This window comes from Eulemur rufifrons, chromosome 17 (assembly GCF_041146395.1).
Source record: "Eulemur rufifrons isolate Redbay chromosome 17, OSU_ERuf_1, whole genome shotgun sequence".
In the NCBI taxonomy this organism is placed as follows: Eukaryota; Metazoa; Chordata; class Mammalia; order Primates; family Lemuridae; genus Eulemur; species Eulemur rufifrons.
In genome coordinates this window covers 77,163,666-77,307,844 of record NC_090999.1, presented here as the reverse complement: position 1 = coordinate 77,307,844, position 144,179 = coordinate 77,163,666, and positions in this window count along the sequence as shown.

Genomic DNA, 144,179 nt, shown 5'->3' with positions numbered 1-144,179 from the left:
CATATCAGGGGCTCAGTGTTGGTCCACTGTTGACAGGTTAGATGCTCAGCAGTGGCTATAGCCAGATCAGCCTTGGCGAGTGGAAATCCATGTTGCCAAGCCTAAGGATAACTCTAACACTATGGGCACTTTGTAAGCTCATTGGGCAAGGACAGGGTGACTAAGGAAAGAGGTTTGACTGATGTCTTTAGGACAGATCATCTGGCTTAAAACAAACATACTGATTGTATTATCTCTTGCTCTTTTGTGCTGTCAGGAATTCAGGAAGTACTGGGCTGAGTGGTTCTTCTTTGGAGACTTCTATCTTGTTGCAGTCATACGTCAGCTTGGGCTCCACTCATCTGAAGGCATGACTGGGGCTGGAGGATCCACTTCAAAGGTGGCTCACTCACATGGCTGGCAAGTTTGAGTGCCAGCCTCTGACCCTTAATACCCAGGTTATTTGGGGCAATTGCTTAAATTCTGTGAGCTCCAGTCTGCTTGGTTATAAAGTGGGATAAAGATATTTACTTTGTAAGGTTGATTTGAAAATTAGTGATCACATGTCAAAGCACCTGGCAAAGATTATGCTCAGAGAAAGGAAACTGTCCTGTCAGATAGGACCATAGGAGCTAGTGCTGAAAATGTGACTGGGAATTTGCTGTGGAGGAAGAAAACCATTGAAAAGACCAAACTTAAACAAATATTGGATTGGGCCTCAAACATAAGAATGCTGATGGTCTCAGAAAACATTCTCTCTCCCCTCCTTGTCTTCCCACAGTCCCATTATCCCCATTTCCTTCCTACTCCAATGCAGCATAATGGTCAGCAGGAAGGGCTCAGTACAAAGGCCTGTCCATACTTCCTGATGGGTCAGGCCCCTTCCTTCCCCAAAGACGAACCAGAAATTTCTACACAGAGTTTTGCTATACCTTTCTTACTGCAAGTTCAGTCCTTGGTAAGTCACACTCACTACATATGCAACCTCCTCTCCCAGTGACACTGATGTCTCCATTGTCCCCAGTGCTTTCCTGCCTCCATCCCTCTGTTCATGCTGTCCCTTTCATATTGGAGCCCACCTCACCACTTTTTAGTCAGAAAATCAACCCATGTTTCAGGGTTCATATCAAATTTCACTTCACTTTTAGAATTTTCCCTGGTAGATTTTTCTTTCCTTGGAAGTCTCATAGCATATTATGCCTGCATCAGTCTAAATTATAACCTCCCACTAGTGTAAAAGCCCCCTGAGGGTGGTGACTATGTCTTCAATATTCTCCACGGTGCCTAGCACAACTTGTTCTTCCCAGTATGTGTACAAAAATTTATTTTTTATTATTAGACTTTACTTCAAGAATTAATTCCCATCCTTGCAGAAAACTGACACTCATCTCCAGTGTGAAAATCACAACGCTAAGTATTTTTATTCCTGTGAAAAATGAACATTGGATGGGAAAGCCTTCTCCCCACCCTTTCCTTTTCTTCTTTTTTCAACATTTTTTTCCTTTTGTATTAGAACCAAGAACACGTATTTCGTTTCCTGATACTATTTAATGCCTGAGGCATTTTAATAGAACCATGGTAATCCTGGAAGGAACTTTAAAGGATAAAGTAAGTCACTCTCTTATTTTTAAATAAGACTGTAAGTAACTCTCCCTAGATGAGTGAGTACATATGTATACTCTTAAGAATCTGTTTTAGAAAGAAGTGGGTTAGAAAGGAAAGGCAGAGTGAGACAATTCAATCTTTGGTCCCTGGTTAACTCCCGCCCATTCCAACGGTTCCTGTCCTTACAGCGATCATTTCCTTGATAACTTTTGGTGAGCCTGAGGAGAATATAAATATTATTTTTTTCTGATATTTCTGGCTCTTTTCCTCCAAAATTTAGAAACAATGGAATTCTGTTTGTATTCTTTAAAATAGTTCCCTGATCCACCACATTTGTCTCCTAATCATCATCAATTATTATGTAGCATCAATTTTTCATTTGGACTAAAGCCACCTCATAGAACCTCATGGAGGTAAAACAAAATATTAGCATGTGAGGACCCTAGGGCTTTATGAGGCCTTCTAATTCATTCCTCTGACTTCAGGTATGAACATACAATCTATCACAAAGGAGACTTCCATGTTTGAAAATTCTAGAAAAAAGGAATCCAATCTCCCTTATTAACTACTTTCTCACTTTGTTGGACTATGTTGTATAAATCACTATGCTCTTTTTCTGGAGGTGATGGTGGTGGTATAGTTTAGTTTGCTTTAGTTAAATTAGATTATTTTTGTTTCTTGACAATCTCTTATTAAAATTATTTTCTAATTATCCTCCAGCACTTATTTCCTAGCTTAGTTCCTTAATACTTGCTCAGAAATTATGCCTGTCCACTCTTTAATTATTTGGTTAATGCCTTCTGATCTGTCTCTCAATTGTCCTCAACCCTCTTGGACTCTACCCAAATAGTCTAGATGACTCAAGTAAATCAATATATAAGTAAATTTGCCACTGTACTTTTATTATTTCATAATTTCAGCTTCACATTTCTATTCAATGTATCCAACCAGTATCACAGACTTATCCAATTCTGGTCAAGTTTCAAATTGGATTCAAATGTTATTACCATAAGTGAATTAATTCCTCCCTCCTCTGTGTTCCTATTGCTCTTTACATACTTATCTCTATTAGATTACACATATTATGTTTTCACCTTTAGACACATATCTGTTTATCATACATATTAAAATACAAACAGTCAAGAATAGGAACTAGGGGAATGTTTGTTCAGAGTAAATGCTCGATAAATGTGGAAAAACCAGAGAAAGAGAAGAAGAAAAATTAGTTTAGAATTGGATGAGGCCAAAAAGATTATGAAGTTTAACCATATTTTATAAACGAAGAAAATAAGGCAATAAGAAATTAAGTAAGCCAAAGCCACATACCTAATAAGAGGCTATTTTGGACATTTATGAGTTTGGGGGAACCAACCACTTATTACCCCACTAATTTGCTAACAGCTTTCTGACTTTAGACCCTTGACCACCCAGGGCTTTTGTTTGAACTCTCAGTGGAAGAGAAGCTTTTCTACCTACCAACCTTGAGCCTGGGACGATTCAGGACAGGAGCTACTGGCAGCCCCTGTACCACCATCTGGCAGACAAAGGCTGAGCCAACACAGGCAGACAAAGGCTGAGAGGTGAAAAGAGACTGTGTGCATTAACGCTTCTTAAACTCCTGAATCAAGACAATCTGCAGAACAAATATGTTCGATTTTTTTTTTCCAGTTTGATTTGAGTTTTTCGACTTGGTCCTAATTAAAAATCATGCAGTGCTTGAACTAAAGCATAAGTCTTTTAACTTTCAACCATATTCTTTTCACCTTGGTACTGTCTGCCCCCTCTCTCCTAATATTGCTTTTCTTTTCCTTTGTCAATTGAAGAGCAAATCTCCTTTAGCTATTCTACCCAGAAGCAGGGAGCTTCCAGGTTTAATGACAACCTTGGTATCCTCGCACAGCCCTGCATCTGATGAGTGGAAGGATTACCCCACTGTGCTACATTCCTATTTATCCACCCCCAAAACACGCTTGCTTCTTAAAACATAAAAGTACAAAGATCCAACATTCCCAGAGCTGTCGGTCTCATTCCAAATGTGTTCCAGTTTCTATTTATTCAGAGTTTTACAAAACCAGAGCCCTAAGAAGTCCTGAGGTCTAGTGCATACATATGTATGACCTTATCAATGCAGAGTCAGAAATTCTACGCATCCAGAAAGCCCTAAGTCAGAGGTGGCTCCTAGACCATTGTTGGAATTGATTTCTTCAGGCTGCTAAGGTGACTTTTGTGACCTTACCATTGTAGCAGAAAGGATCATATTAGCTCAATAACGGATCTAGTGGCTGCGTGGAAACACAATTCAACCTTCTGTCCTCCCTGGCTAGGTTGGTAACAGCTAAATGAAACCCAAGGGAAATACCACACACAGAAATCAGTAATGCACTTTGACCTACAGTTAATATTTCAAAAAATAAAATGCAATTAAATCTGCTAAAGTTTTCTGCTCATCCTGGGAGAACCTTGCAAATACAGAAGAGAGATGTGAGAATCAATTTACACTATGGCAATTTAAGACTCAAAAATATTTTACACTTTAAGGTATATGTGTAAGGATATTCATTGAAACATTGTAGTGGCAAAGGAATCAAAAGAGCCTAAATTCTTATCAGCCTAAATTTAATCAGTAGGGAGCTCGTTAAATAAATGACAATGCATGCCTCAGTGGACTTCCATTCAACCATTAAAATGAAGAAGACTGATCTCTATGCCCTGTTATGAAATTATCTCTAACATATCTTTTTTTTTATTTTATTTCAGTTTTTTTTATTTTATTTCAGTTTTTTTATTTCAGTTTATTATGGGGGTACAAAAGTTCAGGTTATATATATTGCCCATGTACCGCCCATCCCCCCGAGTCAGAGCTTCAAGCGTGTCCATTCCCCAGACAGTGCACATATAACCACATCTTTTTAAGTGGAGAAAAAAGCAAGGATTAGGTGAGTGTGTGTAGAATACAACTATTGACATTCAACAAAAGAAGAGAGAGCCGTGTGAACATGTACCTGCACACATACACACACACTCACACATACACACACACACTTTCATATGCAGAGAGTATCTCTGGACGGATCCCCAGGAAGCTGACATCAGAGGTTGCCTCAGGGAAGGGGAACTGGAACACTGCTGGGCGAATACTGCTGGAGTACTAGAAGGGAGAATAGATTTTCAATGTATTTCCTTTGGCACCATTTGCATTTGTGTTACCAAGACTCCACATTGCCTATTAAAAATAAAAAACAATATTCCAAAGTCTGACTTTGATTTAAAGTCTAAAACTGAAAATATTAAGATTTCATATTCACTTTTTCTCTTAAGGCAAAAGCAGCCCCCTTCCATCTTTGTTACTTGCTTTTGAACAAATAGTCTCTAGTATTTTTAGACTTTCTCTCTGGATCCCAAAGCTCACAGGATTAAAGTAACCAGAGAAATACGGAGGAGTTGGAGCCCAGGTTCTATGTTTTCAGTCATGGAGAAACTAATTTTTTCCTAAAACTGCTATTTACACCAATAGGAGCATTCACTGAGGTAATTTCTTCTTTCCTGCAAGATAAAAGGACAGGCTAATCTCTCTCTCTCAGAAGGTTCGTTCTGTTGTCCTTTCCCTCAAAGTGAACACACGTCAGGAAACAGCTTTAGTGCATTTCTGCTGTAAGAAGCAAGGAGCTATTAACAGAGGCACTTGAGTCCACTGTGCAAGTCCATTACCCCAGAAATAGATTAAAGCAGGTTGCAGAAATGCATTCCCCCGGCATTAGCATGCGTACCTGAGAGAACGGGGCTCCTGTTAGCAGGAGACAGATGTTCTTATCTCATTTCACTGCAAACTAAAGTGAGATAAATAAAGACAAATAAAAAGGCCACCTCCTATGAATTCGCTTTACTTCTTTCACTTTGAATCACATATTTTGACAGGGTTTTTTTTCCCCCCCTCATCCGTCCACCCCCACTAACCTCCTCTGAGGTTCTTAATGGCACTGCCTGGGACAGTGGCTCTGAAACATCTAGCTTGACATATTCTCTGACACGGTAGAACCACAGCAGAACAATGAAGGGAAAGACTTGGCTTAAGCCTTTGTCACCTGTGAAGCAGTTTGCATAAATGCCAGACACTCAACCCTACAGCTGTTCCTTAGGCACAGAACTGAACCAGTGTCAATTCCAAACAGACTCTAACTAGTAACAAAAAGATCTGAGTAGAAACCTATTTGTGCTGCTCTTCTCTCCTTCCCCTCCTCTTTTCCTATCATCCTCGACTACTATAGTGTTCCAAAGGGCAAAAGATAAAGTTCAATCGTGCCCTAGTTAATGCTTAAGAGAGAGGCTTAGAAAGGGCTAAATATAGTTCAAGCTGAACCTTGCCTCAGTCCCAAAAGATGCACAGTTCTCAGGAAGTTCATTGCCAGTAGTACTTAGTGTCAGAGATTGCTTCCACATAATTCAGGGAGAAGAAAACCATGATCAAAAGTAGAAGGTGTATTTACCAAGCTTAATAAGAAGGCTACAGCAGGACAGTCCCCTACAGACTCTACCCTGTCTTGCATGACACCTTAGGCATCAGATGTGAGAAGAGACAATTCTGTCATATATGATGAATGTTAGGATTTGAGATCAAGGTGGGTGGTAAGATTTCCTTGTCTTTAGATCAGTGGTTCTCAAACCTGGCTGCACATGCATTTTTTCATGGCTGAGATTTCACCTAGAAAGTCTGATTGGGTGGTCATGAGGTATAGTCTAGGCATCTGCATCTCTAAAGGATTCTTCTGTGTAACGGGGCTGGAGCACCGCAGCTGCAGCTGCAGCTAGTGCAGACACTCGTGGGATAGTGAAGATACTCATGAATTGGGACTAGCTCAGGGCCATCTCCCTGGTTAAAAGAGCTAGTCAAACCTGGGTAATTTATCATCCTCTGCATTGTACAGCTCTTTACTAGGTGATACACACTCTCTCATCACAGCCATGCAGGGTAGGCAAGATAGGCATTTATCTCCATTTTACAGATGAGGAAACTGAAGACCTGCAATTTGCCAAAGGTCAGATGCACATTAAGTCAGAGGCAGATCTGGAACTCTAAACAAAGCCCCTCACACTACAGTTTTCATTATGGCACCACAGCTTCCTCCATGTTTAAAGCCCAAGGTGACCACCTCGGTGCCGGCAAAAATTTTGCTTTCATTAACCAAAGAAAAAAGAATGGAACCCAGACTACAACTAAAGAATACAAACTCTTAATTGTATAGATAAAGAGACTGAAGCACAGTGACTTGCCCAAGGTGACATAGCTAGTTAGCAGGAAGAAAAATAAACAATGGTGGGATAATAGTTAACACAGAGCGAGAGCAGAGTAAGATGTAGGAGAACTGTATATCTCTTTCTTGGGGTTTCAATGCAAGGCAAGGTGATTACTGCACAAAGAACTGCTGTGTATTTGGAAGAACGCCCACTACACTGAGAAATGGACCATGGCAAGGGGTAGCCATACAAATCACTGAGGTCACCTTGCATAATCTTTATGAGTGCACCAGCCAGTTTGTGCCTGTTGTTATGAGTGTGTGTGTATACGTGTGTTGGTTGGTTGCTGAGAGAATGCTCAAGCAAACAGGAGCCTGCGTGCATTTGGCAAAGGTAGAGAACAACAACAACAAAAAAATCTCCCTGGAAAGCATTAGCATAATTACATAGCCAGCCTGTTTCTTACCTGGAGGTAAATGCAGGCTCCACTATCCCTGTCAATTGTGATGATCATTCATGATACAGAAATGTGCAGGGGAAAGTCCCCCCTCTCTCATTCTGTCTAATTTCACTAACCCTCTAGCATAGCTAGAGATTAACCCAACTCCTATAAAACAGAAACAAACTTCAAATCCATGTCAGAGCCTGCCGGAGAGAATGATTTACAAACTGCCAACAGAACATTGGTGTAAACAAGATAATGCACATTAATTCCCAGCAAGTCAATTAGCATTCAGTTATTCTGAGCAGAGCCTGACCTTGAGGCTTAAGGATCTGAATGGAATGCAACCTGTAGCTTAAAGGAAAATGTCACCTCTTCCACTCAAATCGGCAAGTCTGCGGGGTTAAAAGTCAGCCTCCAGAAGCACTCTTCCTCATAAAGAGGCAGAGAGACAAAGACCGTCTCAGCACAACTCCTGTACTTCAAAACTGATGCCTTTTTGCCTTTGAGCCCACAAACACTTTGATGACTCTCACCTTTGATCTAAATTTCTAAAGGATCTAAGTGTTATGCCAACATTCCAGAGGCATCTTTCACTTCAACACCTCTGAAGGTTTCAAAGATTTCAAAATGAAGAACTGCACACCTTTCTTAAGATATTTCTTTAACTGGTAATTCAAAGAAGAGAGTTTATTTGTAATTTCCATACTCATTAGCATTATATCTGCTTTCTGGTGATCCTTCTCCTTGTTCACAGGGAAATGTTCAACCAGAGCCTTTCACAATGTTTTACCATTCCAGAGTGGTGAGTTAGGCACCCCAAGAAAGTGTGTGACCCATTATAGTTGACTGCAGAGCTCTTCAAACTTGAATGTGCATATGAAACACCTGAGACCTTGTAAAGGGTCTGTCTGATTCAGTAGGTCTGGGATGGAACCCAAGATTCTTCATTTCTTACAAGCTCCAAGATGATCCCAATACTACTGGTCCAAGGACAGCACACCTACACCAGACTGCTCGTCTGAGTAGCTTCTTCCATGGAACAAGAGTTCTTTCAAAACGAGTCCTTTTGCAAAGAGCTAGTCAAACCTGGGTAATTTATCATCCTCTGCATTGTATAGCTCTTTACTATTTGTAACAGGAGGAGTCACTAACTTGTCTGATTCAGGCATCCTTGACTTACAGGTTTAGAAAAACTCTACCAACACCAATTGTTTCATGCCCAGGGGCCCCCATTTGAAGACAGTTATTCTGGGGATTTTTTGTTCCTTCATTTTTTTTGTTATTTGATTTGCAGAGTTCAGAGTTGTTCGTGCTAGGTTAATTTCACAGAGACAAACCAAATTCTTGTGTTATTAATGGCTCTTGTTTCTATTGGACTATCAACTGGTAAAGAAAACACTGAGGCAGATGGAATAATATTCCCTCCCTCAGAGGTTTCAGAGGCAATTGGCTGGGCCCTGGGTGTGGGCAAAAGTAGGTTTTTCATATGCACAGACAGAGCAGCCAGCTGCTGGGGAGAAATCTAATTGTTTGGGTACCAAGAAAAATGTAATAATAGAGTCCTTCTCTACTGTATTCCACAGGCATTGTCCAGGCAGCACTTCGCCTGATTCCCAGCTTATCCTTCCCCAGCACACGTGCACACACACACACACACACACACACATCACATTTTCTAGGCAATTTCCCTGGAATCATTTGGAAAGCTCTGTGAGCCCATCTGTCCATACCTTCTATTCCCCATCCCTTCCCAGGGATCCAGGCCAATAACAATAGAACAATGATAACAACAGTAATAATAACCACTGGTTAAATCTTTTATCCTCATTACAATCCTTTGAGATAGGTACTATTATTATTCTCATTTTGTGCATGCGGACTCTAAGGCATAGAGAGGATAAGCAGTTGGCCCAGGGGCACACACCTAATAAGCCAGGACTCTAACACAGGTAGTCTGGCACCAGAATCCACATCTTTACTACATGCTATTCTTCCATACCCTTTTAATCACTTAACCAAAAAAAGAGGGAAAAAAAGCCTTATTATCCTCTTTATCTTTTACAGTGGATGACTCATTAAAACTGGAGCCAAAATAATTAGCAACCAAATAAATTAGTTTCCTTTACAAGGGAGTGTTTTTAAACACTCCCCCGAGGTGAGGGAAAATATTTACATTCTGTCCCTGTTGGTGGGGTGTGTGCAGTGAAGTGCATTCTTTCAGAATGGGTTAGATCCTGGTAAGGAAGCAAATAAGCAGAAGAAAAACAAAACTGTTGTTCCCACGGTAAAATATCTTGGCTCTTCTTACCCCATTACATTTGGAGAGATTCTGTCCTCTCTTTGGGAGTTCAGTTCTTACTGCCTTGGGAAGCTTCCTTCATTACACTAACCCCAGTCAGTTTCTCATTTTCTCAGTAACTGTGGCCAGTTTTATCAGAATCTCTCTGCACGCCATTTGAGTGCATGCATCATATGTTTTTCTTCGTTTCACATATATTATTCTAGTCTCTTTCTCTTGATTCTCACCATTTTTGTTTAAACACTTATTCCTAGAATACCATATCATAATTTTGGCCCTTTACATATACTTGAATAATGAAGATGGACACGCTTTATTGGACAAATATTTCCACCGTCCTTCCCTAACTCAGGTTAACATAATTATTATGGTTAGTTCCAGTGGTGAGTTGCATCAATTTAGCTGTGCCAGCAAAAGCCAGGTCACTGGCTGTCCTCTGTGCAGTCTAGATACCCATGCTGTGACAGAGTTACCCAGGACATCTCAAAGCCCAGATAACCATCCCATACCGATTCATGACAGTCACAAGAGTACTGGGCAGCCAATGCAGTCTAGACCAGAGAAAATTTAGGAAGAGTAGGCTAACGAAAACAAACTCAAGAGTTCAGGCTCCGTGGATAAAGGTTCAGAAGAGTCATCTTTGCAGACAAAGGGCAACATTTATTTTTAAAGTTTTGATCTCAGCACTGAGGAAATCTACCCATTTAGTTCGCAGAGAACTGGCAGAAGAAAGTCCAAGAAAATATCTACTAAATCTCATCTCTTCTAGGTTAGTAATTCACTCCTGGGTCCCCTGAGTAGTATGAAGTCTCAGGGGTTTAAAAGACATAGTTAATTATAAGCATTTGCATCATGGTCCAGGTTGAGAAGATACTGGGAAAGATCATCATACAACCTATTTTGGGACCTAGGACAGAATAAAGTCTAGGGACCTAGGATAGAATAGGGTAGAATAAGGTCTTGGATAATGTTTAGAATATGTTCAGTCAGGCTAACCTAATTTTCTCAGACAGAGTAACACAACCTGAGATAATATATTTTGACTTTGCTGAGACTCTGATGCCATCCTCCATGGCATACTCATCAATAAACTAGGGAAAACGTAACTTGAATTATGCAACCGTGTGTTGGACAAACAAAAAAGCTAAAGCCAACTCAAGGTTGTTTTCAGTAGGTCAATATCAACCTGGGAGACCCACTAAGTAATGAAAGTATATTGGCAACATATTCTTGGATACAGTGTTTTGTCATTTACCCAAGTGCAGACATCAGAATATTATTTATCTTTCCTACACACGGAGTCATGGGAGCAAATGTTGCCCATTTCAAGAAAGTCACTTCTCCCCACCACTCATAAGCACATCCCTGGAGAAATTTTTAATGGAAGAGGTTTTTATCAGTTGAGAAAAGTAGGTTATGTGAGATTTAAAATGAAAGCAAGTTGATAGATTAGGCCAGAAGTCCCCAACCTTTTTGGCATCAGCGACCAAAAATTGTTTCATGGAAGACAATTTTCCCACAGACCAGGGGGCGGCGGGGTCGGGGTGGGGGGGATGCCAGTGATGGGGAGGGGCTATAAATACAGATGAAGCTTCACTCTCTTGCCTGCTGTTCACCTCCTGCTGTGTGGCCTGGTTCCTAACAGGCCTAACAGGCCCACGGACTGGTACTGGGGCTTGGGGACCACAAGATTAGGCCACTGGCTAGTTTTTGCAATGATTTCCCAGTTTTTGTGAAACCCCAATAAAATCCATGACAATATTAATATTTATCTCTAACTCCTAATGTTTATAAATAGACCAGAAGTGGACTGTGAAGCATGCCATACATCTCCCTGTGACACCAGCATCCCATGACACTTAGGCTGCCAGAAATCTAGGTGTAAAGAGTACAAGTAACCTCATCATCACCATGGAAATGCCACTTGATTATAAGGGAGCCCGAGCAATCCGACCTGAGAGCCTCTGCAGTCGGGTTGTTTGGGACACATTCAGGTGGACACAGCCTCCTCTCTGACTGCTGCCCACACTTCCCTGTCTCTCCCGCCTCTTTCCTCCCTGCCCTCACCATGACCTCTAGTTTCTCAGCCCCTCTAAGTGATCCCAGGTCATCTCTCCAGTTCTGATTTTAACTTGCATCCCTCTCTAGCTTGATCCCTAGAGATAATATTTTTAATACTGAGCCCCCTACAGTCTCAGAAGTCCCTGCTTCCCATTCACTAGTTGTGGTAAGGATCAAACAAGTTCCTTTACAGGAAAGCAATTTGAAAATGTTAAAGTGCTGTATGAATGTTATTTTTAGTTTTGCTATTTTGTTCTGGCACCCATAATAGTACCTGGTATATGCTAGGTACTCATTAAATACGTGTTTAATGAACAAATAAGTTAATGGAATACATCCCATCGTACACATCAAAGTCATATCAATCTTCCTGAAGTTCAGTCCTAGAGGGGAAAAAAAAGTGACTTTAATTAAGTGCTTGTTTAGAACAAGTATTATGTTAAGAATGTTCAAATGAATTATTTGATTTAATCATCAAAACAACCCTCCAAGGCAGGTAATATTAGCATCATTACTCTACGTATGAAGAGACTGAGGAACAGTCAAAAGCCCAACTGCACACAGTTAGTGAGTGGCAGAGCTGGAATTGAAATTCAGGCAGTCTTACTCCACAGTTAACGCTTGCAACCACTATGCTCTCCTGCCCACTGGATTAAAAAAATAATAATAATAATAATAATTCATGAATCCTTCTGTTTATAAAACAAAGGCCAATCTTCAGAGTCTTCTATGTAATCCCCTCCAGCATATGATCCCAACCTATAATTCCAAAATTTTTTCTCCTACTTTTACATGCTCTAAAACGGCAAGTTTTCACCTGGGTTGTGCATTAGCATTATTGGGGGAAGTTTTGAACATCGTGATACCCAGGTTGTCCTTCAGAAGAATTTCACCCAAATCTTTGGGGTGGGGCCCTGGAAGCAGTATTAAAAAACAAACAAACAAACAAACAAACACCTCCTCATGTGATTCCAGTGCAGAGAACCTCTGCTCTAACTCCTTAGCCAAATTGACTACATGTGATTTTCTTCCTCCAGCCCTTTGTTCCTGTTATTATCCACCCTCTGATGGGACTTTCTGAAACTTCTATCCTCTCTAGTTTATAATCCCTGTATGTAGTTCACTTAATGCTATCTTTCTTCTCTTCCACTCCACTCTGTAAAAGAAATATATTTCCTCTTTACTTAAGCAATGTTTTTCTCTTTTTCATATGCAGTTTTCAACACACTCCCACTACTCTGCGTAAAATTATGCTCATATTTTTCTTATTTATATAATACTGTGCATTAATACCGCTTTTCCTTTAAACTATTATCCAATTGTTTCTTCACATTTACCTCAAACTTTCTGAAAGTACATCCTGCTTACCACCATCTATTCTCTTTATTAGTTAGGCTAGGCTAATTGCTGTAATAATTGATTCAAAACTATACAAATTCAAGCATAATAGAAGTTTATTTCTTGTTTCCACAATATTACTGAGCAGGTGAATGGTCAAAGTGTCAAACTTTCTACAAATGGTCATTCAGGGACTTAGGCTATATTAGTCAAGATAACCTAGATTATGCTCTGGTAACAAATAGCTTCAAAATCCTAGTGGCTGAAAATTACAATGGGTTATTTCTTTTTTTTTTTTTTTTTTTGAGACAGAGTGTCACTCTGTTGCCCAGGCTAGAGTGAGTGCCGTGGCGTCAGCCTAGCTCACAGCAACCTCAAACTCCTGAGCTCAAGCGATCCTCCTGTCTCAGCCTCCCGAGTAGCTGGGACTACAGGCATGCGCCACCATGCCCGGCTAATTTTTTCTATATATATTTTTAGCTGTCCATATAATTTCTTTCTATTTTTAGTAGAGGTGGGGTCTCGCTCTTGCTCAGGCTGGTCTCGAACTCCTGAGCTCAAACGATCCGCCCACCTCGGCCTCCCAGAGTGCTAGGATTACAGGCGTGAGCCACCGCGCCCGGCCGGGTTATTTCTTATTTAATCTATATGTTCCATGTGGAGCAGGACAGTTCTGCTATTACTACCACGAAGCAACCTAGACTGATGGAAATACCACTCTACTGTGACAACACAATGCCCACACAAAGCTACAAGGGAAAAGATCATGGGGAAACATGCAACGACTTTTAAATGTTTCCACTCAGAAGGGACATACGTGACTTCTATGGATATCTATTTGGCCAAAAGAAAATCAGATTTTCATGCCTAACTCCAAGTGTCCCATCATAGACACCAGCAGAGTTTGCTGCCACAGAGAAGATGGAGAAGAGCACTAAGAAAGCCCCTTCACAAGGTCAAATACACAAAATCTGTCTCAGCCTGAGGCTAGACCAGGACAACAGAGAACACATCCAGAAACCCACCAGCAGATGAGCAAGGACCAAATAAGAAACAAAAGCAGTCTACCACCATGGAAAGCAAGAGCCCAGAGACAGACATCCCCTGTGGGGCAGGCATAGGGGAAAACCTGAAAGCCAAGAATGGAGCAGGAACATGGAGGAAGAAACCCCAACATCCAAGCTTATGTACTAAGCACAAGGCAACGCTAGGGGAATTTGAAGCTGGTTGTCAAGCAAGATAACTATAGCAACAACTAAATCCACATCCAGTTTAACTTCTGACTCGATTGTTGCAATACTTGTGTTGTAATAGTACAAAAAATGCGTCCCAATTTCTAAACATCCCAGACTCTATCGTTCTGCAAGTAATGTCTGGCATTCTATCAACCATTATAAGAAATTTTTAAAAATCCAACTAGAGACAAAGCAATCAACAGAACAAGACTCAGATGTGACCCAGATATTGGAACTCTCAAAGAACTGATGATAATTCTGGTTAATATGTTAAAAGCTCTAGAAGGAAACATGAACAGCATGAAAGGTCAGATAACAAATTTCAGCAAAACTGGGACTATGAAAAGAAGATTCTAATCACAATGCCAGGATTTAAAAAACATAGTAAAAGAGATAAATAATTGTTTCAATGGGCTCATCAGTTGACTCGATCCAGCCAAAGAAAGAGTCATAGAACTTGAAAATAAGCCACTAGAAATTACTTACTAAAAGACACAGGAAAAATGAGATGAAACAGAGCAAACAGGAACTGAGGAAAATATCAAAATATGGCCTGACATATATGTAATTAGATTTCCAGTAGGATAAGGGAGAGAAAGAACCAGACAGAAGAGATAATGGCTGAGAATTTTTTTAAATTAATATTAATAAAAGACATTGAACCATAGAGCCAAGAAACTTAGAATAAACACTAAAAGAAACACACCTACAAATATCATATTAAATCAGATATAAAGGGGAAATCTTGAAGGTCATCAAAGATAAAAATACATTGCATACAAAGGAATAAATATCAGAATTACATCATAGACTATGTCAGCTAGAAGACAATGGAGTGACATTCTTAATATGAAAGAAAAAATTTGTATTCTGAATGAAAAAAAATATCCACCCCAGAAATCTATACTCAGCAAAAATATCTTTCAAAGAGAAAATAACCTGATATTTTGATGAGCACCAGTGATACCTTCTACCACACAGGCTAATGGAAACTCTGTCATCTTTGAGATGTGACTTCCAAAATAGTTTTTGGAAATCCAAATCACCAGAAAGTATTAATAACAAGTGTAAGGGGGAGCATGCATGGGAGGTTATGATGGACGAGGCCTGAGAGTGGTGTGGATTAATATTACTTCTGTTCACATTCCATCTGCCTACCTCATTGATCACTCTCAGTGGTCTCATCTAACTACATGGGAAACTGAAAATTTGTCTAACTGTGTGCCCAAAAATAAAAGATAGTATAAAGTTTGTCTGGCAGCCACTATTCTCTGCTACAAGGCCTAAATACCTTTCAGACACCTCTAGTCACCTCTTTTCATGACATCCAATGGTCTTTTCTCAGGCATTCACTTGCGTAATCTATCAGAAACATTGCATATTTTCAAGCAAGTATTATCCCTTCATCTCTAAATTTTCTCCTTGTTTGGTTCCGTGAATTCCCTTGGCACTTCTCCTTCTCTAAGAACTCTGCTTTCTCTTTGCTCTCCGTATTCTCTCTTCTGCTGGGTTCTCAGCCCCTCCCTGATCTCTAAAAGTAGGAAATCTTTAAGTTCTTTTCTTAGACCTACTCTCATCTATCTGCATCCTTTCTTCCTTGGTGATTTCATTCCATTCTTTGTAGATGATTACAACATCTCACTCTAGCCCTATATACACCAGAGCACCAACCCCATTCCTGGAAGTGGATATTTATATGTAAATAGGATGTTATTCTTATTATATACAGAACAAAATTCATTATATATCCTCAAAATGATAACTTATTTGATTTCTCTATTTTTGTTAATAATACCATTGTTTTATCAATCATACAAGCTAAAAAACTTGAATTCCTATTTAACAACTACCTGTCATCAGGGCCTAATCAATTAACCAAACAAAATCTATGAAATCTCCCTTCCAAGTCTCTTTAACATCAGTCTCTCCTTTTTGGTTTAATACCATAAGCACATTTTAAGCCTCTAGTACTTTTGGTCTAAAATATTGTTATATCTTCTAGTTGGTCTCCTTGCCTCCAGGATTTTCTCATTACTGACAAACCATCTTCAGGTGCACTGCCTTCGTCATATCACTTCTCTCCTCAAAAACCCCACTTACTGTCTATCAAATAAGCCCTCTCTTTTTATACCTTGACCCTAACATATGACTCCAGAGCTCTCCCCTTTAGCACTTTACATCATGCTCTGGAACTACTCAAATTCTTCTTCGTGTTATGGTCACTTGGCTCTCCTATTGAACTGTAAGCTTTATAATGATTCGGATGTTTTGAAACCCATCTTTATACTTTCTTGTTACCAGCAAATAGCTTCTAGTTCATTTATTTATTCAATAAATGTTTATTGTACACTTACTTTGTGCCAGACACAGTACTATGGTATGAAAAGACAATGTTGAACAAGACAAACATTATCCCTGCCCTCATGGACCTACGGATAAGAGTAAATATTAGGAAAATGACCAAATACATGAAAAGATATTACTGCTGTGATAAGAGTTTGGAAGAAGGGGTTCATGATGTACTAGGAGAGTCTGAGGGGGAGATCTGAACTGATCTGTTGGCACAAAGCTTCCCTGAGGAAGTAGGATTAGATCTGAGATGTGGGAGGAGTTAGCTAGTGTGGACAGGGGAAGATGAGAGAGCATATTCCATGCAAAGGAACAATATGTGTAAAGTCCTTGCAGCAGGAGATGTGTGGTGCCTTCAAGGAAGTGAAAATTTAGGGTGGCTGGGGGCAGGAAGTGGTTGGAGAGGTCAACGGATTCAGACCACAACAGCCTTATGGACTGTGCTAAGAACTGTGGTCTTTATCCTTAGAAAAATGGGAGCCCCTTGAAGGATTTTAAGCAGGGCTGTGACATGGACCAGAAATGTATTTTGTTAGGATGATGAGGCTGGAGTGTGGAAAAAGAATTTGAAAGCAAGCAAGCATAGAAGCTGGAGGCCAACGGAGAGGTTATGACAGAGTGCTGTGAAGAGGAGATGACGATTTGGATCACCCAAGCAGCCATAAGATAAAAAGAAGAGGCTGACAAGGACAGATATTTATAAGAGAGGATCAATATAGAATTACCAAATGGTATTGGATCTAGTGTATTGCAAAATTGCCATGAGACACGATTTGAAGCCCCTCTCTCCTTGTTCTCAATTCTTAGACTAATGTAGCCCAGGCAACCGAGTCATCAATTGCAGTTCACCTTTATTTTAGCAAATGATGTGACGATATGCAGATTGAGTGTGAACATACCTTGCCCATTTTGTTATTAAAAATATCTCATGCTTCTAAATTCAAGCTGATAGAGGAGGAAAAAATGTACTATTTTCCCTCAAGCATAAAACCAAATCTCATTTAAATAGGGATTTATGACCTTTTTCCCCCACTCAAAAGGAGTAACTTTTAAAAATTTGATTTTGGTCGATTAAAAATGTCACTGCCATAAGACTCTCAAATGAGTTTCTCTTTGGGGGAAAAAAAATTAAAGCAAATAAGTGATTTACTGAACAGATGTAAAATGTATTTTACAACCCTTTCTCTCACCCAGTGTCAACACTGTCGATTCTGGGGGCAGATTAGTCCTCAAAGGTGCCATAGAGACTAGAGACGCAGCATTTATAATGCCCTTACTAGGTTTTTGATATCTAAAGGAGTTCGAAAATGAGAATGCACTGCACTTTGAAAGGCAGAGGCAGAGCACTTAAATGCCACTTTTTCAATAGTACCCAGAGGTTTTGGAAATTAACCAGGTTCGAAAATATATTATGTGCTCTCTGAAGGAAAATTAAAACACAAATCAAAATTGTTGGGGGAAACATTAGTGCCCTCCAGCAGCTGAGGACTTGCACATACATACTGTGCTCAAGTCCCTGAAGGCCTAGGGCCAGTAACTCAGAAATGACATTTCAGCACAAGCCAGCATACAAGAGAAAGGGCAAAGGGTCACTCCCTACAGAAGTATCAAAATCTCCTCCCTTCAAGCCCTTCTCCCTCTAGTAGCTCCCTCCCTCCATGCCGCCACTGAGAGGTTTAGGGATCTTTCTACAGGAGCTGTGGAAACTCACATTAGTTCTCCCTCTCCTCTCATGCTTCCTAACACGGAGCTTTGCTGAAATGGGCAGCTGCATTAGCTACCAGGCTGCCAGCCATACACCAAAGGCTGTTCTGGGAGCAAGGGTGATTGGGGTCAGAGGTGGAGTAAGAAAACAAAACAAAGTCTTCTGTAAATAATTTAAATTCCAAAGCTGACCAGAGAAAAAAACCAAGTATGGACTCCTCTTTGGAATGCATCTTGGTCATAGAAAAATACAATTGTGTAATACACATTCTAATAAACCTTCATCAGAGCAAAATGCTGATATAAATAACTTCTGATTCTCCATCCTTTACAATCACAATTACACATTTTTAGCCTGAAGTTCAATATTTATTCATTCATCCATTCAGCTAATATATGTTGGAGCCACACTATGTACTGTGTACTGTGCTGAATTCTATGACAAAATCTAAGATTAATAAGACTAAAACTTTTTACTCAAGGGACTCACTAGTGTAGAGGCTAAATCCCTTGGCTTCCAAAGGGAAAACTGAGTTTAAATATCAGCTCTGGTTGTTAACCTTGGGAAAGTTTATTCCTCTGTCTGAGTTCTGGTTCACTTGTCTGTAAAATGGAGATGATAATAATAATATGCATCACATAGAGTTGGTGTGAGGAAGAGTAGACTGAGAGCCACACAGAACTGCATGGAGAATTGAAGTCAGGTGAGTCGGCCTTCAGGGTGAGCAGTTCGGTGTGAGCCAAGGGTAGTCTGGAAATGTGGTTGGAGACCAGACTGTGCATGTGTGGCCTTGAATGCCAGGCTAAGGAATGTGGACTTTATCTCGCTGACAATTGGGTAACCCTGAAAGTATGTTGTGCAGGTCTCAGGATATGGATAAATCTGTACTTCAAAAGGATAACTGCACATGCAATGTGATAGAGAACCTGGAAAGAAACTAGAAGGACAGAAGCCATTTGCAGAATGACTGCAAAACTAAATGCAAAAGTAAATGCATAACCTCCATCTAATCATGAGAAAAAAATCAGACAAACCCAAATGAAGCAACATTTTACAAAATAATAGGCATGTATTCTTCAAAAGTGTCAAGGTCATAAAAGACAAGGAAAGACTGAGAAGGTATCACCGGAATAATGACCACTAAATGCAATGTGGGATTCTGGATTGGATCTTGGAACAGATAAAGGACATTAGTGGGAAAACTGATAAAATTCAAATGAAGACTATAGTTAAAAATATTATACCCATGTTAATTTCAATAAATGTGTCACAGTTAGCTGAGTGATGGGCATATAAGAATTCTCTGTATGGTATTATTTTTGTAACTTTTCTATAAGTCTAAAATTATGTCAAAACAAAAAGTTTAAAAAAAAAAAAAAAGTCCAGGCAAGAGAAGATGAAGACCTGAACCAGGGTAGCGGCTCTAAGAGTTAACCAGGAGAAGAGGAAGCAGAACTGATAAGAGCTGGAAATTATCTGGTGTGGTAGAGTGACGAGGAAGTCAAGAAGAATCTGGCCAAAGCCTCAGTGACTGAGCAATTTGTATAGTCATTAATTCAAGGAAGACCAGGGAAGAAATAGGTTTTCGAGGAGGGGTAGTGAGACCTATCTTGCACAGATTGAGTTGGAGATGCTGATAGAGCATCCCAGCAGAGATGTTGCACAGCCAGGCACGGTGGCCTCCCAGCACTTTGAGACGCCTCGGCAGGAGGATCACTTGAGGCCAGGAGTTCAAGACCAGCCAGAGAAACATAGAAAGACCCCCATCTCTACAAAAAAAATTAAAAATTAGCTGGGCACGGTTGCATACACCTGTGGTCCCAGCTACTCAGGAGGTAGAGGCAGGAGGATTTCTTGAGCCTGGAAGTTCAAGGCTGTAATGAGCTGATTGCACCACTGCACTTCAGGCTGGGCAACAGAGTGAGACCCTGTCTAAAAAATAAAAGAGAGAGAGAGAGAGATGTTGTACAGAAAACTGTATGTAAAACACAAGGAGAAAGAAGGGTTAGAGTTAGAGGTTTGTGAGTCAATATGCAGGTGACAGTTGGAGCGATAGAGAGAAAAAAATGATGAAAACAGACACTGAAATATCCACATTTAAGAGGAAGATTAAAAAGGGTGAACCACATTATAACTCCATCTCTTTTATTAAAAGAAACCTCATTTTTTAAAATGTAACAAATTTGGAGTAAATTGAGTCTCCTAAAGATACCAGTTTGCATCACCATAATGGAGGTAATTAGTGATGGGAATTAAACAAAAACAGGAAAAAAAGGAAAAAGAAAAGCAGGGTCACTTGTGTGAGATTTCAGATAAACAGAAAAATTTTAAGAACTGTCTTACTGGATCAATTTAGTTTTAGATTTGAAGTCTCATGACATGTTGTAAAAGAATTTAGCTTTTTACCATTAGCCTCAAAGGTTAAAGCATCTTCCCAAATAACCTGACTTTCTCCAGAATTCCACTATTTATTTAGAAGAATGGGAAAATGCAAGATGAGATAAGAATGGATAGTCTGATTGTCATTCATTTTAGAAAATCTGCTCAAGAGTAGTATGGTGGTTTTAAATTTTCCTAGAAAATAATGCTCCCTACGCGCACACACACACACACACACACACACACTTGAAATATGTATGCCCAAATCTAAGCCTCAAAAATCTTAAGTTCACACTTTGATGAACCTGTTTTGAAAAGAAAATGATCTTGTGGTCTAAGTTTTTCAAGATTTCTGTTGAAGCTGAAGCAGTTTATCCCTAAACTCTTCCTGTTAGGAGTTGCTCCTCCTTCAATTCTAAGGGTCCTGCTACGTATCCATAGGCCCTGCCTCCCAGACCTCTATGGAGTGGATCAGAGCTCTTCCTTGGGATGTGAAATGGTAACTGATAAGTTATTCAGATTCTGTGGCAGTGAAAGCTGTCAGGAATGAAACTTGAAAGCTGACAGTAGCCATGTTCTCTGCAAGTCTGTATTTAAAAACAATAAAACCAAAATACAGATTGAAGCTGTTTATGACCTAAAGGAGTTCTATTGTCATTTGATTACCTGCCTCCAGTTGTTGCTGGAGCTCACAGTCATCACTGCCCTTTTCAGTTCTACAAATGAGCATGTTATTTACCCCAAAAAACTTCCTTTTTTGGCCCCAGGTAGTTAGAAGTATATTTCTGTCTGTTACAACTGTAAGAGTCATTACTAACAATTCTAAGGATTCTGCCTAGTTAAGAGGACTCTGCTCTGGGTCATTCTTTTTTAAGACACTTCTAATGTGTCCTTGTGTTCTAGAATAGGATTTGTTGAATTTTACTGTTAAAGGCAGCCTCTCTCTCTCTCTCTCTCTCTCTCTCCGCGCCCCCCCATCTGTCTCTTGCTTTCTCTTTCTCTCTCTCTTTCTCTCTCCCTCCCTCCCCCAACCTACATCTCTTCCTTCCCTCCCTCCCTTCCTTCCTTTCTTTCCTGGTATTGAGGCCAAGTAGAGAATCTGATATCCAATTTAGATTTGGAATTTTGAACCATATGAAAGCATCTCTTTATCTCCACCATGACTTGGCATGTGGGATTCGGTTTTTCAGAAGACATGGTCTTCTTTTTCAAGACAAAGAAATGAATATGATTTGTGTTGCAGCAGGAAAAGGAGTTTTGAAGCCAATCGAATTGGTTGTGACTCTCTCCTCTACCACATGCTAACTTTGTGGCCTTAAATAAATTGCTTAATCTTTCTGGACTTGTCATAAAAGCTAACACTGAACAGCTTCCAATACACCAGACATTGTGCTAAGCATTCCACAGGCTATCTCTATAAGATAGTGACTATTATCCCCATTTTACAGATGAAGAAACTCAGATTTAGAAAAGTTAAGTCGTTTGCCAAAGAACAATGCACAACAGAGTCCATAGCCCACACTTAACCACCAAATGACATTGTATGATAATACTTATCAATAATAACAAGAATGTTATAAAGATTGAGTAAGGTATGTATTATAGGTACCGTGTGTGACATTCCATGTGGTGGTAATAATTATGATTTATCCCCAAGAACCAAGTCTATCCTTTTCTCTTTTTTCTTTTTTATATCCAGCTCCAAGGTATGAGAACTGAACTTTGATTATTTTGAAAAGCAGAGATACATGCAACAGAATTAGGTGCCACTTGGGTGTTTTTGTTGTTGTTTTGTTTTGTTTTACTATTCACACCAAGAAATAACAAACTAACCCTTCTAGAGACAGTAGCCACCCAAAGGCGGTTAAAGCAGCAAGGTGACTGATAAACTACTGCATCATCCATGTGTCCTGGGTACTGATTTTCTCTTCAAAAGGAGCACAGGAGCCAGAAAAGTGAGGCAAAAGAAGAGCATTCTGCTGCTTAGGGAACTTTTCCAGCTTCTCCCTGAGTTATCTCCACACTGCTTCCTATCTTAACTCTTCATGCCCTTGGATTTGTCACTTGAGCCCCTGTTCATTTGAGCCCAGGGAATCCATGGCTTGCATTGGAAACAGACAGGTCCCACAGCCAACCAAATGGAGGAAAAGAGCTAAATTGTATGGGCGCATGTAACCAGGAGTTTGTCCTGTTCCTGACATTATCTAATTAAATGACAAAATTCTTTTCTTGTCCACTATAAGCTATATTGTTCCCTCTCTGTCCTTCCTTGCTCAGTATTTTTCTTTCTTCAGTCTTGCCCCTGAAATAAGTGAAAATTAAAAGCCTTTCTCCCAACACTCGATATCAAACGCTTTCTCCCTATGCTTAGATCTCTGGGACAAAGTTTCACCTGTTGCTTGATTTCACACACAAAATCTGACTATTTTTATTTTCTAAAGAAATAAAAGGGAAAAATGTGATTATAGTGTCTGTCACAGCATCTGCAGTAAACATCAGCTCATGTAAGTGTCACATACGGACCTTTCCATTTCAGTGGTGGCCGTAGAGATGACGGAATAGATTCAGGACAAAAATGCCCCTTATACTTCTTGCCCTTCAAAAGAATAAAAAGAATGAATAGTTATGGATACTTTTTTTTAATTAAAATAATTCATCTCTTTTTCAACTTTTCTGTGTTAAACGAGCACTGTAATTTGACAGTGATATTTTTGGCTAATCTACTGTGGATTCAGACAAACTAGTTAAATAAAAATTAATTGAAGAAATATAAATTGCTTTGATACAATAATGCTACTTATTCTGCAATTAATTCCAATGAAAGACTGGAATGTAAAGTCAGATTTTCTGACCATGATGCTAGCCATGAGTGTGTTTACAGGCACGTGTCTGTGTCTCCATCAGACAACATAGTGTCAGAGGCAGCACAGCAGACTAAAATACTATACTAGGTCTGGGGCATATTATTTAATTTTCATGACAGTCTTTTCATTTAGAAAATTGAGATGATAACCTCTTGCAGATTTTATGTCAGGATTAGAGCTTATGAATATACTGTCTCTAGAAACATGCAGTGTTCAGTGAATGTTAATTCCTGTTCTGCAGCACGTGTCTGTGTTCGTTAATATTACCTAGACACACACATGCACTCAAATACGCACAAACATGAAATCATCTAAAAAAACATACTCAGAGACTCAAAGGTAGAATTATAGACTCTGCCAAACATCAGAAAATTATTCAAGGTCATTCAAGCGTGGCTGCAGCGTCACTGTCTTGTGCCAACAGCAAACTTCTTGGAAGGTAGTGGGGAAATTCACTGAGACGTCAATGACTTCAGGTGGGGGACTTGAAGAGGCAAAGAATAGCAACAGAGATACTTGCCAACTTTGTTCTGCTTATCGTCAGTCAGAACTAATAGCGCTATTCATTTTGAGTGACCCTAAACACACCTTCACATTTGGATAATGCTTGTGCAGCCATTACATTGACTGTCTGGGAACAAATGGGCAAACAAATCAGCAACAGAGTCACCTTTGTCGGTTTCTATCAGTTTCAGTTGGCGCTGCCTTTCCATTACGGGGCTTCAAGAGAACCCATGACCCAGCAGGCGGATAACTGATTCGAGAGTCACCGCAGTTAACTGCACTTTTCCGTATCTCATCCAAATTTGCTCCTAGAGGAGTGCCATGGGAAATGGGATGAGTTTTCCAATCAAAAAGACTTAAAATTAGAATCCCAGGTGGAACTCTTATGGACTGAGTAACTGCAGACAAGTTGTACAACCTCCTAAATGCCAGTTTCCTCATCTGGAATATTTTCTACCACAAAAGCTTGTCCTTACAAGTTCCTGGTCATGCGTGTAAAGCACCTACCAGAGGGCTTAGCAAATGAGCAAATGATAGTTGATACCAGTTTGCTTCCTATGAAGTATTATTAGCATTTCCATTTATCTTATAGCACTGTGTTAGATAACTGCTAAATCTAGAAACGTTTTGATCTAATAGAGAAAAGACATGAAAAGGTGAATGTCCGCAACAAGGAACACTACCTAGAAATTCATTAATCAAAGACTGTGTTCACATGGCTATCATGACTTTTGTGTGCACTAAAGCCATATGTATGTCTTTAATACAGTAGATAACACATTCAGCAAATGTTACATTTACACCTCACCAATAAGAGGACTTTCTACACATCTTCTTCGCTTACTTGATATCTAAACACATGTAATAATTTCAAAGAAGTTAGGTTGTAAGTTAGACATAGAGTTTTTCTGAGCATCAGTTTTCATGTCTGTAAAATAGGGATTGTAGTGCATCTCTAATAGGGTTATTGTGAAGCTTAAATAAGACAATGTCAATAAAAGTGCTACGTAAAATTTAAAATATTTTGTAAGTTGTGAGCTCTTTTTACTGTTACTAAGTCAGTAACAGTATTCTTTTTAATAGCAGTAACCAACTCAGAAATTTACTATTTGTTCTTCCGAATTATATTGGTTATTTATACTGCAAAATTTAAAACACATGATATTTTAAGTTATTCAAATAAATCACAACTATGAATATTCTTAAAATGGTAAAATGTTTCAAAATATTTTCCCATACTCCAGAGAACATCCTAGTTTATAAAAAGTCAAAATAAAATTATATGATGAACAAAAATAGCTACATTTGTAAAAAAAAAAAAAAAAAAAGTAGAGCAGTAGCTGATGGTGAATCACATTCCTTTGTTTTACAGTATTTATGTGTGCGGTGTGTTGAGCAATCACTTCTCGTACAAAGCCCCAGATGCCCAGTGAAATGTGCTAACAAGATTCTCTCTGCTATGCAGAAGTTAAGAACTCTTGCACAACTTGTTGGGTTTGTTCTCTTGGCCCTGAAGTTTGTCCTCTTTTGGTTCTCAGGCGTAATTTATGTCTAAAATCTGCCAGTTTCATCATAATCAAACACATCCCTACATGTACTCAAATAACCAGGAGCACTAATTATAAAAGATTTATTCCCTAGGCCCTTTTGCAAATGCAATGAAAGCTATGGACCTTTCTGTACCAACACACATACCCACAATTGTGCATGTTACTTTAGGAGTTGGCCGTCCACATAATTGAGGTTAAGCACTCCTGATACAGAAGAAGCAGGTGTGTGTGGTTGGGAATTTGGGCAGGGCAAATGGTGAGTTCCATCTATATCACACTCCTCTTTCTGCACTCTCTATCATGGTGATCTGACAAGAGTAGGTTCTCAGTAAGTGTTCTATCAATAAAAGAATGATTGAAAAATAAAGTATAAAGAATAGGTGGAGGATAGCAGAGGAGCCCTGATTCCCTATTACATAAAGCAATAACCAAGTTATCCCTAAAAAATTACTCACTCTCTGTAAAATAGGTAATCCATGAAACTCTACTGATAATTCTTTCAACACTGCTAGCTTACTCTAGGGGCCAGAAAGAGTTAACAGAGTTTCACATAGTGACAGATTTACAGCAAAGAAAGACATTGTGCCTGGGATGTATGAGTCTCTAGGGAGCACAGCTTTTTACTTGGTTGAGCTGAGTGATGTGTTGATCCTTGACTCATTCACAAGTTGCATTTGCGTTTGCTAGGCAATGACATCACAACGGTGATCTGCAAACCACAGAGGACTGAACATTCTCTCTTGCCCTCTAGGACTGTCTGACAGCCCCTGGAATATGTGCAGAGGCACTCACTAACTCTCCATTCTCTCTTTTGGACAGGAACATTTTCTGAGATGGTATTTTAACCACACAGGTGGTGACACCTACCTCATTGTTTGTGTCTGTTAATAGCAACCAGCCCAGGAATCTGTGTCAGCAATACCTATTCCCCTGACACTAGTGGTATTCCGATGAAACCCCAAATCCCCAGAGAAGATGTAGACAGTCTCTTGTTTACACATTTCTACTGTGTATAGCCATAAATGTGAGGAGAAAATATAAGACAAAGATATCTCTGGAAAGTAGAAGAGAAAATAAAGTTTCTCCAGAGACTTACTGCCTTGGAAGCTTCTCTTTCTTCTTTACCTTTCCCGTTATTTCCAGCACAAAAGAGTATCATGTATTAAAACTTACCCAATTCCTTTGGCTACCAGCAATCATAAGTAAACTAAGCAAACGGCAGCAGATGCAAATATGAAGGCAATTTGTACTGATTCTCTGAGTTGTAAGCATTAATCCTACACAATAGTAGCCATAGTCCTTTCATACCCTCACTAATGACATCAGAAGGGTGTCCAAAATTCTAGTGGATATAAACCACAAGTTGACAACTTTTGTAGTCAAACATTAGCACCATGAACAATCTCTCTCTCCTCATTGATTCTTCATATCTCTTTTTTCTTTTCTTTTTATAAAAAAATACTCGGAGTCATTTAATTTTCTCCAGGGACTAATACCTACCCACTTAATGATGTTTTAAATCCAGTAGGACTGGAAATGCTTATCTTTTCCTGTCTCTATGCTCTCCAATCTCTACCACCACTCTCACTTGCCTAACTTCAAAATGGCACCAGCCTAAAAAAAAAAAAAAAAAAAAAGTCAATGGATTGGACCATTTCTTAGCAAGTGTAATTTTCCCTTTTATTGAAGATGCAATTCAACAGGTGAGAGTGAAAACAGAGGAATGAGCAATTCGTTTGCCCAGGACTCTGTAGAAACATAACAATATTAGGCAGCTGCCTTGAGGAGACAGAGCAAGTTTATTTGCTGTAAGAGGAGATGGGACAGAGATTGTTGAAAAAAATAACAAAACCTGTGTGTTCCTCCAGCCTCTTGGATTATTCTGACTTCAATATAATAATATGCCCTTCCTGCCATATGTTCACATACACATTCTTGTGTGTATTAAATACACAATGCCACTAAATTGAATTGCATCTGGTAGCCCAGTTCACAAGGTGTAGAGGGTTAATTTTTTTCTCTTTCATTTGAAAATAAAGGTCTAACAAAAGTTCAATAATTAAGTGATCTGAACTGTATTACATATCACATCACTATTCTAACAGTGACAGTATTGAAGCTTCCTAGGCTTGGGTATCACCACCAGCCTGCAGAGACATGCTGCAAATGACCTTGGCTTGAGACAGTCTCTAGAGCATATGTCCTCAGGGGGCTCCCTCAGGATTTTCAGCCTTTATTCACTAGCGTCCTTGACAGAGTACACTGGCTATGTAACTCTGGCCAGGCTCTCCATTGCTCTACGAAGAAAGAAAGGCATTTCGTCAATAAATCTCATCACACAAATACCTAAGGATGTCCCAGAAGATCACTGAAGAGCAAGTTCTGAATTTTAAAGATGCACTTCCTAGTTCTGTAATTACAGAGCTGATGGTGAAGCCACACAAAGCTCCTGGGGTGCAAGGAGGAACTTAAATGAGAAGATATGCTTCTGGTTATAAAACAATGTTGACTGCAGTTGTGCAATATAAACTTTGAAGGTAAAAAAAAAAAAAGACACTTTACAAAAAGCACAGGCTCCTGGATTCACATTTACAATGTCCAGAGAAAAAAATTTAAAAGATATTACGCCATTCAAAGATTATTCAGAGAAAGCAAACCATTCAGAAAATAGTTATTAAACTTTTCGCCCAGCTAGTGATAAATGTTTATTTATTTATTTATTAAACAAATCTACTGTACTGAATGCATACGAGGTGCCAGATACTGTACTAAGCATTGAGTACAGAAAAATAAAAATCACAGTCTAGACCTCACTCTTTCTTTCTTTTTTTTTTGTTTTATAAATGGAGTTTCACTCTGACACCCAGGCTGGAGTGCACTGGTGCAATAGTGGTCCACTGCAGCCTTGAACTCCTGGGCTCACATGATCCTCCTACCTCAGCCTCCCAGAGTGCTAGCATTACAGGTGTGAGCCACCACAACCTGCTGACAGTCTAGACCTCAAGAAATTCAGCGTACAATTTGAAAACAAATGAATAAATAGAAAATTACAATATAAAATTTATCAAATTTGTCAAAGATTCTAAAAAGTCATCTCCATTCACTGACCTTATAAATTGTGCTATATCCTTAAAGATAGGTTGTGCTGAGCTAAATGATTTCTGGAAAAGCTTTGATAATGAGGATAAATGAATCCATCATGCTTCTAATGCCATACAAGTCAAAGAATAGAAGATATCCTAAGAATAGTACTAGATTCTAAACATATTTCTGGTACTATTTTAACATTTTGGCCAAGCCTTCTAATATTTCTGGCTTTCAGCTTCTTCAGCCCTTAAAGTGGCTGAAAACATTTCTTTATCATGGTACTAAAATAATATCATGTGTATTAAATGTGGATATCATAAAATGTTTTACATCTTAAATTTTTACCACACATAATTTAGTCTTTTTGATTATTCAAAAGGTCAGTTATCATTATAATGTCAACATATTTATAAACAGGAGTAAATGGACATAGAGCTTTTGGTTTATTTTGTTTTGTCACTATTTTGTGATAATAAGCACCTTTTATCAGTCAGGGTCCCAACAAGAAACAGGTAACACATTCATATTAGGTATACCAAGGAAGGTTAATGTTATTTACAAAGCTATAGGTCAGTGTAGAAGAATCACAAAAGATAGGGCAGTAACAAGAAGAGGGAGTGGTTACTAGGACCTCCAAAATAGAGCTGTGTCACCAGTTAAGGGACATAGATAGCCTGAAACAATCCTAAAGACAAACCCCATGACCAAATCCACCTGGAATCTATTGACTATTGATTTAATACACATAGGTCACCCTTCTGGGGCACAGAGTGGGATGGAGAATGGTGATGAGGATCTGGAGTGCATTCAGAAGATATCTATCATGGTCCACCCCTTTTCCCCCTTTAATATGTACTCTTGTCCTTTGTCCAGATGAAGATTGTCCCCAATATAGATGTTACACTATGTCTCATCAATTAATGCTTTACAAGAGCATGATGTCACTTTGGTCATCTCCCACTGAAACATAAAACATTAGGCATCATTTATGTCCATCATATGAGGAAGAAGGGGAAGATAGGGAAGAAAAAAACATAGAATAAAACCTAACTGCTATAGTCCTTGCTTCTGTAGCTACTAGTGATGCCTAAGTTAATCATCTCTGTCACCCTTTCCTACGTTCCCTTCATCACCACCAGGAGTTCAGTCAGACAAAGTACTTTACCTGATGAGGTGCCCCAAACTTTCATTTCTACAAAATCCAAGACTTCAATGGTCTTGTCTCTATTGGGTTGTTGCAGTTTTCCATTGACCAGAACTGTTAAGTATAGGCTATTGACTATATTGTCTATTGACGACATGTATATGGCTCTGTTGACTATATGTAAAAAATTCTCCCCTAAATAAATCCCTTGGGCTCCCTGGTACTCTTTGCTCTCACTGAGTAGCAGAAATCACATTTTTTCCGGTAATTGGAATAAGTCACCACAGATAGAACAGTGACTCTTTTCTCTGCCATGAGGAGTCCAAACTGGCTAGAGGATCTGGAACATAAGAACAATGAGTGCTTATTCATAAAATGATTCCTCCTTTTCACTCTAGGTCCTCCAAAGCCATCAAACCCAAAATTGCAGAGATGGGGAACAAATACTTCCCAAGTAAGTTGTTAAACATAATAGTGACTTTTGTCCATGGATTCTGGCTAAGAGAAAAACTACCTAAGAAAGATATTTGCTTATGGTACATGCTACATCTTATCAGGCAGCAACTCAACTTTAAAAGGTATTTCCTATTAGAAACATAACTGAGCTTTCAATGGGCCATCCCACTATATCAAGCCAAGTCTTTCTCAGCAATGAAACACATGACAAGACCATGGTGTGTGCCTGTGTTTTTGCACTCACTATATGATAAAATGTGTCCCCTGACCAGAGGGCATGTCATGTGGCATCACCATGGCAATGAAGAAAACATCCTTAAGATAAACGAATTGTGGTTTCAACATTCCTAGAATATGAATGTAGCCCTATAAGGGCAAAGCTATGCCATCCCTATCTAGAGAGTAGTCAAATATAATTAGCATGCCACCAGGTGCTTTGCTGCCTGCCCCCTTGAAAATGGCACCCTCTCAGGAGTTCCATGTTGGTCTGTATTGTTGGTAGGCCAGGCAGTCAGGAGTGGTGACAGTAGCCAATTGAGAGGAAGACCATGATTTTGAACTCATGCATAGTTTCCATCCCTGCCACCCCAGATTCTTTGTACTTGGACCCATTGAAATAGAGGTAGGTGGCTGGGGAAGAAAGACTGACATCCAGGGGAAAGAACATCTTGTCCATCTCTGCAGTAGATACTCTCTGATTGTATTATGCGGGGCACAAGTAACTTCACATGCTGTACCTATTCTGAGAGATCCATTCACACACCTCTCTCTCAGACATCCTTGCCACCAATTTTTCAACTTTGTCATTTGCAAGTCCCTTACCAGTTAGCCAGCCCTTTAGCTACTGCCTCTGAGTCACCTTAGGTCCATATTTCGGGCAGGCTCTCTTTCCACACAAAATAGGCAACCAGATTTTCTATGAAAAGTTCTGCTCAGAAAGAGATTTTTCTGCTTACCAGTGTGTTTCAGGGCACCCTGAGTAGGACTGCAGTGCAACAGCCAGACTCTTCCTGCTGCTGCTGACATACTGTACAGATAAATCTATAAACTGGGCTTGTGCTTATTTCTCCTCATTCCACAAGTCAGGGAACCAATATGTAAGTGTTTCCAATTGCTAAGGGTACTATACATTTTATTACTGGAGAAATAACCTCAGGATGTTCATGTTCTGATTGGACACACTTTTAGAGAGTCGCTGGCCAGGACTCCAATTATAGCCTATGCTCCTCAAGCTCCTACTATGACATGTGAACTACGGTGTCATTTTGAGTACCTGAAGGTCATCTTAAGTTCAGAGCCAGTACCCAATAAACCCTTTCTCCCCAGGGCACAGTTACCCTGGGGGGAATGGCTTCAGGAGCATTTGGAGAAGGCTTGGGGTTTTGTCACACAGTTGTTCATCAAAGGGACCTTACCTCCCCTTAATTCAAGAAACTTGTGGTCTGGGCACTGACTTAGGTATGGGGATGGAATAAGAGGCTATAAATCCAATCTAAGACAATTTAAACTAGTTTTCTTCCCAGACAACCTAAATTTTTTCTGCCTATGTATTTCAAGAAGCGTTTTACTAGGCTGCCCATCTATTTCATTTCTAAGGAGCCATTGCCAGAGATCCCTGCAGGTCAAAATCCTCTAATTACCATTTTAAACACGATTTTATTGTAGTCATTGCATCACCACCTGTTCTCTATAATGCCACATGACATTATTCCCATGGAGATCAGAAACCCAGTTGCACTGAAATGTCCCTACATTACGTGGCTTAAAGAGAACTGGCGACTCAGAGGTCTTCAAGGATGGTGGTGTCCTCGCCACTGCTTTAGTGAAGGGAGTTCCTCCACATTTCCCCAGAGTGTGTGGTTGGAGGTGGCTGAACAGGTTGCACATAATAAATCTATTCCAACATTCCCATTTCCCGAGGGATCAGACTCTTAACCTCTTCAGAATGCAGGGGGAGTGCTAGCATTTTAACCTTATTAACAGTAAGCCAACTTTGGGTACAGGTTTAGATCAGCCAATCCAGCAAACTATTCATGCCACTACCACGTATTTAAGCCAACACATTAAATTCTGAACCCCAAATGAGTGCACTCAGTTCTATGAATTCAGCCTTATCTGATTATATTTCTATCCCCTTTTCTCGAATACCCCGAAAGTCCTTTCTGATGCTTACTTTCAGGTTCCTAAGGATAGAAAATGGCAAAGTCATTTACTCTTTTTTTTTTTTTTTAGAATTGTATTTCTTTCTTTAGCTTTTTATTTTAATATAATTTCAAAAATATATTAAAGTTGCATGAATGCTATAAAGAACTCTGATATACCCTTTACCCAGATTCAACAAGTGTTAACCTTTCACCTTGTTTATCATTTTATGTTTCTCTTTCTCTGTATGTATACATCCTCATACACATTATTTTTTTCTGAATTACTTCCCATTTAAGAAGAAATTACAGCTATCATGCACTGTTACCCCCCAATACTCTCTCGCTCTCTCTCTCTGTCTCTCTCTCTCTCTCTCTATATATATATATATGAACAAGGTTAGTCTCTTACATAACCACCAATGCAATTAGCAAAATCAGGAAATCTAAGCTGGATACAATACTTTTATGTAATTCACTACACTTATTTGAAATTTTCCACTTGTCTCAATAATGTCCTCTACAGCTGTTTGTTCCCAGATAATGCACAATACTTAATTGTCTGTAAGTAATTTTTTCTCTCTTTTTTTATTATTGTGGTAAGTACACTTAACATGAGATCTACCCTCTTACATTCTAAGTGCACAATGTAGTACCATTAACTATAGGCCCAATGTTGTACAGCAGATTTCTAGAACTTTGACCTTGTACAATTGAAACTTTATACCCATTAAATAACTGCTCCCCACTTTTGCCTCCCCTCAGCCCCTGGCAACCACCATTGTACTCTCTGTTTTTATGAATTCGACTATTTTAGATACCTCCTGCAAGTGGAATCATGCAATTTTTGTCCTTTATGACTAGCTTATTTCACTTACATAATGTCCTCCAACTTCATCCATGTTATCTCATATGGCAAATATTTCCTTCTTTTTTAAGGCTTAAAAATATTCCATTATGTATATATATCACATTTCTTTGTCCATTCTTCCATCAATAGACATTTAGATTGTTTCCAGATCTTGACTATTGTGAATAATACTGTAGATAACTCTTTAAGATCCTGATTTCAATCACTTTAGATATATACCCAGAAATGAGATTGCTAGATCATATAGCAGCTTTTAATTGGGGGAGAACTTCCATACTGTTTTCCATAGTGACTGAACTATTTTACATTCCCACCTACAGTGTACAAGAGATTTACATAATTTAGGCACATTCTCACCAACACTTGTTGTCCTTTTTTTCATAGTAGTCATCCTGACAGGTGTGAGGTGATATCTCATTGTGGTTATAATTTGCATTTCCTTGGTGATTAGTAATATTGAACATCTCTTCAAATACCTGTTATCCATTTACATGTCTTCTTTAAAGAAATGCCTATTCAAGTCCTTTTCCCATTTTAATTGGGTTATTTGTTATTTTCACTATTGAGTTATGGAAGTTCCTTATATATTTTGGATGTCAACCCCTTACCAGACATATGTTTGGCAAATGTTTTCTCCCATTCTATGAGTTACCTTTCACTCTGTTGATTAATCCATTTACCATACAGAAGTTTTTTAGTTTGATATAGTCTCACTTGTCTATTTTTGCTTTTGTTGCCTGTGCTTTTGGTGTCATGTCCAAGAAATCATTGTGCAGACCAATCTCATGAAAATTTTTTTCTATGTTTTCTTCAGAAGTTTTACAGTTTGAGGTCTTACACTTGAGTGTTTAAATTTAGAGTTCTTTTTTGTTTATGGTGTAAGATAAGGCTACAATTTCATTGTTTTGCATGTAGATATCCAGTTTTCCAATACTATTTATTGAAGAGATTGTCTTTTCCTTGTTGTGTACTCTTGGCACCTTTATAAAGATCAGTTGAGTATGTATGTGTGGGTTTATTTCTGGGCTCTTTATTCCATTTCATTGGTCTATATTTCTGTTTTAATGACAGTACCATACTGTTTTTAATTACTGTAGTTCTGTAATATAAATTGAAATCAGGAAATGTGATGCCTTTACGTTTGTTCTTCTTTCTCAAGATTGCTTTAGCTATTCAGAGTCTTTTGCAGTTTCATGTAAATTTTAGGATTTTGACAGAAATTGCGTTGAATCTATAGGTGACTTTGGGATGTATGGATATTTTAACAATATTTAGTCTCCCAATCCATAAACACGGGATGTCTTTAATTTATTTGTGTGTTCTCACTCACCTCCTTCCTATGATTTCCCATGGGAATTCCTCTTGTCCAAACCCAACCAGAAGTCAGAAGGCAAGAGCAGCCTGACGACCCAGTCCATTCAGGTGAGCCTCCTGGACAGAAAGCAGACTGGAGAAGAGTAGAAAATGGGTCTGACACAGGAAACAACAAATATTCTATGAGCATCAAAAAAAAACAGCTCTGACTAATCTCCATATGGTAAAGATTTTGAAAAATATCCAACCTCAGGGATGTCAGAGAAGCAGACTCAGAAGCAAGCAGGAATCAAGGCTAGACATAGGAATTATAGAAACAGTCTAGGGAGGATGAACTCCATCACTTTGCTACAGATTCAAACCTTGAGGGTAGGACTAGAGATTTACCTAGCTTGAATCATATGCCAAATTTAGTTAAGAAGGACAGGACCTCTAACTTAGTGCCATCAGACTATTCCCAGCGGGAGGGAAGTAATGTCCCAAATGAAAATTAGAGTGCTATCCAAAGAAGAGAAATTTGTTGGGCAGCCACAAAGCAGCAATTTCCCACCTAAACTGCCATTTTAGCCTGGTGGACTAAAGAGGCAGCCCTGGGCTGCACCCCAGGAAGTTCTGGTACTTGCTGTGCACCTGCTCCATCTGCACAAGCAAAGGGAAAAGGAACACCGAGCAGCAGTTTCAAAGTCTGGTCAAGGTAGGAGTATTTGGATACTCTCTCCCACATCAAACACCCATGGCACTTAAATTGAACATCTCATATGTCATTTATCACTTCCTCCTAGGTTACGTCAATTTAACAACGTGTCACATCATTCCTACTCAACTAAACGTGCTTGTGGGGCAGGATGGAGTATAATTTGTGTTTATATCCCCCTTGCACCTAGCTTAATACCTTAAGCAAAGAGCTCAATAAATACTAATTGATAATTGATCAAATGAATAAATAAATGAAAAAGGTACTTTTTGGAACCATCTAATAAAGATTAAGTTCGATTTAGTTTGCAAAGCAAGTACATTTTACATCCGCACTTCTTACCCATGGCATATATGCTATGCTTTTAAAGTGAGAACATGCCTTATAAATAATCCAGTCCAGAAAATTCAGTGAAAAAAAGGCTTCAGTCTATACTCTGGTAGCAGATGGAGACTCTGAAGTGGCCATTTCATGTCTCCTATCTCTGGGGACCAGGGGAAAGCCATTGGCCACAGGCTGCATTCTCTCTTATCAAATCTCTCTGCAGTATTTCTCAAGGGAGCAAAAGCTCTTTGATTTTTTTCTTCTGCTATGGAAAGCACCTTATATGTGTTTCATATTGGTTCTTACATGAAAAACAGTTGCCAGCTGATGAAAAGCAAGTTAGAATTAGCTACAATATGACTCAATCGATCACCCACAGTATCTGCTAGTTGGATTTAAAATGATCAGATCTTAAAAATAGTCTCTTAATGGGACCAAATCAGCTTTATGCTCATTCTAAATCACGTAGCTCTTATAAGATTTCAAAGGAATTTGAAATAAAATAAAAAGGGAAAGAGTATGCCTGGCTGGAAGCTGAGTTGGAAACACGTTGTGCTGATCACTACACTAGTTGTGCCATTTGATAGCTAAGAGGAAGGTTTAACTCACTAAAACTCTAAGATTCTAACATACATATGTGTGCAAAAACCTAAACAAATAATTTTAAAAGAAGAAATATAAGGCAGCAAATATACTGAAAACCATTTTATTTCACTAATAATAGAAATTAAAAAGTAAGATAACATTTCAGCTGTTAATTAAACAAACTTTTTAACGATAATTAAAAGAAGTAATTGCTAGAACTGGCAAAGATCCAGTAAAACAGGAATCCTCAGACATTTCTGGTTGGAGTGCAGATTACAAATTTGACACAGATATCAAGAGCGTTAAAATATTGATATCCTCTGACCCATCTATTCTCACTTTGGGGAATCTATCCTAGGAAATGATTCTAAATGCCTATGATACAGTTTGTAAGTAGATATTCATTGTGCCAAGGCTCTCCTACTACTGTCTGTGCCTTCCCCCTCTTCACTGACCCCTTTCCCTTTCTCAAGTCCCTAGTGGCTTCCATTTCTCCATTTCTTATTCCCTTGCTGTCCCCCGGCCCCTTTCTGAGGCATAAGCTATGCACTGGGAGAGGTTTTAGACTGGGAAGAGGACATACCTCGCTAGCTTCACTGAAAGGACACCCGATGAGCTAAACCCACAGTGACTGCTCTACTCATCTCAAAGTCCTGCTCACACTGGCCTTGCCAGGCTCACATTTGTCATATAGAATGAAACGAATAATTGATGGACAATTGAGGGATATGAAAATCATTGCCAAGAAGCAGGAGTACAGCAAGTCAAGGGGCATTCAGTTACCAAAAAAAATAATAAAAAAAAATAAAGTCCCTCAACACAATTTCACCATGAGCATTAAAACAGTCCCTATTGGCATTTTCCCTAATTGCCTTATCCATTTGTGCAGATCATCATTTCCAAAATTATCTCTTTGATTGAATACACGTGTGTTGCCTTTGGTATTCTTTGCCCCCACAAAAAAATTGAGAAGATTGAAAAAGCAGGATGTAAACTCAATATTGGCCTTTGGGTTTCAACAGTAGGAAGAGGGTCAACGGTTTGTAGTAATTCAAGGAAGAAATAAAAATTTATTTCTACAACCAGAAACCCAAGACTCGTTATGAAGATGTGTTGGTAGAAGTGGGGTGGTACTGAGATTGTGTGGCACATGTCTACGCAGACCCACATCTAATATTTGCAAGGCTCAGGGAGAGAGCGCAGATAGCAGTCCCCAGCTCACAAGACACCTACCCCCATCTCAGCCCTACTCATCATCACATGGTGAGCAACCTCACACGCATATCTGGGACACGCAGCCCAGAAATTCAAGCTCCATCCACATACCCCTGAAACAAGTGCCCTTTGTCCTCAGACTTAGAGAGAAATGGGGGAAAGATACACAAAAGCATTGGACTTGGGTTTGGGGCCAATTGATAGGAAATTTCCAGGTGGTGGGTACTGAGAGTGTTGTCCCCCAGGGGAGAGTAGGTTCTAAGCGGGCATGTTCCTTTGGTCCCCAAGGGACTCTTTGCCCCATAAGAAGTGGAGCAGCTGGAGAAAGACCAGAAGGGGCTCCACTAAAACACTGAGACTAGGACAAGGCTCCCAATTGTCTAGTCTAAGGTGGTCCTGGGTGTGTTGTACTTTTATTCATTCTGAATATGAAAGAAAAAACTGAAATATGCCTACATCTGTCATAGTGACCCATAGTTATTAATTTTTTCCTTTTCCTTCATTCTGACATTGATGACAATATGTTGGTAAGTTATTCTATATGGTAATCAATATCTTAATTGAAGTTTCTTGAGGATTTTGATGGGTTTTCTCACATATAAAATTAAGATGATTATCATTTTGCTTGTAAATGTCAGGCCAGGCTAATAATAGAAGAAAAGGGATCATTGTCCATAGCCCACATACCAGAAAGACTCTGGGAGGAAGTGGGGCGGGGGAAAGGGGACATCTTCCACACCACTGGTTTGTTATAAATAAGCCTCAATACTGGGGACATTATTGTTAAGTAGAAAGCAAGACCACGTGCTTTTCTGAACTCTGCAGCCCCCATATGGTCCACAGCACAGGCAGCAAAAACATGGACATTCACATCCAGAAAATACAGTGAGAAAGATCGAATACATGTCCCTTTGATGTAGAGGAGCATTCCATTACCCCCAATATATTTGTTAAATTGCCGAACTGGGAGGTTTTCCAGTTCCCAGATAGCTTGGATGTGTATGCTGCTCCTTTGGCCTCAGATTTCTCCTGCCTCTGTTACAGTTTTCTCCCACAAGTAGAGCCACGGCATGATATAGATTTCCGTAAGCACTGTTCTCTACTGTGTGTTGACAGAGCCACTGACACACAGGAAACAAATGGCGGTGAGAGAGCACCAACCAGTCAGCCAATCTTTCTCTGATAACTGGCCTCTTACTTTATTTCTCAGTAATAATCCATAATGCTCAGCCATTTTTTTATGTTACCAGCCATGACCACTCTATCCTTGAGCCTAATTTTATATTTAATGTTGCTCTGGAGACAAAGCCCTTTCTGATGGCCAGCCTTTAATTCATCACGCAGCATTGCACTTAAAGTTCCAGCTTGCGGCTGGATTTCCACGTACCATTCGTCCCCTCACTCGGAGCATGCAATTACGGCTGGACTTGCACAGCGGTCACCCAGGCACTGCAGGGGCTCGTGAAATGTAATCAGGGAGTAATGTTGTGTGTCCGCACTGTGAGGTCCCTGGAGCCGGGTGCTACATAAACACAAGGTATTAGAATATCTTGTCCCGTGGGCGTGGATGGTGTTTTGATACATCTTCGTCACATTGTATTGTGACAGGCCTCTGCGGAAACACAGAAGAGGATCAGCAGCTGGTTTATCTTGCTGCGCAAACCTCAGTGGGAGGCAGTCATACCTGGACTGCAAGCTGACACGATTTCCGTAGAAGGCATGATTATCTTCGTCTTTTATTAATTTCCTTTCTCACAACTGAGAATATGCAGCCCCAACTGCCTCTCTTCATTAAACAGATCCCAATATGCTTTAAAGGAGCCATAAACTCTGTTCTGTGTTTTCTCTCAATAAATGAACATTCAAGAAGAAGAAAAAAATTGACATCCAGATCCTTCTATAGATTAGATCTTATGAGTTCAAAAGATGATTCTTGATTGTGTTCACTTTGGATACTGGGACATTCAAGGCTTCTAAGACCAAAATACGAAAAGCAGAAGCTTCTAAGTGATCTAGCCAGGTATTATATTTCTCACCTACATAATAGCTAGGTGATAGGGATCTAGATGCAACTCCAGCCAATATTGAATCTGTAATAACAGAAACACCGTAACACTATCTGCTACAAATGAAATTTCAGATGATAGTGCCATACAGCAGAGTTATTTTTATTTATTTATTCATCTTAAGCCATGGGAATTTTAAAGGGCAAAAATCCTGCCTCGTTTATGTTTGCAGAATACGTACCAGGCTAGACTTTTAGTATATGTCGACTAACAGCAACAGAAACTGCTTTGGGGCCCATCACTGTCTACATCAAACACCTTGTCAAAGAAAGCTGGGGTAAGTGAGTGCTTTATCCAGTATTCCATAATCACCCAATACAGAGGCAGCATCGGCATCACAGCTGACCGGATCAGAACTGCAATCAATCCTTCAGACTGAGGGAGGAATAACAATGGGATCTACAGCCAGATCCACGTTGTACTCTTCCTACACTATTTTTGCCTCTCACATACATGGGTGCACATCCACATTTTTATACCCAAGCACATATTCCATCTGGAGACTAGAATGCAAGTAAAGTCTTATCTTAAAGCAGAACTTGAGGGAAAATGAGTCATGCACTCAGCTGATAAAAGAGTTATTAGCTATTCTAATACAAAGGTAAATATGAACATGCGAACCCAGAGAGTTATCATTTAACATCAGTAACAGGATAGTCCATTTTTCAAGATAAGGTAGACATGCAGGCACTGGCCGAGATGGAAAATCTGCAGGGATTCATTCTGGTAGCACACCATGAGGTTTAGCAATAGTAGATAGGTGATTTTTCCTTGGGACCCTACAGTAACCCCCCGGAAATGCATCTTTCCAAGACTCTCTTTCATTTAAAATGTTAGCAAAGCTTTCAGTTGAAAATCTAACTATCTACATATTCTTTTAAATGAATGGAAGTGCATAATAAATGATGCCAATAGCAGATGCAACATGAGTGAATAACTGCAGTTCCCAGAATGTTGTCCTGACTAACAGTTCAATGTTCAGTCTTTAATCAGAAACCTGAGCCACCAGATAAATGTGTTAGCTTTCAACATGACCCTCCATTGATTAAATTTTGCCCAAACTCAGGGAATTAAATGGAAAGAAGGAGGAGAATAAAATTGGCTTTACCTTGTTTTCAAAGTGTCTTATTTGTTGAGATTACATTGAATAAAAATGTTCATGTTATAATATAGATTTTATCTGAAATATAGAAAGGTTATTAGTAGTCCAAATGGTTTTTAGTTTTTGGGCTGCCAATGGCTTACATTCCTTAGATTGATAATTGTTATTAATATTTGCTGTGAAGTTTATTAGGTAATGAACATTAAATACAATAACATAGGTGAAATAGAACTGATCAAGTATTAAATCACAGACAGTTTAAATCATGAAATGTAGGAATTACATTCATGTGCATGTTAGAGTCTAAGAAAGTTGTATACTTGTGGGGAGTGAGTAGATTTTGAACCCTGAAAATAGAACCCTAGCAATATCTTTTAATTGTAAAGATGAGAGAGTCGAGCCATATAAAAAGAGTAAGTGGCTTTTTCAGAGTCATATTAGTTAACAACACAGGCAGGACTAGGACCTAGTCTTTTAAGTATTAGACTAGGTCAAGGGCTTTATTCAGGGAATACAGATTCCATTAAAATCCAATAAATGTTCTTTGAAGGAATGAATGATACACAATGCCTTTCAAATAAACTCTTGCCCTGCAATTAGGAAATTTAAATCTTAATCTCCTAAATAATAGGCAGAAGTTACCACCTATACTAAAAACTGGATATATAGGGGAGATAGAGAGAGAGAGGGAGAGAGAAAGTGAGAGAGAGAGATTCCTCAATCTCTCAATTTGATAAGTATATTCTTTATTTTTCCCATTAGAGAATGTCTTTGCTATCTCTTTAAAAATTTCTGTGTGTTCTGAAGAGAATACTCTGGATAGGAATAATGTATGAGTAGTGTCCAGTCAAATGTCTGTATAAAATGTTTCTAATTAGCTAATCCTATTTTCCCCTTAACAATGCTTTTCAAAGGAAAAAATATATGTAGATCTCCTTCCTACCTTATGAGAATTCCAGAAGCCTCTTTTCCCATGGTAATTTAGGAAAGAAAATTATGCATCAAGAAAGGGAAGCATAGAGGACAGATCCAGGATTTTTACACATTCAGACTACTTTATGATGAAAGAGTAAGAATACAGACCATTAACCCTTTTGTCCCTCCTTCCTCCCTTCCTTCCTTCTTTCCTTCCTTCTTTCAATCTCTTCTTTTTAAAGCAGCAGATCACATATTGAAAGCATGTTGAAACTACAAGGATTAATCCTGAAACCCACCACCCATTACATCAGCGACTTTTCTATCCTTAGGGCAGGCTGGATGCTGCTGAATTACAAAGAAGCCGGTTCTTATATTTAGGGGTTTTAAATTCATGGCAGAGTTTATAGCTTAGAAAACAAAGTTTCTCTATTTCAAGAGCCAAGATTTTGAAAGAATAAAGCATTTACTGAAATGGCAGTTTTGATAAAAATAAGAGCATTAATTTTATCCTATATACAATAAGGTTAGAAAGAATGCCGGATTATGTAGAAACCATTTTTCACTCTTAAAAAGAGATACATTTCAACCAGCTGGGAGGAGGAAAGGATATTGAAGGGAGCAATAATCATGTGAGCTGCTTGGGGGCGTGTCTCTGCAAAGGAGACTTAGATAGGATTGAGGGGCCTGGGAACAGGAGGGGAATGCACCCCGCTGCTCAGACCCTCATCAGGGGTGCCAGAGAGCCTCTCAGAAAGGTGCCCCTCTCTGGCATGGGACTGCAACTGTCAGTTGAAATAGTGGCAGGTCAGGGGTAGACAGAGAGGGTCTAAGAGAGCCCTACCTTGAGAGTCCACAACCCAGAGGGGTTAAGGAGCACTTTTGAAAATTTCCAATGACAGCGAAACAGGAACACTGTTCGCTGAAGGCTGAAGGACTGAACTAGAAGTGTCGCTGCAGTTGTGATTGGACCATGCTACGGCAGATGCAGTCAGGGGCAGGCCAAGAGCAGCAAGGATAAACACCGCCCAACACAGACCAGCGGAGAGGGGTGCACGGCCACAGACACACATACAGGACCAAGGCTGGCAGCAGGCTGGGCCCTCACTTCCCCTCGGTGCCAGGATGGTTTTTAAGAGCCACAGAGGTAGAATTCAAACCTGAAGAGAAGATAAAAGGACCAGAACCTTGAATATCTGGCGTAAACTCTGAATCAACTGGGAACTATGGGGAATTAAGATGTAATTTAAGCTCAATTATAGACAATAAAGTTTGCACATCTGAGTGTATTCCCTGTCAAACTTATGTCTGTTACATCCAGAAAATAAATGTGGATCTACTTTGGTGTCAGTGGGTTAGTGGATTAGGGGACACACAGACCCAACTATCTCAGCTTCACATATGTCTTGTACAGCAGCATGTCTCGACCTGGGTACAACTGACATTTTGGATTATGTAATTCCTTGTGGTGGTGGACTGTCTTGTGCATTGTAGGATGTCTAGCAACATCCATGACCTCTACCGGCTAAACGCCAACAGCCAACACTGCCCTCTCAACACTGTTTCCAGATGTTACCAAATGTCTTCTGGGCATGAGGAGAGGTGCAAAATTGCCCCTGGTTGAGAACCACTGTTCTAAAATATCCTGAGGCAACCCTGAGAAAGAAACCACAGAGTGCTGTAGAGCAGTTTATAAAACAACAGATATAGTCAATTTCTCATTCACAAATGGGGAACCGAAGCCAAGGCAGGTAAATTGACTTTTATTCTGCCTCAGTGTAAATAAAGAAGAGAGCCAGGATTAAAATTCAGACTTCCTAACATCAAATTCTGTACTTTACGGCCGGGCGCGGTGGCTCACGCCTGTAATCCTAGCACTCTGGGAGGCCGAGGCGGGTGGATCGCTCAAGGTCAGGAGTTCGAGACCAGCCTGAGCAAGAGCGAGACCCTGTCTCTACTAAAAATAGAAAGAAATTATACGGACAACTAAAAATATATATAGAAAAATTAGCCGGGCATAGTGGCGCATGCCTGTAGTCCCAGCTACTAGGGAGGCTGAGGCAGTAGGATCGCTTAAGCTGAGGAGTCTGAGGTTGCTGTGAGCTAAGCTGATGCCACGGCACTCACTCTAGCCTGGGCAACAAAGTGAGACTCTGTCTCAGAAAAAAAAAAAAAAAAAAATTCTGTACTTTACTTAGAATTTGAAATATAAAGCTAGCACAGAATCTGGGCCATAGTAGTTTCTGTATTAAATAACTTCTAATTGTTTATTGATTGAATAAATGAATGAATGGTTTGGCCAATTGGGCCATACATTGTTGCTGGACATTTCAGGACCAATGAAGAAGAATGACCCAGGCCTCTCAGCTACTGGCAAAGCCACTTCTAGAGGTCTTCTATATCTTTCGGTGCTGATTCTAGCACCCATCTGCGCATCTATGAATCCAAAGTCAATATAGCAAATTTTACTAGCTGATTTTTGACTCAATTCTGACAGATCTGCTGTATTTCAAGGCTTTGAAGATGGCGAACATGGACTGCCATTTGGTGTTTCATAGGGCTCATGGGTGATGGCTTGAAGCAGCTTCATGTACCCCCTGTGTTAGGCCCAGTCTCTATTCTGCAATACAAAGCTCCTCTAATACTCATTATCTCAGCTGCACACCTTGACCCCTACCTAAATGTTCATTAATTATTTCCAGTGTGTTGTCATATTTCTCCTACAGAATTTCAGGCAATTCTAAAACTGATAATAGAATTTCCCGCTTCTTTTATGTTTTCCATTATATCTACCTAGCACAGTGCTGGGTACAAAATAGCAGATGCCCAGATTTGAACAGCTAACCATAATTCCATAGAAATTTCTTTGATTTGTTTAGAAACTGGATTCCCTAAGGGCCATAGTCTGTCTGCCACAGATAGGCCAAAAGCTGTGATTCTCCTTTCTGTCCTTATTTATTAATGGGTAGCTGGATAGCACATTATCTGACATCAGAAGCCAGTGGCAACTTTCCAATCTGTGCTACAAATAGAGATAAATGTCTAGCAGAGGTGGAAAACTGGCTGAGAGCCTACCGAAGGCTGCCCCAGGGCAAGTTCTGTCTGGCCGTTTATTAAAGGCAACATAGCAGGGTGCAGTTGTGCTCGGTCAACACAAGCAACTTGGCACAAAACTCACATCACTAGAACATGTTACCAGCATTTGAGTCTGTGACCCCTGGTGGACAGTATAAATAAATTAACATAAAGGATTAGCATGAGGACAACCAGAGCTCAGGTAGGTATGGAGTTAGCCAGATCCTACAGCTCTGGTCTTTGTGAGCACTAATCATTGCACTCTTTTCTGGGTTTTTCAAAGAAGCCCGTTCTGTTGGTGATATGAAACCATGGTTGAAAACCCAAGGAAAGGTGTAAGTTAAGTGTCTCTACCGTCATCTGGTCCAGCCAATATCAGGGCAGTTGGAGCTCAGGTATGTGCAGCACAGGTACCCTAATTTCTGTAGTTCGGGGCAGCAATGCAGGAGGAAGGTATGCAGAGTTAAGCTATCCCAAATTGTAATTAAAACTCAATTTTCGTAATAGAAAATGATCCCAGCAGTAACAATGTACAGTAGTAGTTAAGAATGTGGGTTTTGGAAACAGAATGTTGTGGTTAAATCTTGACTTCATTACTTATTAGCACTGCGACCTTAGGCCCGCCCCTTGACTTGTCTGTGCCTCTGTTCCCGTACGTGAAAAGTGGAAATAATATGACTTCCCACATGATAAGGTTGTTACGAAGATTAACTTAATTAATACATGTAAAGTTCTTGGACACATCTGGCACAAATTAAGCTGCCCATAAACATGAGGCACCACTATCGCCATCATCGCCATCATCATCACCACCATCGCTGCCACCACCGCAAAGCCATTGCAGGGGTCAGACCATGGGACACTTCCCTGTCAGCATTTCAAGGCCTCCTCAGTCCGTGAAGCTGTTTAGCAACCAAATAACTAAACATGCAAACTTAAAGTATAAATTCTTTCAAATGTTAAACTCTTACACATGAACAGAGTCATGGAGCCATCAATCAATGAAAATATATAAAATATAATAAACTAAAAATATAAATATATAATACAAAATATATAACATATAATATATGAAATATAAAATATATGATATAAAAATATAATTATGTAATATAAAAATATAATGTTTTATTATTAAATGACATGAAAAGCCTTTATTCTTCCTAAGGTTCTTTGTTACCTCCAACCCAACTCATGTCTTAATGGCCTCAGTAGCCACAGTTCCTCTCATGATGACGAAATACTTGAGACTAACCCCAGGCCTCTCCAGTCCTGATGCCCCATAGCTCCTCTGAGAGGCAGAAAACAGTATTATTTTCCTATGTATTTTTAGAAGAAAATCATGTATACCCTGGGGCAAGACTGTAGCCATTAAAAATTATTAAAATGTGCATATTCTTGGCCTTCCTTTCTCTCTGTTAAAGAGAAAATTCTGTTCTTTCTGTTAAAGAGAAAATTCCTGTTTTGCCCATACAGCTTCTCCCACTTCTCTCAGAGGAGCAAGAGTGGGCCTGAAATTGAGTATTGCATAACTCTGGCAATAGTTAAGAGGCAGAACTGGAAAAATATTGGAAGAAAGAGAATTTGCATCAGAAAAGACATATTTCTAAATAGACATTTCTAAAAGACATATTTTCTAAATAAAAAAAATAAAAAGATTGAATGGCAACAGAATACAAAAGGGGCAGTATAAGAAGAAGAAGAAAACCCAGTAGTTTGAGTGTATGCTGGGTGTGTTGGGGATAGAATCCTGGCTGGGAGAGGAAACTTCTTGGGTAGAAGATTGAGATGACTGCAGCCATTAGTGTGGAAGCTATTAGAATGACAAAGATTGGGGCTAGATTTTGAATATTTTGCATGTGAATTAACTTACATCTCCTTCTCCTTCCACCTCCCATCCTGTGTTTTCTTGGAAGAGTACCTAAATTTGGAGCTTCTTCCAAATGCATTTTTCTTTCAGACTATTTTTCTTTAAATCAACACCTAGAAAATACCTAGGCCATGTAAACCCTTTTGTGTTAGGTTACGTAAAACATCAAACATAAATGGAGTGATGGGGGAGGAGTAACATTTGACTTGTAAAAATGTCCAGGAGTACATATTCAATCAAATTTCAAAAAAGATGGCACTGTGACTTTTAAAATTTTAGAGGATTACTCTTTTAGAAATAGTTGCTCTGTCGCTGCATTGAAGCTGCTGACATTGCACGGCAAGAACACTTGGAACCACTGGAGAAGGACTGACGGGGATTCACCCAAGACCCTGGGGGGAAACAGCAAAGAATACCCTGTGCCTTGTGGTTCCATTTGTGCTTTCATATGAGGCAGTGGCAGCAGCAACTTTATTAGCAGATACAGCCAGGGCAGCTCCATGGGCTAGAGCCCAGCTGCTCTCTCACTCTCTGAAGTGCAATACAAATTAATTTGCCAACACATCCAAGAGTCATCTTTGTACTAAATGATGCATGATTAAAAAAACACACACACTGGTTATGTCCGCCCTTGCCCCATTCATTGCCGTGATTTGCTAAACATTTATGAGCCCACCACTATTTTGGGGCGGCAACAGCTTGGTAAAAGCCAGGAGGACCCTAGAAATGCACCGCGCTGCTGCTCTGGAAAGCAGAGCTTCAGATTTATTTGTTGCTATTTTCAAGCAAAATATTTCAAAGCAATCTAAAGGCTTGGGAAAGCAGCCTTCTCTAATGACCCTATCAATCCTCAGCGCCACAGTCTGCCGTGGTCTCAAGTGATTTAAAAAAAATAATAGTACAGAAAAGTAGTAGCTAAATATCAGCAAATACAAAAAAATTCTGATCAGTAGGGGGAGGGAGGGAGAGAGAGAAAGAGAGAGAGACTGTGTAGGGGATTAGTCACAGTTTATAAAACATTGATGACTTTTGGCTACTGTGCTTTACTCCAGCAAATGGGAGAAATTCATGCATAACCTATAGAGTAGGATGTCTTCAGAGTGAATAATGCAGAGCTGAATAATACAGTTTCATTCGACTTTGAGGCTCCTTTCATCTTACATAACTACCAGGCAAAGCATTGCTGCTCATATTCCTTGAATTGATTAAGTTGTAAAAGGAGGCTTGTCCAGGTCCTGTGTGTTGCTCAGAAATTCTTAAGAGAAAGATTCGCCACATCTCTGCCAGCCTCCAAAGCGCTTAGCAGGGACAGACGTTGTCCAAGCACTTCCTCCTGATATAAACATCTCAGGCTCCTACTTTGAGGAGGACTGAACTGTCCTCATTTTCCTGCCTTCACTCGCCTGCTTTCTGAAAGGAAAGGCAGTAGCTGGCTTTTATTCAGGATGCCAAGGAATTCTCCACTGTAATTAAATAATACAGTTGCAAAGTTGACTCTGCCTCTAGCAAGACACAGGCTGCATTAGTCAAAGGTCTTTGTTTCCTTTCTTATAGATCGTCAAATGCTATTTTAAAAAAAAAAATGCAAAGAAGAGAAACCCCTACAAGGCAGAATAAAAACTATGTTGAAGAAAAGTCAATAAAACAATTTGCTCTTCAAGGACCAGCAGAGGTAATTTCCACTTTGATCTTCCATATCTGCATCCTGGTTTGTGCCTGATTAATATAATTCCTAAAGAAGAATCTCCACATTCAACTTCTGATTAAAACCTGTTTTGTTGTTTGAGGGCAAAGGCCTTTAATTATCTCCATGAAGAAAGCCCTTATTGGATTCCAAAAATGAAGGCACTCCTAAGCCTAGGGACAAGAAGAGTATAAAGGATGTATAAATTCATAGGAATGACAAGGAACTCCTTGTAAATCACTCGAACCTGTGAGTCAGTAAGTACTTTAGAAGTCACAATGAAAGCAGCACAGAGGCCAAAATGCATGGCTTTATGCAAAGTATTCACAGGGTCCTGAAGATTTTCCTTGCCAATTAAACAGCTCCACACTTACAGAATCTTATAACCAATTTAATATGCATTTTGCAAAAGGGGAAACTGAAGTCCACACAAATAAACTTACCCAAGATTATCCAACTTACCCAAACTGACCTGCTTAATATAATGGTCGAGCCAGCATTGCCTCCTGAGTCCCAGCCATTCATCCAGTCACCGTGAGACGGCAGTGAAGAGCTCTTCTAAAAAGCACTATCCGGTGAAGCTGTTGGCAAGATGCCAAAACACCATGAGATGATGTGGTCAAGTGATTTAAAAATGACATCAATCATCCACATGTTTAAGTGGCATCATGCCAAATAACCAACTCACTAAATGTTTAAATATTTAAGTCTTTATAGCTACTAAGGTAGCTTCAAATGAATTGCAGTTTCCTTGTATTAAATGATATCCCTCTTGCCCTTTGGGGAATTCTTTCTTCTTACTAGTTCAAAAGAGTTTGTGTCTTCAAAAATGTGAAAAATCACCTCTTTTTTCCATGATCGCTAACAATATTCAACCTTACTGGCTGAAACCAGAAAAACACAATTACATACTTGAGGACTTCTTGAGGAAGGAGGAAACTGCTGATTTGCAGTTCCATATTCTACATCAGTGATTGCCACTAGGCAGCTCTATTATTCTATATACATATACACAGTAAAAAGCAAGTATTGTATGTGTAGCTGCTATAAAGAAGTATCAGGTAGAGAAGGTTGGTGATCAGAGAACTAATGAGAAAGAGAAACCCCCAGAGGCTTCCTGAGGGGAAGGGGGCCACAAAGGGAGTCCAAATGGACCCCGGCCAACAAAGGAAAAGCCTCTGGGGAAAACGAGAAAGATGACAGTGATCACAAGCAGGAGGAAGAAAGTTCTCCGCTACTTACGAGCCACATCTGCGGTGATGAACAGCTACTACCATCAGCAAAATGTATTGACGCCAGAGATTTGGAGAACCAAACCCAAGTACCCTGAAGGCATGTCTTTGGTTGGGTCAAGTAGAATAGAAAAGCTTCCCTTTTGTTCAGCCATTACAGACTGGATGGATTTAGCAGAAGTTTTAGAATTTGGCAGAATATAGGGAGGGAAGCTTAGCCAGCTTAATTAGTATTGCTTTATGTTCATTAAACTTAAGTCTGTGTTAAAAGTGCTTTTCAGATATTCCCAGGAGGGCTGGCAAAGACGAGTGGGAAATGCTGAGCCATCGGTATTTAAGAAGGTAATTATCTGGGGGCATCTGCAGAGGCATCCACTGACCCTGACAGGACATGCATCTCCAAGTGCATTCTGTCCTCAGACAATTCAGCTGTTCATTCAGTCGGCCAAGGTTTAGTGAGAAACTACTATGTCCCAGGATTTGCAAGGTGCTGAGGTTAAAATGTTGAAATCTTATCAAGTTAAAATGTGATTATGATCATCTTCCAGATGTTTCAGCAACCCTTAAGACCAGAGGTGAGACAAGCTCCAGGTTCAGAAACAACTTCCAATTTCTATCCCCTATTTTCTTGCATAATGAATGTTTAGAGTTTAACCATATCAGTCAAATAAAATTTCACTGTTTCTTTCCTTTGCTGGGGGAAGGGAGTCTTAGTATTTCTGTGTAGTAAAATACACCACAAAATTAGAAGACAAAAGAAATACTATGGGAATATACATGCAGGGTATGACAAAAATATTAATATCCTTAATCTGAGTGAGGACTCACAAATCAATAAGAAAAATAAACTGCAGCACAGTCTTGGTCTTCCTGAGTTGAACATTTTTTGCACCTTTGGGATTCTTAAATCAATTACCTGTGTAAGGACAAATGATATTTTTTCAAAAGAGGCTTAATTCTGCCTGTTGAAAATAAGGGAAGAGATTACACTTTCCTCTTTTTTCTTAGACCATTTACTTTAGAAAACTTACAAGTACTTTTTCCTCTCTTTGAAATATATATAAATCCTTTTGAAAATTAAATAGACTCTTGCCAGCTTGATAGCCCTGGCCAGTCTGCTTCCAGAACCTGGGAGCCATCTCTTTGAAATAGAAACATCAAGAGAGATAGCACCCCTGTCTCTTAGTTTCTGTGGGAAGGTAGGACCATAACTCAGGTGAGTGCTTTGCCTCAAGTTGCAAAACTACCTCCTGTCATAAAGGTGTGAAAACTTTGTTTTTCTTCTGAATAAAACCAATACGCTAGCAGAGATGGTCACCCCCGTTACCAGGTAAAGTGAGCATGAACTGTGTGTGACAAATGGTGCTGTCAAGTCCTCCTACGTGCTGACTAGGTATTGTTTATATCGAGAACATGTGTGTCACAGGCTGTATCGGCTTGGCTGTAGGAAAGGGTGAAATTTCCTTCTGTCTTTGCAATCACTTACTGGATCGCCTGTGATACACATCATGTTCTGGTTTAATGCTTATTCAATTATAAAATTGTTTTCTGTGCCTACTATCTTTGTGGAAAGGTTTCCTGGATTGGGGAAGATTTTGTTTTTAATTATGTTTCCCCAACATCTGTAATTCTTTTTTGTTTTCATTGTTGTTCATTTTCTCCACTAGAATATAAACTCTGTAACCTCGCAGGTTGTCTCATTCACCACTGTATTTCTACTGTCTGGCTCATTGGCACACTGAAGGTACTGAATAAATATTTGTCAATGGATGGACCATCAAGACTTTTCCCAGAGGAGACGCTTCGGATGATGGGTTGTTGGAGAAAAGTGCAACTTTCCAACAGGGCTCGGCTTGTCCACAAAATAAAGCTGAGTGAAGGAAGTCAGGCTGTGAGAAGGCTGCTGGTTTCCACATTCCTCTCACATCCTTTCCCTTCTCGTCCTGCCTTTTCGACAAAGAGTAAAATCCCCACAACAGGGGTTACCACCACTTGCTCCAAGGCAAATGTTAACTATACTCTGGGATAAAATCCTATTTTCCAAAGAGAAAAGTTAACCTAACCCGCAGTAACATTCTCTCATGACAGGATATAGCCAACGGGGCAATCTACATAATTACCTCTGTAAATCCGGGAACAAGGTAAGAACACCATCACTTCTATAAGGTAAGAGTAACAGTAATAACCCCTAACAATGGCAAACTGATTAACAGCATGCAGTTGATTGTACAGCCCTCACCACATGTGATCCTAGAAATAATTCTGTGAGGTAAGAAGAATAGGTATAATTATCCCACACAAGAAATACAGAAACCAAGGCTCACAGGACTCATGACTTGCTCCAAGTCTGGCATGTAAACAGCAAAAAGAATGACACTAGGACTCTGTCCTTCAGATCCCTATTCTGGTGCCCTTCCCCTTGGCTCACGTTAACTCCTAACCCTTAACAATGGAGTCAGTGATCAGCACAAAGTCTTTCCCCAGTGACTCTGGGACCCACAGTGTCAAGCTGGGGACTGACTCAAACCAATCCTGACTTTCTGAGGCCCCTATGCTGTGCCCTCAAGCCTGCTTCGTCTTCATGTGCATCTCGCTGATGCAATGATGCCAGGCTTTTGCCACCTGGGATTTCTGACACCTGCCTCCCACTTGGCTGCTCCTGCCCTCATGGTGGAGGCATCCCGAGCAGAGAGCACACACTCCCCTACTGGCTCCTTTTCCTAGTTGGAGGAGAGGGGATAACTGTAAAAGCAGGGGCTCTTAGAAGATATAGAAAGATGGATCCCCAACAGGGTGAGGGAAAACAGGAGACCATTTTCAGTACTATTACAAGAGATGAGAAGCTAGTGGAAAAAAGAGAGTATTTCTATTCATTTAATATTAACTGAGCACTTTCTGTATGCCAACATTGGCTGCACAGTAATGAATAGAATGTGGGCCCTGCCTCTAGGACTTCACAAGAGAGTGACAGAGAAAAGCAAATTAATAATTAATATAATTCAATTTTATAGGTGCTTAAATAGCATCGACTATTAATAATCATCCAACTAGGAATAGAATATTCATCCAGACAGAAATGAATAGAAAGTGTCACAAAATTCTAGAATAGAACAATAAATTTGTCCAATATAAACACTTTTTGAAAGTGGAGAAGGTAATAAATTAAGCATTTGTTTTGGATTTAATGGAAGGGCTTAAAAGTGTTGGGAGTTAAATCCTGTAAAGCTTCCAAATTCTTGTTATAAGCCAGGTCCCAGGCTGTGCTGTGGATGCAAAAAAATTTGTATAAAACAAAAAAAAAAAAACTGCACAGCAAAATGGAGGCAGATACACAAACTCTCCATCCCAGAGGGTGTGACAGGTGCTAGGACAGAGAGAAACACACCATGCTACAAGAACAGAGCGGAGATTTTAAGCAAAACAGAGAAGTCAAGAGGGAATCCCAAGATATGTATCCTTAAACTGAGTGTAAAGGGTGGAAAACAATTTACTAAGTTTCACTGAAGAAAAGAAACCATTTTAGAAAGAAAAAAGGGAAAGCAAAGAAAACACAGATGCTCAAAAAGCACTCCAGATTTGAAAACCAAAGAAGGTTGCATGATTAAAGGGTGGGCACGCATGTGGCTGAGTGCAAGAAGATGGTGCTTCAGAAGCAGGCAGCTCAGGAAAGCCTCACACACGCGAAACCGGGCACTTGAACTTCATGCTGAAAGCTATCGAAGGATTTGAAACAAAATAGAACCTGTATGGAATTGCAGCTTAGCCCACTGTAGAGGAGGTTACAGGGCTGGAGATAAGGCAGAGTTAAGTGGAAGATGCAGTGGGCACTGTCCTTAGCTGCAGGGATTACCTTCCCCCTGTTTTATAAGGATAAGGTAACAGGGTTCAGGTGGGCCCATAGGTCCTCCCCCAGCCCAAGGGCTTCATTCCCCAGGTCCCAATTAGAATACTCCTGCCCCGCCCATCCCCACCACTTAGGACAGGGCTCAACATGCAGGATATACTTTAAAAACATTATTGAATAGTATTAAAAATAGCTTTGTGGAAGATATTCCACAGAGTTCTTGGAATTCTTGAGGTTCAGGGGTTGCAGTTTACAGCATTATAATAAGCGGCACTGTGACAGGAGAGGATAAGGAGGCAGGCGTTGTCATTGTCTTCAAATTAACATTTATTAGTGTGCTCTGCATGCCAAGTGCAAAATGAGGAGCTGAAGCAGGGTTGGTAGAAATACAACTAGGAATAAAACACAGTTCTTATTCCTAACTATTTCACTTTTAACAAAGGGAAACCTTTCATCATTATTCAATAGTGAAATTTTTAAATGCATAAAACGGCACAAATAAAGGAATATGGGCATTCAGAAAAAAAATATAATTTGGAGTTGTTGCTGTAAGGATCAGGAAAAGCTCTGAAAAGGGGATAGTTCTGAGTTGGGCCTGCCTGGGGCAGATGAGATTTGGATGGATGGAAAGGGGGACAAAGTTACTATTCAATCGAGTCAAAAAGGATGACATTAAAGGTCATTAGCACACACCCCAAGATAGCAGAAGAGAAAGAATTGCACTAGGCATGGAAAGTTCCTAGGAAAAGGAAAGCAAGCAGAGGCATGGAACACTATAGTTTGATTAACTGAAGGATTCAAATCATAAGAATTGCCCAAGGGTTCAGAAGTGGCTCTGAAAAGCAACGAGACTGCACAGGTAAGAAGGGAGGCGGGTTTTCTACTAAGAAAGGGAAAGGTGAAGGGAGGTGCCAGATAAAGGGCCACCTCTCCACAGTGTGATGAGGGTCCCAGGGCCGTGGCAGAAGAGGGGGTGCAGGAGAGAGTAAGCGGGGAATGCTGGGAGCTGGCTGTGTAGGAGATCCACGGGGGCCTCAGACTGAAGATGGCAGGAGAGGGTAGAGGGGTCAGCAGAGATGTGGGGGTGGAGGAGACACCTCAGCCAGTGGAGAGAGTTTGACTTGCAGAAACCCATCATCTGTCTCCGATAACACTCTCTCCATTACTCTGGTTTCTTAGTTCACAGTTCCTCTTGCAGTGAAGTTTCGCGCTGGAAAGCAATCATACACACAGTGGGGTAGGATTTAGACTTTTTCTGTTGCTTTTCTTTTACCTTGATTTTAGCTTTAATGTATTAGAATAAAATGGAAATTAAGCTTACTGCCAGCTTCTAATTCCTGATGGGACAAGGTGCTTGGCGTAGTGAGTGTCTACAGGCAGCAGCGTCTTCTCCAGACCTCCCTCACTCCTAACCCACTCTGGAGCTGCCCCCACCCTCACCAACCTCATCATTCCCATCTCCCGTGAAGTACATCTCTTGGTATTGCATTCTAAAATCCCCAGTTTAAAGCCCTACCTGCTTGGTATTTTGCAACACTGATAAATAGCTGCAGAATATAAGAAATGAGAAGCCAAGGGAAGGAAACTAACATTGTGGTGTCCCTGCTAAGCACATCGATACACATCTCACTTTTCACAAAAGTGTCACAAGCTAGACATTGCCATTTCTATCTTATCTAAATATTGCTGAATTGCCAATATTCCTGTAGCAGGAATTACAAAATAAAAGTAGTGTAGGAAACGCTGACTGGGGAAGTATAAGATCAAATCTGATCCAGTTTAGAGGAGTAAAATGAAAAGGTGGAGAAGAGATGAGTGAGTCTTGAAGCCTGTGTAGCTTCACTCCTTGGGAAGCAGTGTGTGGTGCCAAGGCACGGTCAGAAGATGAAGCTCTTCCTATGAAAGAGTATGAGGGAGAACGATCAGGCTAGTCCAAGCCATGGAATCTCCAAGAGAGTCCTTAGTGGTGGTTTTTCTCACAGGGTGTGAAGACAGGCAGTTGCTTTGGTAACCAAAGGGGCAGCCAAAGAGGCACCGATTACAGCTGTGTAAACATGTCAATGGCCCAGCCTGACAGGGCAGACCCGAAGGAAGCAATGTATAAAAAGCAGGGATGGGGAGTGGGAGAGAAGTCATCATGGCACCATTATATTCTGTTCATTCGTGACTGGACACTTTACGTATTCTTACTCTCTCAGAAAACACACCAAGGTGACTCACAGGATTCTGGAAGCCATGTGGAGAGGGGATGTGCTCCCATTACTGCAGTACTGCTATCACACTGAAGTCAAAGTGAGAAGTTAGGTGATCAGAGCTTGATAAAAAGTAATGTCACATGATCACTTTTGTAATTATCAAAGGGGACATTTGAGTGAATCCAATTTCCTTAAAAAGGCATATTTATGAATTCAGTAGTGCTACATCAACAGTCCCACCATCACTCTAGCCTGAATAACAGAGTGAGACTCTGTCTCAAAAAAAAAAAAAAAAAAAAAAAAACCAAACAAAAAAAAGTCCCACCAAAATATTTCTAAATCTGTATATACTTATTTTTGCTATCAAAATTGATTTATTAGCATTTTTCATCAAGTTATTTTAGAGTATTCTATGATGTTTTTAAAATCCTTGATAAATTTACTCCTATTATTTTTATGCCAAAAACTATAATTTAGGAATTATTCCCAATAAATCTCTACTGATTATGGGATACTAGTTAACAGGGCAAGATGAAAAGGTTTTTTTAAATCTATTTTCTTCATGTAAATGAGGATAGAAACAAAAAAAGGAGCAGTTCAAGCCAAACAATTATCCAGGGAACCAATCCAATTTCTTTTATAATTTTTAATTACACAAGTAACTCAACGAATAGTGTTCTTATAAAAATTTCAATAATACAAAGCAAAAGTCTCCAATTACCACAATACTGAATTGTACTCCCCTCTTTGGAAGTATCCACTATTATTAGTTTGGTGTTTATCCTTCCAAAACTTTTCTATGTGTTTTCTATGTGTACATATAGGCATAGTCTGAGTATTATCTAATATACTACATGATATCATATGCTTTCTTAACAACATGTCTTTGAGATATAGGTAAATAAAAACATACTAATTTACTTTCTCCTTTTCACCTGCTATATATGATTTGTATTAGGGTAACATATAAATCTTAAAATGTCAATGGCTTAAAACAGTAGAAGTCTATGTCTGATTCATGCACCAGTCTGATAAGGGTGATGCAGGTTGACAGATAGCTTTCCTCCATTCAGGAACCCAAGCTCCTTTCACATGGCTTCTGGGCACCTCCTAGGATCTTGTGATTATCTGCATCCAGTCAAAAGAATAGAATGCTCATGGATAGGTAGAATCAACATTGTCAAAATTCCGTACTACTCAAAGTGATTTACAGATTCAATGCAATTCCCATCAAAATATCAATGTCATATTTCACAGATCTAGAAAAAATAATTCTATGATTCATTTGGAACCAAAAAAGAGCCTGAATAGCCAAAGCAATCTTAAACAAAAAGAACAATCTGAAGGCATCACATTACCAGACTTAAAACTGTACTACAAGGCTTAGTAACCAAAACAGCATGGCATTGGTACAAATATAGACATTGCCCAATGGAAAGAACAGAGAACCCAGATGAACCTACAACTTTGACAAAGGAGACAGCAAAGTACACTGGGGAAAAGAAGACCTATTCAATAAATGGTGCTGGGAAAATTGGATAGCCACATATAGAAGAAAGAAACAGGACCACTACCTCTTATTACTTACAAAAATTAATTCAAGATGGATAAAAGGCTTAAATGTAAGGCATGAAACCATAAGAATTCTAGACGAAAATGTAGGAAAAACTCTTCTATATATCAACCTAGGCAAAGAATTTATGACTAAGACCCCAATGACAATCACAGCAACAACAAAAATTAATAAATGGTATTTCGTTAAACTAAAAAGATTTTGCACAACTAAGGAAACAGTCAACAGGTCAAATAGACAACCTACAGAATGGGAGAAAATATTTAAACCTACACATCTGATAAAGGGCTAAAAACCAGAATCTACAAGTACTTAAGCAAATCAGCAAGAAAAAAAAAAGACTCCATTAGAAAGTGGGCAAAAGACATGAACAAAAGCTTTTCAAAAGAAGACAGACAAATGGCCAATAACCACATGAAAAAATGCTCAATGTCACTAATCATCAGGAAAATGCAAATTAAAACCACAATGAGATATCACTTTATCCCAGTTAAAATGGCTTTTCTTTTAAAGTTCAAAAACAACAGATGCTGATGTGGATGCAGAGAGAAAGGAATGCTTATACATTGTTGTTGGGACTGCAAATCAGTATAACTTCTATGGAAACAGCTTGGAGATTCTTCAAAGAACTAAAAGTAGACCTACCATTTGATACAGCAAGTCCACTATTGAGTATTTACCCAAAAGAAAAGAAGACTTTTCATCAAAAAGACACCTGCACTCAAATGTTTATTGCAGGGCAATTCACAATTACAAAGATGTGGAATCAACCCAAGTGCCCATTAATTCATGAGTAGGTTAATAAAATGTGGTATATGTACAGCATAGAGTACTACTCAGCCATAAAAAAGATGAATTAATAGCTTTTGCAACAATCTAGATAGAACTGGAGACTATCCTGAGTAAACTATCTCAAGAATGGAAAAACAAACACCACATGTACTCACTATTAAATTAGAACTAACTGATGAGCACATTTGTGCACAGAGGGAAGTAAAACTCAGTGAAAATCAACCGGAGCAGTGGGGGGAGAGAAATAAACCAACTTAATGGGTACTATGAACACTATTTTAGTGATGGGCATACCTATAACCAGGATTCAAGCATTACAAAAAACGATCCATGATCACAAGAATGGAAAAATAAGCAACACATGTACTCGCCATCAAATTTGTACTAACTGATCAACACTAAGGTGCTCACGTGGTAGTAATATTCACTGGGTGTTGGCGGGTGGGGTAGGGAAACTCACAACTAATGGATGCGGTGAGCATTGTATGGGGGAAGGGCATGCCTCTGGCCCTGGAGGGGGTGAGGCAATGTCAGAACTTGTGACCAAAATGTTTGTACCCCCCTAATATCCTGAAATAACAATAATAATAAAAAATGATCCATGTAAACTAAAACATTTGTACCTCTTTAATATTTTGAAACTAAAAAACAATAATGATAGAATGGAGAAGGTACATCTACCTTTTTAAAGCTATGGCCTAGAAGTCACACACATTACTTCCACTAATCTTACACCAATAACTTCAAGGGAGATTTGGAAATTACTAATTTAATTATTCTGTCACTAATGGGTTGTCTCTAGTTTTTATTCTTATGAGCCATACTGCAATGCACAGTTTTGTGCTTGCCTTTGTAAGTCCATAAAGAAATATTTCTCTAGGGTAGAAAGTGAGATATATAAATCACGGCCCCCAAAAATGTGCATGTTTCTTATTTTAATGGAAACTGCAAGACTAGTCTCAAGAAAAGATTATACCAATGCATACTCAACCAACAACATATCCCATCAAAACTAGCTATTATCAATCATTTACATTTTTACCCATACAATAAATAAACATGGTATTTAATTGCTCTGATTGCATTTCCAAGATTTCATAGTGATGTTGAGCATCTTTTAATATGTGTAGTAGCTATTTATATGAATGCATCTCAAACTGATTAGTCATAACTTTGCAACTCTTCTATTTGGATGTCGGTATAACAAAATGTTCAAATGAAACTATTGGAGAATAGTTTTAACTGAGGCCATAGGACATGGGATCAGCCCTGTCGACATACAAAATGGGCTGTGAGAAAGTAAAGCAGGACTTCCAAAGTAGGTGGCTGGAACTAGTTTGGGGAGACTTTGCTAAACACCCACCTCCAATCCATGAAAGAACTTGAAGGGGCTGAGAAAGACTAGGGCTATTGGAAAGGAAGTTGAGGAAAGAGGTAGGAGGGGTGTAGGCGTAGAAGACACATTTCTCTTGATCAAAATTGGGGAACTAGGCTTTAAAGATGCCCCCTCCCAACCTAGAACTTGAACTGTATCTCCTGAAACGTGGGGACAAACGTTCCTAAAGTCTGAATCACTCCTGAGAAATCTAAACAGAAGTCACTATGGGTAACCAAGGGCTCTTCAGGCAGAAGAGAAAGAGGAGTTTGATGGAACGAAGAATGCATGTGATTTCCCTAGACCAGAAATGGTCCACGCAAGAGGAAGAGCTGCCTTGAGTTCATCTCAAATCTTGTTCTAAAGGCTGCTGGGAGGAATAACTTGATCTTAATGGAGAGAAGCTGGAAGTGTTAATATTTACTACTGTCTAGTGTCTGAAGAAGGAATAAGAAGTAACTTTCCTGAAGAATCCACTTACCATTATCAAGGTGAACTGCAGGAGAGAAGACCCCAGTGATGTGATGGGGTGGAAGAGGTCTCAGTGTGGATATCAACACACGATGATCTGAGTCAAACAAGAACATTTACGACATATATACCTGTCACCTCCCAACCTTCGCCAAATTTTAACCCTGGAGAAGCTACAAGCATCCTAGTAAGTGGAAGAAGAACAAAGCACAGGTTGAGAATATTGAAGTTATGAGGAAGGATTGTCCACACGTTAATTCCTGTGTAGGCTGACTCAGAAGTTTACACATGATCTGTCCAGGTTAAAGACCTCAAGGACAGTGGCAAGGCAAGACCAAAACAAAGCAGGCGGCTCTTCCAAATTTGCCAAATCAAATTTTATCACTAAATTTGTGCCGAGCTTTGAGTTTGCTGGGCTTTCGTGAACATAAAGTAGCACGAGGAGATGAGATACACAGGTCAGTTTGCAGCAGGCACAGGGGATACGAAAAGAGCTGAGATCAGCCAGCCCCTCTCAGGGACAGCAACAGTCACAGTCTGTGTTGGCTTCTCAGGGAAGCTCTCTCTGCCTGCCTATCTCTAGCTCCTGTGAAAACAAAGAAAAAATTTCCTTAACCTAACAAAACTGAATTTCCAAGGAAGTACAGTACTGGTGATTATCTGAATTCAATAGACACACAGTGTCTACCTATGTTAGATACTCTTTCAGCTTGAGTTAGTGTGTCTTCAAATGAGTTAACACATTTTAATTGCTTAGAAATGTGTCTGGCATAGAGTAAATGTTTAATAAGTGTTATTATTAAAAATGATCAAGTCCTATATAAACAAAACCTAAAATTTATCTGGTAGGTGATTTTGTTCACTGCTTATATAGTCATTGAGGTGTGATGTGGTTTCTATTTTGCTAAATAAAAAATCTCTCTGTTTTAGTCTCCTGGGAAAATTGTGTGTGTATGTGTGTGTGTGTGTGTGTGTGTGTGTGTGTATAAAATATCAAATAATTACTAAAATAAACTAAATGAAACCATATTATCAAGATAGAACCTATAACTCTGCAAAGCAGAAGCTGTCATGTTACCGGGAGAGCCAGGTGTTGCCATTAACATTATACCTCAAAGCTACCTATTCTTCCCCAGTAATTGTGCATTTAAAATAGCCATGAAAGACTGGATACAAAGTAAGGCAAGCTGGAAAGAGCTCCACTATCAGTAACGAGAAGCCAGGGCATAATAACCTTGGGCAGTGAAAAGTGATCCAAAACAACAAGACTGTAGTGGTGCCAAAATAGACCTGGGTGCAGGTGATTGACAGTCTCCAGCTAATCACAAGTTCTCAGCAATTGCACCCAACTCTGTTTAGAGTCACCCTGCCCCAGAGAGAAGGATCTGGATGGAGAGGCCTCTAATGGCTGCCAGCTCCCATGGGGGCAACTTTGAGCAGACAGGCAGTGCCAGGACAAAACCTAATAGAGGTGCAGTCATGGGCTCAGTCATGTGGATTTGCATTTCCACTTGGTTTTCCAAAACTGGTAAGAAAATCTCTTGAAATCCTCAAAGCCATGCGGGCAATTGAGATCAGTTTATCTAAATGAAGGGGGAAAATGGTACTGATTTATTTGGCACTATCCATTTTCGGAAAAGTAGCAATAATCAGCCTAGTCACCTTTTCTAGGCGGTTCAGAAAAATTCCTAATATGTCAGAAACTTGAGTTCTTAGAACTTCTTAAAACCTCACATAACAGGAAACTGAATGTCTCCCATATGGGTCTAGGAGGTGATTATTGTAGGAAAAGAGAAGGGACTAAAGTGCCAGCCACTGCTAGATTTAACCCTAGCAGACTTTGCTAGTACCCATTTCTTAATAGGTACCATTTGTCCCATAAAGACTATAATTTCTTAATGTTTTACATTCCTCAGCAGAAACTTGTCATCAGATAATGAATAGGTAGGCAGTGGTTAAATTCTCATATTTGCAAGTGGAGAAATTGAGTCTTCCCAGTGACACACAGGCCATCAAAAGAGATGCTGTGTCTTCTAACCCATAAATGCAAAGTGTACAGCAAAGACTCTCTTGCTGTCTTCTTCTTTTTTTTTTTTTTTTTTTTGAGACAGAATTTCACTCTGTTGCCCGGGCTAGAGTGTCATGGTGTCAGCCTAGCTCACAGCAACCTCAAATTCCTGGGCTCAAGTGATCCTCCTGCCTCAGCCTCCTGAGTAGCTGGGACTATAGGCATGCGCCACCATGCCTGTCTTCTTTATGGGCTAGACTAGAATTCTGCCCAGTTAGAGGCCCAGCGGGAGCAAGATGGAGGGATGGAAGGTGTGGATGATGGAAATGGGCCTGGAAACCTTTGCTCATGGGCCAGGGGTGATCAGAACAGGTGGGGTGCAACCTGCATGTCCTTTCCACAAGCTCACCTGCACTACACTGTGCTATCAGACATGAAGAAGTTAGCATGGCCGTGTGATCACAATGCCAGTCACATAATGTCAGTACTTTTGTGTGTGTGTTCAACAAACACTTTCTGAGAGAAAGAAAAAGGAAAAGAAGCAAAAGAAAGAGAGAGGGAGAGGGAAGAAGGGAGAGAGAGAAGGGAGGAAAAGGGAATAGATTGCCTTTGAAATCATCTAGTGCTACCCTCTCATTTTGCAAATGAGGTAACTGAGACTCAAAGAAGTTGCTGTTACCCCAGATTGCTGTTGTGCGACACCAAAACATGTACCACAGAGTGGTGCTTCCTACAAAGAAAAGCTAGGAACAGATGGAAGGATGGAAATGTACAGGAAATAATAGCGTTGTATTGACTAAATAATATTCTAGGTTATTCCATGTAAGATATTAGAAAAAGTTATATTAAAAAATAAGAAAATTGGTGTCTCTGAACAATACTGCCATAGACTGAATTTTGGTGTTCCCCCAAAATTCCTATGTTGCAACCCTGATACCCAAGATGATAGTTTTTGGAAATGGGGCCTTTGCAAGGTCAATAGGGTTAGATAAGGTCATGAGTGCAAATCCTGGTCTGATGGAATCAGTGCCATTATAAAAGATACCACAGAATGCTCGCTCTCTGTTTCCCTCTCTCTTTTTCTCTCTCTCTCCTCCCCTCTCCACTGTCATCCTGCCATATGAGGACAGAGGAAGAAGGTGGCTGTGTGTAAGCCAAGAAGAGAGCCCTCACCAAAACCCAACCATTCTAACACCCTGATCTTGGCCTTTCAGCCTGCAGAACTGTGAGAAAATAAATTTCTGTGGTTTGAGCCAGCCAGTCTGTGGTATTTTATTATGGCAGCCTGAGATGAATAAGACACATGCATATGTGAAATCAATCCTGGACAAACACAACAGTCTTTTTTCTTGACTTCCCATCTGGAATATCCTTTCTTTCTCATATTAACTTCCTCCTGACCACATGCACAAACACACTCCTGTTACAATTATGCACATGCTTCATGATCCCATTCCCATTCCACCACCTTCTGCAGCTTCCCAGATCCTGTCTCAGTCAGAACGAATCTGTCATTTTCTGGCCCACCCAAAGCCCAAGGTATTGTAGAATTGTCACCTTTATTAGAGTTACAGGCTGTTAATGAATGTGTCTTAACATAACTCTCCCTAGGCTTTGAGCCCCCAGAAGGCAAGGGTCTGGGTCCCATTTATCTCTTATCTCTTGTCCTGCCTAGCATCATATCTGACTCCAAGCAGCTTCTCAGTAAATACCTGTTAAATTAAATGGAATTGACTATTGAACACTTATCAGTTCCTAGATGAGGTTCTTTGCAGCCAGAAGAGAGATTGGCAGATGCCAACGGGGTTAGTGTGCAGCTTCCCCTCCTTCAGGATTTAAGAAACTGCCTGCAGATTCCACCAGCTTTCCAAGCATCCAGAAATCAATGGCAACAAATGGTGTTGTCAAAGGGCCAGATCACAGGGAAGCACACACACTGGAAGTGCCAGTGGCTGGTCCACTGACGTTGTTCCCACTGTGGCTTATCAAAGCTGCCTCCACTTGGCTCCCTACACGGAGCCAGGTCAGGCTCAGGCAAAGGGCAGCTTGCTGATTTCCATCCTCATGCCTGGAGTGATGTCTGTGTCTATCAATAAGGGGAGGAAGGGTGAATTATCTCAAGGTTGGGCTGCCAGACATAGAGAGGAACGAATAGCCACTTCTACTCTTGCAAGATAAGGGAGGAAGAGGAATGGTAAAGCAAGAATAAAAGACTGGTAAGCCAGGGGTGCACAAATGAGCTGTGCTCCAACCGTGTGGAGCAGGAGGATGGAGAACAACTCACCGCATGTGGAATGCATCATCATCTAAATCCTCCCAGGCAGGTAGAACTATCCTGTATTAAAATGTGAGATGGGCATAAGACATCACTAACCTCACAGTAGACACATTAGCACACTGGCTAAGAATTAGAACCCTGAACAGAATTATAAACTCAGAAATGCTCTAATCAGTGCTTAGAATGAGGAGCTGTGATGTGTGATAAAACTCATTCTGTAGCACCCACTGCGTTGTCTTCTCACCCCGACATCTGCCTCCAACCCCTCCCCTGCCACCATCTTTTGATTTTCCCGTCCTTTGAGGGCCAGCATCCCCTGCCAGAGCAGCCAGCTCAGTTAATGTAGCAAAATAGATGAAAGTCTTGAGAAAGATGCTGGGAACCCTGGGGTAGAAAGATTGAATGGAAAGGGAGAGAAAAAGAAGAGCAACAAGCAAAGTTAATTTAAGGCCTGAGAAAGCCACTTTGACATTCTTATTCCTGCATTATCTTTCGCCCAGCAGCTGCAGCTGTTCGCCCACTTTCATCACGGGCATAAACAGTCCATATCTGCAATTACAAGCACCCGGGGAGCGAGTATTAGTATGCTGCATGCAGTCTGGGGAAAGGTGTTATGCTGGGCTTCCTCCTGCCTTAGAAGTCCTTAGCAGACATGCCCAGGAACAAAGGGGAACAGAAATACAGAAAATCCAAGCCCCTGTTGGATGTCAGAGCCCATGTCTGAAGGGAGGGGTTACACGGTTGTGACAGAATCAAAGGAGAGGTGAAGAGAGGAGAGATGAGACGCAGTTGCAGAACGACCCTGATTTTTTTTAATCCATCCTAAAGAATTAACTACCCACTAAGATCTTTGGGCTAATTTTAGGGGTAAGTAAAACGATAAAAATAGGAAAGGGCAACTCAGCCCAAAGCCAAGCATATGAGGACAGAATTAAAAAAACAAAAAAGAAAAAAGAAAATCTATTGAATATTCTCTCCCCTTTCCTCTCATATTATCTATCCGTTGATATTTTGTCATCACTTCCTTGCCTAGTCAAAATAGCATGTCATTATACCCAGAATAGAACAATTCAATGTATCCTGCCCAGATTTAGATCAGCCTTAATAACACCAAGCCCTCTAAACATCTCAGCTTTATGTAGCAACTTAGTCTTATAGGACCATGGGAGACTTCATTTTGAGAGTTACCCAATTAGAAAATTACATGAGAGAAAATCGATAAGAAATATGCTAGAATGCAAATGTCCAATGATAGGGAGCTGGCTAAATAAATCATAAACTATACATTTTCTAAAATACTCTGCAGCCAATAATGTAGCTCTGTATTTTTTGAGCTGGCAATTTAGATCTATGAAACAAAAGTCTCATAAGGAAGCTATTGTAGCATGGAAGTCTCTAAAGCTGACAAAACAAGCTTCCGATTGATAGTAGGCAGTAGCATTTGTGGCCAGGATAGGGACAGTCCATCCTTGGGTGTATGTTGCCCGCACAAGCACACAGATATTGACTGGCCACTTAACACAATCAACCCTAGCTCCTCACTGAGGACTGGAGTCCTGACTCTGATGAACTTTGGGAGATTCAGCAGACAGAACTAGTTTGCTTTTGCAATATCTATTTTGCCCTATTTCCTAACTGAAACCTAGTTTTTTCTAGTGCAACAATTTCTCCTGTTTAAAAAAAACACAAACTTCTCCCATCTTCCTGGCATATAAATTGGCTCTGACCAACAAGGTTTAAGTGGAAGGTGCTGGAGAGAACTCCTGGGAAAGCTCTGTAGAAAGGAGCAGTCTGTCGGCACCAACCTCTTGCCCAGGCGTGATGCTGGGTGGAGTAGCCATCTTGTGACCGGGAGGCAGCAAGCATAAGGTCAAAATCCGCATGGTAGGGGTGAGTGCACAGAAAGGCACGGTGCCTGGCTCCCAGTTGGCATTGGGAGCTACAGTACCTGCCCTCCACCATCTGTCTCCAGACTTCTGGTCACATAAAAAAAAAAAAAAAAAAAAAAAGGATAAGAAAAAAAAAAGTTCTTTGAGTTTCTTGTGACTTCCTCCAATCTATTCCTAACTTAAATAGGAGATATTCATTAAAACCTGGGAGAGGTAAAATCCTCTCCTTTTCCTTCAACACCACCCCCTACCAAAAAAAAAGAAAGAAGCCAAGTGAAGGTTTGTTGATTGGTTCATGTACTGGGTTGGATATTGTCCCCACAAAATTCATGTCCACTCTGAATCTATGACGGTGATCTTATTTGGAAATAGGGTCTTTGCAGATGCAGCCACATTAAGATGAGACCATACTAGCTAAGGGGGTCCCTAAATCCAATTTGAGTGGTATCCTTATAAGAGGGAAATTTGGACACAGAGACACAAAGAGAAGAATGCTGTGTGGAGATGGAGGCAGGGATGGGAGTGATATATCTACAAGCTAAGGAACACCAAGTTTTACAGGCAACCACCAGAAACTAGGAGAGGGGCATGGGACAGATTGTCCCACAGAGCCTCTAATAGGAATCAATCCCACTGACATCTTGATTTCAGACTTCTGCCCTCCAGAACTGTGAGAGAATAAACTTCTGTTGTTTTAAGCTGTGTAGTTGGTACAGCAGCCCTAGGAAACTGATACAATTGGTTTGTCTCCTATTGATTTGCAAAGATGTATTTTTATACCCCGTGTATCAAGAATGGAAAATGGTCCGAGGAACACTAAGAAATTGAATTCCCATCCTGAGCCCTAAGAGATACATCAGAATTCAAGGCTCCCTGAAAAATTTTCACTGTTTATGGGCTTCCCTCTTATGGAGGTGACCAAGAAAGGGGAAAAAAATCCCATGTTGTGGTGCAGTAGCTGTGTCTCTCTCTAGAGGACGGCTTTGCGCTATAAAACTGGCAGCACTGGGCTAGTTGAGGTCATAAAATGATCAAAATGTTTGGTGAGCAGAAGTCAATCAAACACTGGAATAAAAAAATATAAATAACATAAATGGGCAAACTATGGGACCTTGCTTGTTGGATACGCCCCATTTGGAAAATTGCATACTCCAATATAGATTTTTAAAATGTATTAGTACTTAAATGATCAACAATCAAGAATTTGATAAATAAATATGGAAACCTCATTTCGAAATTTACACAGAAAATTATAAGAATGAAATTATGTCTACGTGAAAAATGCAGCTGGTTACAAAACAGCATTTGTAGTAGATTTCCATTTGTGGAAAAGAAAAGCATTAAAAAATAGGTGAAAAAATAAAGTGAAAAATAAAGAAATTGATAAAAATAAAGTATCACTAAAACTCGTTCTATCAGAAAGGAGCTTAAAATTAAAATAATTTAACAAGAACCAATTGGGAGACCTTACTGATGCCTCCAGATCCAACACTGAGCAGGCAGTAAACCAATATCCTCAGAGCAATAACCAGAGACCATAGTTTCTCCAGTACCCTGGTAAAAGAAAAAATATCTCTTCCTTAGCATGTATTTTAGTTATGTGATCTATAAAAAAATTCTTTATCTCCAGATGCACTTAGGCAATATGTCCCCTAATCCAAGAAGTAGCAGGCCAGCAGCTGTTCCTGGCGGAACAGTTGACTGAACTAGAAGAGGAGGAACTGTTCTCATCTTCATTTGGGGACTGAAGCTCTTCCTTAGTCCAGTGAATCTGAGTCTTAAGGAATGTTAGCATCCATCTACCTGAAGCCAAGGCCAAGTTCTAGACCCGCCGAACTCAGGAGCAAACCAAAATGTGAGAGTCTGCCTGTGGCTGGATGGCAGTTTCTAAAGGTAGGTGGTGGGCTTGTTGAACAGATGGAACACCCTCCCACCAACTCAGGCTGCATCCAGAGGAAGGGCCCCTCGTTGGATGGACAGAGGCATTGTCAGTGGCGACGAAATTGAAGTTCTCATGTAGAGGAAAGTCTATAGACATCAGGTTTCTTATAGAGTAATTAATGGCTTAAAGGTAAAAGTAGGTTCCATGTGGAGAAAATATAACCTAATTCTGGCAAAAAAAAAAAAAAAGTTGGGGCAATAAACACCTTTGCTATCCCAGATTTAACATATTCATTTGTCAATATAAGCTCGCTTAATGAAGACCTAGAGGCCATCTCATGTAACACGAAATACTAATGATGGACTTGTGTATCACCAAAGGCTGAAAACTATGAGGATCACAAAAATAGAATATAGAAGAAGAGTAATTAGCATCAATAATTTGTACTACTTCCAGATGGTCAAACTAAAGGGCCTCTTTTACAAGTCAAGCTATAAACTACGTAAATTGGTCAGTAAAACTCATCACTAAAGACGGAGACTAGAGACCCTATCCAGCATACAACTTCAAATAGTTCAGAAGCAAGCTCTTAGCGGGGAACACAGAGAACTACAATGACATACCCTGACTTCTCCAGGCCTCCGCAAACTACAGATATAAAGGGAGCAACATAAAAAAATTGTAAAACCCTCTAATTCCACTGCTTTATACTCCACATGCACAAGACAGGGTCCACAGGCCTCCGGGTTCTCAGCTATTTCTGCCTTAGGCTATCTCGTAAAAGCACACATGTTTTTTTTTCTTTGCTTCAACTCCTCTTTGTTGTTGATGACTGCCCAAAACATAGCCACCTGAGAGTAGTGCCTGACTGTTGATACTGGGACTGATGACAAGGAGGGAATAACCGAGGTTCAGGATGAGGGTGCCCTGGGTTCCACCCTGGGCCATTCAGCCACCCTGCACCAAAAGTACCACACTGGATTCTGCAAGGAAGGGAAATCTCTCCGTACCCTCAGCTTGTGTGACTTTGTCACCCAGGCCACAAAAAAATATACCTTGTCTACCTAAGCTTCCCTCATGGAAAGGACTCCTTCACTTTCTGCCTGTGAGCCTTCTTTCCTATAGATTCAGGTGCAAGTTCATGGACCAGGAAGGCAGAGCAGTACCTTTAACAAGCATCATGCTGTCTTTCTTCCCCAGCCACACCTCTCCTGCAAGTGCCCATGGAACCTTCTTTGAACAGGCCAAATGCCCTCGCACATGCACTCAGGTAACAGAGTGGGCTGTGCATCCCCTACCAGCCCATCAGACACGCTCCTTGTGTCCTGAATTCCAGCAGCGCTCACAGTTCAGCCAGTCATTCAGTCAGTCAGCAAATACTTACAGGAAGTCCTATGCCATATAGTAGAAATGTAAGAATAAAAAAAAAAGGAGTTCTAGCTCCTACTCTCATGGAGCTTATGGGCCAGGGGGAGAAACAAATGTTCAAAGAATGATACATCATGAGTGCAATGCTCACTGTCTAGGGGATGGACACGTTTGAAGCTCTGACTTGGGAGGTTGGGGGGGCGGCAAGGGAAATATACGTAACCTAAACTTTTGTACCCCCATAATATTGCTGAAATGAGAATTAAAAAAAAAAAAAAGGAATCATACAAATTGAATTAAATGCACAACAGCAGTAAGAGCAATAAATGGTGCTGGGAAAGAGTCCACGTAGGGGAAATCCATCTACTCATGGGGGACAAGAGAGGTTCCTTAGGAAGTGATTAAAGAGCTAACTAGGTGAAGACAGGGAGAGGGGCACCCCAGCCCCTGCAGCCAGTCTAAGGGAAGAGCAGCTCAAAACTGGGAGGGAGAACAGTGCTCGAGGCAGTGCAGGAATTTAGGCTCAAAAGTTAACATTGAGTTCCTATAAAGCACTGCAGTAAGTACTGGGCAGCACTGTGTAATTAAAAAAAAAAGATATATAATCTTTGATCCCAAAGCCCTTAAGGTCTAATAGCGAAGGTAAGGAAAGGAACTTTTATGGGGATGTGATAACTACCATGAGAAAGTGATGCGTAAGGGACTCAGGGGGTCTCAGACTAGAGAGTCAGGCAAGACGTCCTGGTGCGCAGTTGGCAGGGAAGACTGGGAGGATGGGGTTTCCAGGAAGAGCCAAGGGCCAGGGCACAGGCACGAAGGCACAGAACAGCGTGGCCTGCTCGGGATGTGCAGGAAGTTGAGTTTGGCTGGTGAGAAGGGTGTGAGCAGATGGAGGTCAAGAATGTGACAGGAGATGAGGCTGGACAGGCAGAAAAACTAGAGCCCCTGAGAGGAGAGGCCTTGTGTGTAAAGCACTGAAACCTTATCCTAAAAGGAAAAGGAGATAATGGAGGGTGAAAAAGAGAGACAATGAACAATTTCCTCTTTTATTTTGTTTTGCTTTCTCTCTTCACTGCCTCCAACGGTGAAGTGTACTAAGATTTCAAAAGAAAACCAAAAACTCAGTGATCGACCCTAACTCTACTTTATCATTTTCACAGATTTATTTCCTCTGCTGGATGTTAGCACAAAAAATCCCCAGGTGCTTTTCAATGTACATTACATTTCCTCTAGTTTAGTAATTCAGAGAGTTTATTTGCTTTCATTACACTGCTTTGTGTTTTTGTGGGCAGTAAGCCATTTGACACTGAGCAAAAATTAACATTTTTAGCAATAGCGTGGTCACATGTGTGATATAGATAGATGCTAGATAGAGAAGAGGGCTTTTTTTTAATATCATGACTTATTTATTGAGCATTAAAAATAAAACAGGTATTGAAAAAAATGACAGCTCTTAAACAAGCTGAGCATCTTAGAATAGAGATCATTTTATATATTTTTAATATGTCTGACACATACAAAAGAATTTATTAACATGCTTATGTTGTAAAGTGTAGTATTATATTGAACTCCCATGAACCCAATATCCAATTATCTAATGAGTGTATCATAAATAAGATACATCTAGCTATGTTTTCCTTTTCAATCTCGTATCACCACTTCCCCCTAAGCCCAGAGAATAGGCTTCTGAGTTTGTGATTATCTTTACCTTAGTTTTTAAACATAGCTTTATTAAATATGTATTATGTCTAAATACAATGCTGAATTTTTGTGTGTTTCAGCATTATCTTAATAGTGTCATAATGCTATGGTCTTTTGAGACCTCCTTTTTTAAACTCCACATTAGCTGTCTAAGATTCATATATTCCTGAATGTAGCTAGGGAACATTGATTTTCACTGCTTTATAATATTTCATCGTGTAAATGTAACACAATTTATGCATCCATTCTCTTGATAATGGATTCTAAAGCATTCCAGTTCATGGTTATTCGAACTGTTTGCTATGTGCCTGTCTCCTAGGTATATGTTCAAGAATTTCTCTGGGGTATATGTTAATATTAGGCACGAAATTGCTGAGTTGTAGGGTGTCTCCAGGTTCAGGTTTCCAAGATCATGCCAGATTATTTTCCAAAGTGATTTTTTAATTGACCCTTCCAAGACTGACATCTAAGAATTCCTATTGATCCATATTCTCTCCAATACTTTGTGAACTACAGCAATGATAATAAGAATGAAAATAGAAAACAAAAGCAGATTTGGGCTACATGTTGGAGATATACAAAGACATGGTAGGTAAGGGGGAGAATCAAGGATGACCTAATATTATATTTTCTTCTTAGAATATATTAGTATTACAAGTATAATATTTCAATTTGATCATAAATTTTATTTTCCTGTTTGCTGAAGAAATTAAAAGTCTTTTTATGCTTCTTGGCCATATACTTACATGCCATTTGCCCATTTTTCTGTTTTGTTTGCGTGTGTGTTTCCTATTGATTGGTAGGAATTGTTTATATACCCTGGATCTTAAATATTTATGGCTATATGTGTGACAAGTACATTCTACTACTTTGTTGGTCTTTTCACTTACTTTACAGTGTTTTCCCGATAAACGTAAGTTATTAATTTTAATATAGTTGAATTAATCAATCATTTCTTTTATGGTTAAAATTTATACCTTGTTTAACAAAACCTTTCCTAACCTAAAACTAGAAAAATATTCTCCTATATTTTCTTCCTAAAGTTTTCCTTTTAGCAAAAGTCCTTATCTGTTTAAGGTGACTCCAGTGGATAGTAGAAGACAGGAATTCAATTTCAGTTTTTTGAGTGGACGCCCAGTTGTCCCAGCACTGATTATTGAGCAGTTCTTCACTTCTCCATTGATCTTTAATGACCACTGTATACATGTTTTCTGTGGCCCTTGGCACCCATTGATTTCTCCTTCCTGCTCTCCCCTATATCACAAGGGCTGGAAGCCTAGAGGTTGAATTTTCCAAACTGCTTTGTTTGCCAGCAAAGTTTAAGGTAAGGTTTGGGTGCTGCCAGAGAAATAGACTTATGCAAGTTTGGAAGACAGCAGGGATGTAGAAACAATGCACTCCCCACAACAATGGCGGAGGAAATACAGACTTAGGGAGATGTGAAGTTTTACAGGAGCCAGGCAGACTTGACATTCCCATGCCAGTCACAGTCTTGGGGCTGCAGTTTGGGATGCTGTGACCTTGCCAGGAGTGTCCTGCAGTTTGCTGACCTCTGTATAGCTGCCTTGTCCCAAATCTTTGCCCTTCCAGCCCTTCAATAATTTTTGAATATCTATTTCCCTGTTTTAAATTTCCCCCACTTGAAATACTGAGTGGTTTCTGGTTTCTCCATTGCACCTAAGAAATAGACCACCTCTGTCAAAGATCACAGTTCCATTTATAAGTGGGTCTGTTCTGGGGTTTTCTATTATGTATCTTTGGTTGGTTTGTCTCTCCCTGAGGTCATACACTGCCTTAATTAAGGCTTTTGAATAAGTGTAGATATCATTGTTAAATTAAGTTTAGCCTAAAGCTGCCTCCTTACATATTTTAAATTCAAATCAAAAGGTTTCTCTGTATAGAGTGAACTGTAACCTGCTCTGTACCAATCACCAAGTTTTGGCCAAAGACAACCAACTGTTCAAACCATCTTCAAATAAGGCAAAGGCTAAGCTGGAACCAACTCAGCTGTTTCTGTACCTCACTTCCATTTTCCATATATCACTTTTTTTTTCCTACATCCTTTCTGATCACACAGCAGCAGGGAGTCTCTCTGAACCTATTCTGGTTTGAAGGGCTACCCAATTTGCTAATCATTCTTTGTTCAGTTAAACTCTGTTACACTTAATTTGTCTAAATGTTTTCTTTTAACATGGGTAAGGCAAGTTTTCTTAAGGCAAGTACTATGGTTTGGATTTGGTTTGTCCCCACGGAAACTCATGTTGAAATTTGATCCCCAGTGTGGCAGTGTTGGGAGGTAGAGCCTAGTGGGAGGTGGTGAGGTCATGGGGACAGATCCCTCCTGAATGCCTTGGTGCATTCTAGTGGCAGTGAGTTCTCCCTCTCTAAACTAGATTAGCTCTCTGGAGAGAGTGTAGCAGTTCCCACTTGCTGAGCAGATATGGTGCCGTGCCCCTTGAACTTCCCAGCCTACATAACTGGTAGCTAAATCCTCTTTTCCTTATAAATTACTCAGTCTCAGGTATTCTGTTATAGCAACACAAAACAGACTGAGGTAGCAAGTCACCCTATTCTTCTTCACAAATGTCTTTGTCTTTCTTAGCTTCTTGCTATTCTGAATTTATTTTAGAGTTACCTTTTCAAATCCACTAAAAAATGGCCATAATTCTTATTGGACTTGCATCACATCAATCGGTAATTTTGAAAAATTAACATGGATGCACATTTTAGAAAAATCTTTCCAGTAATGGTGTGGTCAGACTGAAGAAAAAAAAAGATAAGCTAGAAAGTCATGTAAGCAATAAGGCAATGACAATGAGAAGAAAGAGATTTATGACATGTTTAGGAGATAAAACATACAAAGATGTGCCGGCTAAAAGGGAAGAGTTAGAGAAAACTCAGATTTCCTTCTGGTTCCCAGGGTGCTATTCCTTAAGATAAATACCAAAGCAGTCTGCTTAGGAACAAGGATGTTGAGACTAGTTTAAGGCATGTTGAGTTCCGGTACCAAGATATAGTCCAGTGAATGTGAGTCTGAAACTCTCAGAAGTGATCCGTGTGTATGGAGTGATGAGTCAGCCATCTGTAACACTGTGGAAAGGAGGGTAGGAGAAGGTACCCACACTTGGGAAGAAACCTTTGAGAACACTCATTTTAGAGAGCTCACAAGAAAAGGAGCCAGTGAGGGATGCTGAGAGGAGTGTCCAGAAACAGTAGGAAAACTAAACAATAAAAATTGTGTGAAAGTCAAAAAGGAGAGTTTTTAAGAAGGAGGAAATTGTTTACAGCATCAAACAGTTAAAGAAAATGAAATATATCCACTGGATTTGGTAATACGAAATTAATTGGTGAAAATAATTTCATTGCTGTTTTAGAGACAGAAAACAAATTGTTATCAGTTGAGCAGCAAATGGCAAATGAGGAAAGGAAATGGTAAATATGGACAAGGCTTCAAGAAGTGAGGCTGCAAAGGAAGAGATACAGAACAGCAGCTAGAGGGGGACGTGGGGTCAGAGGAGATATTTTAAAAAACATACCAGTGTGTAGAAGAGAGCAAATAGAATATAAAGAAAGGAAAGTAGATGGCTAATGGCCAAGGCCTCTGTCAAGTCAGGAGACAAATTCTAATGCTGGTGGTTGGATGGATGGATTAGCCTTTGGCAGCAGGAGGGACAATCTTTTATGGAAATTAGAAAAGATTGTGAATGCATAGGCCCTGGTAGAAATGCATTCTGTAAGTGGTTTGGGGTTGTGGGCGTGAGGAAGTTGTTTCTTTTTTTTCTGAGCAAATTTAGAGGCAAGGTCATAAGCTGAGAGCAAGAGAAGATGAGGCAGAGGAGGGGATTTGAAGAGAGCGATTAGCCAAAGTGTGGACTAGCCGTTGAACGGAGAAGCGGCTGCCTAGCTGCGTGGAGAATGACAGCAGGCAGCGCTGAGCGTCTGGCTAAGGTCGAAGGCTTTGTTCAAACTGCTGGGTGATTCTCCCCACTCGAGCACTACAGCTTGAGGACAGCCTGCTTCAGTTTGTCCCAAAACTTGTGTACATGATTTTCACAATTAGAGTGAAATTGAACACATGCCATGTAATCTCACTTTTGTTGCAGATTGGTATAGGCTGAGTGGCAGCTAAGATTGTCCCAGTTAGACCCATGGGAAGAAACAGAAAACAGATTGAACAACAGTATGTGACAGGCTAAAAAGACAAAAGAATGGATAATAAGAAAATATTCTTTAACTGTGGCTGTTGGGGCTACACCAAAAGGCATTGACATGTGGCTAAGCAACAATTATTCTTTAAGTAGAGGTAGGAAGTTAGACAACACTCTATTACTAATGACAACTGAAAAACGTGTGGGAAAACCACCATCCAAAGATGAATTTGTACAGGATAGTGATTAACCAACTGCAGCCAACAGATCAGATATCCTGCTCTTTAAGAAACTTAATAAAACTGTAGGACTTATTGATTTTGCTCTTCCTCAAGGCAGAAATATGCCATGAATATACACAGAGAAAATAAATAATCTCGAGCTTTCATAAGAAAGCTAAAGCAAATGTGGAGTTATAGAGTCTCAAAGTGAATCCAGCGATAGGGCTGGTTCAGCATGCAGCTAATATTGTAAAGATTCATTACCGAGTGCTGTGTTAACAAAGATGAAACACCTATCATATGACCTGGAGATTTTTTTTTCTCTAAAATATACCCAGGAGAAACGGAGACAGAAGAGCGAGTTATAACTTGATGTACTGATAAGCCATCTGTGAAGTAGAGATCCATCAGCTACCCCATGAGAGGCAGTTCTGGAGGGTTCCAGGGAAATAGTTTGATACCTTGTTAATCACTGAGATTCCAACAGCACAGCTGTTACTAGAAAATGTGAGGGGTTGGGGCAGAATGTTCCAGAGGGGAGCTGTGAAGCACCAGAGCTCAACTCATTGCCCGGACATGAGGTCAACAGGCATCTGCTGCCGTGGCTCGGAACAGTAGCGGCTGAGCTGGGCCCCAGTCACTCACACTGCAAATTAAAAGTAGGTTTCTCAGCTAAAACCGACAGTGAAATGGCTACACGGATGCTTTCTATTCAGCTCATCAAGGGCATATGCAAACTGCAATCTACAGTGGAAATTAAGGAGAGACAAGAGTGTCAAGAGGAGTCAAACCAGCTGAGAGGCCAATGGTGGGAGACATGCAACCCAGGAAGGACAAAAATAGAGCAGAAATTCCATCTTCTATTTCTTTGTTATGGGGAAATTCCATCTTCCCCCATGTGCCACCATCCAGGAGGGAGCTATAATGGAATAACATTTCCAGAAATTCTTGCCAACTTTGACCTACTTCTCCTAAAAAGAGGAGTGCTGATTTATCTACTTTGTAGATATTCTACTCTTAGCAAGCTAGAATAAAATGGAGCATCTTTAATCTGATCACAGACTATGGAAAACTCCTATAACAAATGTCATATTTCATAGAAATTTAATAGAAGTTTAATAGTGACATATCACAAGCTTTCTCTCTGCCTAAGATCAGGAACAAAACAAGGATATCAGTTATCACTGACCCTTTAAATTATATTGGAGGACCTAGATTGTACAGTAGGAAATATAAAGAAATAAAATACATGTCTTGGAAAGTTTTATTTAACTCTTTAACTATTCTTATCCACAGATGATATAATTACATGCACTGAAAAATTCTTAAATTGATAAATTTAATAATGTTTGGCCATACATTCAATACTTAAAAATGAATAAATTTTTCATAAATACAGTAGCAGCATATAATTAGAAAGTATTTTTAATCAGAGATTTTATAATAGCACCAAAAATCCTCACGTCTAGGAATAAATTAAAGATACATAAAACCCCTACACAGAAAAGCAAAAAAAAAAAAAAAGACATAGTGAAAGAAATTTAAGAATATCTTAAATATTCGCTGTTGTAAAACTTTATTTTTCCAAACTAATTCACTACAATCCCAATTAAAATCCCAGCTTTCTCTGTGGAAATGATAATGGCCAAGAATAGGAAAGACTATCTTGAATAAGAACAACAAGAAAATAGGAGAGCTTAATAGTACTAGATTTTAAGACATAATACAGTTTCATTGATTAAGGCAGCATAGTTTTGGCACCTGGATAGACAATTAGAAACCAACAAAATAGAATAAGGAACCCATAATTAAACTCACATGGTCTCCTGATTTTTGGCAAAAATGCCACTATATTACAGTAGTGAAAGAATGATCTCTTCAACAAACAGCACTATACCAATTGGGTAGAGCATCCATATGGGGGAAAAATGCACCTTCACCTCACTATACATCATACACAAAAATCTATTCCAGATAGGTTATATGTGACCTATCTGTGAAAGATAAAACAACAACAATTCTAGAAGAATATATAGGAGAATTTAGTCATGACCTTAGAACAAGCAAAGATTTTTTTTGAACAAGACACAAAGAAATTACTATTTATAATAAAAGACATTGAAAAATTGGACTGGATTGAAAACCATGTGGCAGTAACTATTAAAGCTGGATATATGCATATTCTACGAACCATAAATTCTATTCCTAGAGGTATGCCCGACAGAAATGTGCACATATGTGCACCAAATACATGCACAAATGGTCTTAGTAGAATTATTCATAGCATACCCATATTGGAAACAACCCAAGTGTTCATAGATAATGGGATATATAAATAAATTGTGGTATGTTTCTATAATGGAATAGTATAGAACAATGATAAACGTCAAACTACTTCTACATGCTGTGACTCGGGCGAATAATGTTGAGAAAAAGCAGCCCAACACAAAACAGTATATATTACATGATATCATTTTTATGAAACTGAAGGAACACATTAAACAAATTTGTTGGGATAAAAGATAAAATAGTGGTTACTTTGTAGAGGATATAATTACTATGCGCTGTCATGAGGGAGGCTGCAAAGGATCTGTTTCCTGATCATGGATATGTTCAATTTGTACAAATGCATCAAGCTAAACACTTAATACTTTTTAATATATGATTTATACTTCAGTAAAAATAACATGCAAAATTAAAATCACAAATTCAAGCTGGATTTTCACTCATTAAGACTTCAATGCCTTCTTATACTCAAACAAGATAAATGTGTATGTAAATATGCACTGTTTTTTCTCTTATAGAATGAATGAAGAATATTTGAAAAAGTCACATGGCGAGCTGTTGACTGGTGTGATGGGGCATAGTGAAAACAGCAATGCGGATCTCAGTTCAAGCACTCGCATTCCCCACGTGCAGCTCCGTGACCTTGTTAACCTCAGTTTCTTCATCTATAAAACAGTGGTAATGGTACTCCTCCTCCCCTGCTTTGATATCCTTCCTTGCTCAACTTGGAAAACATTTTTCTTTCACATCTTACCCTAAATTTCTGCTCCTTTGTGAAACCTTTCTGTATTCCTCAAGCAGACTTTAACAATCTTTCCCTGCGTCTCTGTCCACACTTTGTACATACTGACTGCTGTGGTCTGAATGTTGGTGTTCCCCTTCCCAAATTCAGTGTTGGCACTTAATCTCCAGTATGACTGTATTTAGAGGTGGGGCCTTTAGGAGGCTCTGTCCTCATAAATGGAATTAGTGCCCTTATAAAAAGGCTTGAGGGAGCTTGCTTGTCTCTTCTCACCTAAGGACAGTCTCTCTTCTCTTCCCATCCCCCCCAGCAACAAGGCTGGTGCCCATCTTGGAAGCAGAGAGCAGGCCCTCACCAGACACTGAGTCTGCTGGTGTCTTGATCTTGGACTTCCCAGCCTCCAGAACTGTGAGAAATAAATTTCTACTATTTATAAATTACCCAGTCTAATGTATTTTGTTATAGCAGCACAAATAGACTGAGTCACTTTATAATACAGATGCTCCTTGACTTACAATGGGGTTAAGTCCTGATAAACCATTGTAAGTGGAAAATATCATAAGTAAAAAAATGCATTTAACACACTTAACCTACCAAATGGCATAGCTTAGCCTAATCGACCTTAAATGCGCTCAGAACACTTACATTAGCCAATAGTTGGGCAAAATTACCTAACAAAAAGCATATTTTACAATAAGGTGTTAGATATCTCATGTAATTTATTGAATACGGTATGAAAGTGAAAAACAAAATGGTTATATGGGTGCTCAAACTACAGTTTCTACTGAACAAATATCACTTTCACACCATCATAAAACTGAAAAATCACAAGTTGAACTATGATTAACTTAGGAACTGTCTATATTACATTTTATTATCTCCCACTAGAAGAAAACATCTAGCAGCTTCTAGAAGATAGGGACTGTGCTTATCATGTTTTGTGTCCCTGGAATCTAGCCCAATGCCTGACACATCAGTGCTCAATAGTGCCTGAATGAATGAAGTCTGCCTTACCTATCTAACCACGTGACTGTAACCATCTTATGGATTAATTTGCATGAAAGGGAAATGCAATACAGATGTAAATTGTCATAGCCAACGCATGGGAGTAAGTCGCAGAATCCTTTCCAGTTTGTCCCCTTCACTCAGAAGGGAATATAGAACACATTAGTTGATTTTAGAAGAGTTATGATAACTGAAAGTTTTAAAAAATATTCACAGAACCTTTACTGAAACTCATGAACCCTACAAAAACAGACAACTGACTGACCAAAATAGGAATCCAGTCAGAAATGACAATAAAACATTTGTCATGGAGACAGAAGCAATGTTTAAAACAAGCAGCCCTCAGGACTGAAATGCAATCTCCCTGTCTCCTCCAAAATTCAGCAGATGGGTAAATAATGTGAAAGGAAATCAGCATGTCCTACTACTATAAATGAGGCAATTAGACTATCTGGTGAACACACATTTATGAATAGTGGTACTGGCAAGCCTCTTTAAAAAGATTTATCTGTTTCTTTTGTGCTGAAATGTATAATCAAACTGTCCCCTCTTTGTATAGATCACAGTCTACCTTTTTGTTTTTGGTTCATGTTGTACAAGCTAATTTCCACTCTCTATTTTGCTAAAATAGAACTCTAGTCACGCTATAGCACATCAATATTACCATCAAGGCCAACACATATTTTTCCTCAGGACCATTTAAGATTGTTTCTTACAACCCAGCACAACAGAAAATGTATTCGATATAAGGAAACAGCTGGATTGACTCTAGGGATTAGATCTGGGCTGAAAAACACTTTACCTCCAAGTTGGCAGTTCAAACCCAGCCTGGAGTGAAGAGGATAAAAATATGCCCAGGTGTTGTGGGCTTAAATCAGGTTAAAGCCTTGATGCAGCTCCCCAAGGCAAGGTATCAGCAATATATTTTAGCATCTTATTCCTAGCCCTGAAGCAAGAACAAGATTGCAGACACCAGGAGACTGAATCGCCCTTTATCCCAACATCCAGTGGCATCCTGCAGGTCTCACCCAGTGTCCTATAGAGCCCCTCTGCTAGGGTACCAAGATTTTCACTCAGCGTCTCTTCCTGACACCTAAACCATTGCCTCCCACCACTGGGATGCTCAAAAACAAAGCTGGAGATTTATAAAGAAAAAGCTGTTCAATGCTTTCCTTCTCAAACAACAAGATGATTCAGAAAGAGTAAGACAGTAAAAAAGAAATTTAAATTCAGAATTATACACTTTCTTATACATGGCTATGAATACACAGTAACTTCCCTGATAAAGTTTAAGATTTTGCCCAGGGAAAATATTCACCCTCTTATGAGTGTAATGGAGTTCCTATAAATATGATACACAACCTACTAACTTGCATACCAAATCAGATGTGGAGACATTGCTGAATCACAAACACCTGTTCCTGAATTTCTGTAAATACATAAGCTATCGAATCAAAATGATCACCAGCAGCAGTAAATCATATCAAAATCAAGCCAGATACACCTTATGGGTGAACAGATACATCACCAGGCAAATTAAAATATTGATATAGTACCACTGTTAGCATTTGCCAAACACAATTACACAGACCCTTACATTTTTGATATCACCTCATTCAATTCCTGATGTTTTATTTGGTTCTGGTTTCTGAGACAAACTTATCACTTGAGCAAATGAAATAAAGGCATAATACTCAGGTGGTGACTTGATCACAGGGAAGACATCTGGGCTGAAAATCTTTAGAGCGCCCATCCTGACTCTGCCATGACTATGCTGCATTAACTTGAGCAAGAAATGTCAATTACCTGGTCTGTCTCTCCGTCTGCAAAACAAAAGTGGGAAAGGAAGGTAAAATGAGGCATTGTGGAAAATTCCTTCCAGCTGTGAAGTAGGCTTTTAGCAGCCATATATATTAATATGTATATATAATTTGGTTATTGTAAATTAGTTCTATAAGGCCTTCTTCAGTAAGAGATATTTAAGTGTTATATTTCTATACATTATATTTTTATTTTAAAAGACTAATTAGTATGTATTAATTGCCAAGTGATTTCCAGAAATATTTTACTTCAATTTATAAGTCTATCTTTATTCCAGATTTAAGAATGCAAATTAAAATATGCCGAGACCCCAAAAATGCTAGTCACAATCTAAACAAAAACACTCATATGCCACTCCAAAAATTTCTGCCAAGAGAAACTAGACAAGCATAAAAATATCAGAATCCTTTCTACATACTTATACTTTCCTAAATGTTGCACCAAGACTATAGGATAGCAAGCCCTCACACAGTCAAAAATCCATGTATAACTTTGGCTCCCCAAAACTTAACGACTAACAGCCTACTATCAACTGGAAGCCTTATCAATAACATAAACAGTCAATTAATATACATTTTTGTGTTATATGTATTACATACTGTATTCTTACAATACAGTAAGTTAGAGAAAAGAAAATTTTATTAAAATCATAAGGAATAGAAAATATATTTACTATTCATTAAGTGGAAGTGGATCATCATAAAGGTCTTTACATTTGTTTAAATTTCTCTTGGCTGCAAATGACACCTGGGCAGCCCTAAGTGTGTGCTTAAGTTTTGATAAATTTTAACTTTTAATAATAGATTTGTATGTATATTTTATAGTGTTAAGTGATAAAATAGACTAGTATCTACACATATTTTATGTACTCATGATGTACCTAACTTGTTCTTAATTTTTTCAATATTTCTGTACTATGTGATTTATCTGTGAGTGTTTACAAATTGTCATAAGTCTCAAAAAATTTTTCCAATATATTTATTCAAACCTACACAGTTCAAACCCATGTTGTTCAAGGCTCAATTGTATTTCTATTTTCTTTTCTAAATGGATAAAATGGTGGAAAGATGTTCAAAGAGTCAGAAGGCATTGGTGAAATAATTAGGCCCTGTTGATTCTATGAGTAGTAACTTTTCAGGAAATTCCAAATTAAAACTCATTTCCCTAAGATAAGGATGAGGAAAGCTGGTAGGCATTTCCAATCAGTTTTAAAATACAATCTTTTTGTTGTTTTTGTTTTGATAGAATCAAAAAAGACCATTAAAGAGTTGTCTAGAGTAGACGTGATGATTAATTTTATGTATCAACTTTGCTGGGCCACAGTGCCCAGATATTTGGTCAAACATTATTCTGGATGATTCTGTGAGGGTGTTTTGGGATGAGATTAATATTTAAATCGGTGGACTTTAAGTAAAGCAGATTGCCCTCCATAATGTGGTGCACCCATGGTATTCAGTATAGTTTGTAATAGAAGTTGGCATACATTTTTTTGCAAAGGGACAGATAGTAAATATTTGAGGCTTTGAGGCCAAGATTCAGTGTCCTCAATTCTTGAACAACTGTTCTCATGGAAAGGTTTATATCTCTTTTTACATTTAAAAATGTAAAAACCATTCTTAGTTTATGGGTCATACAAAAGTAGACAGCTGATCGGATTTGGCCCACAGACGGTAGTTTGCCAACCACTGTTTTATAATATATATTAAACATATCTAAATATTGACTTTTTCAACCCTAAAACTTCAGAGTCATGAAATAAATAACCTTTGTTTCTTGGGCCCAGAACATCCTTTCTATAGTCCTTTGCCCTCTTAGTGATGCGTTTTCTCCATTTCTTTTGAAGGAGCTTAATAATCTTGTGTTTTCTTTCTTTATACCCTTCTCAAGATCTGACAAGAAGCTGATGTCTATTTTGATTTCTCCCTTACTTTTTTTGTAGGGGAGTGTTGTCGTATTTTGTCCAGATACAGTAAAACGGTGACAGAAGAGCCACATGGTCTGCCTTCTGGTCACTCTGGGTGAAGGGAGACACTGTCGTTTTAGGTGGAAAAATTTCAGTGACAAATTTCTCTTCCTGACAAATACAGCTACCACATGCCACCCGACCTGGAATGCCAGGTCTGGTGAAGCACAGGAAAAAGGTGGATGAATAAATTACCCACCCCCTGGAGAATTTCAGAGTTTCACTGAGTCTCCCTAATATCAGCTTCAGAAGTAAAAGTTTAGTCACTCATCAGTATTTTAGCTACACGATATCTAGTATCTGGATATTTGGACACACATTGAGGCCTAAAAGAAGGTTCCATACCCCAAGTGTTCTACCCACTGATATTTCATTTCTCCTGACAGTATATACCCCTTTTCCAGCGTTTTATTATAAAAATTTCAAAGATACAAAATGTTGAGAATGCTATAATGAATACAAATATTTCAGCCATCTATGTTCAGCAACTTCTAACATTGGCCCTATTCGTTTTATCTATTGGGCATATCATCTCAATGAAGAATAGTCTGAAGCATCCTAGTATACACCACCATTAAAACAGGAAAGGGCTGCCAATCAGACCTGATTATGAAAAAAAAAAAAAAGAAAAGAAAAGAAGTGCTGTCTGGGTGAAGTGACAGCATCTCTGCAGAGATGAAGTCCCCAGTCTTCAGTTCCACAGATGCACACACAATATTGAACTTTATCACATCAATGCAATGTTCCCAGGGACAAAAGAAGTTGCACAGTTATCAAAACAGTCTTGTAAATTATTTATACTTTATTATATTCTTTGATAAGTATGGTGGGATAAAAAGAAATTTTACATCATCCCTGTAGTCACAGGGAATCCAATAATTAGCAATAAGCAACTACTCCTTGTCAGTTAATGGAGGAATATTTGAATTGGGACTCAGGGAAGAGAGGAAGCAAATTTTTCTTGGCACAAGCCAGGGTAATTGGGTTACAAGGATTAAATTTATGTTAATGGAAGAAATAGAAATTACTCAACAGATCAGACAGGAGCTTTTGGAAGAAGTTCAGTTGTGGAGACAAGAACTGAGTAAGTGTGTGGTTTTGCTACACTGGGGGGAAATCAGCTGAATCCAGAGTGGACGTTCATACCCTTCCACACACAAACACACCACCACCATCATCCCCATGATTCTTGGCACCACAGCTCACACTGCCTTCCCCCACAGGGGTCAGCTCACACAGACACAAGGACAGACATTACAACTATTAAGTAACAGAATTCAGAAAGCAGAACATTCAATGTATAGAGCTGCGAATCTCGCAAGAGGACATTAAGAAGAGAATGAGACAGAATGACACTTGAATGTGTCCATATGCCCATCCCAAGGATCAGATGGGTAGACCTGGACCCCAGAGGGGAAAGGGATTGTAAGAGGGGAGAAATCTAGTACGTGAGGGAGAAGAAGGAGAATTAGGAAAGGTTGGAGCCCCAAGTAGAACATCCCTTAGAGGCCCCCAGTGTATAACATCCACTATGGTGTGGCACAAGGAATAAAGTAGTTAATCAAAGCACAGCAACGGTTTCCCGTTTCTACTCCTAACTTTGTATAGCTGACAAATGACCTTTGAACATCTCAGGAGACAAAGGGTGAAACAATACCCAAGTATTTGCCTACGTCTTCTTCCCTCATAGGGATGAACTGAAAGTACTGATGCAACCAGAGAGATGATAGGGTGAATTCCTTAGACTTTCTCTGCCTGAGGGTACCTAAAGACAGTCCCTCTTCAATAAGGACATCACTACTTGAGCTACAACTTACCTTTGAACAATTTACAGAATTGATTGCTCACACAAATAGAACTGACTGTGCATGCGCTCTCTCCCCACCACGGACACACATATAATTAAGCCCATCGCTAACTTCCTTTCTTGCTGATTCTTGTAGCAGTTATTCAAAGGCTTCAGACACTTCGTAACAACATCCCAGGAAACTGGATCAGTTTAGAAATGTTGAGCCCCTGTCCCGACTTGGCAGATCACCGTGACTCACATTTCTTCATTCCCTCATTTACTCCGCCAGTCAACCAGTGTTTATTCAGCACCCAGTATGTGTTAGGCACTCTGCCAGATGTCATGGATATAAAGAACAAGCTGCTGCCCCAAGGAGCATACAATCTCCTGAACAGTCTGACAGAAAACAGAAAATAATATGTCGACTTAGTTACCCCTGAGGAGGACCAACCCACACAACTCAATTCAGTAAATCAGGAAGAGATGGTAATTATACACAAGTTTTTTTTCTACAGCAATTACCATTTATTTTGTGCTAACTTGGTGTCAGGAATCACAGACACATTACGGTCTACCTTCCATGGGCGCGTGTTGGTCTCCGTAGGATGTGTCTTTAGGCTTATTCCAAAACCACTTTGTGTTCACTCCTGTTTTTATTTATTTTATCCCACTTTAACCCATGTGATTTGAGGGTATTTCACGTTTAATTTTATTCTACTTGAAATCACTTCCAGAATAAGGCAGGGTATAAATAAGTAAATCCAGGCACTGCCAAACTTACACAAATGTTCAATTCCAGAAGGCCTGGTACAACTTGAATTTTTCATAAATCAAAAAAAGCTTTCCTACTTTTTAATATTTTAACCTTTGATGCTAAATAGACCTTCTTAGGCTAAGGGGCTGTCCCTGCATGGTGGCTACACTTGGTCCTTTCCTTGGCGTGAATAAAATGAGAAAAAGAGGGGAAAATAATAACCCAGATAACACTGTGGTAACGTGAGCTAATTCAGGGAGAATCTGCACCGGGACTGAAACAACGGGAGACTTGAAGCAAAGGCCAAAAAAGCTGCTGCCAACTTTGTGCATTCACTTTGAGATATTCCTTATGCTTGTGTTTCCAATCATAAAGCAAGTTTTTTCCTCGTCTCTGAGATGCCATTACGTACTTGATGGTAACCCAGGGAGGTTGTGTGAGAAACTCTAAGACTCTTGCCATACATGACCTCATTTTACATTTCCATGACTTGTGCTTGTACAAGGATTATTCTAAATGCCTTCAGTAGACATAAGCAATGAGCTCCCAGGGCAAGAACTATGTCTGTACATGTTGTAGTCTTCCAAAACCTAGCCCAGCACCTGGCCTGCAGTCAATGCTCAATCAATGCTCAGAATCGAGAAACTATACGAGATCCAGATGACAGCTCATTCAATTAGAAGCCTCCTCATTTTGTTGATAGACGCCCTACTCTTTCTTGGTTCTCCTTGGAGCTGTTGTTTGGACCCTCAATGACTAGAACCAATTCAGGAAAATATGAGGGCATAGGAAATTTTTGTTCAACATTTTATGATGTGTAGATAGTTTTGTTCCTAAGAAATGCTTTACTAATAAATTAATATTTGTCTGAAAGTATATTTTCTTAGACTGGAAAGAGTCTAACTTCTCTGAGCAAGTTCAATAAATGCTACAAAGATGATGAAGTTATCATAAATTGGTTCCAGTTGTCACCCTTTCCATAGAAGTTATTAATACTAGGCTAAGCTTTGATGGGAAAGAAGGGGTAGGGAGTAGGGATGAAAAGAAAGAGTTCCTATTCTTGTAAATTTTTGCACTGTCCAAGAAAATTATTAAAATATACTGAATTTGATCAAAGCATTATTTTCTAAGCAAATTTTCAAAGGTATAACTTTCCCTTAAAAAAATGTCATTTGATTCAGCGTGACAACCCCCTATGGGGATTTAAGGTTATGCATAGACCACTGAGGACTTACATGCTTTAAAAACAGATTAGAAACTAAAACGTTGATAAAATAATTTTTAAATGTTGATTACAATTTGAACACTTTAACAGTCGAAAATCAAACTGCATTAATAATGGAAAGTTCTCATGGAGCTAAGAGTATGTAGCAAAGACTAAGGAAGCAATGAGATATAACTGAGGAGTAAACTGGATCTTTTTACAGTGGGGATGCCTCGTTGTCCTGCAAAAGGAGAGACCAGAAAACTAGCCTGATTCGATAGGGTTGGAGAATAAACCAGCAGCTTGGCAGGCTCTACATGACAAGCTTTAAAAACTTAGCAGCAGCCTTCCTATGGTTTAAGAGTTTGAAAAAATAGGATTTACTCAAGTTTGGCTAGTTTATATTCTGGATCTCTTGGGAGTTTGGATTCCTTATTCTCAAATCAAAGGGACTAAGAATTCTTTGCTCAGTCTAAGCTTTACTTTCAGGTTGGTCAAAACTTCTGGACTATTCTGTCTAGGCCTAATTGAATATTCTGGAGGTTGAAAGTTGGAAGTGAGGGTGTTAACAAAAGACCATGAGATCTATGGCAGCAAGAAGAAGAACTTTATTTTCTGAGAGCAATCTGCAGATTGGGGAGGCACAGCCTTCAGTGCAAAACAAAAGTTTGTTCAGAGGAGGGTTAGGGAGTAGGAGATGATGAAGGCAAAAACCACAGGTTGTGTGTATATGGGGGTGGGGAATCAGGTGCAGGGTCCAGATTGGATGGCCTTTAAGCTAGACATTTCAACTCTCTGTTTATTGGCTGGCCTCAGGGGGTCTGTTGGTGATCAGCTGAAAATTTTCAGCTGCAGTCTCTCTCAGCACAGACAACAGGAATGGGTTTGGCTTGACTACAGAGAAGGTAGTCTTGTGCCACTTTTAGGAGACTTTTCTGAAATCAGAAAGTCATTTTTTGAGCACAAGGGACTTGTGACCACTCTCCTACCCTGTTACAGCCGCCTTGTTCTGCTTTTAACTTTGAGTGTCTCAGTTATCCACGAGGAGTCCATTTTATCTGCTGACTGTGTCTGTACACGTTGTAGCCTTCTGCAGCCTAGCACAGCACCTGGCCTACAGTCAATGCTCAATCAATGCTCAGAATTGAGAAACTATACGGGATCCAGATGACAGCTCATTCAATTAGAAGCCCCCTCATTTTGTTGATAGACCTCCTACTCTCTCTTGGTTCTCCTTGGAGCTGTTGTTTGGACCCTCAATGACAAGAACCAATTCAGGAAAATATGAGGGCATAGGAAATTTTTGTTCAACATTTTATGATGTGTAGATAGTTTGTTCTTAAGAAATACTTTACTAATAAATTAATATTTGTCTGAAAGTGTATTTTCTTAGACTGGAAAGATTCTAACTTCTCTGAGCAAGTTCAATAAATGCTACAAAGATGATGAAGTTATAAATTGGTTCCAAACAGCGGGGCTGCAAGATCAGTGTTCCCAGAATAGACCAGAGAAAAGGACCACTGTGAGTCAAAGCCCATTCTTGGAATATCTTATTGTCAGGCTCACACTGGTGGTCTTGGAAGTAACTACCAGGAAGCATGGTGAACAGTCAGGTGGCTTCTTAAAGTCCGACTTGAAAGAAAATGGAGCCTATTTTGAGCTAATTACATTGAAAATGACACTACAGAGTTTTTTTTTCATTTGTATTTTATTTTATTTATATATTTTTATTTTATAATACTATAGGAGTATAAACGCTTTGGTAACATAAATTGCCTTTGCACAGCCTGAGTCAGAGCTACTAGTGTGCCCATCCCCCAGACAGCATGCACCACACCTGTTAGGTATGAATTTACCCATCCCCTCCTCCCTTTCCCACCTGCTGGATCCCTGATGAATGTTACTTCCATAGGTGCACATAGGTGTTAATCAATTAGTACCAATTTAATGGTAAGTACATGTGGTGTTTGTTTTTCCACTCTTGTTATACTTCACTTAGGAGAATGGGCTCCATCCAGGATAATACAAGAGGTAGTTCACCAATTATTTTTATGGCTGAGTAGTACTCCATAGTATACATTTACCACATTTTATTAATTCACTCGTGTTGATGGGCACTTGGGTTGTTTCCACATCTTTGCAATTGTAAACTGTGCTGCTATAAAATGGTAGTTCTACTTTTAGTTCTTTGAGGTATATCCATACTGCTTTCCATAGAGGTTGTACTAGTTTGCAGTCCCACCAGCAGTGTATGAGTGTTCCTATCTCTCCACATTATGCCAACATTTGTTGTTTTGGGACTTTTTGATAAAAGCCATTCTCCCTGGAGTTAAGTGATGGCTTTTTATTTGCAATTCGTTCACCCTTTTCTTGCCCCTTAACTCTTACACATAAATGATGCAGGATACTGGGTGTATGCAGAGAGAGAGAAAGAGAGAGAGAGGTTTTTACAAAAAGTTTTACATACAGTAAATTCTTCATTGTGTTACAGGTGTGCATTTATTCAATAAATATTTATTAAGTAACTATTATGTGCTGAGGCTAGTGCTAATATTGCTGAACAAGGAAAAAAACCACAGTATTTGTCTCAGGAAGCTTACATTCTTGTGACAAAGAAAGATATTGAAAAAATAACCACAAATAGGATGGGGGAATAAGGGAGTGCCAAAAATTGGAGAATTAACATAAACAAAAAAGAAACCAGTCTCTTCTGTGGCCCAGGGGAGGACATGGTGTTTGTTGAAATTTTAATGGTAACTAGGAGATACCAGATGAACAGTGGGGCAGAAAATGTGCCAAGCTGAGGAAATACATACAGACTCCCAGAAGCAAGAAAAAGTAGGGTTGACTACAGGTGCAGAAAGAAGTCCATAGTAACTGGAATATGAGAAAAAGGAAGAGGCTAGCGAATTAGGCAGTGTCACATCCTGAAGTCCTGATAAACTACTGTAAATAATTTCAGATTTTATCCTAAGTGCCTCAAAAAGCTACTAGTTGGGAAAGAAGTCTTATTGATAACTTTTCGAATCATTTCCAGAAAAAAGATAATTACTATAGATGGTATTCTGTGTCTCAAGACTTGTTTCAAACAAATTTTATTTAAAATTTTGCAACACATTCACATATTTGAGAAAAATAATAAGGAGAACTCTAACTGACTGGTTTCCTACAAATCAAATTCAAGTGCAAATGTCCCCACTGATCTGCCTTTTCCTCTTTAATATCCATAATTTATAATATGAGCTTTTATTTAAAAGCTATGGTAATGGATGAAAATCAACATAGCAAGAGAATCAGATATGTTATAGCTATTGTACTGGTGAAATGGGACTACAGTATTAAAGATCCTCATTGTTTCTTCCACGCTTTAGGGGCAAATCAAGAAGGGAAGAGAGACCTAATCTTATCAGCCAGAACAACTCTTCCCTCTGGGTAGTCATTAAGTCAGGTACAAAGTAAGGCGTTTTAACACCTAACCCCAAGGGCTACAGTTAGAGCACTGGAGCAGTCACTTGGAAATTCCAGCTTTCACCAGCTGTATTTATTATGCTTATTTGTTCTTCTGGTTTCCCTTCCCCCAGGCAAGGACTCCCAACATGCAAATATTTCTCCATCCTGCTCACAGAAGAATTCCTTTCACTAAGGGACAAAACACTTCATTCCATGGGCAATACTTAAGACATAAAGGCCCCTGGAGGAGGTAAGGCTTCAAGCTTAAATCTTCCCAGGTTCCTCTAGGAGCCTTCCCAGAGCCCTCAAAGATCTCCCTTTACTCTGAAAGCCCACCCTAACGTGTAGATTGAGAATAATCCTTCCCTTGTGCTGGAAGGAATTGCAAATGAGGAAGGAAAGATTCAAGGGCACTGAGCCTCTTGGGGATGGGGAGGAAGGACAAGAGACAGAAATGTGTGTGGGGAGTGTGGCTGAGGAGAGACTCCTCCTAACTTTCCAGGGGTAGCCCTCTAAGAAGACCATTGGTTTGGTTATTTCTAAGAATAACCTCTAAAAGAAGAAGAAATACTCAGATAGGAAATTTTCCCACCTACCTGGCAAGGTTTATGCCAAGACTATTATGGTCAGTGAAGGGGAACAAAGGCATAAAATAATGTTTTGCCAGGAAATCAAAGCAAGAGGGAAAAAATGTATCTCTATAATTAGGTATTTGGCTTCACTGTATTTCAAATTGAGGTTTCCAATACAATTTTGTTCTGTTCTTGAAAGGGCTAATTATACTGATGTTTCCAAAGAAGCATGTGATTGTTACAGTGGTTTACCGTGTTACATACTTTCCAAAGAGCTGGTATGAATTAAAAGCAAGACCAGTTTCATTCAAAAAATATTTGGTCGTTTTATTTTCAAACTCTGAAAGTAGGAGCATTCATATTTATAGATCCCTGTGTACACATAGAAATGTGCAGGGAAGCAGCCAATGTCTGCCTTTGGCTTTACTTCCAAGGAAACTGGAGGAATTACTCATGCACAAATAAGTACAAATAGCTGTCTTTGCAATCATATAGAACAAGCTTATTAAAATAAAGAGATTTGAAGTGGTGTCAATGTGCAAATGCAAGTATTTGTTTAGTTGTTTATGAAATTTTGCTTTTTTTGTGTGATACAGACTCTTCAGGGAGCTAGTGCAAAATAATGTTTAATTAAAATAGATAGCAAACAACATTGACTGCCGTATATTAGCATCAGTAACTCGCCATAATAAAAAGTAGGTTTTTCTCACTGGGGCTCTGACAATCAGGGCAAGCAGAGAAAATTCTACAAATGAGGAACCTCCACGGGAAGTTTCTGTTCCTCTTTCCCTGAAGGCTGAATTTCTAAACTGTAGCTGGAGTGCTTCGAGTCAGGCTAATTGTGATGATGGCGCACGGGGAGAGGTGAAACTTCCAAGACTGGGGTCAAGTTATTTAGGGAATTTGAGGCCAGTGTCTTACTTAGAATTGCAATAGGAATGGAAAAAGCAGCTCGAGCACACTGAGCACACTGGGGCCTTTTACCCCACAAGCTCATCCCATTGAACAGTCACAGAGTAACATTCTGTATTCCCGGAGGATTTCAAAGGCACAACACTCACTCAAATTATAACTAAATACCGACAGACTCAGGGAAAATGGCTGGCAATGTGAAATCACCTACAATGCTACATGCCGTATCTGCCCAGTTCATTTTGAAGTCTAGGCACTTGTTTAGAAAAGCACCCTCCTAATAATCTCCATCTTTATTTCATCAAAAAAGAGCAAGAGATCGGCAGCCATGCGCGCAGGGCAACCATCAAGGAGGCAAGGGATGAGACAGAATTGCATGTAGTCAGCAGTGAACTGTTTGATAATATAAACTGGGATAGTCTAATTCTTTTAAGCTCTAGGGCTTTTAAGCTCACTTTGAGCTATTCAGTTCTATTTGGTGTTGAGTCAATTTTTGGAAATAAGGAGGACCTCTATTGTTTTTGCCTTCCCAACAATCATTCCTCTTTCCCCAATTTTTCTTTGGGGAGCACCCTCTCTTGCCCTCAAAACCACTGCAGTATGTGGGGAAGACTAACCCACCATCTCCAGTGCCAGTATTGGGCACTTGATTTGTGCCTGGCCAGGCAGAGCTTGTGGGCACCTTGACCATAACAAATGGTTCAGAAATGCACACGCATGCACACACACACACACACACACACACAGATACACACACACTGGGCCAATAAGAGATTGATAATGAGTTGTTGGACTTTTTGGCTTAATTAGGAGGAAAGAGTTTTCCTTGGGATGGTGGAGAGACTGCTAAGCTAAGGAGAGATGAGCTAGTAGACCTGGATACAGGGATGATCAAGGCTAGATAAATTCTTATGCTGCTTAGGCCAATTTGAATTGGTTTCTCTAGCTTGTGACCCAAGGAGTACTGACTGACACAGGCAGGCACCTGGGGTGGCCACAGCACCCGACAGAGGTATGTCGGACAGAGCACCAGGCCGAGAGTCAGGGGCCTCAGAACCTTATGCTCAGTCTACTGCTAACAGCTTCTCCATCTGTGAGATCAGGGAAAGAGCTAAAATTTAGAAGTTCTAAACTTTTTTCAAAAAAACCTCTTTCAAATCCATTCTTACCCCAAGTTCCATTATCTGAAATAAATCGCAATAATGGCAGCAACAGTGAGAATGCTCATTGAGCGAGCACTCGGTGGGAATCTTGGTTTAAATACTTCATGTGCATTTCCCACATCTTAATCCTCACAAAATCCTCTTAAGGGAAGTATGGTTATGAATTCCACTTTACAGAGAAAGAAACTAAAGAACAGATCCATACGTGGTGGGTCTGAGATAGGGATCCAGCCCTAAGAGCTGTGCTCTCAACCACTCCACTCTTACCTGCAGCTCCTCCAGTTGAAGTGGGGTGGACAGGCTAAAAGCCCACCCCTGAGGCTTCGCTGGGAAGCCATACGGCTCGAAGAGCTTGATAACCACAAAAATTCCATAACTCATCTAATATTTATTTCAACTTCAAATATTTGCATATGAATGTGCTCAAGTATGCTATGCTGTGCCACACGTATTTTAACAAACCAGTCCTAAGACAATCTAGGACAATACTCTGAGAACACCTCTACAAAGGCCCAAAGGGATTTTTCCCACAGTGTAGCCTCTAATCCTATTTCTGGGGCAGCAGGATGTCCCAGAGCCAATTGTCAAGAAAACCATAAAATACAGAAAGTTTGCCCTCTGACAGTATGGCACCTCCTTCCCCTTCATGTGATTTCACCTGCAAGCAGAATGGATTTGAGGCTACAGTGAACTCTAGAAGGTGGGAAATCAAAACAAGCATCTTGACCACCATTTCTACAGACCATGTTCTCTGCAAGACTACGGCACTTGGAGATGTGCTTGGCACACTCAAGGGTTTATGGGGAGGAATATAGTCAATAGTTGGAAATACAAGATCAGGGATCAGGAGACAGAAGGAAGCTGGAGATGTTCATTTGGAAATAGGCAATTCTTCATGTCATAGCTGTGGTAAATTGTTTCCTAAGCACTAAGACAAAAGAACCAATAATTAGAACATCGATATTGAAAGGATGGTAAGAGGAAAACTATGGTCAGAGAGGTAGGAAAAATATGTCCCATTTCTAGCTGCACTGTTGATTTCCTTCTTGTTTTGTATTTACTCTTTCTTTTCTGAACCCATGCTCTCATCCTCATCAATAGACAAATAGGTAGTCACTTAATGTGTTTTATAGATGGTTTTAAAAATTATATTCTTAAGTATGGTCTTGTCTTATAAATATTTGAGCTTTTAAATTAGATAAATATTATGTCAAAATCTCATTTTATTTCCTACTTTTACTACTTATAAAATAAGAATCATTTGATGCTTTGTATCACATTAGTGGCTTCCTCCTCCAATATGGTATTTATGGTCAGACTTATCACATTTAAATTATCCGCTCCCATAATGATGTACACCTAGGTTCTCTCCACTAGCAGAAATGCTTGTTTCTGCTTCATATTGCAGTATATTCTCCTTTCAACTTGGAGGTAATTATTATGTATATTTTAAGTTCTTGATCTCTCTGTTCCATTCATTCTGGTTCTGCATAGGATGTTCACTGTGTCAACAGAAAAAAAGCCAAACTCTGTAAAATAATTTTAAAAGAGATTTATTCTGAGCCAAATTTGAGGACCATGACCTGGAGCCATGCCCAAGAGGCCTTGAGCAAGTGGACTCACTGTGGCTGGGTTACAGTTTGGTTTTATACATTTCAGGGAGACAGGGGTTACAGGTAAAGTCATAAATCAATATGTAGGAGGCATGCATTGGTTTGGCCGGAAAAGGTGGGCCATCTCGATGGAGGGGGAGCTTACAGGTTGTAGGCGGGTTTAAAGATTCTTTGGCTTGTAATTGGTTAAAGACATAAGCTTTGTCTAAAGGCTTGGAATGTTTTAACATAGTTGCTGTTTATCAGAGATAAGCCACCTGCCATATATTTGTTGTGTAAATTGAGGACCTGTAGGTTTTTCTCTCATGCCCTTAGGCCTGTTGATGGGTTACAAAGGATGTCCCCAAGAAGAGAGGGGGCATGATAAGGCATGTCTGACCTTCTTCCTCCTGGCAGGCAATTTAGTTTTAGGATATTCCTTTGACCATGAGGGGGGTCCATTTGGTCAGCTGGTGGAAGGAGGTGAACCTTAAAATTTTATTTTTGTTCACAACTGTGTCTCTTTTTTCTATTATGCTACTCACTCTATGCTTACTTTGCCTGTGACTCTTCCTTCTTCCGGAGCTATCTTGGTTGGTAATGTATTCACCTCGTGGGTTTCATTTCCCCTGACTGCTTTCTGCTTATCAGGTGACCTTGCACCTAAACAAACCCTCCATCCCTCTTGCCCAAGCACTGCTCTCCTCTGCAGGCCTTTATCCTCCAGTTACCACTGCCTAGAGCTGAAATTGTGGGGACATAAAGGGAGGAAATGCCTGAAAGTGGGCCAATCAGCCTACCTCCGTGCATATCTGCTCCTAGGTTGATACTATCTCACTATCTTTTTCTCCATCTCACCGTCTCTTTCCCCACACAAACAGAGCGGGAAATGAAATCTTTTCCTGTTCCACTATGGTGAGGAAAAAAAAAAAAAAGAGAGAAAAGTACCCTTTGGCCATTGCATGCAAGGTAACAGACAGCAAATTATACAGCGAGATTCTTCCTGCCTGTGGCAGCTGGCCCTTCCCTACCTCTGTCATTCCCTACACTTGATGCCACACTTACACGTACCTTCCAAGGATTTCTCATATGGGTTGTGTTAATTCACCACCTTTTCAGGATCAGGACACAACCTCAGGTCTGGATTTGTCTTCCCGACTAGACTGTGAGTCCCTTTGAAGCTAGCTGCCGGGTCAATTTATATCCAAACCCTCAACTCCTAGCTCAATGTCTGGCAAATTGCACACAACCAGAAAAAGTTTGTTGGATGTTATGAGTGGAACTGTGTTACTCCCCCCACCAAAAAAAGATAAACTGAAGCCCTACCCCCCAGTACCTTGGGGTGTGACCTTATTTGGAGATAAGGTCTCTACTGAGGTAATCCAGTTAAAATGAGGTTATTAGGGGGACCCTAATTCAATATGACTGGTTGCTTTATAAAGAGGGGAAATTTGAACAAGGAGACAGACACACAGAGAGGGAAGATAACGTGAAGAGACACCGGGAGAAGACAGCCATCTACAAGCCAAGGAGAAAGGCCTGGAACAGATCCTTCTTGCACAGCCCTCAGAAGGAACAAGCCCTTCCAACACCTTGATCTTGGACTTCTAGCCTCCGGAACTCTGAGATAAGAAGTGTCTGTTGTTTGAGCTACCCAGTTTGTAGCAGTTTGTTACAAGAGCCCTGGGAAACTAATACATCAAATGAATTAATATAGGAATGTGCTGAACAAAAGGACAGAATGGAGATAGTGCTAAAATAGTATGAGGTGGGAGAAAATTTCAAGAAGGATTGTAATTCTCAGAGCCAGATCCTGCAGATGACGTGGTAGCGTGAGGCAGAAAAATGTCCTTTGGACAGGACAATTAGTTTTGTTTTGCTTTGTTTCTTAATGTTCTCAGTGAAATCAGGTTTTTTTTTTTTTTTTTTTTTTTTTTTTTTTGGAGGCAGGGTCTTACTCTGTCACCCAGGCTATAGTGCAGTGGTACGATCATAGCTCATTATAGCCCTGAACTCCTGGGCTCAAGCGATCCTCCTGTCTCAGCCTCCCAAGTAGCTGGGACTACAGGCATGTGCCACCATGCCCGGCTAATATTTTTTTTAACTTTTTTGTAGAGACAGGGTCTCACTTGTTTCCCAGGGTGGTCTCGAACTCTTGGCTTCAAGCAATCCTCCTGCCTCAGCCTCCCAAAGTGCTGGTATTACAGGCGTGAGCCACCGCACCAGGCCAAAATCAGATTTAGTGGGATGGTGGAGGTACAGCCCCGTTACAAGAGAAGTCCAAAGAGAGATAAGTGGGAGGAGGATAAAAACTCTTTTGAGAGTTTGGAAATGATAATTTTCTTTAGAATGGAGAAGAACCGAGTCTGTTTGTGGGATGAAAAAAAGAAGCCAAAAATGGGGGAAGGCTGCCAATACAATAATATACAATTAGAAAGTATAATGCGACTGGCTTCCGCAAGCTGCCTCTGTGCTCAGGCATAAACCATAGCACTGACTACTGCTTCTACTTTCATCACTGACCCTTGCTCCTATCTGTATCAGTGGACAGTAGGCGAGAGCCTAGTGTCTTGCAGAGTGTACTTTACCCTGGTCCTTCCACACCCTCCACCCTCTACCTCCTTTTCTTCGGAAGGTTCGTAAATTAGTCCCTGCTAAAATACCAGCTGGCTGGCTGGCCAGCCATGGCTGAAAGCATGATTGATGGTCTCTATCATACACATACACACACACACACTCTATCACACACACACACACACACACACACACACACACACACACACAGAGGAATCTGAACTATGGGTATCCAAATATTTGGCCCCAAAGAATGCAATTCTAAATGATTCCTTGGGAAGATGAAAGTTTGGAGCTGGTGATATTTTAAGATGGGGCACTTACCTAACCTCTTTTATTTATTTTTTTTTAAGTTTTTATTTTTTGTGATCTAGCACCTCTTGTATTATCCTGGATAGAGCTGGAGCCCATTCTACTAAATAGAGTGTCACAAGCATGGAAAAACAAGTACCACATGTACTCACCATCAAATTGGTATTAACTGACTTAACTGAGCAACACTTGAGTGCACAGATAGTACTAACCTCTTTTAAATAATACTTCTCACCTCTTCTACCTTATGCACGGTCACTCTGTCTTTACAGGGAACTCACTAATTTCCAAGTGCAGCATTCGAACCTATCTTTGGGATCTCAAAAGTAAACATGAAAGGAGACAGTGGCCCACTAGAGAAGACTTTAGAATCAAACATTCTTAGGTCAAAATTTTAGCCCCACCAGTTATACTAAGTAACCTGGGGAAAATCACTTAACTTTGCTAAGTCTTCTGTCCTCACCGATAAAATAGCATAATATTAATAATAGCACCTGCATCTAAAGATTATTGTTACAGTTATTCAATGAGATAATACATATAAAGCTTTTGCTCTTGCCCGGCATGGAATTTAGTGTTCTGCAAATGTAGGCCTTCGTTATTATCCCCAACATAGACCCCACTTTTAGAAAATTGATCCATAAGCTAGTCTTTCTCACTGCAGTTTAACTTTTTGTTAATGAAGAAAAGTCTTTTTCCCACTATTCAAAATGAAGCTTCTTAAACTACAAATATTTACACTCGTGGTAAAGGCAGGTGAATTGATAGAATATACGAATGACTGATGGTTGCATTTTGAGGATCACGTTTTGGTGAGAGAGGAAGCACAGGCAGAATAGAGCCTATGCTACTACATTGAATAAAACTATTGGACGAAAAGGCAGAAGCTCACCAACATGACCAGGCCTCCCTATGGTGGGTCAGCAGTGAAGACAGGGTGTGGTCTCAGCCAAGTACACTGGGACACAGCCCACCCAGCCACGGTCATTGGGAAGGCAGAAGCAGGGGATTGTCTCAGAAAAATCTAGTATCACAAACTTCACTGACCAGAGTAGCCACTTTCCTCTAATGACAATGGTGCCCCTGCCACACTCAATACCTCCTCCCAACATTGGGTCCAACTCATCCTTTTGTAAATCAAGCCAACATGGTAAAGTTTGTTCCTGGAAGATTTCTTTTTAAATCCATATTTCATAGCTTTTACACACATGTACAGTCACACTTTTCCTGACTTGAAGCAGTGCATGAGAGGCCTAAGATTCATGTCTATAGTACAATTATTCATCTGTGTTTTCCATAGAAAAAGAAGAAATAAGAATGATGAAACACAGCTGCATGGTGTCCTTCTGCAGATGAACACTGAGCTATCTCACAAAAGGTTTGTGTGTCCTAAGAAAGGTAGAGATAACTTGGTACCCATTATGGCCACATATGTCAAAATGACTTAGAAGTTATCTGTGTGTACAATACAGTGACCAATAAGCTTCCTTTCTGACCTTTCAATATCCAGGACTGAGTATGTTTTCCAGGATCTTGACACGACCTCATGAAAACACTGAAAATCACTGCATTTAAGCTTCCCAGGCTTGAAGCTTATAATAGAAAATAAGTTGACTTACAGACAGTAAGAGACAGGACATGACCCAAATGAGATACACCGCACACCCACTAGGAAGGTAATAATACAAAAGATAATATCATGTTGGTGAGAATGTGTAGAAATTAGAATCTTCTTATATTGCCGGTGGGAATGTAAATGGTGCAGCTGCTTTGGAAAACAGTTTGGCAGTTCCTTAAAAAGCTAAACATAGTTACCATATGGCCCAGCAATTATATTTCATGCAAGAGAAATGAAAACATATATACATGAATGTTCAAAAACTTGTACACAAATATTCATAGCAGCATTATCTATAATTGCCAAAAAGCTGGAAATAACCCAAATGTCCATCAACTGATGAATGAATAAACAAAATCCGGTATATCTATGCAATGAAATATCATTCGACCATAAAAAGGAATGAAGTACTGATTTGTGCTACAACATAGATGAAGCTTAAAAACATTATGCTAAGTGAAAAAAGCCAGACACAAAAGTTCACATATTGTATGATTCCATTTATATAAAATGCCTAACATAGGCAAATCTTCAGAGACAGAAAGTAGATTGGTGGACATCAGGGTCTGGGAAGAAAAGGAAATAGGCAGGGTTTGTTGATGGCCACAGGGTTTCTTTTTGGGGTGATGAAAATTTTCTGGAATCAGATAGCAGTGATGGTTGTACAACTTTATGAATCTACTAAAGTCCACTAAATTTTACTCTTTTAAGGGTGAATTTTGTGGTATGTGAACTGCATCTCAATTTTAAAAGAGAGATAGGATATGTTTGCACATCTGAGTTATAGACTCAAGTTCAAACTGCTGTATATATAGATATGTGTGTATACATATATATATATAAATATAAAAATATAAAGCACTTTTATATAGATCTGGCTCATAGTAAGAGCTTGAAAAATAGGAGCTATTATTAGAATTTAACTCAAGGCAGGATCTGATCATTACCAAAGTGTCAACAATGCAATTTCCCATGAGACACAAGCTGGTTGCCATCTTGAGGCAAATCAAAATTCTCTTGGTTTCTATTCCCCATCACTGAAGAAGTCTCTTTCCCCTGATGTGGGCCTGTGACCTGGGGAAGGAAGTTGCTCTTTCTTTCCCTGAGAGGGTTCTGTCCTAGACAGGCAAATGTCTCCACTTTAAAGTTTCTGACACTTTCATACGGGCAGGAGAGTGGGAGGCTGGGAGCAGAAATGTGTGATTTAAAGGATTTAGGTGTCTTAAGGGACTAACAGAGTAAGAATGGACCAATGAAAGCAGTAAACTAAGAGTCAGAGTAGCACAGCGGATGTAAACAGCTCATACAGGGAGTAGGGAGAAAAGAAAACGTCCTTGAAAATGTCCTTCCAAGTTCAAAAACAAGCCTCAGTTCTCCTCAGTAGAGGGAAAGGCTTAAAATAAAAAGACTGTGGCACAGCTCTGAGACGAGACATGGGTCCTTTTCTTATGACTGTGAAATGTACAGTCTCCCTAGGACAGGAATAATGTTATTACCCTGGAGGGGGTTCCATTATGATGCATACTGGTTCATATTTTAGTTTAGAGCAAAGGTTCTTAAAAGTATGACTTATTTCTGCAGGAATATAAAGGACTTTGAGAAGAATAAAAGTAGTCAACATTATTATGGGGCATTGACATAGCAATTTGCTTGCAAATGATTTTAAGAACTACTGCTTATAATATACCTTATTGTATATAGTACTCTCAACAAAGCCACCTTGGGTAATCAAATTAATACAAGGCAATAGAAAACGAACAGAAGAACCTATAGCATTACCAGCAATGACTACAATTAATACAAGTACATAAAATAATCCAGTGGGACCACTGAACAATCTTGGGCAATGAAACCACTTTTTCCAAGATATATCATTTAGCGTGGCTGTGCGGTAGAGCAATGTAATGGGGGACAATAGTATTTACTAAGGGAAAAAACTGATGCAAAGACTGAAAGCTTGACAATGGAGGTCATCTGTGTGCTTGACTTGGGGGTGATGTCCTTTACTTTACCTCTGATCAAATCACAACCGAGAATGACTAGCCAGTGGAACACCAATGTCACTGTTGTCAGAACTACCGTAAATCTTTACCTGAATGAGAATATCAAGGTCATTGTTATCAAAAGAGCACAACAAAAATACAGAAAAATACTTGCAATAAGTTGAAAAGGAAATCATGATACAATCACACACACACAGAGACACACATACACACACATACATTGCTCACATAGGAAACATGCTTTTTTTAAACACTGCCCATAGGTAAAGTGTGAAGCATTCCCATTGTACATTCACAAACAGTGAATGCCAGTTCCTACCAGTGACTGACAGGCCAGATTTTATATATCCATGGAATTGAGTGAGGCAGGCCCCCACCTCTAGTTACATCTTTGAGAAACTCAGTGCATAAGGAAATTTGGAAGAGCAAAACCTCACACTGAGTCCAGTTAATCACCTGATCCAACTCTTCTGATTCTCCTACCACTGCCCAGATCACTAATGGATAAACTTTGCCCTATAACTCTCCTCGATTTATGTAGCACCCTTGAGTTCCTAATAGAGGGAACCAACTGAGCCAGTAATATCTATCCCAAACTATCTGCAACTTACCCTTAACTTGGTCCTCACTCTCTATTGATTGTCTTTTAAAGCACACATATTCAGCCTATTCAACCAGAAGAAGGGAACCAGATTAGACAGTGATGGAAATTTTTTGAATCCTTGTAGCACCAATGCTTATAGAAATTGAAAGAGTAGGAACTAAAGGACTCACTTGGTTACAAGAGTCTTATTTTAAGAATTCACTAGCCCATGTCAAAAAATCACATTTGGAAAACATAAAGAGGGGTCAACACAACCCTGTCTGTAAGAATGTCTCAAAAAGTGATGTGGTCAATGTACCCATGCCCTTAAAACTGGACTGGCCTACCCATACATGATGCCTCTGCCAGACCACAAGGGCACTCTTCAAACACCAGTAGATGTTCAAGCTGTCACTCAGGACTATCTTCTTCAACCCCACATTCCTTGCTCAATTCCCATTGCTTTTTCTGTGATAAAGTCTTCTCAGTCCTAAATATTGGTTCAATAACTCCAATTATAACACTTCCTTTGTGTCCTCCAGATTTGGCATTTACCTTGGTGGGTGGGGTGGTCTCTAGGACCCTGCACCCCCCACCCCAAGTCCCCACCACTGTCATGTACACAATCAGCCTCTTTCACCTGGGACTTGCCCTGGCTGCTCTGCCAGTGTTTATCTCAGCCATCAATGATTGCTTCATAAGGTCAGGGAGGGCTCAAGGCATTTAAAAGTAAAAGGAAAAAATTTAAAAGAAAAAGTTATTAGCATCAGTGTGAGAAGAACAAAGAGCAATGATAGGTTAGGAGATTTGGTGACTGGAATCCCACGGGCTGACCAAAGTGTCAGAGAGAGAGTAGGCAGTGAGGAAGTCGACACAGTGAGCTAGTCTACTTACACTATGCTTGAAGCAGCAAAGATACTGATAGAGTCATGTCTTGAGGTCATAGCTGGATTAAAAGATGGGGCTTTGAAGAGCACAAAGCCTTGAGCATTGTATGGAGGGTTTATCCTTAGAAATGAGAAGGGCTATAATTCTCAGATGTTTAGAAAGGACAAAAATACGGAAAACATTACAGAGAAATTTTTACAAGGAAAAAGAAAAGTTGAGAAAATTTACATTCATTCAGCTTGATTTTTTGAATTTATTTTTATTGTATATATTTAAGGTATACCATATGATGTTTTGATATACTTATCTTGATATATATACATAGTTAAATGGTTACTAGAGCCAAGCAAATTAACATATCTATCAGCTCATATAGTTCTCCACCTCCTTCCTCCTCTTTCTCTTTCTCCTCCTCCTCCTCCATCTTCTGCTTTGTGGTAAGAGTACCTAAAATTACTTGGCAAATTACCAGTATACAATGTTATTAACTATAGTCCTCATGTTTGTACATTAGATCTCTACACTTACTGAGCCTACATAACCGCAACTTTGTACCCTTTCACCTCACATTTTCCATTTCCCACCACCGTGACCCTTGCCCCTGGTAACCAACAATTTACTGTCCATTTCTATGTATTCAATTTTTTTTTAAGATTCCACATATAGGTGAGATCACACTTTTTTTTTTTTTTTTTCTATGTCTGGCTTGTTTTACTTAACATAGTGTCCTCTGGGTTCATCCGTGTTGTCCCAAATGGCAAGATCTCCCTTTTTAAGGCTGAATAATATTACCCTGTGTGTGTGTATCACAATTTCTTATCCAAGTGATGTTAGACACTTCAGTTATTTCATGACATGGGAGTCAGTTATCTTTACCAGGTGATGATTTCATTTCCTTTGAGTATATACACGCAGAAGAAAGTAAGGGATAAGTTGTCTTTTGAAAAGAAGGAAAAAGAAGGAAACAAGTATCAGGGTCAGTATCTGAATTCAGTTGCCAGGCAAATATGATGAATAAATAAATGGGCTTCCAAGTAGCTGTAAGGATCCAGCTACAATTAGATGGCATGAATATTTGGAAGAATTTTCCACAGCAATACCAAGAACACTGAGATCAGGCATAAAGAAACTGGACAGTGCATGGAAGACTGACCCAGTGAGGACTGGGGTATATGCAAGTTCTGGTAAAAGTCTTTGTGAAATGGCTACAGGCCATGAGTCCACACTGAAAGATGGGGGAGACGGACACTGAGAATAAGCAAGCCATTCATGACGACAGCAAATTCTAGGATCAGAATGCCAGGGTAAATGGAAAAGAAGGACCTGAAAGACAGGAAGACATAAAAGGTGGTGAAAGGACCATGAAGCCAAGCTGATAAAAAGCCTCAGTGGAGAAAGAAAAACCCTTGAGGCTGATGCTAGAGGGCAAAGGGGAGAAAGGAAGACCAGAAGCCTGATGTTGAGGAAGACAGGAAAATACTCCTCTGCACCCATCACCTAGCTTCAACATTATCAACATTTTGTCAATTTATAGGCATCTTCATCCTTAATCTCAATAAGATGGAAAGCGCTTGACAGGGTTACTAGGGGAAATACTGAAAAGATGGCAAAACATTCAATACCCCTAAAGTCAACTGGATAATCAAGAACACATGGTTGATAGAGACCTGTGAGTTAACACTAACATTCTTCTTGTTGATACAGCTGCAAATTGAGTATGAGTGTAGTAGTGTAGTGATAGTTCCATAGTAATCCAGAAACACCCAGGCTACCTCTTTACATCTTTATTCCCGCTCTCTTATTTTCCTCTCCTTCAGAGATTCAGAAAATAGGTAAATGCTAACTGGATGACTAATCCAATTTATGTAGTAGGATGTTTGTTTTTATAAATGTCATGTTAACTACAGTGTGTCATATGAGATAGTAAAGATATGAAAACCAGATTTTATTTTAAGTTCAATATTACTATGATTTAGAGAGTATGATTGGCAATTCTGAAGCATGAAGAAAACATTCACCAAAGATTTTAAAAATTATTTCTAAATTCCTATTATTTCTTCCATCTGTTCTCTGAGCTGTACATGTATATTTTTAACATGGTTCTAGTTTTGTCAATTCTTTGATAGTTTTCTCAGGGAAATAGTGAGTGAGTGAGTTCAATCAATATCCATTCTATTGCTAACCATTGGCCTTCTGTTAAAAAAAAAAAAAAAATACTTGGCTGTCCCTCACAGGGGAAAGAATCCAGTTCATGTATCCTTTAAAATTTAGAGGCAAAGAGTCATTACTAAGGAGTTTGACCTATAAGTTAACTTATGATAAATTTCTGTATCATATTTGGAACATATTTTGCATTCTAATTATCCTTTGAAAAAATAACAGAAGGCCCTCCCCACCCCCAATTCAAGGAAAAACTTATTCTTAGTTAACTTTTAATTATACTGGTCAGTTCCTCTGCTTCCATCCTTGACAGAGTAACTGACGTCAAACCTGTCTCTCTCTATAAACAACTGGGAAATTGAACAAAATACGTGAAGCAATTATATGTAGACACTGGACAATAGGAAGGCTCACAATGTGATTCTTGAAAGAAGGAAAATAATAGAGGATAAGCCCTGAACTGTCCCTAGCTTTCTGCAGAGGCACTTTCCAAGATGTGATGCAGGGAAGAGGAACTCACACAAGCGTGATGCTCTCACTGAGCTGAGGGAACTCAGCAGGGTTTGGGGAGACTGGTACAGTAGGAATAATGGACCAGAATATTGGAGAAGAGACAGCTATGCATAGAATTATCATCAGATATCTTTATAGGGGTCCTCTTTGGTCTTTGGTTGAGTATCAAGATGTGTATGTATTGGGTGAGACTCCACAAGGCTGGGTAAAAAACAATGGCCAGGAAGCAGTAAGTTTAACAGTTCTCAGAGTCCAGATCTGAGAGATGTTTGAAATCTGGCCAGGTAGATTAAAGAAACCTATTGACCAACCAGGACATTTAGGAGTGATACCAGATGTGTCACCCTTTAAAAGTATGACTAAAGTAACCCTAGAATAAAAGCCCTTTTAGAAACACTCTAAAAGCTTGAAAACAATCCTCAAAACACCCACAAGTAGCTTACTTGCCTGTTAAACACTTTAAAAAAATACCAGGGCGATGTATATAGCCTGATCTTTTGTACCCCCTTAATGAGCTGAAAAACAAACAAAAAATTTAAAAAAAAAAAAGATGTGGAAAAAAAAAAAACTTTGAGGTCTACCTTCTGTTCCCATTTCCTATTTGCATCAGTATATTTTCTTTTCTTTCTTTTACTTGTCCCTCTGCTGTTAGTTTAGATACTACTCTTGACAATTTCCCTTCAGTGCACAGCTTCTTTTATTTTGAAGGAAGCTTTGGTTGGTTGTCTTACAGAATTCAGAGCCTAGATTGTACCTATTGTCAGACGTTTTTCTGATCCTCTTGGCCTCATCAATAAATTGGGAACTTTTCACTTGGTTAGGGTAAAGAAGTCACTTATTTTGCTTCAGTTGCTTGCTTTAATTCTAAATAAAGTTATTTTAAATAAAAAAAATTGTGTACGTTCATCAATGTAACATTTACTATGTCCATCAGCCAATCAAAATTATTAAACCAATAAAGAAGCAGAAAAATACAATACTCCACATTCTAGTAAGGTACTAATACCTAAATTGTTCTTGAAAGGAATTATTTCTGCATTATTATGAGAGCAAGTTTTGTTAAGGATGATATAGCCAAGGAAAAGAACCATTAGATAATTTGTGTCTATGCCTCAGCCCACAATAAGCTCCATTTTGAACATTAAGAAAGAAATGTAGTCTCTGAGAAGAAAGACAGTACAGATAAATTCTCATGTGCAAACATGGAGGAATTATTCAAACTAAGGGAAAATTTTGCTAAAAGTGCTACAATAGACCAGAAAAGGACTAAGGCATCTCTATAGTGTACATTTGTTTGAGTGACACATATTCATGTTTTTTCAAACTTGTCATATTTATTGTTTCTTATTGAATTTATTATGATGGCCAGAATGAAATTCTTTTTTCCAACAATGGAAGGTGATCTAATCAAAAGGCCCTATATTCTCTCTCAAAAAAGAGAAAAACAGAAAATGGAGAAAAATAAACATGTATTAAAATTCAGAGAAATTAAGAGAGAATTAGGACAGGAAAATAAATACGTTATACACCATCACCACCTTACAAAGAGGGATTTGGCTGTCTCAGGGAAATAATGTAACTAGATGTCTGTTTTGTTCCCTGATAGTGCGAAAATTTCCTGATGGATCTGTCTGCATCTGACTTTTGGGCTAAATGATGTACCAATGCCCAATCCCAAAGTGATGGAGATACATGACCCTTCAGACAGAGAATTCAAAGAAGGCGCTCAAGGAACTTCAAGACAATACAGAGAAAGAGCTCAGAAACTTACCAAAGAAATTTAGCAAAAAGATTGAAATAATACAATACAAAAAAAAAAAAAAAATCAGGAAGAAATTCTGGAGCTGAAAAATTCAATTGACAAACTGAAAAATGCATCAGAGTTTCTCAACAGCAAAATTAAAGCAGAAGAAAAAATTAGTGAGTTTGAAGAAAGACTATTTGAAAATACATAGTCAGAAGGAAAAAAGAATTAAAAAAAGAAGCATGCCTACAAGATCTATAAAGTAGCCTCAAAAGGGCGAGTCTAAGAGTTATTGGCCTTAAAAAGGAGATAGAGAGAGAATTGGGGTAGAAAGTTTATGCAAAGAAATAATAACAGAGAACTTTCCAAACCTAGAGAAAGATATTCAGATACAAGAAGGTCATAAAATACCAAGGAGATTTAACCCAAGCAAGGTAACCTTAAGGCATTTAAAATCAAGCACCCTAATGTCACATATAAAGAAAAGGTCCTAAGAGAAACAAGAAAAAAAATAACACATAAAGGAGCTCTGATACATCTGGTAGCTGACTTCTCAGTGAAAACCTTACAGGCCAGGAGAGAGGGGCATGACATATTCAGGGTACTGAAGGGAAAAATCCTTAACCCAAGTGTATTATGTCCTGCAAAAATATCCTTCAAACATGAAGGAGAAATAAAGACTATCCCAGAAAAACAAAAGCTAAAAGATTTCATCAACACCACACCTGACCTACAAGAAATGCTATAAGTAGTTCTTCAATATGAAAGAAAAGGACATTGGTGAACAATAAGTAATCATCTTAAGGGAATCAACTTCCCCACTGGTAAGTGTCTATCAAAGTTGAACATTAACAGTTGCACACCTAGGTATATACCCAACATAAATATGTACACAAATTCACAAAAAGACACGTATAAGAATGTTTTTAGCAGCACTGCTTGTAAGAGCCAAAAACTGGAAACAATGCAAATGTTCCAAAATAGTAGAATAGGTAGACATTTTGGTATTTTCATAGAATAAAATATTAGGTAGTAATGGGAATTAATAAACTTCAACTATTAGCAAATACATGCTAGTAGTTCTTTATTATATACACAGTGCTGAGTGAAAGAAGCTTAGGCACAAAAATAGTATAATGTATAATTCCATTTATACAAAGTCCAAAAGTAGGCAAAATTAAACTCTAGCACTAAAAGTCAATTTAATAACATTGGTGGGGGCAGGTGACTGCAAGTAGACAAAGAGGCCTTCTGGGTGTTGTTTATGCTCTGTTTCCTGGTCTGAGGATCGTGAAAATTTCTCCAGCAGTGTGCTAATGTTTTGTACATATTTCTCTGTATGTTTTTCTTAAAGAAAAGAATCATATTTCCTCTATTGAAAGAATCTAGAAGCAATAACCAAATTGTCTTAGTCAGTTTCAGCTGCTATAACCAAACACCAGAGACAAGATGGCTTAAACAACAGAAATTTATTTCTCACAGTTCTGGGGGGTGAGGAAACTAAGACCAAAGCACCAGAAGCTCTGCTGCCTGATGAGGACACTTCCTGGTTTGCATATTGTCTTCTTGTGGTTTATTCACCTTGCTAAAAACAAGATCATCTCTCTTATGTTTCTTCTTCCATGAACACTAATCTACTCTCATGACCTAATTACCTTCTGTTAATAAGTTACCCATTTCCTAATACAATCACATTGGGGGTTAAGATTTTAACATATGAATTTTGAGGAGACACATTCAGTTTACAACACAAATGATAGGAATCAACACCTCTAGTTCCCAGACTGTGGTCTCAAACCACCAATTTCAACTAGAAGGATCCAGAACTCTTTGGAAAAGTGCATGCTTTCAAGTCTGGGCCAGAAATGAACCTAGGACATATTGTCATAACAGATACCCAGGAAGCTATTGATGACTACTAGGGTTCCATCCAAAGGACTCAGGAGCCATCAAGACTGTCCAAAGACGAATCCAGAGCCAATTGCATAATTTTCAGAGGAAAATGAAATTGTGAAGACTTTTGTTCAAAACACAAGGAAAAAATTGCCATTAAAGGCATTATAAACATTTTTCTTTCTTCTATAGTCTGTCTCTCACTTGTCATGATGTTTCATATTTGCTATTTATTTTAAATAATGACAAATTAAAATTTTAAATTATTGGCATATATTTTGCCATTCATCTTTATATTATATAATTCTATTTTTAAATGCAAATAGAAAATCATTTAACCCATATGCAGAATTGCTTCATAAAAATACATAATTTATACTTCATAGCTGGTACATTCATATGTATTTCATTCTTACCAGGACAGGATAAACACTGCACAAAATTAACTCTTCTATTTTTATTTTACAAGCACTTTCTATCACTCTCTACCTTCAGCTTACTGATGAATAAAGAATAACTGAAAGGAAAAGAAACTATGAGTTGCCCTCTTTCCTTTTCTTTCTATGTTGTCATTTTGTCATCTTTGTAAATCTTTTGATAATATAGGTAAGTAATTTTAGTAAGAAAAGATACCACAGTTTCCCTTGGTCATTCATGTTTCTTAGACTGCTACTGCCTTCTTTGGGTATGAGAAGCAAGTTCTTGTTTAAATGGAAAGTGTGGCTTCTCAGGACTGTCAGAGCCCTACTTAGACATGGACTCTGCATAGTGACCTTGTATTTGCTCTCAGTTTCATTGAACTCCCTCACATCGTGGGTCTACCAGAATTCTGTGTTCGTGGCATTGTGAACACCATAAGCAAACAAGGCAGCAAGGTATACTAGACACAATATATCCTCTGCTCAGGCACATGCCCCATTGTCCCTTCAGACTTCAATTAGAAAACACAAGTTCAAAGATAAAATTATTAAGCATTTAACAACAGAACAGCAGAGCATTAAGTATGCAGCTGTAGTGAGTTGAATGGCACCTTCAAAATGATATGTCTATGTCCTGACTCCGAGGACATGCACATGTAGCCTTATTAAGTTAAGACTTGAGATGAGATCATCCTGGATTATGCAGGTGGGCACTAAATCCAATGTCAGGTATCCCTACAAGAGACACACGGAAGAGAGACACACAGAGAGAAGAGGACAAGGCCATGTGAAGACAGAGGCAGATGTTGGAGTTATGCAGCCACAAGCCAAGAAACACACGGAGCCACCAGAAGCTGGAAGAGGCAAAGAAAGATTGTCTGTTAGAGCTCTCAGGGGGACCCCAGCCCTGCCAACACCTTGATTTTGGCCTTCTGGCCTCCATGCCTGTGATAAAATTAATTTCTGTTGCTGTGAGTAGCTCAGTTTGTGGTAATTGGTCACAACAGCCATGGGAAACTAATACAGGGTCCTTCTGAGTGTGGGGCCTTGTGGGACTACACACGCCACACATACATAAATCCTGCCCTAGATGGAACCATTATGACTGCTCAAAAATGGGACAGTTTAGACAGTCATGATAACAATAAATTAGAATATTAAGACACATCAAATATGTTTAAAGCACTGAGTTAAAAATGATGCTAAAGATCATCTCTGGAAGATGCTGGATAACTAACACTTTGTTTTAGAAACTGATAAAGAAGAAAAAATCAAGAACTTATCTTGTCTCTGCAAAACAAATTGTAACTCAGAGTAATTAAATAGTTGATAAAGGAAAGTTCTCCATGAAGATATAGTTCAGCTAGCAAATGAAGAAGAATGATATAATTAGAATATCACCAATTTTTAGTCTCTATTGAATTAATGGATTCAGGCAATAATCATCAAAGGCTGCTGACATTACACAGAGATAGAACTATCACTCTGTGATTCTGAAGTAAAGTGTATAATATTGTCTTTGATGTGGTCATGCAACTGGAAAAAAAAAAAAAATCAAACCTAAATCTGATCAATCACCTACATCTGACTTGCTATTTATAGGAAATTCAAAGGCCAGAGGAACACGTTAAAGAATTCCGTGAAAATGCATTCAAGAAATATCACACTTTGTTTTTTGTGAGAAACTTAATGGTACACATAATCTGGTTTTGGTTTTTGCTTTAAGTAAATAAATAAATTACAAGAGAAGCAGAAAGAGCAAAAAGAGAGAGAGAGAGAGATAAACATAGATTTAAGCAGACTATGGAGATATACCAAACCAGAAATTTATGGTTTCAGTTTTCAATTGTCATTCAAATAATAAACTGTATTCTTTTATTCCAATAGACTTTTGGGGCAAGATTTACTTGATAAACTGATCTTAAAAGTTCAAAGAAGAACAAAGAGCAAAGAAGATTTATGAGATTTTAAGGAACAATGAAGTGTGGGGAATTTTTCCCATATTTATAGAAATTATAAAACTATAGCAATTAAAACAGTGCATATTCACAGGAATAATAGTCTAAATATTTGACAAGTACTGCAAGAGCATTAATCGGGCCAAAAGCCTTTAGCACTGGTGTCTTAAGCTCCTTTGTATGCCAAATATTAATCCTTTAATTTCTTTCGTATTTATTTATTTATTTATTTTAGGATATTATGGGGATACAGGCATTTTGGTTACATGTTATGAGTTTGCCACATCCAAACCATGATTTGGGGTGTGCCTTTTCCCCCCTACAATGCTCACCATGTCCATTAGTTGTGAGTTTACCCACCCCTACCCCCTATTACTACTGTGTGACCGCCATAGTGTTGATCAGTTAGTGCCAATTTGATGGTGAGTACATGTGGCGCCTATTCTTCCATTCTTGTGATACCTCACTTCAGAGGATGGGCTCAAGACCTATCCAGGAAAATATAAGAGGTGCTAGATCACCGTCATTTCTTATAATTGAGTAGTATTATGTTGTATACATATTCCAAATTTTAATAATCCACTCATGGATTGACGGGCACTTGGGTTGTTTCCACATGCTTGCAATAGTGAATTGTGCTGCCATAAACATTAGGGTGCAGGTGTCTTTATTATAGAATGTCTTTTGCTCTTTTGGGTAGATGCCTAATAGTGCTATTGCTGGATCAAATGGTATTTCTATTTTTATCTCTTTGAGGTATCTCCAAATTCTTTTCCACAGAGGTTGCACTAATTTGCAGTTCCACCAGCAGTGTAAGAGTGTTCCTGTCTCTCCACATCCTCACCAGGATTTGTTGTTTTGAGATTTTTTGATAGAGGCCAATCTCACTGGGGTTAGGTGATATCTTATTGTAGTTTTGATTTGCATTTCTCTAATGAATAGAGATGTTGAGCATTTTTTTATATGTTTGCTGGCCATTATTCTGTCTTCTTTTGAAAAGTTTCTGTTCATGTCCTTTGCCCATTTATTGATGGGGTTGTTTGATTTTTTCTTGTTGATTTTTTAAGTTCTAGATAGGTTCTCTAATCCTTTAATTTCAAAATCATGGATGGTTTGAGGAGAAGATTGAGTGTAGGTTGGAGGATAGAGGGAGAAACAGAGGAGGACACTCAGAGATGGCAGAATAGTGACTCCTTACCAACTTGTGCAGAAATTTTATAATATTTCAGTATTTAGTATGGCCATACTAGTGCATTTCAGCTAAATATAATCCTTGGATATTGGTGCAGACAATGAAATCAGTAAATCAGAATAGAGAGCTGAGAAATGTGTGCATGTATATAAGAACTGGATTTATCCCACATGTAACATTGTAAGGCAGTGGGAAGGATAGCTATTCAATAAATAATATGAAGATAATTAGGTATCTATTTGAAAAAAAAGTTAGAACCCTACCTCACTCACATATAAAATTAAAGACTCAGTAGTTTAAGAATCTGCCTATTAAAAAACAAACTTTAAAACTTCTAGAAGAAATGTAGAGAATATATTTTAGAGCTCAACATAGGAAGAGATTTCTTAAATAAGAAACAAGAGATAAAACCTAAAAGGGAAAAAATTAACAATTTTGACTATACTAAAATTTAAACAGCTGCATTATAAATTTGTAAATTCATAATATACATACTTTTTTTTTTTTTTGAGACAGTGTCTCACTCTGTTGCATGGGTTAAAATGCCATGGTGTCAGCCTAGCTCACAGCAACCTCAAACTCCTGGGCTCAAGCAATCCTTCTGCCTCAGCCTCTCGAATAGCTGGGACTACAGGCATGTGACACCATGCCTGGCTAATTTTTTCTATATATATTTTTAGTTGTCCAGCTAATTTCTTTCTATTTTTATTAGAGATGGGGTCTCGCTCTTGCTCAGGCTGGTCTTGAACTCCTGAGCTTAAACGATCCACCCGCCTCGACCTCCCATATACATACATTTTTTAAAGACAACCCAAAGACAAGGAGAAGGTATTCACTATCACACACATGTCTCCATATATAAAAACAAGAAGCCATTAGAAAAGTGAGTGAAGATTATAAAGAGAAAAGGAAAGCCAAATTTTCAATAAGCATATAAAGAAGTAGAAACTTTCTTGTACCAGTAAATGCAAATTAAAACAATAAAGAAATGCCATTTTATAAACATCAGATGAATAAAATGTTTCAAAGTTGAAGACATATAAATTGTGCTACATGAAAACTGCCATCTTCGTAGGTGAAAAGTGTGGTTAAATATTGGCAATTTCATATAGTTACCAATATATAACTTATAATCTAGTATTTCTCCTCCTGTGTATAGCCTTTTGAAATTGGAGGTCTATGTAAAAACTAAGTCCTACAGAAAATAATTTGAGCAACTACCTTCTCAATAGCTAGTTCCATTCTAGATGCATAGGAAAGAATTAATTCCTTACACAGAATGGATGCTTGAGAGCAGTAGGGTTTAATTCTCACAGAACCCTAGTGGAGAAGGGATAAAGAGAAACTCTAATACATGTACACAAGAAATGTATTAAAATATCCAGTGAGCATTGTTTTTAATAGCCAAAAAAAAATTTAAAAGAAATATATATGCATAAGAAAGATGAATAAATAGTGTATTCATACAATGGAATACTAAAATGAATGAACTAGTTATAAATGTGCCTGAATAAATTTCAGTAATAGAATGTTAAGTGAAAAAGGAAGTTGCAAAAAAGTATATAGAATAAAATACTTTCAATGAAAATTTTAATAGCATACCAAATAATTGTATATAGTGTTTTTCAATAAACATATGTATAATAAAAGTATAAAAATAATGAATGGGAAGAATAAGCACAAATGTCTGTATAGTCATTATTTTGGGGAGGGAGGCGCAGGAAAAGGCTTCAGCAGTAACAGTAAACTGTTATAATGTTATTACGTTTTCTGTAAAAGAAACTTGCAGCTTGTTAATGATTGTTAAATCTGGGTGTTAAGTACCCTGAGATTTGTGTCATTATTTTCTGTACTTTTCTATTTCAAACCTTTGTAATGTTTTGAAAATTTAGAAAAGGAAACAGAATTCCTAGTGTGATTAAAGACAAGAGAAATTTATATTATTTATTAAGCACTTCTCATGTGCCTCATGCTGTGTTAAGCACTTTATGTGCATTAACTCGCCTAACCCTCTCCACACCCTGTGAGAGAGACCCCAAGATCCCTTCCTCACAGACAAAGAAATCAAGAGCAAAAGCCTTACTCAAAGTTCTAATCTATTAGATTCAACCACAAATCATTTCTCCCTGATGACTACAAAGAACAACTAAAACACATGAAGTTATTTTAAATTTTCTGAATTCATCTACCCAGTTATTCATTTTCTCAGTCATGTGTCGCTATCCATATCCAAGCTCCATCCCTCACAACTTGCATAACCTTGGGCAAATCATCCAAATTCTGTTTAACTTGATTCCCCCATATGTGAGTGGAACCTTCCTTTGGGGCTGTTGACAGGATTGAAGACGTAAAATATTTAGAACAGGGCATAGCACAAGCCCTCAATATATCTTGGTAAATCTATATTTACTCCTTTACATATTCATTTGCAAGTAACTATTTATGATTTACCGACCATAAGATTTGGCCTGAGGATACAGAGACGATGAATAAAACAGGGTCTGTGACCACAAGACATTTCTAACCTAGTGGATAAGATGCTCACATGAATGCGTAAGTTCAATGAAGTGTCATAGAGGTGAGTTCAAGTCTAAATAGGGTGCTGAGGGACATGAAAGTGTATCAATGTCACCTGTGGGGGACAAGAAGGGTTAAGGTGGGGGGGCAAAAATATTTTCAAAAAGTGAGTTGATGCTTGAGTTGAGTCTGAGAAAAATGAATCTGTGATAGCCTAGCAGAGAGGAGTCCTGAGTAAGAGTGGAGAGAGAAGAACATCCAGGCAAAAGACACAGCACAGGCAAAGGCAGGCAGCTGTGGCTCGAAGTGGCCTGTTTGGTGGGTTGTTCAGGTGCTGGGGGTGGAGGAAGATGGTAGTGTCAAGGGAGGGGAGCAGAAGGACACTTAGGGGCCAGACTATGAAGGACCTGCCTGGGAGGCTTCACCAAGTTTGAGATTTTCATCCTAAAGGAAATAGGAAGACGCTGAGGGATGTTAAGTGCTGTAAAGAGATTTGAGTTCTGGAAAACTTAGTATGGCCGCTGAGATTCTGCACTTATATATTTTTGTGATCATTTGATTCACATTTCCCTCTCTTACAAAACTAGAAACATCATTAAAGTCCTGACCATGTTGGTCTTGCACAACATGACGTACACCCAACACAATGCATGGTAGAATCCCATAAATATTTATTGAACAAATGGAGGAGGTGAGATCAGAAACAGGAGGCGACTGAAATAGAGTCAGTAAGTTGGAGCAGTGGCCACGGGAGGAGGGGTAGACTGGGGGATGCTGGGGAGTGTGTAAGTGCAGTGCCTGGGGACATGCAGCATTTGGAGAATACGGAAGAAATGTCAAGCTTGGGTGATTCTATCTATCTCAGGTCACTTGATGAGTGGTGGTTGCTATTCATTAAACCTGGGAAAAACGAAAGGGGAAGCAGTTTCGTAGACATAGGAAATGGACCCCTGCTTTGTTTGGGGGACATGGGGGAAGAGACAATATCAAATTTGATTATTTTCTTTCTTCTTTTACATTCTCATAAAGATGTCAAAAATATGAGAAGACATTTGAATGTAAATAATTATTACCCGTGGACATAAAGTTCTTATACATATGGTTTTAAAGATTAATGCCAAAATGGTAAGCAATATTTGAAGTAACAGAAATATCATTATGATAAAGAAGGAATGAAATAAATAAAACTAAGAGAAAAACCTTTGAAAAATCTTGACATAATGAGGGGAAATTGAGGAGGAATGAATTATAAATGTGAAATGAAGTTTGTGTGAAAATAACATCATAAGGAGGAAGAGTGGAGGATCTATTTAATAGCACTTCTACCTAAAAATGGTGACTAGGCATTGCTTTAAGTTAACGGGTGCTGTCAGATTTTCAGTAGGAGCAATTTACCAGGTCTTCTCAGTCAGCGGAAGTCTGAATCCCAATTAGGGTATCCCCTGTTCAGAAAGCCCAGCAGGTGTCATAATGGGAACAGAAGACCTTGCATTAAGGTCCTATTAGGGGACCCTGATCCCACTAGATTTTAAGCAATTTTCAAAATTGAAAGCCTGAATGCTGTCTCTGGAAACCTACTAACCAGAGCTCCTCAGGCATCAGGAGGCTCCAACTCTTTCTCAGCTAAAAAGGCCAGTGAGGTGTACTGAGTGATAACTATGTCAACATGCTCTTTTCAAGTTCTAACTTTTTAAAAGCTCTTGTCCAAGTTTTATTTCCTCTTACTTGATTTTAAAGACTGTACACACATCTACCTTCTCCATAAGGACTGAGCTAATCTTAAGAACGAAAAGTAATTCAATTTTCTCTTCCCTGATTCTAACTCCATCTCTTCCCAGCTTCCAAACAATGAACATTTAATTCTCCATAAATTGCAGAATAAATCTTGATTGGTGAAGTCCTTTCTGTGGTGAGAAAAATGTTGCATTTTTAACCACACCTGTTTTAGGATATATGTTGTGAAATGGACCCCAGCCATGATTCTTACGTGTGGGTGTGGAGCAGGGCCCATTTTTCTCCGAGTACAGTGGAAATAAGTCAGATTCCACTAGCATCATTATTGTGTCTCAAGATCATTTGTTTAACACACTATTGAATTTTAGGAACTCATTGAAAAGGTGGACAGCACAGTGAGAATTAAATAATTCTCAAAGACCTGAGCATTCGTTGATAGTGAATCAATTGCACAGAATAACAATTCCCCATGAAGTGGTGTGTTCTCAGTGGCAGCCATGTGAACATCTGCATTCTGAGCCAACAGCTGGCTCACCCAGCCTGGGCTAGAAGAAGGAGGCACACAGGCCTGGACATTATAGACGTGGAGATAGGAGAAGTTCAGCAGAGGATGCTCTGTAACAGCTGAGAAAGATGGCATGGGGCTGTTGTACACAAAGCATAACAACATGAGCCCCAAGGTGCCCCATAGGAAATTTCTACAGTAATGAAATTTTCTTTTCCCATGGTCTCAAACAGAGACCTTTGTGAGCGAATGTAATCCACATCAGCTAAACTACACACAGAGCCTCTACCTGCAATGTTAAAAGCATTTCATGGAATGGCAAGATATGAAGTCTCAAGAGCAGAGTGTAGCAGCATCGCTTCTTCGTCTGGAACACTTGGCAGGAGAAGCTAAAGGATGAGGAGTCATCCAGTGGGCAGCATCCCTGTGGTTTGTGTTTCCTGCTGGCAGAGCGTGCACCAACCAACATGAAACCAGGGGGCTTTCAAGGTACTCATACTAACAAGGCCCTTGGCACTGGCTCTGCTCCAGGACCTTAGATCCTGGGGGTGCAAGGCTCATGACCCACAAATATCACAAACAGAAGCTCCCACTCAACTTGTCACTTCTCCCATAAATTAAGGACTCTTGTGCATTTTATGCTACAGATTGAGGGTTGTGTGTTATGTTGGTTACGTTTGTTATTTAAAATTTTTATTTATTTATTTATTTATTTGTCCTGAATAAACTTAGATTATTATTCATACTCTTTTACAAAAGTCATTTTAAATGAGTGAGGGGGAGATGCTGGAGAAAGATCCAGGGAAGTAGCTCCCTGGAGTTCTAGCTTTGTGCCCAGCCCTCTACTGCATGCCTCTTATACCTCCTTCTCCTCAAACCCACAATGACCTCAGGAGGCAGACATCAGTTTCCCCATTTTTCAGACCCAGAACCTAGGACTCAGGTATGTTAAGTGATTTTTCCGAGATCCCTGCTGGTGACTAGGGACACTGGTATATTATCTCAGGTCTCTCCAACTCCACCGTCTCATGGTACCTCCAGCATGGTACATTGGTGATGATGGTATTCAGAGGAGTCCCAACTGTAGTGTGTATCTAGAATATTTCCACACCACCACGTGGCCTCTCAAGATATTTGCACTGAAGGGAGGATAGCAAATATGTGTAGTAAACCCAAGTCCCACGATCGAGACATTGCATGGCACAGATGATGACAAAGTTAGTGATACGTGATTCAGAAATCATGAATTCTCATCTGTACTCTGATCTGTGACCAAGCTAGTTATTCATTCATTAATTTCATTATCTTCTTGCTTGTTCCAGATGTCACAGAAAAGTAGCCTTAGGGCCAAATTTGATTTGCAGACAAGTTTTGTTTGAATCCCCTCACCCTCCATTTTGCACCATATTCTTAAATGCTTTTAGTTGCCAACATTTAAGAAATCAAGGGTTTTCACATCTGAAAAATAACTTTCCTGCTTTCCTCTAAACTTTAACAGAACTGGCAACATTGGGTCTCAATTCCCACAGGGCAACGAGAAGCTGTAGGTGCGTGCACTTTTACACAGGGCTTGGCTCCGCCTCCGGAGTTCTCATCCTGCCCACTTTGCTCACTTAAGTTTGCTTCCTGCACATCCCTCATTCCCGTTAGAGTGTTTACATTACACTCTTTAGGAAGTAAAAAATGCATGCAGGTGGTTCTGGGAGTGGGGCAGGATGAACAAGTTCCTTAACAATTCAGATCTCAGTGTATTCAACAGAATCATGAAATTGTGTTTGCTTCTTTCTTTTTAGGGCATTCTGAGAGCCTGTGGACTTTAGGAATTGGTGCATGAGGTGAAACCTCTTGCCCCTACTCTGTGACCTGAATAATATTGTACAGCCCTTCCTTGAGCACCTGTTCCTTTGTTGAACAGATACACTTCTTAAGAATTTTCTCATTAAATTGAGTCCAAATATGCACCCCTGTAAAATCTGCCATCTGATGATTCTACTTCCAGTTCAGTCCTTGGGAGCCCACTTCACCTGCCAACCCATGAAATATTTGAGCACAGCTCTTGGCTCCTCTAAGCCTTCTCCTCAAGATCTAACATCGAGCACCTGCTGCTTCTTACAAGAGGCTGCTCATGTTTCCCGCAGTGGGTTGTGTGTGGTTTCAAAGTTGTGTGACATGTGAATCAATGCAGACTCTTATCAAAAGGGAGGGATGATGTCTAAAGAGTTCCTCCTTTTATATTATTACATCTTAAGAACATAAAAGTTCTGACTATAAAAGACAATCTTCTAAGCTCTTAGGATTGCATTCCCAGAGAGTTTGCACACTAGGATGCCTTAGTGGGCAGAAACTGTGTGTTAACCTGTGAACTACATAAATTTCCCACAAGTTTTCAATTTCACAGTGTGTTTAGGATATTTCAGCCTTTTTAATAAGTATGTGCTCACATAACCCAAGCTGAGTTTAAAGTAATCTATGATGACAAATTCTAAATTTCCTCCAATTTTCCAAAAGCAAATTCTAAGAGCATGTCTGCTGAATATCTCTTTGTGATAGTCATATCAAAAAAGAGTATTACACCCCATTATGATACTCACCTAGACAGACTGTGAGCATCAGAAACATCCCAAATCAGATTAGGACAGGGCAGGAGAGGAAGTTTAAGGATGTTGGAGGGGCCAGTAGATAGTAAACATCTTTTCATGTGTATAATTTCATATATACTAAATATGAGTCTGGTTTTTAATATATAGTTACTATTGGTGTACTCTTATGGAAGTTAAAAAAAAATCTATGGGGAAAAAAAGCACTGATGCTTTAAAATAAAACTTAAGCACAATAGAAATCAATGTTAGAACTATTCATGAGACCACTAATTATACAAAAATTGGGGATTTTGGTGAAAGGAGAAAAGTTTAAAAATAATAAAAGCTCCATGAAACCCCTTTCTACTTGAAAACATACTGTCACAGGGAAGTTTCTCAGACAAAAGTTGGGTGACCATCACCTTCCTCCTTCTATAAGAGTGTAGTCTGGCTACTGCTAAAAGTCAACGCCAAAAGTAATTTAAAGATGGGAGTGGGTGGGTGGGAGGAATCCATTTGAGTTCAGCAGAAGAGTTAAGGCTTTAAGGCTTCTGAGATAAATATACTGCAGTTCCTAAATCAAAGATTGACTTCTAGGTTCTCTAAAATCATAGTTAGAAAATCAGATTCTATAACTTCCATTTTCTGATAGCAAATTCCTGTACCAAATTTTAGCAAGAATGTACTGGCCATCCCTGAATTTCAGAGAAGCCAAGGACATCGCTAAGGTCACATAGCCAGTAAATGACAGGGCCAGGATTTTAAAGTCAGCATGATCTGACTCCAAGGAACTATGATCCTTAACTGTTTTCACAATTGCATAGCATTGGTACAACTCAATTCTGGGATTTTGTTTGCACTACCCTGGAAACAGACTCTCTTTAATGGGTGCTGTGATTATAGGAGTCTCAAGTTCCAGGGTCCACTGAGCAAGACTTAGAGTAAGAAAAGCATGAGTAACAAGAGCAGGAGTGGCTGCACAGCTCTAGGCAGCACTACTCAGACAGTTTTCGACGTATCAGGAGTTAGGCAACACAATGCTTCTCGTTCAGAAATAACTTTTGATGGCATCACTTTAGCACTGAATCAAGTCCCTCCTAAAAACAGTTCCAATCTTGGACCCTTTCAATTATGGGAGCCAATAAATTTCTTTTTGCTCAAGCTAGATCATAAGCTAGGTTATACATTTACTTTGTAAGGCTCTCATAAATACTAAACATGGTAATGGATAGAAAGTGCCTAGCAACATGTTGAAGATATGTGATAATAGGCACAGTTTAATGGTAGTGCTCTTCCTTTCACAATTGTTTTCACTTCATTAAATCCCCACTTAAATTGGACATTATACTTTAAATGGTTGTTAGTAATTTCAGTAAGTTTAATTATTAACTCACTTAATTACCATTTCTCATCTGATAGTATGAGGGCTCTTCTGCCTTCTTATGTTCAATTGCTAAAAAAAAAAAAGAAGAAGAAGGAAGGAAGGAAGGAAAAAAAAAAGAAGGTGAGAGGGAGGGGGGGAAAGAGGAAGGGATCAGCACAGAAAATCTCTACCCATGTGCACAATCTCTCTCCCAGCTGTCTCCTTGCCCATATTGGAAACATGAACCAGGACTTCAAGAAGAAAGTATGAATTCCTCTGTATTAATCTATGTTATTTGGCTGAAAATAACAGAAAAAAATTCAAGCCATTTTAAATTTTAAAAATAAAGAGGGTGATTTACTAGATCACAGAACCAAAGCATAGAAAAGAAGGAGTAGAGTGTCCCCAAGTTTGATGTAACTTGGGACTTAAACAAGGCAAGTACACTCCCTCTCTCCAGGTTGCACTCTCTTCAGACCTCATCCACTCTACTTTTACTCATTTTTTATCTAAGTTTCTGGTCTTTGTTGACTTCATTCTCTTAGCTTTACTCCACATTCTTAGGGAGCTGGTCACTTTGAAGTTGTATCTTTGCAGCTCAAGGTCCAAGGGAAAATAGAGAACATTCCTTTCCAACTTCAGCAAAGTTGATTACATGAGCTTGATCCACAGTTCTACCCACAAGACCAGAGAGGTACGGGTCTGTGATTGATAATTCTTGGAAAATCACATGACGTGGAAGAGCAGTTCCTTGGAGAAAGTGGGTGCTGTTAATAAAGAAGAGGGAAGAGATGCTGTATGGAAACAAACAGCAATTGTTCACTCCATCTATTTTCCTCTTTTTGAATCTGGAGCAAGCCTTAGGTGGCCGGCATCCTGACCTCTGTCTCTCTTCAGTGGGCCCCATCCTGCTATCTTGAGTCTACAAAACCAAAGTTGTCTTCTAAGTATTATGCAGGCACACACACACACACACACATGCACACACACACACACACACACACACACAAACACAGGCTCCACAAAGCCTCAAACCCCAAAACCCAGAAGATCCCCAGCAACTAAAAAGATGTATTTTTATTCTTTCTCTTGCCTAAGTTTTACTCCTAATCTTCTTTGTGGAGATTCTAGGAAATGAAATTGTTGATCAAAAAGAATGTCTGCTAAACCTCTCTCCCAATGTGGAAAATCATCCCATTGCATCCCAATCTCACCAGTCTGTATCATCCAACTGTTGTTTGGGGTTTTTCTTTTCATCTCTCTGAGAACTCTGTCACTCTGGCCCCATGCTTTTTCCCCACTGTGCATCTTAGGCTCTTCCAGGAAGAAAACTGAGGTGAGTAGGGTACTCAAAGAAGCCAAACTAAGTGGCTTTAGTTCCTGTTGATGTCTGTTAGGACAGGGTACTTACGCCTATTGTCAGCTCACTTGAGCTATGGGCATAGTTGTAAGCAAGGAAAAAATGGCAAAAATATCGTATACCAGCTTTGCAATGTAGTTTAAAAGATGTATCTCTAAAAAAATCAAATATTCTGGCTCATTATATCAATCCAATATAGAACTATGATAGCTGTTATTCCTATATGTTTTTAAATAATAAAAATATTGAAAAAAGAAAAACACCTATAATTTACCACCCTCACACAATTATTTAAATTCTTATGGGCATTCATTTAGTCTTATATATTGATCTTAAATTGCCTTAACAATTATTCTTAGTCCCCCTTAGTTTCATTCAAAACCAATCTTAGAAAAGACATTGTTCTGGAAACTGATGGGGCTGTTCATCAAATCACTGCATAATTATGCATAGTGGCAATATAACTTCTTGTCTGTGCTAGCATGCTGGTGAAGACATATGAAATACACTAACCTGCATAATTCCCAGGCTCAGGCAAAAAGATTGAGCAAAAATATACAGAACAAAAAAGGTGAAGGTCAGAGATATCAGCAGGAGGATTTTATTTCACTTGAGACTTTTTTCAAAGAGGTAAAGTAATCACATGCCCATCAAAGTGTGGTTTGTAAGTGTGTGCAGGGCAATAAAGATCTCTCCCAGTCTTACTGCCAAAGAAGCAAAGGAAATGACTGTAATCAGATGAGGTATGACATTGATTGTGCCTAGTCTGAAGGCTGAATAAAGTATGAAACATAAATGTATGAAACATACAAAAGGCCATTTCTTTCTATCCCCAAGGAATATTCTGGGTAGAAATGATGCTGTGTTCTCGCAGTCTAGGCTAGTCTGCCTCCCGTTGTGGTTCCCTGTCTCCATGCCCATTTCCCTCTGTAAGGAGTAAGCACCTTGAGAGCTGGCTGACCATTCAGTCATCTCTGCACAGCACCTCATTCCCACCTCCAAGGACTCACTGGGGTCTGCTTGCTTCCTGGTTGGATGCTCCTCAGCGAGCAAGATACATGCATCTCAAACTCTTAAGTCCAACATCCATCTCTTTATCTTCCCCATCCCACCATCTCAGTACACAGGAGTTCCATTATTCACATTCCTCAGACCAAATCCAATAATCATCCTTAATGTCTCTCTCTCCTTCCTTTTTAAATAGTTAGCAAATCTACCCTACTCTACCTTGAAAACATATCAGCATTTCCCACTTCTCACCACCTTATTGCTACCACCCTGGGCCAGGATAATGGCAATAACCTCCTAACTCGTCTCTCTGCTTCCACCTTTACCCCCTCCCTTCCCACCCAAATATAGCTTTTTCTCAACACAGAAGCCCAAACCTAAGTCAGATCATGCCACTCCTCTACCCAAACTTTTCCACGCTTCCCCATCTCATCCAGAATAAAAGTTTAAGTCCTTTCAGTGATCTACAAAGCCCCACACGAGCTCTCTGATGTTTTCCACTGCTCTGCCCTTTCTCATGCCACTCCAGCCACCCTGGCTTCCTGGCTTTTCTATGAATATGTCAGGCACGTTTTTGCCTCAGGAATTTTACACTCGCTGCATGCTCAGTGGAAACACTTTGCCCCCAGATGTTTGCACGGCTTACTCCCTTTCCTCCTTTAGGTCTTTGCCCAAATTCCACCTTCTCTTCAAAGGCTTCCTTAACCACTCAGTTTAAAATCACAACTCCCTAACCCACACCCTACTTAGTTTTTCCCTATAGCACTCATAGTTGTCTGACATATAATATAGGCTAATTATTTATAGACTATTTGTTTTCCCTTACTGGAATTCAAGCTCCATGAAAGCAGGCTTATTTTCTGTTTTGTTTGCTGTTTTATCCACAGGGCCTAGCACATGTTAGTGATAAATATCTATTAATAGGATGGATAGTTGGTTGGATGGATGGAGGGATGAGTAGGTGAATAATTGGATGACTGAAGTGACGAATATGTTACCTCATTTCATATTTTTAAAGAAGCTTTATCAGTTGTTTTAGAAAAATATTAGTTTTAAATTATATATTAAAAAAGGAAATCAAGTCAAGTGACCTACCCAAATCTCAGAGGTCGTAAGTTTAAAAACTGATCTAGATGCTAGTCTGTTTGACATATGGGCCAGTGTTCTTCCTATGTTGCTAAAATTTCAAAACTCCCCCGAGATTAAACTGTAAATTTAGAAAAAGATTGGGATTAAATTGTTTGGGCAAATAATCACTTTTTAGTGTATGTCAGTTACATTGTAAGCAAGCAAAGTAGAAAAACTTGGGATAAAAAAATACCCTCATCAATTTCAGGCCACAAAACAGATTTAATTCCAACCAAATAACAAAAACAAAAGAGAAGCAGAAAAAAATATATACATTAAAGGTTGAGTGTTCTTGTTTAGCTCTCTATACTGATAAAAAATAAATAACTCTTCAGTGCTTCCTGACTACATTCAACTGTCATCCTTTCCCATTTCTGATCAATAATGCTTTATGGCCGTTAAGGATTAATAGATACTAAAATTGGTTTCTCAGGGACATGACTAATAAGCAAGAGAAGCTGACAGATGGCTTTAATGCAGACGGCTACCTGAAAAGAGAGGGTTTCAGGGAACACATTAGATCTTACCATTTCATGATTAGGATGGTGTTTAGGTGAAAGAAAGGGGGAAACATAATTGGTCCAAATCCCTTGTTTTGTCCCTTTGATGGTAAAGGCAGGAAGCACATGGCCAGGGTATCTGCAGTTTATGGTTTAGGCTTGGATACTGCCTTCACCCACATCCACCCCCTGCCACTGGTGGTTTTTCTTTGCTGTACAAGTGAGGGATGTATCTCACTCTCTGGAAAGCTGCTCTTAGAACTATGTCATACAGAGGCTTGAGACTGATGAGTGTGTCCTGACAGCAAAGAAAGATAACAATTACAGAAGTAGTTACTGTATCAAAACTAGGATGGGAAAGGAACATTGAAAGTATCTTTTGTCCTTTTGTTCAATCATCACATAGCTATGCACTGTGTTCTGATGAAGCAATATACTCTACAGGACAATTGGGAGGAACTGGACAAGTATATGGAAATGATTACTGTTTTAAAACTAGGGATGAGGAGAAGGGGAAGAAAATGAGTACATGAAGTTAATATAGTTTTTTTTTCTTTTTTTATCATCCCATCATTAATATTGAGAACTAAGACAACTGGGAAGAACTTAGCAAGTATATGAATAAATATTATTAATATTTTCAAAAATATGTTCGAATAGCTAAAAGCAAAAAGATATAAAATCTCTTAAAACTGTGATCTTGGACACTTGTTTAATTTAGTCCAAGTTTTCATAAAAGGCGTATAGGCCATTGCATTGATTTATCCATATGTAAATACTAGTATTTTGTGGCCTTTCTTAGTGGATAAGAATTCATTTCTGTACCTTCTTCCAACACATACAGTTTTTGTTACAGATGTTTGGGTTTATCTTGTTTTTTCTCCATATTTCCACATTCCCCCATCACTCAAGTCTCCCCACGGTTTTCATTCACAGATATTGTTTAACTTATTTCAGTTTTTCTCTCACTTACATAGAAGAGTCTGTTTTCAGCAGACTACCAGGCTCTTATCTTGGGGCTAATTATTCAGCCACTGGCATGAGTCCTTACTAACCATTCTCTAAACATTCTCTGTCACTTTATTCTAGAGGAGATTTTACTGTACCTCTGCTACTTTTTTTTACCTGTAGCATTTGTAAGCAGCTTTTGTGAAACCAATGAACGAGAAGATGCTTATTTGTCTAAGAGCTCTCCAACTAGGGAGTCTATCTCATTAGAAGCTATCAAAGCCTTCTTTCGTTAGTTCTTAAATCACCCACTGTTCTTCCCTACCTCACTTCCAAGTTTCTTACTTTTAATTGGTCACCAATAGAGGAAATAGGTTACTTCTCAAATAATAATGTGCCTTCTCTCAAGGAGACCTCGCATTTATAACGTCATTACCTCTATTGTAATATTTCGGATCAGAATGAGAAACTGTGTGGTGAATCGGGAAGAACCACCAACTTGGAGTCAGATCTGAATTAGGGCCAGATATGATGCTGCTTAGTTTTATGGCCTTGGCCAAGTCAGTTAACCTACAGGCCTCAGTTTGTACAACAGAAAATTGAAGGGATTGTATCAGATCAGTCTTTTCAAGTTGTATGTCTTATAGAACCCCAGTTTCATGTAGTAATAGTATTTTTAAAACTTCACTATTTTATTCAACAAAGATTTACTGAATGCCTGCTATGTACTAAGAAGATAAACCAGGCTAAATGATCCTGAATGAAAGCATGAAGAGAAAAGGAAAAAAAAGGCATAAAATTCAGAAGAGGGTAAGAAATATGGAAAATGTAATGACAAGATCTAACATTGGAGTGCCAAAGCAAAAGAAGAGGAAGAATAGGTCAGAGAAAAGATGATATCTGATAATTTTCAAGAACTGATCAAAGACAGCAATCCAGAGATTCAAGAGACCATGTGCACCCCAAATAGGATAAGTTAAAAGAAAGCCCAAACAAAACACATTATAGTAAAATTGCTGCAAATCAGCAACAAAGAGAAAAATCTTAAAAGAAGCAAAAAAAAAAAAAAAAAAAAAATGCACCAGATCACACACAAAGGAATAAGTTAGACAGTTGACTTCTCAATACATTGACAGCATCCTAATAATCGTGGAATAAAACCTTCAAGTTCTAGAAGACAATGACTGCCAATCTAGAAGTCTGTATTCAGTAAAGTATCTTTCAAAAATGGAGTAAAAATTAAGACATTTTATAGACATTAGGGAGTTCTTCAGCAGCACTAATTTAAAGGCGGTACCTCAATCAGAAGGAAAGAAATTCCAGATGTGGAACGTGAGAGGTAGAAGGGAATGAAGTGAGCTTATATTAATGAATATTGATTACATAGAAAGAATAATAATGTTGATTTTTGTTAGACTTGAAAATATGACACAATAATATAAATCAAAGGAATAAATGGAATCAAAGTTTGAAAAGAACTTGTGTTACCAGGAGGAAAATCAAGGTTTTGATTAATTTTAGGCTTTGATGATTTAAGTATATTTGGGAAAAATCTCTAGAATAAGCACTGCAAGAAACAAACAGTACACACAACTTTCAAGCTAGCAGAGGGAAAAACAGAAGACAAAAATTGCTCGCTCAATCAAGAATAAAAGGCAAGAAAGGAAAGAAAAAACAATCCCAGAATAGTCCTGGCACACAGAAGTAATTTTAAAATATTGGCGTGATAAAGGGCTGCATTCATAAAGGAAAGGCTGGATGCATGGGCATGTTGGCACACCTAGGATACCAGGTAAGAAGGAATCAGTTCTTGAACACTGCCTAGTTTAGAGGGTATGATTTGGAGGTACCGGGATAAGTGAGGTTGTAAAGTGGCAAACATCTGTATTTATCCTAAAATTTATAAAGCCCCTTTGAAATCTGGCATGTGAATCCTCACCCTACGTCCCTCCCTTGCACCCCCCTGGTGGTGAGCCAGACGAAAAGACGGCATCTGCATTCCACAACGCTGAGACTCCCTTGGAGGCACCCTAGGATTTCCCCATTCCCTGCATGTTTAGGCAAAAGGCATTTTAATTTTTCACTTCATTTCAGTATTTCTGAATGCTACTTACCACATAAGATTGCATTTTCAGACTGCCTTGATCAGTAAAGGATTTTCAGTTGTGCCGGCCCCTCTCTCTACCAGATCCCCAGGCGGAACAGCTGCAAAACTTAATCTAGCTTTTGGTAATGAATTCATTCATCTTATTTGTATGCAACTCAGGGACACTAACCCCAACTTTAAAGGAAAATGAATGCTGATCTTTTTAAAGAGAGTGAATATGGAGCAGCCTGATCCCTGAGAGGCTCCAAGAGATTGAAGTTGTTCAAATCTCACCCTCAGGCCTTTACAAGGGTAAAGCCACACAATCAGGAAGAGATTTGACTGTCCTGTCAATCAAAGAAGCTGCAGCAAACCTCACTCATTCAGATTAATTAGCTGAAAGGGCTTATCGCAAGATAGGAAAAAGAACACTACTAAAATTAGCAGGTCAGCTCAGTCTCTTAATCTTTTGGAGCCTCAATTTACTCATCTGTGAATTAGGATGAATTCAAACATAATCGTCTACAAGCGTGGTTCTTAAACTTTAGTGTGCATTGAAATTACCCAGAGAGCTTTTCAAACAGAGTGCTATGCTCACCTCCAGAGTTTCGGATTCAGTAGTTCTCAGGAAGAGCCCAGGAATGTGCATTTCTAACAAGTTCTCAGGTGATACTGAAGCTGCTGGTACAGAGAACACACTTTGAAAAATGCTGATTTGTAAGTCTTCTTTTAGCTGTATTATTGTTCTCTAAAGCAGTACAAAATTCAAACCATGGAAATGTTTGTTTTAATATTAAGTTTATATGCGAAATAGCTTTTGCTAATTTTTATAAGCCCATGTATTATCAGACCATTTTGATGCACTGTGGGTAAGAATCATTTATAATTATTTTATTATTTGCCTTTGCTAGTTAGCAAAAAGCCTTGGCACAAAGTTTATTTTTCTTGACAAATGAATATGAATATACCTTTAAAGAAGCTATGTATTTAATATGCAAGGTCAACCCTATAAGTATGCAGTAAAAGTGGCCATTTATGTGTTCATGGGCACCAGAAAGAAATATTCAATTCCAAAAATATTCTTGCTTGACCAGTCCCTTACTTCTAGAATGCATTTAGTCTTTTGGATGAAAACTGAAGTTCTATTAAAATGCAAATATCCCAGAATATGGAAAAAAAATTAAACTTTATCAGTCAATTACCTATTACTCCAAGTTATTTTATCAAATTATTTCTTCTCAAGTCCCACATTTGCTAGGAAAAGGGAAGAAAGAAGATGAAGTCATAGGCATGATTCACCAGGGAGAGAAGTGGCAACATCATGGTAAGAAAAGCAGATGCTAGTTGGGAAGATTCAACACTGAAAAGTTCACCAATATCACCATTCTGTGCAAGCCTAGACTTGTCTGTACATTATTTAGCAGGCCTATGCCCCAATGGGCAAAGCCAGACCTAGTGACTTTAAGTTCAAGATTGTGGAATCCAAATGAATAAAGCTCTGCAGATTCAGATTTGCCTAATAAAAGATGGTGTTGTCCAAATTCATGCAATTTCCAGGATGTGTTATGGATGACAACTATATCATAGAATATTGTTATTGTATCATCCACATCATGAGTCACCTGCCCATTTGGTGGAAATGACTATGCCAACACCTTCTGTTGTAAAGGATAGAAATCTAGGCCCAATCACTCTCTGTAGCACGAGTAAAACCATAGCTCTCTAGGTCTATGCTACAAATGAGAACGAGCAGAATGAAATTGAACTGCTGTATGCTCTCCTAAGTGCTTTTTATTACCTTGCTACTTGTGTCTGTCTGTCTCTCTGAGAAACATTAGAATATTTCAGAACTCCTAGGGCCTGGAATGCCTTAGGCTACTGCACTCATTTGAACCCAAAATATACTTGCTTTAGTCTGTTCAGGCTGCTATTAAGAAATATCATAAACTAGGCAGCTTATAAACAATATAGATTATTTCTCATAGTTCTGGAGGCTGGAAAGTCCAAGATCAAGGTGCCAAGAGATTTAGTATCGGGTGAGGGGGCCCCTTTCTGCTTCATAGATGGTGTCTTCTTGCTGTGTCATCACATGGTGGAAAGGATGAGGGGTCTCTTTCTGGCGTCCTTTATGAAGGCATTAATCCCAACCATGAGGGCTCACCCCCATGACCTAATCCACCTCCCAATGGCCCCACCTCCAAATACCATCACCTTGGTAATGGGGTTTCACATATGAATTTTGGGGGAACTCATTCAGACCATAGCAACGCTCTGTATTATTACAAGCAAGGCAAATTTGTGAAAGGAAAACAAGCAAAACGTAGAGCATAAAAGAAGTTGGAGTATATAAATTGGACAACCAAACACATGAGTTCCCACAAAAATAACATCACAAAAACCAGCCTGTGTATGGCTAACAAAGATGGTGTAATCTGTGATCTTGCCTTGACATTGTATATCCACTTAGCATGTCATTAAAGCAAGGTATATTTCCAAGATAACAAAATGAGCAGACATTTAATTTGATTTCAGTAAATATAGGTTAGAATCCCTGCTGCTACCTAATGGCTCTAAAATTAGATGCTGGTGACATAATCTTGAGTAGAAGCATATCTTTAACTCCAGGTAGCAAAGTTTTTGGGTTACTGAGGTGAAGGAACTCCTTCTGCTACCTGCTATTTTGCTTTGTACACAATTCTATCACCATGATAACAAACCTTCAGGCCTGTAAATACCGATTATTGCCTCCAACTGCGCAAGGTCTTTGGAGCTGGACTGCCAGGCTTTAAATCCCAGCTCTGCCACTTAAGGATTCTGACTTTGGGCAAGATACCTAAATACTCTGTTCCTGTTTCCCCAACTACATAATGGAGTCAAAATAGTTCTTTCCTTAATAACATTATTGTGAAGATGAAAAGATTAAAAGACTAATATATGTAAAACACTTGAAACACTGGCACAAAATAAATGCTAAGTAAACATGAGCTACTAAAGTTTATCATTTCTGCTCTCTTTATTCTGCAAGTCTATCCATGTCTGTAAATGTATACCTAGAATTCCTTCAGGAATTAAAATCCTCACTCAAAGAGAATCCTCATCCAGGGAGAAAATTCTCTCCTTGAACAATGCTAGCACACAAAGGATAAGTACCTTCAGCACATATAAGAGAACGGACAAAAACGGAGAAATGTCCACTGACTATCCCCCAGAGCCAGAGCAAGATCTCACTAGCTGCACTGCAAGTCTGCTTGGGCACCATTCAGGGTCCTATGGACCATATACAAAATATGGGTGGGGGATACTGTGTGCTCACCCACAGAGTCTCAGCACCCTTGTTCAGCAAAGGGGAGGCCATTTCCTCTAGGAACTCTGTGCTGCCCACCTGTGGGCCTAGGTCTGACTATTTGTCCTCTACCCTAGACCACAGTACACCTTTTTCTCTTGAGTCTGGTGTCCCAAAGATATGTATAATTAGTGTTAATAGTAATAGCCACCAGCAATTTAGTACTGACCACGGACTGTTTGGTACAAGGTAGGCACACTGTCACCATTCTGGAGCTTCAGAAATGGAAACTCAGTGAGGTTCAGCAACTTTCCAAGGCTGCAGAACTTAGTGGCAGGTCTGAGATTTGATCACAGGTTTAACTGGTTCCAAAGCCCATGCTTGTTCTCCAAATGATGCTGCCTTCTACCAGTGCTAAGCTGATACCCAAAAGGTCTTACTCTGCCCTCAAGTATGTGGTTTGGGAGTTTCTTTTGCATGATTGATGTGTATTCTGTGGTTCTTAAAATTGTTGGAATAGGCATCTGCATTGGATATACGTCTAATTGCAGCCCCAACTGTCTGGACTGCTGAAGTTTCTCCCTCACGCTGGAGAGTAAGCTTCTTCCAACTGCTATTGAGTATGGTCAACAGCATCCTTGCTGGTCATTACTAAATCTGGCATTGGGAGCTCTCCAGACCCAGGCTCAAATCCCAGCCCTGCCACCTATCAGTTACACGTCTCTGAGCAAAGCCACTAATGCTAAGCTTTCAGCTCTGAAAACGAGGAGACTGGTAACGGGCAGGTCTTGTGGTGAGGATCGCATGAGAAGATCTACGTCAAGTGCCCAGAATGGAGTCTGGCACAGACTGGCTGCTCCATTAACAAGCCTAGCCAGGAGGATAAGAACGAACATGCAGGTGACTGTGGAAGTCCTCCCAGCTGAGGGAGATTTGTCACTCCCTGTCCTTCCCCAGATCCCCCAACTGCCTGGCTGTCCTGGTTGTTACCCACTGGCCTAAGATTGCAGCCCACTTCAGGAGGGTCAAGAAATCTCCAACAAGAATAAGAAACTTAAGGGGAAAATATTATTCTTACATTACTCTTATTAAGCTCTTTTTAATTCATAACACAGCATACATTTATTGATCATAGGCACTGATTTGTTGGGAGAGATGTATGTGTATATGGGTGTGTATATATGACCTCCTGTCATATTTATGTTATGTGTATTTATATATTACTATAACATACACATTATGTATACATATCACTTACATATGTTTGTGTTTATATATGTTTGTATGTATGTGTATGTGTACATATAGACACATACACATACACACATAATTTAAAAGAATTTTTAAGTGTCTACTTCGAGACCTATTTTTAGGAGCCTAGGCAGACTTGGATTTCAAAGGACTTCCCTCTCTGTGAGTTAGTATTAAAACAACTGGGCCCTTCTTTTTGGATTCAGTTGTCTCTTTATTATCTCCTCAGGCTGAACTTGGTTGGAAGGTCACACAATCTTGTTGAATCAGCTCAATTTGTTCATTTAAAGTCTTCCCATCTTTTCCACTGATGTGAGTTTAAGTGAGAGCAATTCAGACCTTGTAAGTTGGTGATGTCTTCAGGTCCTCTGGGCTCTAGATCACTGCTGACCTCTCAACCCCCTCAACCCTCTCAGCTTTTATGGGAATGTTAATGATCAGCCCTGTGATGCCATCTACCTACTTGTATCTCCTCTGAGTCAGTATCAACCTCAGAATGGCAGGGGCTCAGGCATTGAAATTCAGGTCCCATATAGTCCACCTACTGGTATAACTGATGCTTATTAACCTCACCTGGAGTCATACAGTTCAGAAAAGGCAGAGAGAAAAGCTTCTGCTCGTTCATAGAGAATTAGCTGAAGTCCTTCAGGGCAGCTCCCACATTAACTCATGAAGCCTACAGTAAAACCAAAGACCATGCAAAGGCCATGGAATTTATTTTTACTAGAATTGTCTCCTGAGCTGCAAAGAGCTATAATGGTGAAATAGCAGGAGCTTGAATATTTTGCAAGAAAAATTTTCTACTCACAGTAATTGAGTTGTTCATGCTGTATCTCCACTTTCCTTATCTCTGTTTCTCCTAGATGTTTCAGCTCTTGAACACACACGCTATTACTGTGTGTACATGTGTGGTTAGGTGTTTGAGAAAATTTTAAAATAGAGACAAATATAAGGAATAATACAAAAAGCATTTTTAACATGTTAACCACTGGAAAAATAGTATTGACCATTAAAATATTTTGTCTTATTTGCTTTAGATTTTTTATTTTGTAAAATAAAAATAGATCACATTGTAGAAATAATTGATCATGTTATAATCTTCTTTTGATCATCCTCTCCCAATCCAGAGACAACCATTGGAATGAATTGTGTGATATCCTTCTAGTCCATTTTTATACTTTTATGTACATATATATGCTCATTAAAAATATAGTACAGCATGCATCATCTTTTAAAATTTACAGAAATCATATCATGCTATATCATTCTGCAAGTGCTGTTTCCACTCAACATTATGTTTCAGTGATGTTTACATGTTGAGATATATATATATATATATACATACACACACGCACACACACACACACACATGCGCGCCCACACACACACACACACACACAGATCTAGTTGATTCTTCCCAGTTGCCCAGGATCACTGGATAAGTTAGTATAGGAGAAATAAAACCTGCCCATTTTATTACCCAGTTGTACAAAAGGCTAAGGACTCTTAACCACAATCAGCATATAGCAGTGGCCCATGAAAAAAGTGTGCAGTTAATATTTATTAAATTGTAGTACTGACTGAGAGTGTTCACCATGCCTGACACTGAGCTAGAAAAAATAAAATTAAAGTCACAAAGGGGTGCCTACAATCACCAAATTCACAAATGAGTCAGGAATGCAAATTTCAGATCCAAAATAATTAAAAGATAGTGGCATAGATATTAAGGTATTATCTTAAAGGACAAAATCAATTCAGAATTGGGAGAGATCACCATGGACAGGTGTAGCTGAAGAGGACTTCCTGGAACAGGTAGTAGTTGAGACAGGCTATGAAAGGTGAGAGAAGCTTTAAGCACCCCAGACAGTAGGCAAGTGCATTCTGGATTGGGAACATCACAAGCTAAGGTGTACGGGTTGGGGTAAGTATGGAGTGTATAGGACAATCCTGAATGGAGGGGAGAAGAGCTATTGAAAAAAGGGCGGGGTCAACCTGTGGAGGAATCTGAGAGCCAGACAACAGAGCTTGCATTTGTATAGTTGCCAATGAGGAGCACTTTGAGAATACCCATGTAGAGTTGGCTCCAACTGCTCTGACTGTAGCTCCTGGAATGTTCCAGGCTCTCTCCACCCCTGCACCTTCACACACCCAATTCCCTCACCCCAGAATACCATTTCTGGCCCCTTGCTTCCCCTGCAGCTTGCGGAACACCTCTCAGCATATACCCAAGGAGCCTTCCCTGCCCTCTGCCTCCCACCCAGGGTTAGATACTCCTTCTCACGTACTCGACAATATCTTGGGCTTCCTTCTACCATAGAATTTGTCACACTGGGTTGTAATTTTATTTTTTTTTCTTATTAAATTATAAGCTCTTTGGGAAGGCAGATTTTGACATATTTGTCTTTTAGCTCCAGGGTGTAGCACAGTACCTATTTCATAGATGCACTCAATTAGTGTTTGAATGCATTAATTAATGTGTTAATTAATCAACACATTAATTAATTAATGATTAATCAAAGTATTGTTTTTTAAACACTTGTCTATGATATTACTCATTTAGGTTAGAAAAATAATTATTTAGACTTTTAGGATACATCCCCATGAGAAAAAAACAAATTATAACTGGTAGCAAAATGAGAGAACTGTAAATAATACATAAAATTAGTAATTTAAATTATAGAAGGTAAGTCAGAGTTTTATTCATTTGGCAATTGTATAATACTTAAAACCTTTTCAATTATGGAAAAGGAAAACCATGAACACTTTGAAGTAACTGACTATGACACTTCAATCAAGCCATTTCCAAATGGATGTTGTTTGTTAAAAAAAAAAAAAAGGAAAAAACCCATTTGAAATGTCTCATGAAGATCTGCTCTTAAAAATAATAATCTACTCATTCATTTATTTCTTCAACAAATATGTTTTGAGTGCTGGCCTCAAGGATGCTGAGCGAACAAGCCCGATGTCCCTTCTATGATGGAGCTTATAGTCTAATGGACAAGAGATACAAAAACAAAAATACCAAGTAAATAAACAAATGAGATAATCTGAGTGTAGTAAGGGCATGAAGAAACAAGAAAGGAACCAAGAAAATCACAGGGTGGGAGGACCTCCATTTCCGCGTGTGATCAGAAGTCTCGTCTGAGCAGAGGATGACACCAGCGGCCACGGGCTCTGGGGAGAAGAGCATGGCAGGCAGAGGCATCAGCACCTGTGCCTAAAGGACAGTGACCGAGGAAGTGGGTGGCACGGCAGGAAGCCACAGGGGTGGGCAGAGGCAGAGCAGCCGAGCTAGCAAACTCTACTGGGGAGACAGATGCTTTTCTAGGAAAACATGAAGCCATGAAAGGGTTGAAACAGCAACAGCACAATTGTGCATTGAGCCCTTCCTATGTTCCTGACATTGTGCAAAGGGAGGAAGTCAAGAGCATGAATCTGAAGGCAGACTGCCTTGGTTCAAATCCCTGCTCTGTACATGTTGTGATGAAACTCTTTGCACGTGTTAGGGTTTTCCACCAAACTTAAAATAATACCCAAAGTCTTTCCCACGACTTATACAGCCCCACATGATCCAGTTACTTCTCTAACCCCATTTGTGATAAGTCTTGTCATTGTCACTGGCCTCCAGCTGTTTCCCAAGCACACCAGGCCTGTTCCAGTCTCGGGTTTTCTTTGTTGTTCCCACAGCCTAAAATGCTCTCCCGCTAGACAGCTGCGGCTGCTCCCAGGCCCGTGTGTCTCCCCTCTGCCCACAGGCCTTCCTCAAGACCCCACTTGAAGCTGTGCCTTCCATCACTCTATCTGCTTTGTTTTGTCTCCTGTCCCCTCTCAGGACCTGACACTGTCTTTTCTATTTCTATGTTGAGTTGTTTATTGTCTGTATCCTTTGTGGAGGCAGAGATCTTATTTTTTACACTGCTATATCCTCACTGCCCAGAAAGAAAAGAAATAGATGAATGAATAAATGAATAAACAAGTGCATGTTCTCATTTAATACAACTCCTGAAGTGTATTTTCATTTCACAGGTGAAAAAAATGTAAGTCTTTTCAAGGAAAAGTGATTTTCCCAAGGCTGGCTCTGTCCACTCCTGGGGTCTTGATCATGACCATGACCCAGTCTATGCTTGGCTCCGCACTCACCGGCCCACTCCCAACCCCGCCCAGACCATTGAAGCTACACCTGTGCCCAGTCCATGATGCTGTGACCAGCGCTTGTCACCTCTGGTGGGGAAAGGTGCTTCTGGCCCCTTGCACCCGCGCAGAATGACTTCCACGTAGGACCTGGGGCTCTGCACACACCGGGCTGCCCTGCCCTCTCTCCATCAGCCATTCGTGCCACTCCCCCTGCTCCTTTGTCACCTCAGCACCTGCCAAGCTGCCGCTTCCTCCCCACACCCTGCCCTCTTTCCTCTTGGTCTTTTCTGGGCGGACTCAAAGATGCAGCCCACATCGGAATGAGGGAGTTGTCAATATAATCTCCTTTGATGCCTTTCCCCAGTTGCCTACATTCTCCAATAAAAAGGCTACCTCATTCTGCCAGAAACCTCTTGGTGGTACCTGACCTTCTGTGGTTTGATCTTTTCTCAGCCTGTCTTTGCTATTCCCTCAAACCTGGTTTCTGTGTCAGTGCCCGGAATGCTGATTTATTTTGAAAGAGCACCATCAGCTGTGTCTTCTCTGCTCCATGAGTTAGCCAAGCACGGAGTCCAGCCCCGCAGTGGAACAACTAATATTCCCCTTCTACCCATCCCTACCCACCCCGAGCCTTCCGGCAATGCCTTTCACCGGGGTTGTGGAGGGCAGGGCATACCAGGAAGCGGAAACACAAGAGCAGATCAATCAATTTGTGGAAAGTCAAGTAATCCCAAGTTCCTTTTGAGGGTGAACCTCCACTCTCTTAGCAGCTCTGATGACAGGAAATACGGAAAGAAAAAGTCCCAGAGCTGCTTCTCCCCTCATTTCCGTGGAACTCTGAGCATCCTGAGAAAAGATGAGATGGCTGAACGCTTCCTCCCCAGCTGAAGGAATGATTTCAGGCTTCGTCCCCCACTCACTTCTCCAGCCCTGCAATCTGTGGGCTCACCAGGCTTCTCATGGCATTGGCTTCCAATCCCGGGCTTGCCCTCTCCCTAACCCCTTCGGGGTCACGGCTGATGCAGCCACATAATGTTGTGCACTATTAATTGAAGTCATTTTCCTGCCTTGCTTTTCCCTTTTCCTTTTCTCATCAAAGCAGGTAGACTTCTCTTTGATTCATTGCTTCAGGGCAGTTCCATGGCAGAGTGCAAAACAAGTCTGCTAGCTTTTCTGGTTTGTGTTTCCTTAACCCTAAACCCACTGGGTAAAAGAGGGTTTGACTGAAGAAGCAGAGAGGCTTGGAAAAGTAGGACGTGCAGGAGGGCATTTCTCGGGCTGGGACAGGAGGGAGAGCATCAGCTGACTGGCGCAGTAGAGAACGACATGGTATTGCTCCATGGTGGCATTTTAGGACACCAAGACCCCAGAATGAGATGTTTCCCTGTGCACCCAGGGGGCAGGACCCTAAGCACAGAGGCTACTGCCTTCATCAAAACTGCCAGTGTCCCATGTGGTGTAGAAGCAGCAAGCCACCAGATGTCAGGAGACACTGAGAGCTTGGATAATGAGAGGATGCTGGCAGTGAGCACAGAAGACTTAAAATCAGAGGACTTTTTAGCAGGCATCATGTAAGGCCTCCCTCCACCCCAGGCTTTGGTGCAATCCCAAGAGAAGAAAGGACCTCCAATGATAGAAATGGACTGTATCACCTGTTGACCAAGAAGTGGGCACTTAGAGTCTTAAATTAAGTTGGTCTTCAGAAAGCAAAGTGATATTTCTTCTACAATGAACTTTATTGCAGTGAGATTCATTCATAGGATCATACCATTCTCCTGGCTTTTAACATATGCCTTCTTCCCAGATCCTATTTCTTTTCTTTCTTTCTTTGTTGTTTTTTTTTTTTTTTAGACAGAGTCTCACTTTTGTCACTTAGGCTAGAGTACAGTGAGGTCATTATAGCTCACAGCAACCTCAAACTCTTGGGCTCAAGCGATTCTCCTACCTTGGCTTCCTGAGTAGCTTGGACTACAGGCTCATGTCACCACTTGCTCTTGCTCAGGCTGGCCTTAAACTCCTGAGCTCCAGTAATCCTCCTGCCTCCCAGAGTGCTTGGATTACATGCATGAGCCACCACACCCAGCCCCTATCTCTTAAATCTACCTGAGACACATCTCACATCCAGGCACTGCCCCTAACTGGCACTGTGACGCCACCTGGCCCTGGCCAAAGGCTCACTGCTGCTTACCTAGGGAGAAGAAGGGGCATCTTCAGACAGACACCTTAACTCACTAAGGCCTCCTGTGTTCAATAGTCAATTTTTCATTTTCTTCATGTCCAATAGACACCTAGAATCAAATGCTCCCAAAATAGAATTATTTCCCCTTATTCAGTTAATGGTGTTTCTCAAGAGGCAGAGCTCATAGTTACCCAAATCGTTTTTCCTCCCATACACAGAATCACTTTCCTGGGGGTTCCATATTAGAAATGTCCTTCAGATCTCTCCTCTCTTTATTTCCACCGCCACAGCCCTATTCAGGACTTTACTAATCCTTGCTAATGCGATCTTCATTAATACACTATTGTGGGCATTTAGTAAGCATTTAAATGACTTAGTAATAACAAAAAGGTAAAGAACCATATAGCATGCATTTTATTACCCAGATTTGGAATCAATAAGTTCTAATGTTTACAATTAAAATTTATTCTATAGAAAAGTCCCTAAATTTGATATACATCCCCATTTTACTATTTTCTAACATGCATCTGTTATCTTTGCATATAATAGGTTTTGGACATTGTTTTGTCTAAATGCTAACATTACTTAAGGTAAATCAGTATGGTCAGGGAATTTGTCAAAATACCCAGCCTGTCAACCAACCAATTCAGCATGGGAAGGCAACCAAGGTCAATGGCTGCTATCTCATAAAGTCAAAGATCTTTCTAATTAATGCAACAACAATCATAGATTTGCAAAAGTGCTTTCTAGGAAAAAAAGTTGATGCCAGAATTAAGAAATTGCATTTGACCTGACAACTTGCCAGAAATCTATATTCCTTTTCCAAGGCTACAGAAGCCAGGAAAAGGGGTTTGTTTCGGTGAATGTAAATTCATTAGATTATATTTCAGAAATGTGAAGACGGCAGGCTTTGATGATTAATGGTAGGAAACTTGGACATGATAAGTTGTGAGAACCAATAAAAAATGACACTGCCATCAAGCAAGCATGGGACTGCAGGATGTGTTGGCAAGCCTCAAAGCCAGCATCCTCTAACACGGAAGAGGAGACCAGCCCTCTCGTGCCAGAGGAGAGAAAGAAAGAAAAGCTGATGCTTCATGAGAGCCCCAGTCCTCTTCTCTCCCAAGCGTGGATGTAACAAATGACATTTTCAATATTCATAAGGGTAAAAAGAAGGTAACCACTGTATTCTCCAAATGATTCTTCACTTTTAACTCCTTTGCTGTCTACTTATTCTGTTGCAAGAAGGTAGCAAAGCAGATTTTCTTGAATTTTACATAGATTCCCACTATACACATTTGGAATCAACCTTCTATTGATTCTTCACAGCTTTAATAGTCTGAGCTTATCAGTATATCCTTTTCCCTTGGTTTGTGCTCATGCCCTCACCATCCGAATAGAGCAGATGTTTTATTCAGTGATTTATTTTGTGTAACTCTGGAGTGGCAAATGATTCATGGGCTTCACTTAGGATAATCTGCTGACGTCCTAGCCATTCTCCTCCATGGGACCTCCACGTTGGGCATCCAGCATCCTATGCCAGCCAGTGCATCCCGACCCTTTTCACCCCAGCACCTCCATCACCATCCATGCAATTAACCCCCAGGCTTTACAGTCAGCGTTTGAGAGTCGTCTTCCATGATTTTATTTCACTCTGTGCTACCTGAAGCAGAACTCATTATCTTAAAGTTTCATCATCTAAAACTTACGGATATATGTTGGTTGTCCATTTGTTTATCTAGACTAAGTATTTTAGGCAACAGGGCATCTGCTGAGTAACTGCTTTCATGCAGAGAAGTTCTTCTGCAGCTCATTTGCTCCATTCCCTTAACACAAGTGGTCCTTTGAAGATGAAAAAACCCAGTTTTGAGAATTAAAAGATGGAGACACTGGGTGTGCTAAGGATCGGACATTTTAATATGGCTTAAGAGGGAAATTGTGGCTCTTATTCCCTGTCCTTCTGTCACCTCCTTTCTTTTTCCATGCTTCCTTTCCTAATTTATAACTCTTCAACTCAAACACTTTCTAATACTTTGTCAGAGTGTCTTAAGCTGCTAAGACCAGGAGAATAATGACCATGGTCAGAAACTTGACAAAGTTTAAGAAAAGTACACATAAATCAAGCCAAACATTTTTGATAAAATGCATATAGATTGATTGATAGACAAATGATAGCTAGATATAGATTTATTTGCAAAAGCAAAACTGCAAGGATATATATGAAAATGTTAACAGCATTTATCACTAAGAAGTGATTTTTAGTATCTTACGCTTTTTTGTATTTTTCAGATGTTCTACAGCAAGAAACTAATTTACAATAAAAATAAAATGTTTTGCAGTAAAATAAAACTGGATTGGTCTAAAAAAAAACCTTGAAAAGCAAGAGGCTAGGTAAGATTCCAGCCATCAGTTCCTACATAATGACTCAAGAAAGAATGTGGAAACTGCCAATCTTAGGCTCTTAAGTCTAGGCCCAGAAATGGATGGTATCACTTCTGCTGTGTTCTGCTGGACAAAGCAGTCGCAAGTTGGTTCAGGTTCAAGTGGATGAAGGCAGAGACTCTGCTTTTCAATGGGGCGATGGAGGAATGATGTGCATAGAGGCAGAGAAGGAATTGAAAGCAGTCATTTTTTAAGACAAACCATCACATACACCCAGAGGAGCCTGATAAGGAAGGGAAGATGGCAAATGTCTCACAGAGTATTGGCTTCTCTGATTCTTCAGAGGAACATTGGAGAGAAAGTCATACCTCAGAGTTGTCTCAACCTAAGGGAATGGAGCTAGGCTTTCATGTTCTCACACCAAAAAGTATATTGGTCAACAGGGTGACTGAATTCAATTGAAAAATAGGCAAAGGATCTGAACAGACATTTCTCCAAGGAGGATATACAAATGGCCATTAAGCAAATGAAAAAAATGTTCAACATCGTTAGTCATCAGGGAAACATAAACTGAAACCACCAGATACCACTTCACATCCACTAGGATGGCTAGAATCAAAAAGTCAGATAATAACCAGTGTTGGTGAGGATGTGGAGAAATCAGAAGCTCACACACTAATGGTGTCAATGTACAATGGTGCCACCACTTTCGAACACAGTCTGGAAGTTCCTCAAATAATTAAAATAGATTTACTGGGACAGGAAAATGGCAGATTAGTGGTGACCTCCTGGCTCTCTGCTCCCAGAATAGGAGGTGAAGAACATGGCCAGCTACACATGGGTAGATCGCTCTCCTACAAGAACAGCATCGTGAATCTGCAGAGAAACAGCACGGGATGAGCAGCACTGGGGAAAAAAAAAAAAAAAAAAGGTGAATTGAAGAATTGACTGCAAAGTCTGGAGAGTGCTAGATATACAATAGGGAATAGAGCATGGGACAGCCTAGCCAGTTGGCCGGCCAGGGCATTGTGATCTGACCCACAGGAGGATGACTCTTCCTCCACCGACCTCCACATCCACTCAGGCAGGGAAGCACCTGAAGTCAGTGCGAAGTTGTGGCATGAGATGACAGGCTGTGTGGAGAAGAGACAATAGCGGAAAACATTTTGAACTCTCCAGTGCTCTGTGCTAGGTCCGCACTGGGTGGGGGAGGGACTGGTCTGAGTGGACACTTCCCGTGTCCACAGGAGGCAGTTTGGAGGCAGGCATCTCACCTCTAGCAGCTGCCAGGATCAGGACAAAGGAGGTGAATGCTGAAAGGGAGGCTCTGCCCCTGGAAACCGGCGAAGATTCGGCTGGCACAAGGTGGGACAGAAAGTGCAGCACCCCCTACTGGACTGACGTGAGCCAGTGAGTCAGGGAGGCAGTGGGACAGCCGGCAGCTTGTTGAGACAGCCTGCCAAACCCAGCAACCGTTGCCCCCCGCCTCCCCAGCAGTCGCCTCCAGTGCTGGCTCTCTGTGGGTGGGCAGCTACCATTTTGGGGGTCCATAGCCTAGAAATGCTGTGGTGCATTGCAGATCTGGGCACCACCCCTTCCCCAGCCCAGCAGGGCAAGCCCTGCCCTTGGAGGGGCAGAGTAACTATAAATGCTGCTTTCTGGGCTGAGACTTGCAGTGGCCTCAGGCAGCACTCCACCCTAGCCCAATGGCTTGTATTTCAGGCCAACTAGGCAAACCCTGCCCTTGAAGGGGCAGAATAACAAGAAAAGCCGCTTTCTGGGCTGAGTTGGGGGGGGGGGCTCAGGTGGCACTCCACCCCTGACCTGACCTTGTCTATGGCGCCTGTGGGGTAAACCCCACCCTTGGAGGGGCAGAATAAGGAGAGAAGCCGCTTCCTGGGCTGAGAGGCACAAGGGCCTCAGGCAGTGCCCCTCCCCCAGCCCAGTGGCTTGACTTTCCCTCCTACAGAGCAGACCCTCCACCCTTGGAGGAGGGGAGAAATAAGAGAAGATGTTTTCAGAGCTGGGACTTGCTGTGGTTTCAGACAATGCCCCTCTCCCAGCCCGGCAGGACAGACTTTGCCCTTGGAGGCAGGGAGAAGGGAGAAAAATCACTTTCTCTGTGTGACTGGCATGAATCCGTGGGACCTTGGAACTAAGCAAAAGGGGGCAGACTGTTGATTCGGTCAAGTGGGTTGGTTTTGATCATCTGATAAGAACATAACACTAGGGCTCACCCTTGGCACCCAGGCCACAGCCAGCTTTGGGGCTTGTGGACTGGAAAGGAAAACCCTGGCCAGAGTCCTCAGCAATTGCACCAATTGACACCCCCCACCTGGAGCTGCCTCACAAATGTGGGAAAAGAGCCCTGAATAACATATTAGCAGCTCTCCCCTAGCAGCAGATCAAGCAACCACAGAAGTATACACTGTCAGGCTCGCAGGTACCTGTTGCCCTTACCCTACCTAAAGTGGCAACAGTGCTCAAGTAACCCTTGGAAGTGACGAAACATTTCCCAAAGATCGGGGCACTTGTATATCCCATTCAGGAGTTTAGAGCCCAACACAAAGGCATTGGAATACCTTGATAATCAACTCCTCCATGCAAACTACAAGCAACAAAAGAAACAGTAACCCCATAGCTCAACACAGTGCCTTCCATCTCAAACTAGTGGAGGGCAGCAGAGTCACACACACAAGAGTGATTCACCACCTGGGAGATTAAGCAAGGGGTCCCAACTCACTAATCTCCTTTGGCAGGAGGTGAAGACAACAGGTCAGAGATATCCCAACAGGCTAAAACACCTCTAAGGCAATACAAGACCAGAGCACATCTCCCCAGCACTGTCAAGGAACATCCCTTTGGGGACTTGGAGCTAAGACCATAAACCAGCCCCAGCACCCACAATTCTCAACAAAGTAGCCTTATGAGAAAGAATCAGTGAAAGAACACAGGAACATGAAAGATCAGAGAGAAAAGTCACCCCCAAAAGAAAACATTCAATCTCCATCAGTGAATACCAACTTATACGATATGATTAAACTGAT